Source organism: Elaeis guineensis, chromosome 5 (assembly GCF_000442705.2).
Source record: "Elaeis guineensis isolate ETL-2024a chromosome 5, EG11, whole genome shotgun sequence".
Taxonomy (NCBI): domain Eukaryota; kingdom Viridiplantae; phylum Streptophyta; class Magnoliopsida; order Arecales; family Arecaceae; genus Elaeis; species Elaeis guineensis.
The window spans coordinates 33469451-33613629 of NC_025997.2; the positions used below are offsets into that span (position 1 = coordinate 33469451).

At 36.5% G+C, this 144179-nt stretch overlaps 3 protein-coding genes and 1 long non-coding RNA gene across 9 annotated transcripts; 2 read left to right on the plus strand and 2 right to left on the minus strand.

Annotated features, from left to right (window-relative positions):
* Positions 1 to 30787: 30787 nt before the first annotated feature.
* LOC105045315 (pentatricopeptide repeat-containing protein At5g66520) lies at positions 30788 to 33126 on the plus strand. The gene has a single exon (XM_010923553.3). It carries the CDS (start codon positions 31091 to 31093, stop codon positions 32930 to 32932), a length of 1842 nt encoding a protein of 613 aa, XP_010921855.1. The 5' UTR covers positions 30788 to 31090; the 3' UTR covers positions 32933 to 33126.
* A 918-nt stretch (positions 33127 to 34044) lies between these two features.
* LOC140858150 (uncharacterized) lies at positions 34045 to 42774 on the minus strand. 5 transcript variants are annotated; one of them, XR_012141504.1, is made up of 5 exons: positions 42405 to 42774; positions 42291 to 42309; positions 35448 to 40757; positions 35265 to 35368; positions 34045 to 34299 (listed from the first exon to the last, which is right to left on the minus strand). It is a non-coding gene; the product is annotated as an uncharacterized lncRNA (long non-coding RNA). The 5 variants fall into 5 exon arrangements; XR_012141506.1 differs by having other exon boundaries at positions 35448 to 40831; XR_012141503.1 differs by having other exon boundaries at positions 42402 to 42774.
* A 24645-nt stretch (positions 42775 to 67419) lies between these two features.
* Positions 67420 to 92150, plus strand: LOC105045318 (uncharacterized). 2 transcript variants are annotated; one of them, XM_010923554.4, is made up of 14 exons: positions 67422 to 67769; positions 67855 to 67895; positions 72749 to 72841; positions 73117 to 73191; positions 80648 to 80697; positions 82491 to 82580; positions 84626 to 84682; positions 86055 to 86124; positions 87152 to 87253; positions 87323 to 87375; positions 90006 to 90156; positions 90274 to 90358; positions 90581 to 90709; positions 91811 to 92150. In XM_010923554.4, exons 1-14 carry the CDS (start codon positions 67523 to 67525, stop codon positions 91990 to 91992), a joined length of 1425 nt encoding a protein of 474 aa, XP_010921856.1. In that variant the 5' UTR covers positions 67422 to 67522; the 3' UTR covers positions 91993 to 92150. The 2 variants fall into 2 exon arrangements, with proteins under 2 accessions (XP_029120472.1, XP_010921856.1); XM_029264639.2 differs by lacking the exon at positions 87152 to 87253 and having other exon boundaries at positions 67420 to 67769.
* Positions 92151 to 93376: 1226 nt separating this feature from the next.
* On the minus strand, positions 93377 to 105303 carry LOC105045319 (uncharacterized). The gene is made up of 5 exons (XM_010923557.4): positions 104847 to 105303; positions 101809 to 101918; positions 101356 to 101727; positions 97940 to 98687; positions 93377 to 93763 (listed from the first exon to the last, which is right to left on the minus strand). Exons 1-5 carry the CDS (start codon positions 105088 to 105090, stop codon positions 93693 to 93695), a joined length of 1545 nt encoding a protein of 514 aa, XP_010921859.1. The 5' UTR covers positions 105091 to 105303; the 3' UTR covers positions 93377 to 93692.
* Positions 105304 to 144179: the final 38876 nt, after the last annotated feature.

Here is a 144179-nt window from a genome sequence, read left to right on the forward strand (position 1 = left end):
AAAGAGTTTTGGATTTCTAAAACTCTATCTCATAGAATTTGAAATCCAAATTTATTCTTACTTTGATTTGATCCACAACCACTTTTCATGTATGAAAGAAGAGAGAAAACTTTTTGGATGTGGGAAAGACCTGGGAGAGGACTTTTGTCACACAAAATAAGAGGGGATTGGCGTGGAATAAGAGAGAGGGTGTGGGGGGTGCTTATATGGCACAAGGTGGAATCCTAGTCTTACTAGGATTCTATCTTATGACTTGTTTTAATTTGGTTTCTCAAATCAAATCAAATCAGAATTAGATCAACCTAATTAAAATAGATCTTAATCCAATTAAGAACCTAATTTAATTAGATTAAATTAGATTTAAATCTGATTTAATTTTTTAATCAAATTAGAAATTAAGTTGACCCAAGTCCTAATTAAACTAGGACTAATTTTTTTTCTTGCACTTGGCTTATCCAATAAATCAATTAGACTTGATCCAATCAAGCTCAAATAAAATCTAATTAAATTATATTCAATTAGACTTAATCTCAGCCCATTGGCTTAATCAAATTAAGCTAATTAGCAATCGAATTGCTAATCGATCCTCCTGCAACACTTGCACTAGGTTAAATATCAATCGTATTGATCATTTAACCCTAGAATGATTCTTAATTATTGATCAACCATCCGATCGGATCATGAACTCTAATGTGTGTGACCTCATAGGTCTGAACCTAAGTTTGTAGCATAGGAATAAATTTTTGTACCAATCGAAGTGATCATCTAGTAATGGTACCTGACGACTGGATAGGTCGAATGTGTAGAACAATATCCTTAGAACCCATGCGGATATAGTTTTCATATAATTCATCCCCTTGATCAAAATGATCATAGGACACCTCAGAGTTCAACTGTCAACTCTGATCAGGTTGTCCACATTGTATTTCAAAATATCAAATCCATCTGATGGATTATCCTGACCAAAGTTTTGCTAAATTGAACTACAGTGACTCATTCTTCTCCAACTCTTGAAGTGGTCAATCCCATCTTGATCACACTCTGACTTCACAAGTACTTGACTATGCCCAGAAGCCTTCCGTTACTAAATTAGAAATTTAGTTAGTCCAGTATCAAAACACAGTGAGTTGCTTGCAAGTCACTGAGGTGATCTCAGGTCTAAGGGACACTTATACCTATATCCCATCAGAGACATTCTCAATAGCAGAATACTCTGGAGTTAGTCACGTTCAATGATAATGTATCCTTACATCTCACCTGTATGCCATACCAGTATCTCCACACTCCTTGGTTAAGAGGACAACCAATCCATATGGCCTACAGCGACCTATGCTCGATAGAAGCTGTCGTCCTTATTAACAGCCTATCATTTGATCATGAACAGTTTTAAGGACTAATCGATAAATCCTCTCTTTATCGAATCTGAATAGTCCTAAGGACTTCATCATAATAACGGAGTTCATTAGAAGATGAAAGCTTATGATGAAAATATCAAATATATTTTATTTATTAATAAATCAATTATCATACTTGATTGCTTAACCGTCAACAGCTTGACGATTGACTTTTGGGACATATTTTTCAACATCAAGGTCTAGACTATTTGGGGCTGCTCCTTTATCTAGAAGAAGATTTGTGCCCACGCTCTAGTAGCTTTAGCCTAGGTTAGATGGTTGATTGAGAATAGGAGGTCGATGGATGTGAGCTAGGATGCCTGAATTTTTAGCTTGTCTCTTACTGTTGGCTTACCTATATTAGCATAGAGGTGGTCAATCAGCTTCGATCTATGACTTATTTACTAGTGATGATAGAGGCTGGAGAGCACAAGTATCACCCATCTTTTTGGTGGCCCAATCATGGATCAGATTCTTGCCATCTCGATTCCCATCCGTTGAAACCAAGACTTGAGGGTGTGGGGGCTATCCATGCTGTCCAAAGGCTCCCATGAGGGATCCATCCGAGATATGCAAGCCTGTGATAAGTACAAAGATCGAGACGGCCTAAATCTGGAGAGTGGTTGCTCATCCTAGGATGAGGCTCTTTCTCTGAAAGGTTGTTTAGGACTGACTTCTGATGCTTAGGTTACTCAAAGATAGGGGTATAGAGCTTCCAGTTTTTTGCCCAGTCTGCAGATTGGAAGATGAGTCATCGAAGCATACTCTCCTACATTATCTGAGGGCAAGGTTGATTTGGAGGAGAATAGGTGGTCAACGGTAGGAGGCGAGCAGTGGCCCTTAGTTGGACCCCTTCTTGGATGTGCTCTACTGGAGTATTGGTGAGGGATTGACCCATACCTGAAGGGTAGGATGGCATATGTCACCTATCAAATCTGACTATCTAAGAATAGCTTGATCTTCAAACCTGAGATGATGCCTGCACATCGAGTGATGGAGAGAGCCTTTTGCTTGGCTATATAGTACAGCTGCTTCAATGTTACCAGGCTACTCCTTGATGCCTTTGATTTCTGGGACTCCCATGCTTCTCTTTCGGTGACCTGAAGGATTATCTTCATATCATGGGAGCCCCCTCCTTCAAGATTTGTCAAGATTAATTTTGATGGTAGCATCAGGGGTAGCAGGGGTGGTGCTGGTTTTATTATCTGGGCTTTGAATGCTAAGTTGTTGGTGGCGAGGGGCTCACATCTCTTCAAACCTTTCATCCTGGGAGCTGAGCTTCATGTCGTCTGGACGAATATTATCTATGCTAGGCAGGAGCTGCGGATGGAGAGAATCCTCATTGAGAAAGATTTTGCCATTATTATCGGTTGGATTCGGGATGACATAAGGTAGTTGGAGGTCCATCCGCTACTTCATAACATCTGAATTTTCTTTTGCGACTCCATTGCGGTGTCTATTCAACAAATCTTTCAGGAGTTGAATGGCATCGCTAATTGGGTTGCTTCTTACATGACTGAGCATAGTGGTGACTCGATCTGACGACAGGATCAAACATGCCCACGATCTTGCAGGATATTTTATTTTCCAATTTTATGAGGTGTGCTCATACTAGAATAGTGTAGGCACCCACTTGTATAAAAAAAAAATCTGTCTGTGGTTACCCAATTCAATTAGTTGAGCTTGATCCATTTGACTGGCTCAGATTAAAAATCAGCCCATGATAAAAACAACTCCCAATAAGAAAAGAAGAACCAGAGGGAATCCCAATGTAATGGGAACTCCAATGCCTTTGCCCACTCTACTTAAAGTCCAGCTCACCTCCCTTTAAGCCTCACCAATGTCGGCCGCTAACCATCACCAGAGAAATCCATCTTCCTCCTTTTTATCTTCAAAACTTCCTTCACTGTGCCCGCTGGAATATCGTACAAATATCATTAGGAAACATAATAACCATCTCCAAATCCTTTGATTTATCCTTCTCCACATCCTCCTTAATCCTGAAACTATGGATTTCGCCCTACTATCACTAGATTTTCTTTGAAAAATCCAAACCTCTAATTTTCCCTTGTATTTCAATATTCAATTCTTTTCTTTTTTCATCACCAACCGTCACCATTGATCGAAGGTTGGGGGATCTCTAGTTGTGCCATCATGGCTAGCATTGCTAACCACAACCACTGCTAGCCATGAGCCTTTTCTATTCTAGGAAAAAGGGAGAACATGAGTCCCCTATTTCGCCAAGAAACCAAGGAAAGAAAAAAAAGAAAAGAAAGAAAAAAGAGAGAAGGACAAGGAAAACAAATGAAGGGAGAAAGAAAGAGTTCATTTCTCCCTCTTCTCTTCTTCTTCTTCTTCTTTTTCCTCTTTTCCTCCACTTTCTCTCTCTAATTTCTTTCTCTATAAAGTTTCTCTCTCTACAATCTCTCTAGGGTTTGTCAAATCTAGAAAAGGGTCCTATTTGATGATCTTGATAGATTTTGGTGGAAGGATTCTAAACTATGTCTGCTGGGTAACATGCCATCTTCCACTCTATCCTAGATCGGGCATCCTTAGATATAGCTATCAATTGCATCCTAGAATCCTAGCATGTCTCTGAATTTGTAATTGATTAAATAGATTTCCTATGTCAAACCAATCGGAACATCGGGCCTACCATATGGCCAACCCTATGAAGATATCGGAACTTTGGATTTTTGTTCTTAAAATAATTATGGTTAAATTTTAATAAAAGTATAATTTTGGTTATTAGGTTCTGAAGAAAAATTTCAGGAATAGTTAAATTTATGTACTTGTTGTTCATAGAAGACAGATAATGATATATCATTTTTAGATTTTTATTTATATAATATTATTTTTCATGTTAGATAAATTATTAATTGATTATATATGTTATGAATTTTATGAAATTATAATTTGAATAAAAAATTCATACAAAATTTTAAAGTAATATTTCTTAGACTTTTACTATACTATTTACTAATCTTAAATCATATATGCATGTTTTAATTGGATTATAAAACGTATATTATTTTATAAAAAGAACCTTGATATGTATCAAATTTGTAATCTTAACTTGATTATGTTCTAAACTTTGCCAATTGAGGGTTATATATTGTACTTTAATTATTACTGAGCTCATTATTCTATTTTTGGGACCACCACAAGATATAAATATAGTATTCTGGCCCATACCACAGAGTATAAGTGCGGTAGTTTAGTCCTCCACAGGAAATACATGCAGTTCTATTTTTGTTTCTATTTCCGGCCTAGCCATAGAATATAAATACGGTCATAATTAAAAGTTATTGAGTTGAATGTAATTTGTATTGAAAAATTTATGATTATGTATATAAATATTAAAAATATTGGTTTTATTGGATTTATGATTTAAAAAAGAATTGACTATATTTTTACATTAATTTATGATAATTGATATTTGACTATTGTATCTTATGTTATTACATGAATTATCTAGTTAAGATTACTTATTGGGCTGTCAAGCTCATTATCTCTTTCTTTTTTTTTTTATAGATTCAAATACTTAACTACGGATGTACTTACTGCTCTAGGAGTAAAAATAGAAATGAGATTAAACAATATCAACATAGTTTATATTTAGATTTATTATGATCTCTTATAATATTATTATTTTGAGGTTTTATTAATATGACTTAAATTTTGTTTGTTAGTTGTATTTGTTAACTATTGAATTTCATCCTTTAATTATTTAAATTATCTTTGCTACAATGCATTTGATATCATATTGAAGTACCTTGCATGCTTATGAGAAAGATTCTTCATGAGTATACAGTAGTTGTCGCGGCTTTGACTCACAATCTCGAGTCAGAGGCATCATACATCTTATAATCAAAACTAAATATCAAAGCAAGATAGGATGGGACTCCTTTTAATGGAGTTTATCTATTCTGTAACTTAAAAAAGACATTAAAAAAAATTGAAGCATCCATTTTACCCACATCTCTTTTTCCTCGTCAAGCAATTCTTTTCTTTTCATTCATCTATGAGCCCTTTCTCCTCACCTTGAGTCCCTTCATCATCCTTCTTATTTTCTTTTATTGACATATATATATCCAACAGCAACCTAATATATATCTTCAAGTAAATCGATGCACATATTACCTCCCATTTGTATTCCATATGGCTTCAAACTTTCATTCACATGGGATACGGATGAGAGTTTTTCTAAAATATTTGCAAAACAAAAATCCTAGGAGATCATTTGGAGTCACTGTTCTTTTTTGGTGCAATCATCTTAAAGTAGAAATTGGAGTGTCACAGCGGAACGTAACTTCTTCTATTAATAGAGTCCATCTATCTTATGACTTAAAAGAAAGAAAAAAGAAAATGTGAAGCATTCATTCTACTTGCATCTCTTCTTTCTTGTCAAGTCATCCTTTCCTCTTCATTCTCCTGTGAGGGCCTCCCTCTTCTCCAAGTCTTTTTATCCTCCTCTAAAACCTTCTTTCTTTCAAAACATACCCAATAGTGACCTAATAATTAGAGGTGGCAATTGGATCGGATTAGATCGAATATGAGTCAGGTCAATATAAATCGGATCAAAAAATCATCAACTCAAATCTGACCTATTTATTAAATAGATCAAAAATTTAGATCTGAATCTGACATATTTATTAAATAGGTAATCTGATCTAACCTGATCTGCTTAATCTGTTTATTAAATAGGTCAAATTAAGTTAAATAGATTAAATAGATCAAGTTAAATGGATCAGAAATAGATTTTAAATAGATCTAAAACTGGTTAAATAGGTTAAATGGGTTAAACAAGTTATCTGATTCAACTTGACTGAAATATTAAACAGATCAAATATCTGCAATCCAAATCCGATCCAAATATTAAACAAGTTAAACAAGTTGGCATATTTATGATCCAAACCTATTAAACCTAAATCCAAACTTGTTTATGGTGGATCGATCATGAATTGGATTGATGGGTTGGATCATATTTTACCGACCCTACAAATTATATATATATATATATATATATATATATATATTTACATAAATTGATATATCATTTTTAGAACATGATATTTATCAGTACACATAACTAATGATATACATCCAGCAAATTAGTCATTCAATAACTTAATATGCACCTTCAGATAAATTGATATACAGTTTTTAATTAGAATATTATGTTTACTAATATATAGCTAGATAATATGTACTCATCAATTTTTTGATACATATTATAATTTTTTTTGATATATATCTAACAATAATCTAATATATATTTTTAAATAAATTAATATATAATATATAAAATATGATTCTTATCAATAAATAGTATATACTAAATGGTACATGTATAGCACATTAGTCATCAACAGCCCAATATATATATTTTTATATAAATCGATATATATTTATTTAAACTATGGTGTTCACTAATATACAATTTCTGCCAGTGGTACACATGGTTAAGAGACTCACGGAGAAGGAGGAAGGCCTCGTGGACAAATAACTTGATGCGAAAAAAGAGATACAGCAAAACAACTGTTTCATGTATTTGTTTTAAAGTCACGGGACAGATAGACTCCATTAGTACAAGGACTTTGTGCCACTTTCCTTTTCGGTTTTCACTTTAAAATTGTTGTGATAGTATACTTAGAAAAAATAGAGAATGGCTCTAAATGATCTTCTTTGGTGTGTGCGTCAGATGATTTTTGTTCGCATTTGAGTATCTCTTTCACTCCTAATATAACGCGCACGCATGAAGATAAGGGGCTTGCACTTAACGCAAGGCAAAACTTTATCATATTATGTACGGATGGCATCAAAATAGAAAGAGGATAAAGTCCTATAAATAATATTTTTTGATAAAAAAATTCTATAATCATATTACTCCTAATTAGATGCATAAATAAGATAATGATCCGTAGTATCCGTCGGATTCCACTTCCGACCAGTTGCACCCATTCCACTGTGATGTGATGCGTATTGGGAACCGGCTTGCATTCCGAATTTAGAAGTCCATGCATGTTGTTTCTTTTTTTTTTTTTTTTGATAAAGAAAGTCCATGCATGTATTGAGAAGTGGCTTGGATTCCGAATTTAGAAGTCCATGCTTCTTTTTTTTTGAAAAAGAAAGTCCATGCATGTTTACCATTGGAAAAGGATAAAGCCAAAAAAAAAAAAAGGCATGGGGACGTGGGGGAAAGCGTCGTTCCCTTGCTCTTCAGATGGTGATTGTAAGAACCGGGTCCAAGAGAACCGGTTCAATTGGACCCGGTTCAGGTGAAACCGACTCTGCCAAAAAAAAAAAAAAAAATTGAAGTGATCAGAATAGGGGAACCTCATCCATTGCCCGACCACGTGCCATGGATGAGGATAAGATCGCAAGAGTACAGGAGAATGTACGTCGACGAGGGACTGCTAAAGGATGTTTGGATGGGTTACGGTGGCGAACAATCAACCTAATTCGAGGATCATTGAACTTAGGAGGTCTTTGATTTGTAACCGAAATCGAAATGGGAATGGGAATCGGAATGGTTTGGAATCGAAACTGGAATGGCTAAATCCTCCAAAGCATTTGGTTCGTGATCGGAATCGGAATCGGAATTGGAATGAAAATTTGAATCTATAGAGGAGAGTAGGGATTGAGTTCTATATAGATTGAGCCATTTCCATTCCATCATGAAATAAGAATTAGAATGGGACTCCTCCCAACCAAACAGTTGGAATAGGAGTCATCCATTCCGATTTCAGACCTCTACTCCCTCCAACCAAACACCCCCTTATTCTTTTCCTTCTACTTCTTCTTAAACCTCTACTCTCTCGATAGATTTCCACCACCGAAGCCATCCTTCTTCCTTCTTCCTCACCTCTAGCAACCATTGGAGTGCTGCAATCAACTGCCATCACCCAAGAGCCCTTCTTTCTTCCTATTTTTCTTGATCTATTTTGTTCTGAGAGTTTTCGGCCGTGATACTTACCGAAATCAATCCTGTTGGCCGCACCCTATCATCGCCGCCACCATTGGTGAGCCTCCTCTTTTTTCTTCATTTCTTGAATCTGGATGCCGCTATCATAGCAAAAGTAGTGCCCCTTTTCTTTTTTTCTTTAGGATCTCTTGCCGCCACCAACCAGACCAGTGCCTCTAGCCAACACCAGCTACCACTGACCCCACCACCTTCGTCCCCTCTCTGTTTTCCCTAGAAATCCTTGATGGAGCCCATGGTTCGGTAGAGAAGACAGGAAGAAAGGAAAATAAGAAAGACAGAGAGAGGAACAGAGAAAGAAAAAAAGAAAGAAAGAGATGGAGAGAGAGAGAGAGAGAGAAAAAAGAGAAGTGGGAAAGCCAAATTTTTTATGAAATGGGCCTATTGATTGGATCCTGATCTTGATTAGATCTAAATCAATTTGAGACATTTGGATTTGCCCTTGATCCGATCCAATCGCGATCTAGACTAAGCATCTCTCTTTTTCAGACTAGTTGAGTCAGATCAAATTGATCGGACTGCTTTTTCCTTTATACCTCTTCCGAGGAATCGGATCGAGCCTAACTAGTCTAATTTTTTATTGATTAATAAAATAGATCTGATTAAGAATTTTGATCTAAATTGAGAGGAGCACGGATCTGAGAATCAGACCATATGTCAAAAATCATGATTTTTAAATTCGACTGACTGTAACTTTTTTCTTATCTCTGAATTTATTTTTATACATATTTATATATTTAAAAATTAAATTTTTATATATAAAATATTTAAAAATTAATGAAGTTCAAAAATTATGTATTTATGAATAAAAAATAGTTTAAAATATTGGATCAAATATGGCATCACCTCTACATAATTACAAATTAATTTGAAAGGAGATGATTTCTTGATTTTAATATTCATGATCTTTAAAATATACATGTTTATTCTTATATAATTTTTGAATAAAATTATTCTCTTATTTCTAAAATTGAGATATGGAAAGTTTGGTTTGATATTATTATGAAAACTGATATGATGATGTATGAAAAATTGATTACTATAAAATTGTGAGAAAAACTTTTTAGTTAGACTGTGATTTAGGTCTAGCCAGCAAGATTGATCATTGGCTACACGTCAAAAATACATTTCTTTCGGATCTAGTCAGTTGGGGCCGATTACTGGCAGAACTAGTTCTTTTGGGTCTAGTCAATCAGGGCTGATCGCTGACACATGCTGATGCATCACATGTATATATTTCAGAACTAGTCTCTTTGCTATGTTATGGGACTAATCATGATCGTCTGAATCAGAGCTAGTTTCTTTCGGGCCGAGCCAGTCGGGACTGATCACTGGCACATATTGATGTGTCATGTGTTTGTTATTCAGAGACTAGTCTCTTTCGGACTTTGTCACAAGATTGATCGTGGTTGTAGTCACTAAGGACTGAAAGAGGATTTTTTATCTTTTACTGTACAAAGCATGTTTTGAAAAAAAATTATATTGTTACATATATTACTGTTAAATTGTTATATCTTGAATCCCTCAGAGATATTGATAATTTACTGAGCTCGTAAAGCTTACCTCCTCTTTTCTGTTTTTTTTTTTTCAGATCCAAAAGATTTTATGGGGTTTGGGACTGAGCAACGAGAAGAATAGGATCTTCAAGGATATTTGCTTAGTTCATTTTGAATAAATATTGATTTTGATTATAATGAGATATTGTTGATATATTTTATTTGAATCAATAAGATTTAAGGTTTACTTTTATTACCACTATCTCGTATGATTTAATGTGATATTTTTTAATATGAAAATAGGCCTTGTATATTTTTTAAGACCTACTCTAAGGAGTGTGCGATTATCATATATCCGATCTAGATGCTGAATTCGAGATATGACAGTGATATTAAATCATCTTATTTACTAAGATACGTAGTCCTAAAAATATTAAGACAAGTTCAAGGCCCCTCTTCAAGTTCTTTCTCTTCTCTCTGTTTTCATTTTTATGCTTGGAAAAGCTCCCCAACGGTTAAAAGTAAAAGCAAAACCTTATTAGCTATAGCAAGAATCTTGACCTATTTCAAAATTTTCTTAAAAGCTCTGCTATGACCTTTTGAATGGCCAACCACTTCAATCTATTTTTCCATGTTAATACTTATTTCTCTTTTTGATAGAAAGGACTCAGACAATTGGCTACGCAACGGATTTCAGATTATGTGGTACAACTACCAAAACTTTATACATAGCTTGATAAGTTGGCACTTTCTATCATTTAAAGTTGAACTTATATAAATTGCACTCTCAAAAATAAAAATTTCTACCAAAACTAGATATGATGCATATGAAAAATATGATTAAAAAATTCATATTCATCAACCACACTAATCACCATGCTTGCCATTCTTGATCTAGGAAAAACAATTTGTTGCCACTAGGCATGGGAACTAAATTTGGTGGACGACAATGTTTTCCTTCCGGGTCAAGATTGTATCTTTTGCGCAAAAGAATGATCAATCTTTTTATCACAATGTCGACCATTAGATCATGCCCCACATAGATCTCAACATACTCCAAGCTTCTTCATTCATTCATTTGCACAAATCTTATAGTGGTTATTAGATGATCCAACTGCAGATTAGCAAAAAGGAAGGTGAAATCTTCTTCGCACTAAAGACATAACCCATCCTCTCCTTTCCCCATTTCTCTCTTCTAGAAGGCCAGAGTCATCATTTGAAAATCGGACATAGATGGCAATGATCTGATATATTGTGCCCATGAATAGGATAGCTACCTGATACCACCACCTCCTCCACACCAATATTATGCATAGGGATGGCATCGGACTGGGTTCAGGATGGATTTTTAACTATCCAAACCTAAACCCAAATACCTAATAAACTATCTAAACCCAGCCCAAATACTATCAAGATTGTTTTTTTTTTTTTCCAATTCCTTCTCAATCAAATATTGGATAATTCAGGTTTATCCGGTTGGAACTTAATTGAGTCATATTAAGTATTTTTTGTCATTTTTGTCAACTCTAAAGCCATACTATCATTCCATAAATCATATCTGCCTTAAACAAATAAAATTCAATAATATTTAGTTCAACAACACTTAGTTCCATATTCAATCAAAATAAAATTCAAACTGTCTTGAGCAAATAAAATTCAACAACACTTAATTCAACAATACTTAGATCCATATTCAATCAAAATAAAATTCAAATATAATATAAATTTAATAAATCAAGATATTCAATAACAACACTTAGTTCCAACATCTCTGAAGTAAATAAAAATATTAACATAATTTAAAAGCACATCTAAGTTCTAAGTTCCAAAAGAGTTAAACAATAATTCTAGATCAATTCTTAGTTGCAATATCATTCTTCATCTGATCCACCTACAAACAATTAATTGGACTAATGGCTAATGGACAGCAGACTGATGGTTGGTGGTGAAAGGAATAATAGATGAATTAACGGCTGGCTGATGAACTAATGGTGGTGTTACTATCGATTAGAGGAAGAGACAATGGGATGGTTGGTGGATGGTGGTGTGGGTGTAGTTGATTGGTAGTGTGAGACTGTGGGTGGGTGAGGAGGGTTTGGTTTGCTATTTTGTGATTTATGCTTGTGGGGCAGCGGTTGAAGGGAATAAGGAAAAAGAAGAAAGGGGAGAATGAATGAATAAGTTAGGATTTAGTAACTAATAAGTAATAATTGATAAAATATATTTAATATAATATAGATATATATATTTCAAAATACTAAAATAGTTTGAGTCAGGTTCAGATCCGGTATCGGGTCAAGTGCATAACTATCCAGTCCTAGCTCGAACTCAAAGTTAAGCATTCGGATTTTATCCAAATCTGGCTCAAATCTAGTCAACGCATTGACTATCTGACCCAATCAAGTTGGGTGGGGTCGGATACTCATGGGTTTGAATTTTGTTACCATCCTTAATTATGCAGCCACGTATCGATTCCCTAGGACATCATCAGCATAAAAAAAATCTAGACCCACCTACAACAATGAGCAATTTCACTTCCACTTCCACCAATCATCCTACATATTCTCTTTGCGTTGCTCATCATAAATTAAAGGCAATGGATAGTCCTTCTCCAGACACCATTGAAGTGAGCAGCGACTCAAAGGAGAACTCGAGTCTGGGCACTGTGATGGTCAAACATCTTGGGGAGATGATACTGGTTGGAGAATGCGATGGTGATGATGGTGATGTTGAGTGATGATAGTGGATATGATGATGATGGTGATGAGGAGGAGAGATGGATGTGTTGGAGAACTTGGCTTGTAAAGAGGACTTCTGCAGAGGATATAAGGGGATGGCAGGATGGTTATGATGGTAGGGAGGAGATGGTGAATGATGAGAGACTGGAGGAGAACAAACGTTTTTAAGATGCTTGCTTGGCTGATGAATGCTCATGTTAGATTACCTCTAGTCTAATCTATTCTCGTAATCAAACATGTCTTCTCTTTGTATGTTTCTTCTTTAATTGTATGGGATTAAATAATTTATATTGCAATGGTAATGAAACTCTATTCTTTTCTGCTTTATTTTTCTTTCTATTGTTTCTTTTCAAAAAAAAAATGATCAAAATATCATCAATTGTTTATAAAAATAATAAGAAATTATTCCTATCGAACAATTTGTACAAACACCATGTTAGACTTCAAATAAAATAAGGACGCACCTGTTGGGCTGGAACTATATATGGCTTTATATGGAAAGGGCAACCAAGAAATGCCAATAAAACAGTAAAATTTCAGGTTTCTTGTAGAGTTATTTTGATACTGCATGTGTAAGAGCAAGCAATCAACAGGTTAATTAGCTGCTATTGCAGTAGAAACATCATATTTCTAATCCCAGTTGCATCTACATATGCTGAATATATTTAACATGATGATGCATCAAGGCACATATATTCATTCCCAAGCATTTGCAGAAAGATGAATCAATTTACCTTATTATTTGCCATCTAGGATGGGTTAGGGAGCCAGTATGCAAAACAACAAATTGCCGCCGCAAACCCTAAACCTTCTTTCCCTCTCCTCCATTCTCAAACCTTCAAGTCCCTCCTACTCTTTCTGCTCCTTTCAAAAACCCTACCAGGGAGGAAGATAACCCTGTGCCCTTGCGCCTTGGCTTGATCAGAGTTTGATCTTTCTTCCTTCTTTTTTTTTGGTAACAATCTTTTTCCCTTCTTTCGACAGTGAGGGAGGAGCAGGCATTGGTCTGGCATCATTTATCTTCCGTTCCTACAGAAGAAAGAAGATTATTCCAAGTTAATCTTAGGCTTATAGTCAAGTGAAGTGGGATGGGTTCTAGAGTGAGAAACACCAGTGATCTAAGATCGAGAGCTCAAAAAACCCCTAATTCCATCCTCAGCAAACCCTCCATCCATTTTCTTCGAACTCCAAGTGGATATTGCTTGATCTGAGGAGGGAGCCCTATCCCCATAATCAAGTAGCAGCAGCACCTCCTGAAGCAAAAAAGGTGCTAAAGATCGCCGGTAGACAAGTGCTATCTAGTCATCTGGTGCTTGCCATACGTACGCACAACTACATGCCAGCATCTCGGAGCACTGGTGAAGATCCATTGCCATCGAAGCAAATGCAATTCTACTAAAGTGCCGAGTCTCTTTTTACCAAAAACAATCGGCCCAAAGCTCCATAGGGCATGGGAGGCCACCATTGCAAATCTCAGATGACAATATTGTGGAACTTGCATCAAACATCGAGGCATATTTGTTACAATGGTGGTACTATGTCAAACTTATAACAAGCCAATCGAAAATCGAAAATCGATAGAACAGTATGGGATATCATCACGAAAATTAGTAAAATACATAACAATTGATGAAATGCAGGCATTCTCATTGGATTGTGATAAATTTGACATGATATCACCATTGCAATGAAGTTTTGTCCCCTCCATCCATCTCGACCCAAAGGACCATCCAACCTCAATGCTCTATAGCTTTTCCTACTTTCTCGAATCTTCCATCATCATTCATGATATTATTTATAGGACGGACTGTTGGGTGGATGTCTGGCCAAGACACCACATCTCAAGATCTTTTCGGTACTGCGCGATGCAGCAGGAAGAAAGAAGAAATAAAACAAAAAATAATTAAAATACGTGGATCAGCCATAAAAGGATACGCAGTGTATGCTGTAGTATTTAGAAGGCAAGTGAAAGAAGATGACATCCAAGACACACTAGTTCAGAAAGCAAACATCGTCGGCACTTGGTACAAGGAAGCTTGCGGAGCCCAACTCTTTTTTTGTGGCCTGCCCTTCAAGAAAAATTGTTCACCATCTTATGACCAGAGGATGAATAAGAGGTAATAGATTTATGCTCCAAGTAAGCCACTAAGATCAGTTCAAAGGAGGGGTGCCCCATGAGTTGAAACTCAAGGTGAGTGCAAGTCTGCTCAATCTTCCATTAGCCTGCTAGAACTCACATGTAGTGGCAATGATGGTATCTAGCTTTGGATTACCCCATAGAGCAAGTAAAAATTACCTCAAATGGGAAGATCTCACATCTTTTGATCTAGATTTCTTTTGTGATGACACTGAAGACATCCCTGAATCAGTCAATGTAACCGTGGGACCTTTTACTTATAATGTTTAGGTAAGGATTAATTTTGTTTCTGAACAGGTTCCTTTGGGCACATCCTCAATGGAGGAGCATTCGGATAGAGAGGGTGAGGACTAGGATTATTGATTTGGTCCAGGAGACAGATCCCCTCTCTTACCCAAAAACAGGAAAAGGCCAGCAAGCTAGCAAGAAGGTTCATCCTCCAGGAGGCAGGCTCCCAGGACTCAAATGGAAGATAGCCCTAAACTTAGTTTAGAACCTATCTAGAGATCCCTAGACCCTCATCATGCATCTGGCTCGAGAGGCAACATCCAAACTAAGCGTTGGGAGGAACGCTTCATGCAAAACTACTACAGTGGCCTGATCCATGGTCTAAACCAGTCACCATTCTACTCCTCCCTAAAAGCTAGGTATCGGAATTGATGAATTCAAATTTGAATGTTTCCATTATGCTTTATCCCACTGCAGCTACATCTCTGGGTTAGAGCCTGAAAACAATAGAAAACAACAACGGCTGCCTACAGGCCGCAGAGCCTCGGACACCAAATCCAGATGCCAAGCATTGTAGCTTATTGGCACCAGGTCATCTAATTCCTGTCAAGAAAGTTTTCAAAAGGATGCTGAATGAATGCTGGGGGCCAAAAATAGTAACAAGATATTGGACAATCAAATCCAGCCCCAACTACTATTATCGATCGGCAAGAAAGGTGCAAGCACAGAAACACCCCCTGTAAACACAGTGCTCGACTGTCATAAAAAAAGATTAAATCATTGGGATTAGTGAAAAGCTCCCTCATAGTGGCGGACATACTCTTCTTAAACTCTCTGACTGCAACTCAGATAATGGAATTGGGTAAAAAATGTGGGTTGCTATTTGAACTAGGGGGACAGGCCAATCCAGTTGAGAAACTAAAAACCTTGGAACTCCAACGATGTGGGAGGAAGGTTCAGTAAGCTCCTGATGCACTTAAATAAGATGAACACAAGCATTGTGACTAAAAAATGGAGCCAGAAATGTTTTGTTAGGTAGCTGTATCACCAAATTTCTCAAACTAATTCCATGTATCTTGAACACTCTACCACTCCTGCGACAGAGTGGGTTTTTTGTATGTACTACTTTTGGAACTCTAAGGAAAGCCTAGGTTGTTACATTTTAATGGATATTAAGTTGAAGTTTACATTTCATATCCTCCCTCTGGATGTACAAATCATGGTTCTTTACATTATTTATAAACGATTCTTAGTTGGAATATCAGGGGATCTGGTAGACCCAAGAAGAAATGAGGTATCAGGGATACAATCAAGTGATCAAAATGCTCAATAGCATGTCTCCAGAAAAGTAAGCAAGATTGCATGAACCAGAGATTACAAAAATCAATATGTGGTACAAGCCTTGAAGGCTGGGTGGCAAAAGATGCACTAAGATCAGCAGGAGGCCCGCTGACTTATTAGGATCCCACGGAGTCCAATGGCAGTTCGATCAGCGTAGGCACTTATTGTTTAACCACTATACTTACCTTCAAGACTTCAAGCTTCTCTTGGATGCTTTCCAACATATATGGCCTGCATAACTAGCATGAGCATCAATTATCTTTTGGAGAGCTCAAATCAGTGAGAGAAAGCAGTAATCTTCCACGGGTCTTACTTGGCGACTTCAACACGATCATAGAACTCCACCATCAGGATGTCGTTGCAACTGACCAGCAATTGATGTATGCATGTTTTTGAAAGCACTTCAAGGGTGTACTTGGGAACTCAGAAACACCTTGTATTGAGCCTGATTGGAAGACGTCATACCCCCGAAGGACCTCTTGAGCTGCAGGATTTGGAAACTCCCTTTATAGAAGAAGAAATCAAAGATGCAGTCTTCCATCTTAAATCCAAAAAATCGCTTGGACCTAATGGATTTTCATTCGTTTTCTATAAGCGTTGCTGGAACATCATCAAAGCGCATCTAATAAGGGTGTTCAACACCCTGTATAACCACCAGGCAACCTTGGACAATTAACTTCTCCTACATAATCCCAAAAAGGAGTCAAATTGCACTGTAAGAGATTATCATCCTATCAGACTCATAAATGGCATAGTGAAGATCATATCAAAGGTCCTTTCATCAAGACTTGCTAAGAAGTTAGACAGCCTAATCTCACCCACTCAATCAGCATTCATTCATGGAAGAACTCTTTCGGACAATTTTGCAGCAGCAAATGAGATTATATCCCAGGCGTTTAGGTCCAATCACAAAGGGATTGTCTATAAATTGGATTTCAAGAAGGCTTTTGACAATGTGGAGCGGCCTTTTCTTTTGGAAGTTTTGAGTGCATGAGGTTGCGGAACCAGATGGTGTAACCGGATATATGACATTATCTCTGCTACAAAATCTTCAATTTTGATTAACGGATCATCGGGGAAACCTTTTAATCATTATCGAGGATTAAGATAGGGAGATCCTAGTTATTTATTCTAGTGGTGGATGTTCTAAATCAGATATTTAAAGCAGCAGCAAACAATCAACTAATCAAAGCGTTGGCACAAGGGAGCTTACTGGATTATTTCAAAGTCTTCAATTTGCAGATGACACACTCATCTTCTGCGGCGCCCATAGAAGGTATATTACCTCATTAAAGTTCATCCTCTATGGTTTTGAGTTACTATCGGGGCTTAAAATAAACTTTGAAAAATCTACAATTCTGGGAATTGGCATTAAACAGCATCAAAGAGAATAATTAGCAACCATCTTAGGAAGCAAGACTGTGGACTATCCACTTACATATCTGGGAATGCCATTACACTGTGGAGAACTTAGATTGAATGATTGGACACCGCTCATACAGAGGATCATGAAAAAACTAGCTAGATGGAAAGCCAAGTTACTCTCAATAGTGGGAAGAGCATTACTACTTAATGCCGTCATCTCACCAATAGTCGTGTTCTGGATGTCAAACTTCGAGTGGGAATTATTAAACAAATAGACAAGGCACGTAGAGCATTCCTATGGAGTGGGAAGGAGAAGTGCAACACAGAAAAATGTCTATTAAATTGGTCCACAGTGCCGTCCTAAGGAGATTGGAGAAATGGGAATTACCAATCTCAAAATCCTAAATCAGGTCCTATTCTGCAAGCGGTGGTGGAATTTGTTCTCTGGTATTAAAAATCCCTGGTGTGAATTAATCAAATCAGGTTATTACAGAGACCACCCGATCGCACTGAGGTCACTAACAAGAAGGAAGTCATCAAAGTTCTGGAAGAACGCACTAAAGGTTAAAAGTTTATTTCAGGCAATGGTGAAGTTCAGAGTGGGAAACGGCACTCAAATCTCCTTTTGGAAAGACACATGGCTTCTCGACCAACCAATTAAAGAGAGATTTACATTGTTATATATTGTCTCGCCAAATTAGGAAGCCATAGTTGCTGAAGTTTATGACATATACTCAAACAATGAGAATTGGCTTTCACCACTGACCGATCATCCAGATCAACAAATTCTTCGAGATAGGATAAAAGAGGTTGTCTGTTAGAATTTAATGTCTCGAGATTCGGTCTACATTGAGCCAACAGTGAGGTCCATGGTGAAAAACGGAGTCCAACGAGACCAAGATCACTCCAAACAAAGCTCAAATGGAGGAGATACGTGCTTTTGAAGTCGGCACGGAACCTGGAGTAGCGGAGGACCGCCGGCGGCCGACGGCGGGCCGACGGAGCTGCGGCAGCGCAGCCACAGGCGCGGGATGCAACCCAGCATGCGGAAGCGCTCAGGCTGGGCACGTGCATGGCGAGGCCCAGTAGGCAAGCCCGGCCCAGGCGCGAGCGCACAGGGCACCCGGGCCGGCCCAAGCCCAGGCGCGAGGACCGGCCGAGGCTCAGGCGGGCGCGGCCCAGGCCCAGTGCGTTGCTAGGAGCCCGATTCTGCAGTCTACCGTGGATCGGGCGGTCCACGGCCGAGTCTGTGGACCGCGTAGGCATTTTCCATCCATTTCGTGCAGTCCACGACACTATTCCATGGACCGGTGCAATTGGACGGCCCAACAAGCTTCCGGTCTTAATCCAACGGCTTGAGGCTTGATCTGAGGTTTGATGGCTTGGTTTAGGAGTCCTAATACGGATCTAATTAGGGGTTTGAGCCTTTAAAAGGCCCTGATCGAGTGAAATAGGTGTGTAGTTTTGGTTTTCGCCGCCTGTGAGCACCCGTGAACAGTGTTTCTCATGCACGGCTTTATTAGCCGCAGGAAAGTAGAGAAGCCGTGAAGGAGGTGACACGAGGATGCCGTAGAGACAAGGAGCAGGGTTCCTGGACAGCGGACAGCGGTTGCTTTAGGAGTTCAGGGGGGTTTTCCAAGAGAGAGAGCTTTTGTAAGGAGAACTTTCTGTGAGAGAGAAATTGAGTGTACGAGGGTTGAGGGTGAGATCTCCTCTTATAAATTTTTTTTTCATAATGAAGTTTGCATGTTCCGCGAAGGTGAGCCCTTTTGTGGCTGATCCACGTATTTTGATTGTTTTTGTTTTATTTCTTCTTTCTTCCTACTATATTGCACAGTACCGAAAAGGTTTTGGGAGATGGTGTCCTAGCCAAACATCCACCCAACAAGTGGTATCAGAGTGAGGCGGTACAAAAATGCAGATTGCAACGGTGGTGAGTAAGACTGAAGATGGAGAAGACAGGAACAATCAAGATAGAAATCAACAAGTTTGATGGGAAGAGCAATTTCTCCTTGTGGCAGGCAAGGGTGAAAGACGTGCTCATCCAACAAGGGTTGATCGAAGCTCTCTTGTGCGAGGAGAAGCCAACCACCATGGAGGTGCGGGATTGAAAACGGCTACAGATGCAGGCGGTGAGTGCCATCCGCATGTACCTAGCGGATGAGGTAGTGATCCATCTGCTGAGCGAGACTTTCCTGACGGTGCTGTGATCAAAGCTCGAGGAGTTATACATGGCGAAATCTCTCACCAATACTCTTTTTCTCTGGAGGTAGTTTTACCAGCTGCGGATAACTGAGGGACAGAGCGTGTAGAAGCATCTAAGTCACTTCCAAAAGATCCTCACCAACCTCCTCAGTATTGGCGAGAATGTTGAGGAAAAGATCAGAGTGCTGATTTTGCTAGCGTCGCTTTTCCCTTCGTACGAGTCCTTGGTGACTGCTCTTCTAGTGGGGAAGAGCACCATCAAAATGGACGAGGTCACCACAGCGATACTCCAGAACGAGGTTCTCAGGAGGGAGAATTCGGCTTCGAGCTCAGATGGTGGTAGCTCAGCTTTGGTGGCTTCTAGAGGAGTAGAAGATGATAGACAGAGCGACAGGAGAGACTTGAGCAAAATCAGGTGTTACCGGTGTGAAGAGTTGGGGCATCTAGCTAGAGATTGCCCTCAACTCAAAAATCGGATGGTGGCTACTATAGTGAGGGCCGGCAACAATTCAGATGGAGATGTCCTGGAGATATCTGACGAGGTATCTACTTCTTTTCAGTAGTGGATATTATATTCTGCATGCACCTATCATGTATGTTGCAAAGAGGAGCAGATTGACTCCCTAGAGAACAATGAGAGCACTGTTTATCTGCCGGATGGATAGAACTATGCGATCAGAGGCATTAAGACGGTTAGCTGGAGGACACATGATGGTGCAGTGAGGAGATTGGAGGAGGTCCGATACATATTCGATTTCAGGCAGAATCTTATCTCACTGAGCAGACTGGATTTGAGAGGCTACAGAACGGTAGCTAGTGGAGAAATCCTTAAGGTGTTATGTGGCGATAGGATTGTGCTGGAGAGAAAGACGGGGAGCAGAGGATATTATTACCTGGTAGGGATGTCACGCCCCGAACCCAACACCCGGGTCGGATACGTGATGGCCGCACACTCTTTAGAGCAAGCCCTAAAGAATATGCAAGGCCAAAATAAATCATTACAATCTTATCAACCATAATACTTAATTTCAATAATAATTCATAAAACTTGCATAATTACAATTAATATTTCTTCAATCCTCTGATCAGGTATCAACGGTACTCTATCTATGCATCCGCTCACTCACAAATCCATACCATAGTCAACCATGGACATCTTGTAACTCTGAGAAGAAAAAGAAAATGAAGGGGTGTGAGCTTTACAGCCCAGTAAGAATTCCCATATCACACCAATATAATAATATAATCTGAAAATAAAGATAAGCAATAACACATAAAAGTCGATGTTCACTGTCCAGAATACTGCAAACATTTATAGATTATCTGTTTTATCAAAAGAGATACATCATCATATGTTAAATAAGTAAAATAATTTTATTCAACGATTGTTTCATGTCTTATCTTTCTATTTTCTTCTATTATCACATCATCTTTAATCCTTTCTTTTTGGCTTTAGCTTAAGCTTTGGCTTTGGATTTAGCTTTGGCTTTGGACTACCAGGATCATGCGATGATCTTTTATTCGGATCGATTTCTTTGATCTTCCTTGGATCGAAATATTCATGATCTTTCTTGGATCAAAGTGGCCATGATCTTTCTCGGATCAAATCATTCATGATCTTTCTCGGATCAGATTCTTCATGATCTTTCTCGGATCATATTCTTCCACACATAAGCCTGTGGGGGTTGTCCCAGGCATAAACTCCTGGCAAGCTATTCCACATGACAAGGCCAGTCCAAACCATATTTCTCTTTCTTTTCATTTTCATGAAATTATAATATTTGACTTCATTAATCAATTTAAATTTTTGCAATGTAATAAATATGTCATATCCATATAATCATGCCATCAATCGCTGATACATTTGTATTGATATAGCATACTCATGCTCAAAATCACATAAATAAATAACAATATCTCAGATATAACAAATTCATCGATCTCAAATCCAACGATGCAAAACCAATGAGATAAAACCAACGATAAAATAATATATATAATGATGATCATGTACAGAAATTCTTACCTTTATCGGTGACTGATCCAAACACAGAAATCAATATTTTTTCTTGATCTATAAATTTTTCTAACAAGATATTCCACTCGATATCTTATGCAGACAATCGTATCTCTTCATGACCCTGATCAAATATAAAAATCACATATATAGAAATTACCGATAATTGATCCTAATACACAAATCGAGGATCTCTCTTAGGATTAATCAAAATTAGGACTTATCTATGTATCAGGATCCTCCACTAACCTATAAGACTTCTAGAGAGAAAATCCATGAAGAGAGAGAAATTTCTAGAGAGAGAAAGTAGAGAGAGAAATTTTTGCATCCTTCCGATGACGCACTCATGATCGAGATCATCAGAGGTCCTATCAGGGTGACTCAATATGAATCAAGTGTTACAAATTTCAAATAGAATCGGACTGGGATCAGATCTACCGCACGAATTTCGGAGCAATCTCAAATCATTATATTTTTATTTCAAATTTATTCTAGGGTTCATGATGCAATCAAAGAAGAAGAAAAGATCCTAGAGAGACAAAATCCGTAAAGAGAGAGAAAAGTCTAGAGAGAGAATCTAGAGAGAGAAGGTAGAGAGAGGAGAGAGAAAAGAGAGAAAAAGGAGGGAAAAAAGAGAGAGAGGAAAATTTTCTCTCTTCTTCTTCTTCTTTTTATTTTATTTTATTTTATTTTTATTTTTATTTTTTTCTTTCTCTTTTTTTTTCTTTTTTTCTTTTTCTTTTCTTTTTTTCTTTTTCCTTTTTCTTTTCTTTTCTTTTCTTCTTCTTCTTCTTTCTTTTCTTCTCTTTTCCCGTGGGTTCCTTTGGGCCAAAACAGGGGACCGTGAGGTCCCCTCGTTGGTTAGCCGGGCACCGACGAGGTGGGCGACATCCACTCAACGGCGACAAAGCAAGGCCGGTCGGCGGCGAGGTTCGACCAGCGAGCCGAAGGGTTTTCGAAAAAAAACAAAGGACCATCCCTATTTTTTATTTTTTATTTTCCGGTCGTTGGCCGGTCACCAACGGCCAAAACTTTCAGGGAAGGAAGAGTGAGAGACGAGGGTCCGATCTCGGGGATGGAACACCACAACCGGCGGTGCCGGTGGCCGAAAAAGAGAGGGAAGAGTCTGGCTGAAACAGAGCAAAAATAGGGGTCATCTTATTCATGGATTTTCCGACGATCCTGACGGCCGACGAGGGTGCACGAAGCCATGGAAAAGAGAGGAAAGAAGAGAGGAAGGAGAAGACGGGTTTACCTCCGACTCCGGTGAGGTCTCCGGCGAGTATTTGAGATGAACACGATGAGGACATCCGCGGCTTCAACGAAAAAATTTGAGAAAAATAAAAGAAAAATCCAGTGCTCGTCGTGACCAACCTTAGAGGGAAGGAGAGGGGGTTTTATAGGGTGTAAGGGAGGTCGAATCTGCCTCAGATTCAACCTCTCCACCGGTGATTTGGGTGGAAAAAGACTCCCGCTGGGAGTCTTCTTCATTTTTTTTTTTTTTGTAATGCTTTGGGCTTTTTGGGCTGATTTGGGCCGGGGTGTTACATTCTCCCCCTTCAAATAATTTCGTCTTCGAAATTAAGTTATATTGTTTGAGATATATTCTAAAGTATACATTCTTTATGTCATTCTCAAGCTTACAATAATGTCTTATATATTATTATTTCTCATGATCTTGTTATAACAAAATTATTTGAAATTTCAAATTCATCTCCTCTTATTGATTTCTCAATTTTTTGAAGAACTGTAATATTTTAGACTTGTATTAATATACCACCGTTATTTGTCTAATACATTTCACTCAAAATTCATAATTATCTCAGACTACCCTTGATAGAAAAATAAATAAAGGTCAAACATCGGCACTCTTCACAATCATCGATTTCTTTCTTCTCTTGACCTTCCAACAAATTTTATATGTAAACTCTCATCTTAAGATAACCTCAATCTTCTATATTAGTCCAAGTAATAATATTATATTAAAAAAATATATAAGATCTATGTCAGGACATTCTAAGTTTGAACTAATAACAGAACTATCAAGCTGTTAATAAACTTGAGATATCTAGGATTTCTTGACATTATCTACAATGAAGCAACCTACTAACAAAAATTATCCGACTATGATCAGATTAAAAATCATTCTTTATTTACAACTAATGTATTCCATAATATCTTCAGAATCAAAGAATTAATATTTCTAATCAATTTAACCTATCATGCTTTTGCTGCGCACTCTGATCTTAATTTATCAATTTATATAATTATATCAAAGATAAAAATATCCTTATATGTTAGATCAATCTAGGATAGATCCAACCTTCAAATTTCATATAAGACTTAGGACAAAATTTTAAGTTTCTTTATCTTTACTACCTTCGGTATAGCATATAAAAATTAAATCTTGATCCATTTTCTATGTTTGAAATCATTGCATAAGTTTCATCACTCTTCAAGAATCCAACATATCTAGAATCAATTGGAGTTAACTTTAGATTTACCCTACAATCATTTAGATAATTTCTAAATCAATCTTTTTTTTTAAAAAAAAAGAATTAATTCTAACTTGACAAACTAGAAGAACTCAAGCCAGCATTCTTAAGTAGAATCAACTTGATTATTTCTTATAGAACTCCCTTCATCACAACCCTTAATATTAATTAATAAATCTATACAAAATCTTATCTCTTGTATAAGTCATTCAGAATTTAACACTAACAAGATGTCTTAGTTCAAAATAATCCAAACTTTGACTTGAATAATTAATACACTTCACCATCTTCAATAATCACAAAAAAATAATTAAAAAAATTCTAATCCAAAGATAGTAATATGAATTATTAAAGATTTCATCATAACCTGTATATCATACTCTGACAAAATAAATTTTCTTCTTTAATTTAACAACAATATCAAAATACTTTTGATCCACTTAGAAAAGTAAATTTTTGACTTGAAATTCAATACAACTTGAAAGATCAAAGAATCATATTCAGAATATGATATTTTGAGTAACCAAAGATTTCACCAAAATGTGTATCTCATATTCTCATAATAAAATTTAAGTATATTTTTCATCTAAGATTGAGTTTCATATATGACCTTTTATAGGTTCAGTGTTCAAAAATATTTCTCTCTCATATGATGTAATTTCTTCTTAGACCATACCCTAATTAACTTTCTTTTGATAAGTCCAAAATTCATAATGCTCAGTCAATTATCATCGAAATTAGAAAAAGTATCATGATCTTCGATCATATAAGTTTTATATTCCAAAATCATCTAGTATACTCAACATAACTTATCAATACCTCCCACTTCATTCCAAGGTCAACTCTTTTCATACTTAGGTCAACCTTACTAATTGAATCTAAGATATAACTCATCAATTCTATTATAGATATCATATGCCACTTATGCATAAATTTCATCTTAATATCTATTGATTCGAAATCTAAATATTGAATCTTCTCTTTTATATCTATCATGTTCCTCATGATCATAACCTAAGTTCAGATATCACTAGAATTACAATTCTGAATAATTATAACCTTAAACTCAAATACCACTTACATCATATTTCCTAGTGATCATAACCTAAACTCTAATATCATTCTATCATACCTTTAATGATCAAAATCTTAAACTCTGATATTATCAATCATACTCTAGTGATTATAATCCCAAAGTTTTGATATCACTTATATGACAATCCCTAGTGACCTTAAACTTGGGCTCTAGTACTGTTCTGTCATATCCTAATCACTTGTATCATTGTCTCCGAATAAACGTAACCTAAGTCCTAAGCTCAAATGCCACTCTGTCACATACTACTGATCTTACATAAAGTTTTGATATCACTTCATAATCTTAGTGATCTTAAACCTAAGCTCTGATACCATTCTGTCACGCCCCGAACCCAACACCCGGGTCGGATACGTGATGGCCGCACACTCCTTAGAGCAAGCCCTAAAGAATATGCAAGGCCAAAATAAATCATTACAATCTTATCAACCATAATATTTAATTTCAATAATAATTCATAAAACTTGCATAATTATAATTAACATTTCTTCAATCCTCTGATCAGGTATCAACGGTACTCTATCTATGCATCCGCTCACTCACAAATCCATACCATAGTCAACCATAGACATCTTGTAACTCTGAGAAGAAAAAGAAAATGAAGGGGTGTGAGCTTTACAGCCCAGTAAGAATTCCCATATCACACCAATATAATAATATAATCTGAAAATAAAGATAAGCAATAACACATAAAAGTCGATGTTCACTGTCCAGATACTGCAAACATTTATAGATTATCTGTTTTATCAAAAGAGATACATCATCATATGTTAAATAAGTGAAACAATTTTATTCAACGATTGTTTCATGTCTTATCTTTCTATTTTCTTCTATTATCACATCATCTTTAATCCTTTCTTTTTGGCTTTAGCTTAAGCTTTGGCTTTGGCTTTGGCTTTGGACTACCAGGATCATGCGACGATCTTTTATTCGGATCGATTTCTGTGATCTTCCTCGGATCGAAATATTCATGATCTTTCTCGGATCAAAGTGGCCATGATCTTTCTCGGATCAAATCATTCATAATCTTTCTCGGATCAGATTCTTCATGATCTTTCTCGGATCATATTCTTCCACACATAAGCCTGTGGGGGCTGTCCCAGGCATAAGCTCCTAGCAAGCTATTCCACATGACAAGACCAGTCCAAACCATATTTCTCTTTCTTTTCATTTTCATGAAATTATAATATTTGACTTCATTAATCAATTCAAATTTTTGCAATGTAATAAATATGTCATACCCATATAATCATGCCATCAATCGCTGATACATTTGTATTGATATAGCATACTCATGCTCAAAATCACATAAATAAATAACAATATCTCAGATATAACAAATTCATCGATCTCAAATCCAACGATGCAAAACCAATGAGATAAAACCAACGATAAAATAATATATATAATGATGATCATGTACAGGAATTCTTACCTTTATCGGTGACTGATCCAAACACAGAAATCAATGTTCTTCTTTGATTTATAAATTTCTCTAACAAGATATTCCACTCGATATCTTATGCAGACAATCGTATCTCTTCATGACCCTGATCAAATATAAAAATCACATATATAGAAATTATCGATAATTGATCCTAATACACAAATCGAGGATCTCTCTTAGGATTAATCAAAATTAGGACTTATCTATGTATCAGGATCCTCCACTAACCTATAAGACTTTTAGAGAGAGAAAATCCATGAAGAGAGAGAAAATTTCTAGAGAGAGAAAGTAGAGAGAGAAACTTTCGCATCCTTTCGATGACGCACTCATGATCGAGATCATCAGAGGTCCTATCAGGATGACTCAATATGAATCAAGTGTTACAAATTTCAAATAGAATCGGACTGGGATCAGATCTACCGCACGAATTTTGGAGCAATCTCAAATCATTATATTTTTATTTCAAATTTATTCTAGGGTTCATGATGCAATCAGAGAAGAAGAAAAGATCCTAGAGAGACAAAATCCGTAAAGAGAGAGAAAAGTCTAGAGAGAGAATCTAGAGAGAGAAAATGTAGAGAGAGAAGGTAGAGAGAGGAGAGAGAAAAGAGAGAAAAAGGAGAGAAGAAAATTCTCTCTCTTCTTCTTCTTTTTATTTTATTTTATTTTATTTTTATTTTTATTTTTTTCTTTCTCTTTTTTTTTCTTTTTTTCTTTTTCTTTTTTTCTTTTTCCTTTTTCTTTTCTTTTCTTTTCTTCTTCTTCTTTCTTTTCTTCTCTTTTCCCGTGGGTTCCTTTGGGCCAAAACAGGGGACCGTGAGGTCCCCTCATTGGTTGGCCGGGCTCCGACGAGATGGGCGACATCCACTCGACGGCGACAAAGCAAGGTCGGTCGGCGGTGAGGTTCGACCAGCGAGCCGAAGGGTTTTCGAAAAAAAACAGAGGACCATCCCTATTTTTTATTTTTTATTTTTCGGTCGTTGGCCGGTCACCAACGGCCAAAACTTTCAGGGAAGGAAGAGTGAGAGACGAGGGTCCGATCTCGGGGATGGAACGCCGCAACCGGCGGTGCCGGTGGCCGAAAAAGAGAGGGAAGAGTCTGGCCGAAACAGAGCAAAAACAGGGGTCATCTTATTCATGGATTTTCCGGCGATCCTGACGGCCGACGAGGGTGCACGAAGCTGTGGAAAAGAGAGAAAAGAAGAGAGGAAGGAGAAGACGGGTTTACCTCCGACTCCGGTGAGATCTCCGACGAGTATTTGAGATGAACACGATGAGGACATCCGCGGCTTCAACGAAAAAATTCGAGAAAAATAAAAGAAAAATCCGGTGCTCGTCGTGACCAACCTTAGAGGGAAGGAGAGGGGGTTTTATAGGGTGTAGGGGAGGTCGAATCCACCTCAGATTCAACCTCTCCACCGGTGATTTGGGTGGAAGAAGACTCCCGCTGGGAGTCTTCTTCATTTTTTTTTTTTTGTAACGCTTTGGGCTTTTTGGGCTGATTTGGGCCGGGGTGTTACAAGGGAGCCCCGTGCAAAGTGGAGCTTCAGGAGCTAGGTGGAGCCCAGAACGAGGTGAAGCTCTAGATGGAGGTGGATCGGATATGAGACAGGAGACTCCAGAGGAGGTAAGGCAACGTCGCAAGGTGAGATTTCTATTGCCGCAGGATGATGCCCCGAGCAGGTCTCAAATCAAGAGAAGCACAGCATACGACAGAGATGGGATCGAGTGATCTGGCTCGACTCTTATGTTTGCCTATCCATGATTAACAGACAATTACCCCAGAACATGGGGGTGTGGAGATACAGAAGCTCTCAGAGTTAGGAGGCCAAATATTGAGTCGAGATGGAGATTGTTAGAATTTGATGTCTCAAGATTCGATCTATATTGAGCCCACAGCGAGGTCCGCTGTGAAAAATAGAGTCCAACGAGACCAAGATCATCCCAAACGGAGCTCGGATGGAGGAAATACGTACTTTTGAAGTCGGCACAGAACTCGGAGCAGTGGAGGACCGCCAGTGGCCGGCGGTGGGCTGGCAGAGTGGCAGTAGTGGTGCGGCCACAGGCAGCGGGATGCGGCCCAACGTGCAGCAGCTCTCAGGCTGGGCGCACGCAGGGCAAGGCCCAGCAGGCGGGCCCGGCCCAGGCCAGGGCGTGCGGGGCGCGCGGGCCGACCGAGGCCCAAGCGAGCGCACCCAGGCCCAGCGCACTGCTAGGAGCCCGATTCCACGGTCTACCGTGGACCGGGTGATCCACGGTCGGGTCTGTGGACCGCTTGGGCATTTTCCATCCATTTTGCATGGTCCACGGTACTATTTCATGGATCGATGCGATCGGATGGCTCAGGGAGCTTTCGATCTTGATCCAACGGCTTGGGGCTTGATCTAGGATTTTATGGCTTGATTTAGGAGTCCTAATACGGATCTAATTAGGGGTTTAAACCTTTAAAAGGCCCTGATCGAGTGAAACAGGTGTGTGGTTTTGGTTTTCGCCGCCTGTGAGCACCCGTGAACCGTGTTTCTTGTGCACGGCTCTATCGGCCGCAGGAAAGTAGAGAAGCCGTAAAGGAGGTGATGTGTGGACGCCGTGGAGAGGAGCAGGGCTCTTGGACAGCGGACAGCAGTCGTTTCAGAGGTTCAGGGGAGTCTTCCAAGAGAGAGAGCTTTTGTGAGAAGAACTTTCTGTGAAAGAGAAATTGGATGTACGAAGGTTGAGGGTGAGATCTCCTTTTATAATTTTTTTTTTTTCATAATGAAGTTTGCATGTCCTGTGGAGGCGAGCCTTTTTGTAGCTGATTCACGTATTTTGATTATTTTTATTTTATTTTTTTTTTCTTCTTGCTACATTGCACAGTACCGAAAAGGTCTTGAGAGGTAGTGTCCTAACCAAACATCCACCCAACAGTTGGATAGTGTACAATGGGAATGGTTTTCCCGGAATAAGTTCTCTACAAAGAACTGTTATTGGTTTCTATCGGATAGAGGGGTGCGGCCTCTTATCAACAAAATAGTCTGAAAAATTAGAATCCCGCACAGATCAAATTCTTTCTTTATCTTAGCTCTCATGACAAAAACCAATCTAGCTAAGAGAGGGTGGCAAGGTGAAACTAATAGCTCGTTGTGTGACTCACGCCCGGAGATGACTGATCATCTGTTTCTCCAGTGTCTATTCTCAAGGAAGGTAATGGGCAATGCTTCAAGATACACTGCATTTCAGAGACCTTCCACTGACTCAAGCAGAGTTATGAAATAATCAACAAACTGAAGAACCCATTCCGCATGGTTGAGACATCCTTCTAGCTACTGGATTATAGTGTTTGTGGAAAAAACGAAATAAGAGATACTTCGATTATCATGCTTTCCTTCCACGGATTATGGCTCAGAAAATAGTCACACTTTTCACCTTCTGGACTGCTCGCTTCAGAGATAAAGATTTACATCCAATTCAGCAAATCAGGAACTCCTTAAAAAGGTTACTTGATAAAAAGTGGGCACATCCTATATTTGAAAGGCCTGATGGAAGATGGACAATGGCACGGTTTACGCACCAACAACGACATTCCAGAGTCGGACTGCAAGGAAAATTTTAGAGGTTCAAATTCAGCAACTTAGTAATGATACCTAGACTAACTCATTCCTTTCAGCTTCACAACAAACGCTGGATGGGAAATCAATAGCTCTCAATGCTCGCTATTTCATACATAAACATAACTATTGTAAAATATTATCTACCTAATATAATGATACATGAGTTAGGTTTTCCCTAACTCTTTGCACCAAAAAAAAAAAGAGTATGCAAAACAACAACAATGGCCAACCTACCACTAATAAAGGGCAACTATGGTGTTGAAAAATGTTTTATGCCTTGCATCAAATATATATGTACACACACACCATGTGGCACAACAGAATTGGTACAGCTCTTGCAGCCCATGAAACATGGTAGGATTGCGTTATAATGTGTCAATCCTCTAATCACACAACGCAATGAAGCTGTTTTTTCTCCTTCTCATATTCGTTTCTTTTTTTATGTTAGCAACGGTATTCCCACCTCATCAACATATTCAAAAATCCATGCTCATTGAGACCATCTGATGAATGGTCCTTTGCTGCCACAACCACAAACCATGGTGATCCAATTTCCCCAACCATGCCATCCTCACCTTCTTTTCATCTCTTTCCACAAAAGAAGAATCTCACTCAACTCCTACAATCCCGTCGCACAACCACCAAACAACTCCAACAAATCCATGCCCAACTCCTCCTCCAATACCCATCCCCTCCACTGCACCTCTTCAACTCCATGATCTTGGCCTATGCCTCCTCTCTCTTCCCCTGCCATGCCTTAGCCTTCTTCGCCACGCACATCCATCGTCCATTTCTCAATATGTTCACCTTGCATTTCCTTCTCAAGGCCTGCTCCAAATCCAAGTCCGTTACTCACACCACCCAACTTCACTCCATCTCCTTCAAGCTTGGCTTTCATAGCTACACGACTCTCCAGAATGGCCTTCTCCATGCCTATTGCACTTGTGGCCAGTTGGCCGATGCCCGCCGCCTTTTTGATGAAATGATTCACCGCGATACTGTTTCATTCAATTCGATGATTCATGGCTATGCCGAGTTGGGTGATATGAGCTCTGCGTCCTGGCTATTCGAACAAGTGCCGGTCCGAAGTCCTGTCTCGTGGACTTCGATGATCACCGGGTTTGCTTACACTGGCGACGTGGTGTTGGCTAGAAGTTTCTTTGATGAGATGCCCGAGAGGGATTTAATTTCGTGGAATGCGATGATCTCAGGTTATGTGCAGAACAGGAAACCTCTCATGGCCTTGGATTTGTTTTGTCAGATGATGTCTGAAAATTTGAAGCCAAACAGGGTGACTGTTGTTAGTGTTCTTTCGGCTTGTTCGAGTGCAGGAGCTTTGGACACTGGGAAGTGGATCCATGTTTATATAAATAAGAGCAAGTTTCACTTGGACCCATTTCTGGGTTCGGCTCTCGTTGACATGTACTCCAAATGTGGGGCTGTCGAGTTTGCTTCGGATGTTTTTGAGAGCTTGACGGAGAAGAACACATGTACTTGGAATGCAATGATCAATGGTTTGGCTATGAATGGCCAAGCCGAGAAAGCTTTGGATGTGTTTAGCCAAATGCAGCTTGATCGGAGAGTTTTACCTGATGAAGTTACCTTTGTGGGTGTCCTCTTGGCTTGCAGCCATGGTGGGTTTGTGGAGGAAGGTAGGAAGCATTTCTACTCCATGACAAGGAAGTATGGAGTAAGACTAGTAGTGGAACATTATGCCTGTATGGTTGATCTTCTCGGGCGGTGTGGGTTTTTACAGGAAGCAGAAGAGATCATAAGAAATATGTCAATTAAGCCAGACGTTGTGATTTGGAGGGCTTTACTCGGAGGATGTAGGATTCACAAGGATGTTGAATTAGCCGAAAGAGTTGTTTTGGAGATGGAGACACATGGAAGTGGTGATTATGTGCTGCTATCAAATCTTTATGCTTCAGTTGGGAAATGGGAAGATGTAGAGAAGGTCAGGAGGATCATGAAGGACAAGGGGATTGAGAAAACACCTGGCTGCAGTTCGATCGAGATCAATAACACGATCCATGAATTCATTTCAGGTGACAAATCTCACCAAAGATACAAAGAGATCTATGCCAAGCTGGAAGAGCTGGGGACAAGAATGAGCCAGGAAGGATATATTGCAGGGACAGCAGAGGTTTTGTATGACATAGATGAGGAAGAGAAGGAACGGGCACTCGGGCATCATAGTGAGAAGCTGGCCATCAGTTTTGGTCTCATCAGTACTTCTCCTGGGACTACTCTTAGGATCGTGAAGAATCTCCGGTTTTGTAGCGATTGCCACAATGCCACCAAGCTGATATCTAAGATCTGCAATCGAGAAATTGTGGTTCGCGATCGAGTCAGGTTCCACCATTTCAAAGATGGGATATGTTCTTGCAATGATTTTTGGTAGGAGATGCAATAAAATATTCCTGATTAAATTCATAAAGGTTTTTTTTTAATACTGTGCATCATCAATGGATTGATGGTCACTGTATCATCACAACTTTTCTGAAATACTGTATATGTACTGTATGTCGAGCATTTCCCAAACAAACAATGCAATTCTAGTATGAAGTTGAGCTATTTTAGAACAAACAAATCAGTATTAAAACTATTTAGAAATGCTGAGATAACCATTGCTACAAACTGTAGATTAATGATTGGTGCAAATAATTACATGATACGTCTTTGCAATTTTAAATTTGCTTCAATGGCATCAGTTTATTTTGCTTTTTTATGTTAACTGAGCTTTGTTAAGTGCTATAAGCTATTAAAATTTTAAAGGACAGACCAAGTGTGTTTACTAACATGGCCTTCAGGGACTTGAAAATTCTCCTCCAAAATTCCAGTCTCTTCCTTGCATTCCATGCCCAGTTTGCTCAAGCTATATCTGTAGATTATCTTTGCAACAGTACTTCACTGTAAATTTTCCAAGGGTTCATTTCCTGCTGATTGTTAAGTGAATTGATCGTCATCTGATATGCTTTCCAGTTCCTCACAGATGTCCAATTCCCATTGGCTAATGAACTCTGTTGTCGTTCAGTTGATCATATGGAGATAAGCAAGGCCAATCTTTACATTTTTTAGCATATTACAGATTTGAGTCTTGAGCTAGTTTTACACTAAAGATCTCGGAGTACAATGGAAGCATCTTCAGATCCACACAATAAAATGTAGCCTTCTTTGTAAGGCCTCCTGCTTCAGAAAGAGCTCCACACTATCCTCGGGTGGACCAGAGAGTTTACATGTGGTTAAACAAAGATACATGTGTAACTACTTTTGATATTTTCAGATGCCTTTAATCTAACAGGGCAAAGGGTCAAATGTCATTTCACTGTTTAGATAATAATTTGTTATGCCAATAGTTAATCATTAAAGAGCTGAAAAAAATCAAGTAGCCAGTTAACCAGATTTCATTTGATAGGATTGAGAGCAGGGAACAGTAGAGGTCTGATGCAATTACATCAAGACAAGAAAAAGGAGTGGTAGGAGAAACTGGGAAAGAGATGACTATTTATTGAGTGAATGAATGGATATTGAATCCAACTTTTTAAAGTGTATATTATAACAATACAAATATTCTTATTACATCCAAAAATGGAATTGGTTTTATTGGATTGTTTTATACTAAATCATATTCACAAGCCTTGTTTCCCCTTGAACAAGAAGTGTATTCTTACAGGAGTTAGATCCCTCTTTAACAGGAAGCAGATGAAGTGCAAACCACTGGCATTTAGAACGCAATACCTTCGCCATAGCCAATGTTCTATAGGTAACCTACAGGTAAGATGGGAAAAAATTGTTAGATGCCATAGTCGATCATCTCGATACACATCATCACAAGGATATTTATAGACAACTAAGACAAGGCAGTGGAATGCTAACCACTTGGTTACATCACCAGGTAGGTTTTTGTTCAATTTTTTTCCCCCTTTTACAAACAGATGTATGTCCTTGTCTCTTTATATCATTACATAGGTGACAGTCATGTTTTCACGAAAAAGAAAAAGGAACCAGAACCTCATTTGAAACAATTGTGAAACAACTTCATAGCACAACGTGATAAGAACTAGCTGCAAACTGAGAACATCTGCTAAGCTTTGGGCTCATCTTTATCTAAGCTATCAAATTTGAATTAGATTTCAGATGTAGAACTTATTTGCAGCAAGGAATTTCAGAACTAGTATATAAAACAGAAGAGAACATAAAAATTGACAATGAGACATAGATTCAGATGTTTGATAAGACTTCCAAACTACTTTAAGTGTGCACGCTGCATTAATTTGGTGAAAATATATGCCAGCAACAGGGCCATCTGTGTCATTTAAAAGATAAAGCATTTGACTTGCACTGACTACTTTTGGTAGGCAATTCACATTATGACAGAACAGGAAGGGAAGCAAGGATGACATGGAATCATGGGCTTCCTTCATAAGAATTACCATTGAAACAGACCATAGAAATTTTCCTGCATCTTTTTCAATTTGCTTCTTCACTACGGCTGTTGTGGTAAAAATGATACCATGGAGGCTTTATCAAGAACATCAGAGGTTGATACAAGGCTGGCTTAAGTAGTGGTAAAAAAGATATCAAGGAGGCTTTATGAAGAAATATTCTTGATCAGAAAATTTGCTAATTATGATGAATTTCATGATATGGTGAGGTCATTCAACATTCAGTACCAGTGACCAAAAAAAAGAAAAAGAACAAAATTAAGTGGAATATCTTAACTAAAATTTTACCGTTGGCATCGCCAATAATGCTTTGGGTTTTTGGGGTCATTGATTGTTTCCTCTCCATCCCATCTAGTTATGCATTCCTCTTTCAGTGCCAGCAACAGCTACTCCTAATTTAGTACCAAGCACTCATATGAATGTGAATTTCTCATGTGGTCTGAATACAGAGTATACTTCATGTTTCAATACCTGAAGTGGGAAGATTTCCCACACTGATGGAGCTTGAAAGTGCTGTAGAATAATGAAGTCTGCTACTTCAGGGGTGAAGAGAGAAGGGGCCACGCCGTTGCTTCCAATCACAGTTATAATTATAATGGCAACTTCTCTCTTCATCTTCTTTCCACCAAGCACACAAGGTGGAGCAGTCGTGGCATGATGGTTCACACACTTATAAATTTCATAGCAACCCAATCTATATTGGTGATTAAATTTAAAGCTAATAACCTTAACTTCTTGGTAGAAAAATAAGTAAGTGAATAAATAATACAGATACATCATATCAAACAATTCTCTTACATATTGTTTTAGAAGTTAAAATGAACAAAATATGATGTGGTGCAATTAAGACTAGGATATTATAGCGAGGCCAAAAGACAGATAAGGTATTTTATCGGTCTACAAAGACAATCAACTATCATGCTTTCAAGTGCCAGTTTGTCATTTGGATCCTTAAATCAACCAGCTCCTCTTGAAAGCCCACAGCTAGTCCACAACTTTATTGTTCTATACCATCCAAATCTACACATTTTTATTGATCAATCTGTTTCTTTACATTTATGAACTACTATGTTTTGACTGAATAATTTGGATAATTTGATTACACTGCAAACAATAATGATATAGCAGAGAAAGGTTTTGGATCTAAGATCTAGCATAGTTGCATTTTACCATGGCTTTCTTTCAAAATTCAATACCATAAAATCTTATATGACAAAGTACCCACCTTGCATAATAAATGCAAGAATAAAATGATAAACTCATAAAAGGAATAATGGACAATGTTAATCAGTTATATGAGGTCAAGAAGTATGCCACTATATTATATAATCAATAAAAATTCAAGGAAAAAAAAATTGAAAGTAGGATTTCTAAATTCATCAGAAAATGTAGGAAAAATAGCATGCCAGAATTTTTGTTAAAAAAAAACCATCAATATTAGAGCATCATTAAATACTTAAAATTTTAGTTATATAACAAATAGATGGTAGTCGCAAACTACATAAACAGAACTATACATTTATATAATATGGTAAAATTTCCTCAAGTCTTCAGGATCTTTAATAAGAACTATAATCTGCAGAGACTAAGAAAAATGCAGAGCAATCTTTAACAAGTTAACTTTATCTGAGACTAACATCCCAGATGGCAAAACAGAAACTATTGGCAGAATGCAAACCCATTTTGCTTCTTTCCATGTCAACAAGATCTACCTTTAAAAGATTAAAAAGGCCTCTCCGTATCTTGTCTTCCTTACACAACTAAAGTGACTTTCAGGACAGTATTTAAGTTTGGCAATAATTCTTTTCCCTCCATATTGCAGTCTTCCTCGAAATAAACAAGTGAAACCAAACAAGAAAACATTAACATATTACCAACATGACATTTTAGCTTACAAATAAAAGAAAAGGAGATGATGAAGGCTATGAGTTCACCTTTGGTAGAAGTGCTTTGAAAGCTTACCAAAGGGTGTCTCCTTTAGGAGACAAACAAGATTTTATTCTTTGTAGTGGACACTGGCAAAATATTACCAATGATGATACTCTTGTTATGATAGATGGTTCTTTTTCCAATCTTTAGAACAAGGTGCTTGGCCACAAGTGAGAAGGGAATGCAACTCCCAACAAAGAAGTAAATGTTGCTCCAATTCAAATGTGAGTCCTTGAGATCTTGTGGATATTATTTATTTGGAAAACATCATAGAATTTCCCATGCTGGATGTACTACTAGAAAGGGTACAAATCTTTTAGATTTGATTTGTTCTGATGATTGTGGCCCTCTTGAAGTTAAATGTCTTGGTGGCAATTTAGATTTCCTAACTGTCATTTATAATGCTTCTAGCATTTGGGTTCATGTTCTAAAATCCAAAGATTAAGTATTTAAGCTCTTTAGATTCTTTCATGCCAAGATGGAAAGAGAGACCAGTGAACTGCTGAAGTGCCTCCATATTGATAATAGGGTCTGGTACATCTCCAAGGTTCAAAGCTTATTATAGGAATTATGGCATTTAGCATGAGAAGGAAATTCCTTGCACTCCAATGTATAACAGCATTGCTAAGAGGATGAATCTGACCACTACAAAAAGAGTTGAAGCAAGGTTTGCCATATTGTACCAAACCAAACGGTGGGAGGCATACCATACTACACGAGGCATAACATATTGTACTGGTCCAGTACTGGTACATAGCATAGGAGGTATATCGACACTCGGTACATAGAATCAGCTCTATATTGACACAGTAACTGGTTGGTACTGTTACAGGGCTTGGTACTGAGACAACGAACCTAGGTTTCAAGCATGTTGTCCATGATCAAGCTATCCAAGTTATTTTAGGGTGAAGTAACCTAGACAATATTATACTTGATTAACCATTCTCCTTTTCCTCTGGAAGGTGATACCGTAAAGAGAGTTTAACTCAGCACTATTGTTTATTCATGCTAGACAGTGTTTGGGTGCAAGGACTTTTACATTCCAAAAAAAAGAAAGATCCGGGTTAGATGTGAAAGCTCTATCATGCATCTTCATGGGATATGCAAACGAGGAGTTTAGGTAAAGATTGTAGGATCTTATAAAGAGGAGAATTATCAAAGCAAAAGTGTGGTCTTTCTTGAGGACCAAACTATTGAAATCATGAAGAAGCAAATGGAAAAGTAACATGTCATTAGTGATGAGATATCGGAGTTTCCTTTCCCTCCACCCATGATATATGATGATGGGAGAAATGTGCCACAAGAAGATGAGATTGTGCCACCAATTGGTGATGGTCATGGTGATGAGGGGGAGCCACTCCCTAGTGATGTACCCCGATAAGAACATTAAGTTCAAGCTGATCCACCACAAATTTAACCAAGAAGGTCCTCTATAATGCATGTACCATCTACAGAATACTCTTCTAACAAGCATATATTACTCGTAGATAGTAAAGAGCCTTTATTGTATCAAAAAGCCATGAGTGTTAATGATAAGGATGAATAGTTAGAAGCCATGCGAGAAGAGATGAATTCCTTGAATGAGAATAGCACGTGAGTTGCATATGCCAAGGGAAAGCCAACACTCAAGAATAAATGAGTGCTCAGATTGAAATATGAAGAGAGAAGCTCACTATCAAGACACGAAGCAAGATTGGTTGTGAAGATTATGGGAAAGAGAAGGGCATCAACTTGGAAGAAATTTTCACATGCATTGTGAATATGTCATCCATTCGAGGGGGAATCATCTTTGTGGCTACAATAGGCTTGGAAATTAAACAAATGGATGTCAAAACAGCCCTTTTTCATGGAGATTTCGAGAAAGCAATATACATAGGGCAGTCAAAAGAATTCAAAGTCAAAACCAAAAAGCCCATATCCTATAAATTAAGGAAAAATATATATGGCTTGAAGCAAGCACCAAAACAATTATACAAGAAGTTTGATTTATGAAGGACCATGGCTTCAAGAGAATTGCTCTTGATTATTATTTATGTGCAAAGGTTTGATGATGTTGATTTCATAATTCTTTTGTTCTATGTTAATGACCTATTAATTGTTAACCAGTACATGATGAAAACTGCCAAGTTGAAGCAATAAATAAGCAAGTCCTTTGGCATGAAGATTTGCAGCCTGCAAAATATGTTTTGGGTATGAAAATTTCTCATGATTATAAAGCCAAGAAGTTGTAGTTGTTGCAAGAAAGATATATTGAGAAAGGTGCTTGAGAGGTTCCAGATAAACAAAATGAGGCCAGTTGGAACTCTATTTGTTTCTTGCTTCCAATTAAGTACCACACAAAGCCACTTGAATCAAAAGAAGGATGAAATAAAGAGTATCCATATGCTTCACCCATTGGAAGCCGCAGATATACTACATATGGGGCTCACTAGACTAGATATTGCAAATGTGATTGGCTTAATGAGACGGTTTCTACTAAATCTAGTGAAAGAATATTAGGAGGTGGTAAAATGGATCATATATCTTAGAGGCATGTCCAAAGGTGATTATTTTATGGAGAATGCAATCCTATACAAGAAAGCTACATGGATGCAAAGATGGCTGAAGACGTAGACTCAAGGTAACCTACTTCATGTTACTTGGTATCTTTTGCAAGGATGGTGGTATCCTAGCAATCCAAGTTACAAAATGTGTGGCCTTCTCTTTTTGGAAGCAAAATTTTCATTGCCACTACCGAAGCTTGCAAGGAGATGTTATTGATGCAGAGGTTCATTGATGAATTGGGGTTGAAGCCAAAAAAAAAAAAAATGTTGTCATTTGTGATAGTCAAAGTGCCATCCATTTTCATAAGAATGTTAGTTTTCATCGTAGAACCAAGTATGTCAATGTAAATTATCATTGGATCTATGATGAGCTTCAAAGAAAATTATTGGAGATTGAAAAGATTCAGACCGACAAGTATATATTAAATATGATGACCAATACTTTGTCTAAGGAAAAGCAAGATGCTTTTGTGAACGTGGCCAATATAACAAATAGTTCGGGCAAGGCGGAGATTTTCTCATGAGTTAGGAGGGGGAGTTTGTTCGAGCGACCCTCTTAATGATGTGGTGGACTCACATAGAACTTATGGTTAACTTCCTATGTCTTTAAGCGTGGGAAATGCGAGGGTTAAGCCGAGGATCGGGGGTTGTATTTTTTGCACGAAAGAAGGATTCACCTTCCTTCATGCAAATCCATCGTCGGAGGATATCCTTTACTTGTTTCACAACTAAACACCATCTTAATATCTAGCATTGGACAGATAGTAGGAAATGACTATGATAGCTTTGCAGAAAAGAAGGGATAGGATCAATCAAAGGATGAAGATCTTACAGAAACTAGTTCCAAACACAAGCAAGGTACATATCTATAGTTCTGCAACAATGCTAACCAATTCCTCATATACCTATGTAACAAGATAAGTTTCTTACTTTTTATTTTTTTTTAATTTTTGCTTTTATTAATTTTTGCTTCTTTTGAAAGACTGACAAATCGTCTATGGTAGATGAGGTAGTTAAATATCTGAAGCAACTAGGCCCAAGTCGAGATGATGAGCACAATAAGCACCATGATTATGCTGACGACCATGCCGCAGCTCCAGATTCCATGATGCACCAGATGGCTCAAATGGGCATGGCTATGAGCATCGGCATGATGGACCTCAACTCCCTCAATTGGCCTGGCCATGCTAGCTGACTCTCCTCCACCCCTCTGCATTCCTCACCCACTGGCCTCTTGGGATGCCCTAGGTGATCGAATGCAGCAGCGTAGTGGCACCATCCTCCTTGATCCCTTCTCAGCCTTCCTTGCCTACCAAACAGCATAGGTATTTACTAAAGGATGCCATTGACATCGATATCTCTTTCATATCAAAGAAAGAGTACCTAATAATTTGCAAAGAGGAAAATTTACCAAATTTAGCTTTCATGCCCATATTTAACAAAATAATCTGATTTACATAATCTCAAAGGCTAATTTGCAAAGAGGAAAATTTACAAAATTTAGCTTTCATGCCCATAGTTAACGAAATAATCTGATTTACATAATCTCAAAGGCTAAGGGAACAATTGCTGTCAATACCTTAAGCACAGTGCCACTTCATGTGACCTTTAAATAGGGGAAAAATTAACATTTAAAAATCTAAATTTAGTTTCAAACTATGTGACTACAGAAGAGGAATATAGCAAAGCAACAACTTGTGAGCAAACAAGATAAGAATCTGAATATTTTTCTAAATATCAAAATAATAGTAAATATTTAAATTCATTTCAATACTATCTTGTTATAGCAATTCAGGGTGTTGGAAACCCAGACATTAAAATTTATCAGATAATTTAAAAAAATTAAAAACTAATCAGAAGTAGGACCTCATAATCCCAAAATGTTGAAACTATTTCTCCCAAAAACAATACAATTTACAATTTTTTAGTTTACTCACTTAAAGATGACACATGCTTCTATAATAAAAAATGTCATTTTGGTAGAGGTCGAACATTTTATTTGTCATGCATAAATTTGATTCTACAGGATTTCATCTTTCATGGATATGGATCTTATTATATTGTTTGAAATTTTTCGTCACCAAGTAGCATTCTCTATGTAACATCTTGTTTTTGCTTGATACTTCCTGCCATAAAACCCATATGTCAACATATTTAGTCTTTTAGTTTCAGATAGGTCAATTACCCATAAACTATCTCATCTAACAAACAAGTACAAGCTAGACATCTTGAATTGTTATGAGTGCATAATGCATCAGTATATATCAGCTTACGTCCTGCTTTTAGAACTTCAGAAAGCTGCAGTGTATTCTCTTGATCCAATGGATTTTTATGTGGTGCAACAGTCTTCTGAAGTTATTGTTTTACACCCAATATAGCAATGATGTTCATGAATGAAAAGGAAACGATCAACAGCATTTTCAAACCAGATTTATGCAGTAAATATTTATAGTCATCATAACCAAGGGAACTTATTGGTATTTCTTTCCTCTGTAATGGACCACTGATCACCAGGAAGCTAACTAGTTGTAGTCTGCAAGCCAATAAAGGGAAAAAAAAAAGGAAGTACATATTTGATTTAAATTAGAATAAAAGGTTCCAAAGACACCGTATCTATACCTCAGGGAAACTCCATAAGATGCCCAAAGTAAAGAACAATCTTGAACACAATTTGTGGTGAAGTTGCCATGACCGAAAACATTAAGAATAAAATGGAGCACTAGAAATAGAATTAAAAGACTTATCCTCCTGTTTCACTTCCCAAAGAAGCCACATCTCCTACTTTAGAAAAGAAAATGGTTGAAATAAGAGAAATGGGAAAGAAGGTGACTATATCCCTCACCTACAAGACCATGAAGAATCTGCAAGAAAGAAATAAAAGAGAATAAATTAACAAAAATTGCCAAAATTTATTTTAAATATTTTTGTTAAAAAAAGTCCGAAATTTTGATACCACCATGACTGCTGTGGTCTGAGCGAAAGGCCTTCGCATTGATAGGTTTAAGGAAGTAGATCGATAATTGAGGCTTGCATGCCCCTCCATGATAGTGGGAATCGAAGGAAAATGATCCGAAACAAGGAGGTGTTGGAGAGGGAGGCGGGCAGAGCACAAGCTGGTTCGGGATGGGCTTGGAGAGGGGTGGGGGTGGGACAGCCGGAGAGGAGAGAGCAAGCGGATGGTGGAGAAGAAAAAGGGATTTTTTTTTTTTTTTTGATAGAAAGCAATCGCATATCTTTGACGACCGTGGAGGAAGAAGAAACGTGAAGAAGAGAATGCTAAGAGGAGAAGAAGCAGAAAAGCAAAGAAGTCAAGACCAAGAGTACATGTACGGACCGGTGTTGGTAATGAGGTTCTCCCATCCCTCCGGTCAAAGTTTCTAAAAATTACTATTGTTGTTTACGTGATTCTAAGATAGTATTATAAAAAAATAAAATAAAATAAATAAAAAATTAAAAAAATCTTATTTAATTTGAGGTACCTGAAATACTGTCCTAAGAGCGTGAGTTATCCCTACATTATGGATTTATGGCAATCTCATCTCCATGATATAATGTCTTGATTTGGTCTGATCCTCCTCCAACAAGCATAATTGTAGAAAAGACTAACCTTAAAGATTTCTTTCAGGTATCTCATTAAAAAAAAAAGAGTGGAAAAGAAAGAAGGAGGAAAAATATTATCTTTGTCTTAAAAAGGAAGAGTAGAACATGAGAGAGAAAAAAAATCTATATTTTTTATTAATCTCAAAATAATCGAATCCAAAGTCTGTTTATAGACTCTATCCATGTTACCCAGGAGGTGCCATGGTTTCGAAGAGATATGATATTTTGAAAACATCGTATTTCTTTGAAAACTAATATTCTCTTCCAAAAAGTTGTATCTCTTCGGAAAGAGACATTAATTTGAAACAAAGTTGTAATATTTTTTAAATAAATAAATTTAGAGATAAAAAATTTAACTCTTGTTTATTTAGAATAAAACTCCAACAATCCTCCACAAAAGATTTAATTTTTTTAAAAATATAAAAAAAATATTTAGATATTTTATACTGTGCAATAGATGATGTGTCTTCTAGACTTAAACCTCATTTAATGTTAATAGTTTCCATCCGAAGGAATTATAATGGATTAAATCTTGAACTAGATCGTTTAACTCAAACTTCAACTTATCATAGACACGATACCGATTAAATAGATCTTTATGCGATCAATGCTATTTAAAGGCCTTGCACCCAGTATCTTGATTTTTTATGAGAAGTTTGTTAAGATTAGCCCAAACTCCTAGTCAGGGCCTATGCGACAATTCTTATATAAGTAAGTCCTTCCAAGAATATTTGTGATCTAATACTTTGTAAATTTCCTATCTTAGACTCATTAAGAACGCAACTCAATCTTTTTAATTTTTTCTTTGTCATTGATAAGAGCGCTTATCATAGAGATGGAAGGAGATATACTCTAAGAATATGCTTTAGTACGATCACTCAATCAACTTCATTTCTACCGCATTGAATCTCTTTTATAGGATCTCCAATCATAGAGATTGAGTATCCACTATCAGTGACCACATAATAGGTTTAAGCCCCATCCTCCTCGATGATTCTAGGACTCCATTCATAGATAAATCTTTGGTTAATTAATCTGCCAAATTTTTTTAGACTTCGACAAATTTCAAAGAAATGATATTACTCTTTTTGAGTTGTCTTACAAATTTATGATGAATCCGAATATGTCGGTTTATTTTTTTATTCATATTCTTTTGATTAGTCAATGCAATTATGGTCTTATTATCACAATAGATTAATGTGGCTGAAACCGGCATAGATACTAAAGGTAGTTCTGAGATAAGATTTTTAATCTACTCTACCTCAGTATAGATAATATCCAGAGAAATCAACCCGACCTCTATGGTGCTTTGAGATATATGGTTTGCCTAAAATATCCTCAAGCTACTGCAGCACTGTCGAGAAGAAAAAGATACGCGATGATTGATTTAAGATTAAGAGAATTAGTAATCCAATTTGCATCACTGTGACCCTCAACCACCTCAAGATATCTAGTGTACAAGGGAGATAGTCAAGGGTTCTCTTAAGACATCAGAATACTCTTTCAATAGCAGACTAATGAGATTAATTTGGATTTAGGAGATATCTATTTAATCTTCCTATAACATAGGCAATATAAGATCTTGTCCTATTTGCCGCATAAAGAAGAGAACCTATCATCTGGGAGTATCTAAATTGATCAATTGGTTCATCTATTTTTTGTTTTTAAGATAGATACTTAGATCATAAGAAGTGGATACGTGTTTCTGATCAAAATATCCAAATTTTTTAATCATTTTGTTGATGGAATAAAAAAGAAAGAGAGCTATTCCTTTAGAAAATTTGATCTACTTCATCCTTTGGATAACATCAGTTTGACTTAAATCTTTCATATCAAAATAATTTGAAAGAAACTATTTAGTTTTAAGTATGATTTTAAGAGAAGTTTCAAAAATCAAAATAATACCGACGTATAAACAAAGTATCGCATGATCATCATCAATGATTTTGGAATAGACACATTTGTCATAATCATTGATTGAGAAATCAAAAGAAATAATAGTTCTATTAAATTTAATTTTCATACCATTGTCTAGGTGCATATTTAAAATCATATAATGATTTAACAAGTTTTCAAGCTTCATTCTCATCCCTTAACCAACACATCCCTCGGGCTGCTCTATATAGATCTCTTTATCTAGATCTCTATTTAGAAATGCAATTTTCATATCCATTTGATGAATGATCAACTTATGGATCGAAGCAATGGCAAGAAGGATTCTAAGGATAGAGATTCTAGTCATAGAAGAATATGTATCAAAATAATCTAAATCTTTTTTCTGGTTATACCCCTTAGCTACTAATCTAGCCTTCTACTTTTGTCTAAGCTTTCTATGAAATAACCCACTTACAACCTAATGGTTTACTACATAGTCAAAGACGGTGCCGAACCTTCCTTCAAGTTAGAAAGTCAAAATCTTTTAGTCTAAGCTTTCTATGAAATACCCACTTATAATCTAATGGTTTACTATGTGGTTGAAAATGGTTCCAGACCTTCCTTTAGGTTAGAAGGTCAACATCCTTCGGTATTTCTTGTCCATTCTTCTTGTGATTGATGGCTTGATTTGGGAACTAATATACATGTTTATTTTTATCACTCTTGGTTCTTTATCTTTCAGGAATCAAGTGGTAGAGGTGTAATGTTTGAGAATGATTCTGCAATACGATTATTAGGAAGAGGTCATACAGATCTGAAAATGACATTTGGAAAAACTCTAATCGTTTATGAGGTGTTGTACATTTTCAATGTTAGGAGGAATCTGATCAGTAGATCTCTTTTTATATCTAGAGACTATAAAATTATATTAGAATCTAATAAAGTTATAATCACTCATAATAACAAGTTTGTTGGAAAAAAGTTTGGTATCCAAAGGCCTATCTATATAATATAAGTAAAATGATAAATGGGTATTAGGGATGAAATCTTGTGTTGATATGCAAGATTCTGGAGTAATCTTTCAGCACACCACATGTCAAGTTTTTTTTTGGGGGGTAGCGTGTTGTCTTCTCTCTTTTTTCGCTTTGAACCCCTCCTGAGTACTCTCCCTCATAGATCTCCAAAAAAATAGTGTCTGTTGTTGCCTTCCTCCACAAAGAATGAGGGGAAAGGTCTTATCCTTAATGTTTTTTCCATCTTTCCTTTGTTTTCATTGATTTTTCCTATGTTTTCCCCTTCTTTCCTCTATTGTCCCATCCTTAGGAGTTCCAATCAGGTTGGAGGCTTGGAGCAGCTAAAGGGGAAGCTTAGATGATGGACAGGGTTTTGTGTTGGGTATTTTCTTTCTTTTTTTCATGTTCGGTAATCTCAATCAAGTGGGAGGTTGGGAGTGGCTGAATATATCTAAAGATTTCTAGCTCAAATCCTCTCATCCCTTGATAACCAAGTTTTTTCCATCTTCCCTCTTTTTTATTGATTTTTCCTATGTTTTCTCCATTTTTTCTCTATTTTCGCATCCTCAAAAGTCCCAATCGAGTGGGAGGCTTGGAGCGGCTGAAAGGGAAGCTTTGATGATGACCAGGTTTTGTGTTGGGTATTTCTTTTCTTTTTTCCATTTTCAAGAGTCTCAATCGATTAGGAGGTTGAGAGAGGTCGAATATATCTAAAGATTTGAGGCTCAAATCCTCTCATCCTCTTGATAATCCCAAATTTGAATAAATTTTAATTGAAAATTATTTCTGTATTGTGCTACAAAAATTGATTCTCATATTTCTTTTGATACATTTTTTATATGTCTTACAAATCTACATGAAAAAAAAACTGTTATTTATAACTTTATAGTTGTGTGTATATTACATTGTGTAGAATTAAAACTGTGGTTGCAGTAGATTTATATATTTGTAGCTGTGTGTATATTATATTATGCAGAAATTAAAACTATGGTTATAGTAGACTTTTGCAGGAATAAGGCAATAAGGAACAATGGAGTATCTATCATTCAAGCAAATGGCAACAAGAAAGACTATCTGGGCTGTTAGAGCAGAAGTTCTCAGAATGTGGGAATCTTTCCATATGCAATAGAACAATAAAATTACAAATCTTAACATGATTTTGTTAGATAATGAGATATGTGGATGTACTAATTTTGAAGTAACTTATTCTAATATTTATTTTCATAGAACAAATATATAAGCAATAAAATCAATTCATAACAAAATTAACTGCTCAAATGATAGAATCAATTGATACATGCCACTATAAATAAGGATGTGATTTCAAATTTCAAACTAATACTGCAAGAGGGTTATGCATAAGCTATAAACAATCTGGGAGTGCTTACGATGAGAGGTAACTATAGATCCCTTAGTTTGAAACAAATAGTTCAATTTATGGATAGCATGTTAGTCATAGATATTGATGATAGAGAAGCTCACATATATGCCAACCATTTTGAATTTGCTTCATATTTTGAGATTAATGCTGGCAAGAACGAAATCAAATATTTGACATGTTGGTATTTTAAAAATTAAAAAAAAATTATCAAATATAAAATCAAGCATATTGAAGTGTAAAATTAGTGCCATAAGCTTTATATATGCATAGACACAAACACGATTTGTCCTGAGTCCCAATTTCTTTCTCATGTTACTTCTAAGCTTTATGCTGTGAATTCATATATTAGAATAGTCAAGATAAAATTCGAGAAAGTAGAGCTTTCCTCTTTATATCAAATAACTTATATTTTATTTTTGATGCTTATAGAATGCGTTCTACAAACCTATCTTATAGCATTCTTGATTTTTAGACTTACTAATATTAATAGAATAAAAAATTATTATTATTATTATTATTATTATTATTATTATTATTATTATTATTATTATTTTCAGTCAAATCCCTACAACACGAGAGTTGAGTGCTAGTTCAAGTTAAGTGTAATTCTTAGAGACTCTAATAAAGATCGTTTCTTTGTTCTAAATCTTATAATGTTTGGCATGGTAAATTAGTCAAAACATCTAGAAATTGCTATTATCATTTATATAATTCTAAGATATTATCATAAATAAAAATAAAATACTAAAACAAGTAAAAGATTGAAAAGACTTTGCCTAAATTAAGGTGCGTAAAATACTGCTCTAAGAATACGATTCACCCCCTATGTATAGGTCTGCGCCGACCTCGTCCCCAAGGTACAATGACCTGGGTCATCTCTATCCTCCTCTAACAAGCATGATCATTGAGAAGGCTAACCCAAAAGAGATGTCCAATTAAGAAAAGAAAGAGTGGAAAAGGAAGAAGGAGAAAAGATGCGATCTTTGTGTCAAAAGAAAGAGTTTCAAATAGAGCACAAGAGAGAAGAGAAAAGATATTAATATTTTTTATTAATCCTAAAATAATTAGATTCAGAGCCTATTTATAACTCTATCTGAATTATCAAAGAAGCGCTCTAGTTTTGAAGAGATACAATATTTTGGAAACATCATATTTCTTCAAAAACCTGTGTTCTCTTTCGAAGAGTCGTATCTCTTCAGGAAGAGGCATTAACTTTAAAATAAAATTTTAATATTTTTAAATAACTAAAATTTAGAGATAAAAAAATTTATTTTTTTTATTTTAAATATAACTCCAACGCCTCCCATATTGATGCTTGAGTGCGATGTTTGTTCGCCAAAAAAAACATGGAACCTGTCTAGTGCACCATCCCTCATGTTTTCTCTTCTTTTTCTTCTTCTAGTTTCCTTTTTGATGTTATTATTTTTCTTTCTTTTTTTTTTTCCCTTCAATCACTAGCAAGAAGAGTTCTTGATATCTTGCCATGCCTTAAACCCTAGTTAAAACCCTAGATCCTTCTTCTTCTTATTTTTTCCCCTTGTCCTTCTTCAAGTTACAAGTGAACTGTTGGTTCACTTTGTGTCATTATCTCCCACTTCCAACCTTCATGGAGATTTTTATCATCTGTTCTTGTTTTCTTTCATTGGTTCTCCATTCTTTACATTATAAATACTTTAAACATTGTTTTCTATTTTTTAAATAATTTTTTTATTGTCCTTCCAATTATTTAGAAAGGAAAAAAAAAACTCTGATGCAATATTGTATCATTGTTTTCACTCGATCTACAGGGGATTTTATGCACGGAGTAGGGGAGGAAATGTACTACTTCAATCCCAGGTACAGGTCAAGTGCCAATGAGGGTGGGTGCAGGCCCAACGGCAATGCACGGTAGGGCTTCTAGCATGGCAATTGTCGGGACCTACTCATCTTTGATGAATCATCTAAGTTGATCAGACACAAGACTCCCTTATCTTCAAGTTCAGGGACAGCAAGAGGAAGAGGTTGCACCCCAACTAGATCATGCGCAGGTACCTCCTCCACTCTCATGATCGCAAGATAATTTTCTTCTCTTTTATTATTATTCTTGGCTTCTAGGTAGCTAGCTAGATAATTTGATATATCTGATGACCTGGTACTCTAAGAGGAAATTGATGATTATTTTTTTTTCTCTCTTTAATGATTCCAACCTTGGTAGCATCATCCACCACTAATTGAAGTGACTCCTATTCTTGATTTTGCAATTCCAAGAGATAGCTTTGTGCATAATTCATTCCAAGGTAGCGAGCAAAGAAGCTGTTGATAATGGTCTTATCGTACATGATTGCAAGAGAAGATGGATACATCTTGCTAGCTCGTTATTCTTCGATCAAACCCATGAGGCCAAGGATTGTAGTAGCAGTGATGATGTTTTGGAGGTTGCGACTACTTAGACTGAGCTAGGGATTGCATCTTATTTGGTGCCATGATCAAGAATGCTAGATGATCACTCCATCTGCACTATCTCCTCCACATCTAACAGTGATGGGCTCATTGATTTTGGCATCTTGAAGTGGGTTGATAGTGTGATCTTAACACTGCCATCTTCTCCTGTATTAGTTCCTTCTAGCACCCAACCTATCAAGGTGCCTATGTCATCAGACGGTGGAGGTGATGCCAATATCTCAAATTAGGCAGCTATCTTAGCAGCCAGAGAGAATGTCTTTGCACTTGGACTTCTATAGTTCTTCTATTTTACCACCATATACTCATGTAGGTACTATATTGAGTTGAGAAGTGTATTTAAACTCTCTCTGGACTTCTTTTTTACCACCCACATACTTAGGTAGATTTGCATTGCGTTGAAATATATTTAAATTATTTTTTGCAAATTGATGTGGAGTAATTCTTTGTGCATCACATGCGGTACAGTAAAATTGAAGTGGAATGCACCATGGCAGCCTGTTGGTCTATATAGTGTAATTAATAATGAGACAGATATTTAAAGCCATGCAGCTTTTTTTTTAAATTTTTTCTGACAAAAATATCCTTCCCTCCATAGAATAAAGAAAAAACAATATTATTATTTTCAAATACCTGGTATGACTTTTTGTGAATATATATAACATTCTGAATAATAGATATGATTTCCTATGTTTTTATATGACATCTTAAATAATATATATAATTTTTATATTTTTGTATGATATTCTAAATAATATATATAAATTTTTAATGTCTTATATGATTTTTTGTGAATATATATGATATCCTGAATAATATATATGATTTTCTGATGCCTTATATAATTTTTTGTTAATATATATGATATTTTAAATAATATATATGATTTTTTATAAATATATACGACGTCCTGAACTATATATATAATTTTTTATATCTTTATATAATATCCTATTGATTATTATGACTTTCTAATATCTTATATAGCTTTTTTACTACAACAGAACATGATATTAACAATGCAAAAAATTCATCGCTAATACTAAATTTTCATCAGTAACAGTTATTAGCAACTAAATTATTGTCGCTAATATTTTATCATAAATAATAGCATCATTGATAATTTTTTACGATGAAAAAAAATTTTATCGTCAATAATCTTTATTACTAATCAAAAATTTTCATCGTTAAAAAAAACTTTTTTTCAAAAACTATTCGCAATGAAAAATTTTCATCCTAAAAAAAATAATTTGCAACAAATTCTTACATTGTTAATAAGAAAATAATTTAAAAAATTATTTACAACTTTCATCATTATTAATTTAATTAAAAATTTTGATAAAATTTAGATTTATAAAAAATATTAGCAACGTAAAAGATTCATCACAAATATGATAATTTTCGATGAAAGTTTTCATCGCTACTAAATTTTTAATTATTTATGATGAAATAATTTTTATCACTAATAATTTAATATAAAATTTTAATATTTTTAAATTTATTAAAAAAATTATTTATGATCAATTATTTTCATCGTTAATAAATTTTTTGACGATCAAAATATCGTTAGGAATAATTCCATCGCTAAAAATTTCCACATAATTTTTTTAAAATAATTTATAAATATATATTTTTAATTTATATTTATAATATTTTTTATTTATAATCTATAAAATAAAAAAAATTATATAATAAATTTATAAATAAATTTTATTATTTTATTATATTAAATTAAAATTACAAGATATCTGAAATAAAAATAAAAAGTAACAAAAACAGGTCGTCAAATGTCGGCATCTGCAGAAGGAGAACGGACTGAGGAAGGGGACCACTTGGAAGAGCTCAGACTGGCCTGCTGCTGCCTCATTAGCTGCATCATCCACTCCATCTGCACCATCCGCTCCATCATCTGGGTTTGAAGCAGCTGATACTCATCGATGCATTTAGCCAACTCATCAGCTCACTGTCGATCCTCAATAGCCTGTCTCTGCATCTCCGCCAGCCGAGCACGCAGACAACATGGATGTTAGCCCTAGACGAGCATAAGGATGAGGGAGCACTGATCCCATGCCCTAGACCCCTAACACAATAGGATCTTGTACCAAGCACCTGATCACAGATCTCGTCATTTGTAGGTGCGGTTGAGTCCTCAGGGATAGATTGGGATCTGATGCCTATCAGACGATCATGAAAATTAAAGTTATAGCTATTTTAATTTTATACTAAAAATAAAACTGTGAATGAAAAAAATAATTGAAAAAACTTACAAAAAGCTCCTAACTCTCCGTCGTCCATTCCCTTGACCGTCGTTAGTGGGTCTGCTGGTACATATCGATCCTATCAGGAAGCTCGCTACTCTCTGCATCTCTCTGCAATTTGAGAATAATTAATTAAAATTTTTTTGAATAGTTAGAGAGTTAAAATATGCTAATTAGGAATTACTTACTATCTGTTCTATATGACTAGCGAACGATCTCGAACCCCCACAATGCGACACGATCTGTCTTGTCTGATTTGTGGTATTTTGGGTATATCGTCTTTATACAGTTAGCAGTCAAATTAGTAGATAACAATTTGAATTTAAGAATAAATGATTCAATCATTCAATTCTAAAAAAAAAGAAGTTTGGATGTGTAACCTGATATACTGGATCCTCGTAATGCTGGCATACGAGAGCCCAATCATCCATAGTGATGCTGTCATATGACTGCTGCCACATTGCCTCCACCCCATGGTCCTACATCACATAGTACCAATGATGATGAATGCGGTGGTGATACTCCTTGAAACGCAAGCATAAATGAGCGTCCACAGCTCGCCGCACGCGATCCTCCTCAAAATCAATAATATCAAATACATCTTGTCAATAATAAATATTAGAAGAATATCATGCTAATTAAACATTCATAGTATAATTTATTTTATCTATAACTCGATGTAGAAAACCTCTCTTTGAGTCCGTATAATATGATGTCAATCAAAAAGCATCACGAGCGCATAGCTGCAATATATGATGCCTAGCTCGGTCTGCCACGACTGGCACCATCCCCTAATGGGCTTGGTGTAGTCGGGTGGTATCTCAATATGGAGATGCTGTTCCGGATGCTTGTATCTCCAATGCTCTAGAGCGAGGTTCTTCGATGGACCTTGCCCTCACCTCACCACCGGTGGAGACTGGCCTAAAACAACAATAAATAAATCATTAGTATGATAGTTATCTAAATAAAAAAAATAAATTTTATTATATAAAATATATAATAATACCATTTGGATCCATCTCATTGGGACCTGCCAGTGCAGGATCCTCTAGCAGCTCTGCTAGTGCGGCAGTGGAAATGGGTGAAGGCGCCTCAGCCTCAAGGATAGGCTACGAATGCAAACGTCGTCGTCTGTCTTCTGATACCATACTTATAATTTTTGATATATAAATAAATATAATATTAAACAATAATAGCAAAAAATAAATTATAGTCTAATGAATAAAATTATATCACATATCATTATTGCAAGAGAAGATTCAACAAAGAATAGAGATCTACTCATCAATATTTGTATCTTTCTCGATGTGCAGGTCCTCCTCCAAAGCACAATAATTGACTAATGTATTGTCTTCTATTTTATTATCATTTATGAACTGATCATCATCCTGACTCATCAAGATTAAATACAAATTAGCTTAAATTTTGTTGGGCAGTAGATCAACTCTATTCAAATGAGCTGTTACAAGTTCTTCATTAACAAGAAGCTCGGCTAATATTTGTTCTTCCTCTTGAAAAGCTTCCTCTTCATATAAATCTGAATTTTTATCCATCTTTAGTCGGGTTGATATGTCATATATGCCTCTAGGTGTTATTCTTTGTACGATATGCCAATTACCTCGATACTTTAGATCCTTCAAATATATTACTTGTTTTGCTTGAGTTGCTAATATATACGGCTCATTTTGGTACTATATTCGTACAAAGTTTATACTGATAAAATATGGATCGATATAAATATCGATCTTTTTATTACTAATATCCCACCATTCACACTGAAACAAAAATACAGAATTACTGGACCCATACTTCACTTCTATGATATCTATCAGTACATCATAATGTTCAATCTCTTCTTCTCTTTTATATTTTATTATTGTAATCCCACTATTCTAGATCCATCATTGTATCTCAAGCTCTCTTGTGTGAAATCTCATTTCTCCAATGATACAGGATGCGTAGTGGTTAACGTTTCGATCAGAGCTACATGCTAAATCGTACAACTCATCGATCGCACCTTCTTCTTTATTAAAATACTTATATTTCATCTACACCATAACATAAAAAATTATGTTGGTTCAAATAATTATTTCTATACTTATTAAAAATAACATATTACTAGTACAACTTACAAGGTCTCCAAATTATTTTACAAATTTTCTCCTATATCTATCATCAGCATCCGTATTATTCTATCTGGATAGTATACTTTTGTGCTCACTGCAATAAGTCATGATTTTTAATTTACATCGATATAAAAAAATTATTTAGAATATTAAACAGTATGCTAAGATGATACTTACTTAATAAAATTTTTAATTTCTTCATAATTATTTAAAATATAAAAGTGTGCCTTAGATAGCTCATTCACGTCCATAAATTCATATCTCTTTCCACCAATGGATCGAACCATTTGTTTAAATATGAATAGTATTGGTTCATTATCACCTCATTCATAGTCTGCATTACGATCTGTATGATTGAATCTTGTTTCAATATCGTTAAGATACATTGAGCAAAATATGACATACTCTGTAGCTACGTATGCTTCTGTTATAGCCCCTTCAGGCCGTGCTTTATTGCGTACATACTTTTTTAGGATACATAAGAATCTATAAATAAAAATAAATTTAAATTTTAAAAATATATTTATATTTTATAACTGATATGATAAAGTACGTGCAATTTTTTTACCTTTCAATAGGACACATCCATCGATAATGTATCGATCCGACCAAAAGAGCTTTCTTTGGAAGATGAATAGTCAGCTGCACCATAACATCAAAAAATGATGGTAGTAAATTTTTTCTAACTTACAAAGAATAAACACGATATCCTTCTTAAACTTCTCAAGTAAGTTAATCTTCAATTTTTGATAACACAGTTTTCGGAAGAACACTCCTAACTCAATCAATACAGTTTGAACATCACCATCCAAATAGCCACGCATGACTACAGGAAGCAAGTATTGCATCATCACATGGGAGTCATGACTTTTCATGCCAGAAATATTATCGTCGTTGTTGCCAACACACCGTAATACGTTTGAAGCATAAGCATCAGAAAATTTTACGATTTTGAACCATCCACAGAAATTTTTTTCCTCATCAAATAGCGAATAACATACAAGTAGCATAAAAAATCTATCACCTCGACAAACTAAATACAACTTCGATCGAATTTTTATTTTCTATAAATGAAGGCGAGCTTTTGTACTATCTTTTATTTTTTCTGAGATGTTCAATATTGTACTGATGATATTATCATAAATATTCTTCTCAATGTATATTACATCAAGATTATGATGAAGTAGTAGCTACTTTCAATATGGTAGTTGAAAAAAAATACTTCATTTCATCCAATTTAGCTTAGCTTCAGTATGCTTCCACTTGCAAGGTCCTGATATTTTTCTAAATTAGATGTTTCCAATGACTTCAAGTTGTTCTAAAATTTTTGCTCCACTTAACTCCTTAAGTGGCGGACGTTGGTCAGACTTACCATCAAAGTATTGGTTGTAATGGATCCTCTAAGAGTGATTATCAGGTAGAAACCATTGATGACCCATGAAGCATATTTTTCATCCATGCTTTAAATGTAAGGAGGATGCATCTTTGTTGCACATTAGACATGCCAGATATCCTTTGGTACTCCACCCAAATAAGTTTCCATATGCAAGAAAATTATTTATGGTCCATAAAATCGAATCATGCAACTTAAAATTTCTTCGACTCATAGAATCATATGTCTGTACTCTATTTTTCTATAGCTCCTTCAGATCATCGATTAATGATCGTAGATATATATCAATTTCATTACCCGATGCTTTTGGACCCAAAATCAACAGTGACATAAAAATAAATAGTTCTTTCATGCACTTCCAAGGTGACACATTATATACAACTATCATCATAGGTCACATGCTGTAAGAACTACTTAAATTGCTAAAGAGATTAAATCCATCTGTCATTAGATCAAGTCGGATATTGCGCGAGTCACTCGCAAAGTGTGGATGCTTTGCATCAAAATCTTTCCACACTACGAAGTCGGCTGGATGGCTAAGTATGTTCTCCTTCGAAAGTCGCTGCTCATAATGCCATCTCATTTCTTCAGCTGTCTTTGTGGACATATACAACCTTTGAAGTCTTGAAATCAATAGAAAATACCTCAAAACTTTTTGAGGTATATTCTTTTCTTTCTTGTTATCAGTTTTGTACCCAAGCTCACTGTATTTTGGATATTCAATTTCCTATTTGTTATCCTTATAAAATAATATACCATCATTTTTGCAGGCATGTATAGGAATATAGCCAAGTCTCAATTTCTGCATGTATATTTTTGCTTCAAAATATGATTTCAAAAGTCTCTCTCCATCGAAAAGAGTTGCTTTAATTAATGTCAAATTTTGATCAAATAACTTCTGACTCTATCGGTTCACGATTTTAATATGAAGTAATTTTATCAAAAACTCTAACTTGGAGAACTTTGCACAATTTGGATAGAGTGGCTCTCGTGCATCCCTTACAAGCTTTGCAAACTGTTCAGAAGTCCCTTTTACCTCAAGCCGGATATTGTGTTTATGATCAGAATTATCTTTAGATGCACTAGTACTTATGCGTACATTTGAACAAACACCCTGATGTAAATCATCCAATAATTTTTCTATACCATCATGTTCGATAGGTTCAGTAGCATCACTATCATCTTCAGTATCGTCATCGTCGTGCATAATTTCATTCAGATCACCCTCTCCGTGCCATATCCAGCGAGTATACTTCTTGTCCATACCATAACGTAGCAGATACTCCTTAACAAGTGTTATGTGACGATATACCATATTGATACATCTCTTGTATGGACACTTTATCCGATTAGCACTGTCAGCTTTATACCATGCAAACTTAATAAAATCTTGAACATCTTTTCGATATTCAGGTAAAAAAATATCTCTCGCATTCATCCAACTTTTGTTGATATCCATCTAACAACAAACACAAAAGTCATTAACAACAAAAAAAATTTTAGTGGTATTCATTCAAATCGAATTTTGATCCAGATTTCAGACTGAATCCCGATCCGAATCCTGATTCGGATTATTTTATACAAAACAGCATGCATTAAAGAATACAGACTGAACAGTAACACAAAAAATCTTTTTCCACCAATTTAATAAAGCAAAAATATATTATCCTATTCATTTCAAATTATTACTAACAGGTATAGCCCTATCCCTTTCAAAAAAATAATAATCTTATTATTGTTATTAGTTAATATTTTATTTCATTATTGTGAAAATTTCGACAGTATCTCTCTATGGTTCTCTAAGTATATGATGTGAATATGATGCCGACGCATCCTATCCACCATATACTCGAAGAACAGTGGACAGATAACTGCTGACTATCACATAATGAAATAAAATATCAACTATTAATAATAATAAAATTATTATTTTTTTAAAAAATCTGAATACGGGATATGCAAGAGTCAATCTCGATCAAGATCAACTCTTGAACAGAAATCTATGGCTCAATGCAATTTAACTACCATCTATGAACATACATTCAGAGATGGATTTCTAATTTATCCAAAAAGAGTAACTCTGCATTAAAAATTTTTTATCAAAAATTTTAGTAGAGTTTTCTCTAAAATAGAAATATTTTTTTATATTTAATTATAATAAGCAAAAACATACAACACAGCATACAAAATAATTAAATTATAATAAGCAAAAGCAATGTGCATTGTGCTAACGGAATAATAAAAAATTTATAAATTTCAGCAGTAACACTAAAAATTTATACAATAAATATAAAATAAACTATAAGTAGTTGAACATGTAAAATAATATTAACGTAAAATAATAACACGAAACCCAATCCCGCATCAAATATCCTTCGCTCCCTCTCTCTCATCTTCCAAATTCACCAAAAGCAGCACCATGGAGGCAGTCCCGCAGATAGGGCTGAAAGTGGGTCGGACGGTCAGGAGGCCCATCGGGCAGGTCCGAGGCTCATTGGGTCAGACTTCGGACTCGACCCCAAACCATTCAAGCCAAGCTCTAGCCAAAAAAATAGGCCCGTTTGGCCATGAGGCTGGGCTCGGACAGACATTTGGCCCAGCCTAAAGCCGACCTGATTGGGTTCGAATCGATTAACCCCTCTCTCCCCCGACCCCAATCCAATCTGTATTTTAACTTTTATATATATAATAAATAATTTTTTATTTTTTAAATATTTTTTATCTAAAAATATTTTTTTCCTAAATATTTTTTTTAACATTTTTACTAACAATTATTTTTCCCCTAAATATTTTTTTTAAAAAAATTATTTTTTTTCCTAAACATCATCCACTTGCGGCCTGACCCACCCCCGCGGTGCCATCGTCGTCACTCACCCCCCACCGCCCGCACTCGACCCCCGCGACTACGGTGTCGGTGCTGTCACCCACCCCGCACTGCCCGGACTCGAACCCCGCAACCCTCGCTCCCATGGCACCGCGGTCGTCACCCACCTTGTACCACTCGGACTCGGCCCCTGCAACCCCCGCTCCCGCGGCACCGCCACCATCACCCACCCCGCACCACCCGAACTCGACTCTCGCGACCCCCACTCTCGCGGCACCACCGTCGTCACCCACCCCCCGCAAGGCTGTCGCCCTCTCCAACCCCCTGTGACCTAGATCCCAACTCAAATCCTGATCAAATCCCGATCTGGATCCCAACCCAGATTCGAATCTCGATTCGGATCCAGACCTCGATCTAAGCATTAAAATTATAATAAAAAATATTTTATTATTAATCAAATAATAAAATAATTGATTAATATTTTATTTTTTTTCTTTTTTTTCTTTTTTCCCCACATTTCTCCCTTCCCTTCCTCCCTCCCCGCCCCGGCCAACCTTCCTCCATTGGCAGCTGACCCACACCCACCCCTCTCTAGCATGCCACCCACGGCCTTACCCCACCCGTCGTGCCACCCCCTCCGCCCTCCGACCCCTCGACCCCCGTGTCGCCCCCGATCGTCCACCCCTACCACACGAAACCCCCTCCACCCTCTGGCATCCCAGCCCCTGCACCCCTCCTCCACCTGTCGTGCCACCCCTTCCGCCCTCTGACCCCCCCGGCCCTCATGTTGCCCCTGGCTGCCCACCCCCACCCTCTCCCCCCCCCTCGGCCCCTGTGACCCACCCCCCCCCCACTTCTCCCCACCCTGACGAACCCCATGGCTCCCCCCCACCCCCATCGGCATCGCTCCTTCGCACCCCATGGCCCCCCTTCCCTATGACTGGACCCCCTCCCCCCCCACTGGTGGCTCCGTGCTATGGCGGCCACCGGCATGTGTCGGTGGGGGCAACGGATGTCACTTGCCGATGGCCCGATCAATCAAAAAAAAGGGTGGGCAAAAAGCAATGATTAAAGAGAGGGAGAGGGAAGCACTCTTACCCCCAACGGACGGCAATAGCGATGGTGGAGAAGCCCACGGCAACGGCAATGACAACGGACGGCAATGGCGGCGGCGATGGTGGAGATGTGGTCACCGGAGAGAAGAGAGGGGGGAGAGCTCAGAGAGTGAGAGGGAGAGGGTTTTGCGGGGAGAGAGGGAGAGGGGAGGGGGAGGGCTCGAAAAGGATGCGACGTCGATTTGACATGTAATAAATGAATAACTATTAGCGACAAAAATTTTCGTCATTAATATGTTTATTTGCGATGGAAAAGTAATTTTCGTCGTCAATAAGATCCATCAAAAATTTTTTATTAAAAATATTTTTCTTTTAAAAAAATTTTGCCCAAAAAATTTATGAAATAAATTATTAACGATGAAAATAAAAATATGCATCGTTAATAAGGGTATTAGCGATGGAAATATAGTTTCCGTCACTAATAAATACTATCCAAAAAATTTTTTTCCTCTAGCAATTTTTTCTTCAAAAAATTAATTTTTTTAAATGATTTTATCGATGAAAATTTTTTTCATTGCTAACAAAAAAAATTATTAACAAACTTTTTTTTCATAAAAATTGACTAAAATAATATTTTTAAACTATGGTTACCGATGGAAAATAAATTTATATCATAAATAATTTTTTTTAAAAAAATTTAAAGACTATTTATGATGAAAATTCAGTTTATGTCACTAATAATTAAGAAAATTTCAAATTTTTTTAGTTTAAAAAAATCTTTTCAATAATAATTTCATAAAAAATAATATTAGATTTTTTTCATCGAAAAATTTTTCCATCCAAAAAATTTAACAGAAAAAATGATATTAAAAAAATATTTATGATGAAAAATAAAATTAATTTTCTTTAATCTAAAAAATTTTTGATCTAAAAATTTTTTTTAAAATAACTTCATCAAAAAATTAATTTTTTATTAATCAAAAAAATTTTATATAAATAGTTAATTTATGATTTTTTTTTTAAAAAAAAATTCTTCAAAAAATTATTAAAAAATATAATTACAATAAAAAATTTAATTTACGTCACTAATAATTGTTATAAGAACAGCTCTTCAACTTTCGTAATGAAATGGATACTATGGAAGATCGATAGCTTTGAAATCTTCGATCTCTAAAGAGCCGATCTTCTTTTTGGAGTCCTCATTTCAGAAGTCGGAGTATAAGAATATCATGATGATTCTGAGATCATGAGAGAAATCTATCAAGATTAAGATTTGGAGGATAGAGTAGAGATAGAAAGTTAGAGGTCCAGAAGCTCGTATATTGCATATGAGGATCAAACTTGAAAAATTCAAGAGAATTATGTGAGCATCAAAAAGTAATTAACCATAATCAAAGTAGATCTGCAGATAGTACAAGTTATATTATAAAACACAAGCTCATATTTATGCTTTACATTACTAGAAAGATGAGTGCTCATATTGTTTGTCTTCTCATGATTGAAACTCCTACAGAGATATATTTGAGCGTCGATTGATGTGAAAAGTACGGTACTTTTCGAGATCATGGAAGCCATGCGAGATGCGCTGCTTAACTATATAGTTTCTGCATAAAAGGAGATTTTTTTAATGCAGCTTAAGACAGACACTTCATCAGAAAGATTCATTGGTATCACTAGTAACAGTGACGGTAATGAACAGATAAATTTTACGTCGTAAATAAATGTATAGCTCATTTTATTTAAAAAGATCTATTCATTCTACTCTGTGAATATCATCCACTTTCATATGATTTTTTCATACAAAAAGTTCTAAATCATAACTCACATTTATTTTTTTATCATATAAAAGGATAAAAGATGTATACAGTTGTTATAAAAAATAGATGCAGTTACCTTGCATAAAATCAAAAATATAAATTTTATAATTTTTTAAAATTTTTTATTTTTTAAATATTAACGATGAAAATATTTTCATCATAAATAATTAAGTATTTATGATGTAAAATTTTTCATCATAAATACTTAATTATTTATGATAAAAAAAATTTATCACAAATAATAAGCAACTTTTATTTTTTTAAAATTTTTAATTTTTTAAATATTAATGATGAAATTATTTTCATCATAAATAATTAGGTATTGATAATGAAAAGTTTTTTCATCAAAATATTTGATTATTTATGATAAAAAAAATTTATCACAAATAATAAGTAATTTTTAATTTTTTTAAATTTTTAATTTTTTTAAATATTGGTGATGAAAATATTTTTTTATAAATAATTAAATATTTATGATAAAATTTAATTATTTAAATAAAATTATTGGTGATGAAAAAAAATTTTCATCATAAATACTTAAATTATTTATGATGAAAATATTTTAGTCACTAATATTTAAAAATTAAAAATTAAAATAAATGATATATTATTTATGATAAAAATATTCATCATAAATCATTTATATTTAAGATGAAAAATTTTTTCCATCACTGATATGAAATTATTTATAATAATTATTTTCATCATAAATATTAAATTATTTATGATGAATATTTTTTTATCATAAATAAAGTTATTAGTCATGAAAATCTTTTTATCATAAATAATTCTGTCATAAAAAAATTATTTTCTTGTAGTGTTTGATGCCTTATATAATTTTTTGAATAATATATATGACTTTCTGTTAGTTACAATAATGAACAGGATGTCATATAAGGATACAAGAAGTCATATATATTATTTAAAATATTATATATATTTATAAAAAATTATATATATTATTTACAATATCATATATATCCATAGAAAATCATAAAAGATATCAAAAAAGCATATATATTATTCAGGATATCATATATATTCATAAAAAGTTATATATATTATTCAAGATGTCATATATATTCATAGAAAATCATATAAAGTATCAAAAAATTATATATATTATTTAAGATATCATACAAAGATATAAGAAGTTATATATATTATTCAAGATATCATATATATTTATAAAAAATTATATAGATTATTTAGGATGTCATATATATTAACAGAAAGTCATAAAAGACATCCGAAAGACATATATATTGTTCAAAATATCATATATATTTATAAAAAGTCATATATATTATTTAAGATATTATATATATTCATAAAAAGTCATAAAAAGATATTAAAAAGTTATATATATTATTTAAAAAATTATATATATTGTTCAGGATGTCATATATATTCATAGAAAAATATATATATTATTCAGGATGTCTATAAAGGACTTTTTTTATCAAAATATGGTTATTTTTAAAAAAAAATTATCAAAATAAATTTTCTTCCAAATTATTTACCAAACTACTGTCTGGAAGAAAGTCGCCTAATGATAGGATGATTTTATATGTTAACTTACCACAATCTATGTCATGTGAAAAGGTGAGTCAGCAATAAAGAGCCACCGTATGGAAGAGCAACTCATATAGTTGCCTTATGGAAGAGCAACTCATAGAGCCGCCTTACCATAGGGTGACTTAGGAGCCCTCATACCCTGACTAAGCCACTCCCTCCCCTCTCTCAGTCACTTAGGCAAAAAAAAAAAAAAGCTAAACCCTCAGTCCCCGCCTTTCCCTAATTGATTCTCGATCCCCACCTTTCCTCGCGATCCTCCAACTTATCTCTCAATCCCCAACACGAGAACCCCCCTCTCTCTCCCTCTCGATCCCCAACGCAAGAACCTCGCACTCCCTTTCGGTCCTTGATGGCCCTCCCTCCTCCTCTCGATGTGAGAACGCCCCCTCCATCTTCTTCTCGGCTACTATTTCAGATGAATCTATTGGATGGATAGTACCATATGAGTATCATAGATTATGTCTTAGACATATTGAGGCTAACCTAAATGGTCAATTCCATGATGCTGCATTTTTGGCTTATTTCCATCAAACTACAAAGCAAAATCAATCCTGAAAGTTTGATTAAAGCATGCAACACATTAAAAAAATATGGTCCAATTGCTTTCAATATCTAAAAACATATCCACTTGATGATCTGAGTAAATGATCGCTAGTTCATGACACAAGTGGATGTAGGTATGAAATAATGAATACCAATCTATCTGAAAGCTTTAATAAGATACTGAAGGGGGCTCACTCATTATCCATTATCGCTCTTGTTCGTCTTTTCTTCGAACGCTTGTCGAAGTGGTTTAGCATTAGATGTACAATTATAGCATGGAGAACGCATGTGGGCAGTGGAGTTGGGGCAGCACTACCTTAGCCTTCTTGTATCGCAAGCTCTACAGAGCCATCAAATCAGATACACATGAGATAGCAGGGTCATTGGTATTGTTTCAGTTTTGAATATGGGAGCATTTATATGTTGGACGGCCAAATCGAGTGCTTCCCAGGGTAGGAGCCCACCAACCGATAGTGGGAGGTGATGTAGCAGGACATGGCCCATTAGATGTGGATAATGCTAGTTTTGAGGATCCATTTAGTAGCATACAACACAGCTAGACTGATCCATTGGGATGCAGGTGTGTAATCAATAGCACTGATTTTATATGATAAATGACTGTATGTTTTCACACAATAATATAGTGACTTTGTTTTGGATAGATGGAGGACTCAACTGACTGATGCTAGCAATTCGATGCCGCACATAGTCATATATATAAGAATTAGCTTGACTAGCAATGTGATAATTAGATGGTGTGGGTGTCTTACACACCAGAGATATTGACCGTATTGCCTAAGGTATGCCAATCAGGTTAGCACATATGGAGGACATGCATATCTCTCATTTGCTTCGACATCGTAGAGATCTATTATCCAGAGTATGTGATGCGATAGTTTGGCATGTATTAGGACGTCTTCCCACCATGTGACACTCGAGACGCTCTCCACATTTTGGATCGATGAGGGCGGCATCGCCATGATTGGATTCTAGAGTATCAGGAGCATATTGCTGCATGGGAGCGACAGAAGGATTTGACTATAGCTGGTCCACCCATGCTCCCCATGATGGATTATTATGATATATATCTGTAGTGATATAGGAGCATCACTAGGTGATTCATCTCACCATTGATGAGTGAGCGGTCCAAGATAAGATTCCGTCCTTCGGACAGCATGATGGATACTGTAGTAAGTATATTTTACTTTTATCTCATTTTGTTATATTGTTATTGGTATACTTATAAAAAATATTTATTTTTTTTTCATTCTGATAGTTTTAGAGGATCACGTTGCTATACCATATGGCAAGAAGCGGCTTCTATTCAGTCACTGTTGGATGCAAGAACCGAGCACTTGCCGATATCATGGACAGTCTTGTCGATGCTATTTGAGTCGTCTCAGAGGATAGATGACTTCAGATTGTGCCATCAGTGGATGATTCAAATACCTCTTCATATGCCCAGCACACCTCATACCCTGACTTCTCGAACTTCGATCTCTCCATAGATGATACATCTATATCATCGAGGATAAGCGAGTCAAGAGACACATCGTACCGACCCAATGAGTAGCAGTCGATCAGCATAGGAGGATCAGAGGCAGGGGTCGACTGAGAGTTTTTCGAAGTAGACGTCAGGCACATGTTGATAGACCGAACACGCCATCACCTCCCACCCCATTGATCGATACTGTGCCTGAGCCATCACGCCAGCGGTCAGAGATGACATACGTTTATGAGAGGTAAATACGGAGAAGGCTCTAGTATCTTGATATATATGCTTCTCGATAGTTGTGATACTTGTATATTTTTTTTGCTAAAAAATTTTATAATCATCAACTATTGGATTACATTATTTTAAAATTAATATTATAATTTTTTTAATCTAAAAACACATATTACAATTTTTGTTAGTTGTGCAAAAAATTAATTGTTGATCTTGATACAGGTTATATGGTTAGAGTTTGAGATTGTCCATCATTTCTAAGATATCCTGTCATGTTAATTATAAACAAGATTAGAAAAATTTGAATTTATATCTAAGAAAAGTATATTTAATATAATAATATAATATGATATGATAATATTATATAATACTATATAATAATATATATTTATATAATATAATATAATATATTATATTATAATAATATAATAATATATTATATTATATATTAATATTTATAATATTTTATACTATATTATGATATATAATAATATTATATAATATATAATAATATTATATTATATATAATATATAATATATATAATATAATAATATATAATAATATATTATATTATATTATATATTGATATATATAATATATATAATATATATAATATTTTACACTATGTTATATTATATAATAATATTATATAATATATAATAATGTTATATAATATATATTATGTATAATATAATAATGTTATATTATATATAATATATAATATTATATAATACAATAATGTATAATAATATAATATCATATATTATATATTGACATTTATAATATTTTACACTATATTATTATATATAATAATATTATATAATATATATTATATTATATTAAAATAAAATATTAATATAAGATAATATTTTAATATATTATATTATATTATATTATAATAATATATAATTAAAAAATAATATAATTATATATTAATATAATATATTACTATATAATTTATAATAATATTATATAATATATATTATATTATCTTAATATAAAATATTAATATAATATAATATTATAATATAATATTATAACTTAAAGTCGTCCTATGATAGGATGACTTATAAAGTCATCCTATGATAGGATGACTTATAAAATCATCCTACCATAAGGCGACTCATACTATATATCCACGCTGGTAGTAGGGCTACAGTAAGGATGTTGAGTCAGCATATAAAGTATTCTATGATAGGACGATTTTGTTTCAGTTAGTAGTTTGTTTGGTAAATATTTTTGAAAGAGCATTATTTTGATAGTTTTTTTAAAATAAATATTAAATCGATAAATTTATCTATACAAAAATATAAAAATTTATATATATTATTCAGGATGTCATATATATTTATAGAAAGTCATATAAGACATCAAAAAAATATATATATTATTTAAAATATCATATATATTTACAAAAAATTATATATATTATTTAGAATATTATATATATTCTTAAAAAATCATATAAGACATCAGGAAGTCATATATATTATTCAAAAAATTATATATATTGTTTAGGATGTTATATATATTCACAAAAAATTATACAAGGTATCAAGAAGTAATAATAGTATTCTTTATTTGTTCTACGGAGGGAAGGATATTTTTTGTCAGAAAAAATTTAAGAAAAAAAACTACATGATATTAAATATCTATCTCATTATTAATTGTGCTACGTGGACCATGATAATGTGCTTCACAGTAATTTTATTGCACCGCATGCGGTGCACAAAAAATTTCTTAATGAAATAATTCATTCCGAGTGCTCTCCTTAATTTAGTGACATTGCAAGTTCAATCAGATGATAAATATCATAGATGCAACTGATCATACCATAAAATCAGGAATCAAATATCATTCCATGTCTTTCTAAAGTTTAGCTTTCATGAAGTATAGTTAATATTTTTCCCTTTTTTTTGAGAAAAATGGAGTATACTTAATTATTCCATGGAGTACAACTAATGTTTTAATGATGAAAAATTGTTATACCATGCTGCCACTTTACGTACCATATACCGATCCTCTCACTGGGCTTTCAACACATACCCAACCTGAATTTTGATAAACTCGTGCAAGTAACAAAATCTAAGGTAACTTGAATTTAGATTGCAATTGGAATAAGGCAAAGCAGGTTGAAAAGCAAGAACAAATACACTAAGAAGGTTTTTTTTTGGCAACTTTGCACCAAATATCATTTAGACATTAGGGCTACAACTAGATTGGGCCAAGTTCACATCTAGCTTAATGCAGCCCAACGCAAACTAGCTTCCAGTCTCAAGTACTGCCCAGTTTCATCCACAAGTTCACCGTTGTCAAATGACAGGCTCTCAAGAGGCCGTCAAATTGCGATGCAACGGGTCCCCACTCCATCCATAATTCCCTCGTACTCTGCTGATCCATACTCGAGGGGCCGAGAGAGGAGGAAAGAAACAGAGGGAAAGGAAAATGGTCTTAACCTCTGCTTCCTCTGTCCTAATTTCCCCATTCTCCTTCCCCTCAAGGAAAAAACCTCTTGTAGCCTGTCCCACCATTCCTCCTACCAAAGAACCATCTCAATGGTTCCAATTCCCCTCGCGTAACCTGCGCCCGACTCCTTTCAGAACCCTCAAATGCTTATCCCGGAGGCAGTCCACTGAAGAGTTCGAGAGGCTCTTCTCCAACCTCAACCAGGCTACCATGAAAAGAGAGCCAGGTATTCGCTATTCTCTCCAACTCTAACTACTTAAAGCTTTAGAAACCTCGGTGGGGCGTTTTCAGTGGTTTCTTTTGGATATCAGGTAGCGTTACCAGTGCGATATTTTTGGTGGCTGGCACGACGGTAAGGATTTCTTATTCAGCTGCATTTAAATGTTTTGGTCTGCGGAATTTAAATATATATATATATATATATATATCCATGAACATGTGACAGATATGCAGTGATATCGGATATCAGATTCTGATCTGGGCAACATAATTTATTCTGAAGACTATATACTTATAATGTGTTATATATGGCTTTGTTATGGTAATTGTCTTAGTCACATGCAATAGATTTGAAGGAAATTGAGGAATATAAATTGAAGAGACAAGTGACAAACTAGGAAAGTATGAATGCTGACAACCTTAGTAGACAATGCATCTAACATAGTTAAGGAAAGGACAATACATGCTTATTACTAGCTAGGGGTGCAATCGAGCCGAGCCAAGTAGCTGCGAGCTCGACTCGACTCAAAATATTCAGGCTCAAAACTTGGTTTGAGATCGACTGAGTCTTAATATTTCAAACTCGAGCTCAGCTCAAAAAAAATAAATAAAATTTGAGATCGACTCGACTCGACTCAAATATCAACTGAGCCATACTCGAGCTCAAGTTTAAGCTCGAAATCGAGTTTTAACTTATTAATAATATATGTATTAATATATATATTATAAATAAAAATAATATTATTAAATATATATAAACTCAAGTAAGCTTGTGAGATTTCGAGTCGAGTATTCTGCTACTCGTGTTTGACTCGAAAAGCTACTTGAACTCGACTCGACTACTCAAGCTCGATAATAACCGAGTCGAATCGAGCTCAGACTCGAGTTGAGCTCGAGTAGCTCACGAGCAATTCGACTCGTTTGCACCCCTATTATTAACAATACAATTATAAGCCTCACATTTAGCGAACCAAGAAAAATATGTTTAAGGCTGAATCTGACTTCTTGAAATTGCTTAAAGCTTAATGATAAGGTAATGGTCTCTGACCTGCATCTTGTAGAAAGAGAAGAAGCACAAGGAACAAGACGAGGGAAAAAATGAGGAGAAAAATTTTACAAAAATTCTATCATAGAAATGTAGTGATTAGAAATTTTTTTTTCTCGGAGGACTGGAACTTTGAAAATCAGCTTAATTACTTTTCTGAGATTAATTTCAGAACTACATTATCTTAAAGGCTTTTGAAATTTTGTTAAAGTCTTCAGAAACATTACAATGGAATTAATCTGTGGCTCCATGTCATTCCAAAATCAAGTTGTAATATGTATGTGATACCCCAAATCTTGCACCAATCCTAAAGCAGGTGAAAACAAAAAAAAAAAGAAATTGGTTCCCTGATTCAACTCCTAGTCGGGGATGAAATCCACCATTGGGGAGGAGTGGAACTCCTCCCCCTCTAGCCCTATTTAAAGGGAAGAGGACTCCCCTCTCTTTTCCATCAAAAATTGAGGGCCAAGTCGGCGAAATTGTCGGAGTTTGTTTCCGAAACTGTGATTGTGCTTGTCGGAAATCGGGTTGGAGAGTCCGTCGGAGCCCATGGTAAGCCCCATCCCTCTTTCTTCTCTCTTTCCCCTTTCTTCCCATAGCATTAGACAACCTCGTCGGCCGTCCGCATCGTCGAAAAAATTAAGACGAGAAAATCCTCTATTTTCCCCTAGTTTTTCACCCCTTTCTTTGGTTTTCCGATGTTGGTGGTCGTCACCAACTTTCTCTCTCTTCCCTCTCCCTCTCTCCCTTCTTTGATTTTGAATCTTTACTTTCTCTCTCTAGAAAGTCTGACTTTCTCTACTTTCTCTTTCTATGAATTTTCTCTCTTTAAAATTATTTCTCTCTATGATGATTTCTCTCTCTAAGATTAGTCTAGCGAAGAACTTTTTTTCGATGATTTTGATCGAGTTTAGTGAATGATCCTGAACCGCGATCGCGGATAGCATCTTGGCTGAATCCGAATTTCATCATATTTGATCTATGTAATCTTTATGGAGCCAACTGTATCTTATTTTGATCTTGACTAAATGAAATTATTTGATTGAACTGATCTTTGATCATCGAGAACCGTGTTGGTCTCTATCTTGACTTTTGTTGAACACTACTGATTTGATCATCCTCAATCAGATAAAATTAATATAATTGAACCAATCCAAACTATAGGATGCAACTAACACTCATCATGTCTCCCTTGATTATTTGCATCTTTTTTGATTATTGGACTTAATTATGTTTAGGAGTGTAGTTGTCTCGACAAGATGTCCAGCGGTGGGATACTGCAATATGATTTATAAATTAAAGATTTTGAAAACAAATTTATAGAATTATATGGATTTATTGGAATACATGTGAGGTAAGTGATGCTTCATTTTTTTAGATTTATCGATAAATTATTAAATATTTTCTATGTTGAAATATATATATTTTATGAATCCGATGCATGGTATTTTGAATTACTGAATATGCTCTTTTTTGAAATATTAAATAATTTATGATCGAATATATTGAATTTGATATAGATCGTTTAATAGATTTCAGTGTTGCATGATTTATGAATTATTTGATTTGGAATATGAAAGATGTTTTGAGAAAAGTGTTTTGATTTGAGATGAATTTTAACTCGTAGCCTGATTATGAATCGAACCTCACCAATGGAGGTTAAATGCTGGCAATTTCTTTGATACATTGTTAGTGGGATGGTTAACCACAGATAATTACTTTGATACCCTGCCAGTGGAGTGGTTAAATGATGGTAATTAATTTGATATCTTGCCAGTGGGATGGTTAAATACTAGTAATTTGATACTCTGCCAGTGGGGGTTATACATTGGTATTTTGATTTAGTTTATGGCTGTCGAGATGAACATGATGTTTTAAAAAAATTCGATTTATGAAAGAAAGTGAATTTGCATGGATCTTATTTAATTAGTGCTGTATATTTTGAATTGATGCATTTTGCATGATTATTTTTTGTATATTATTATTATTAAATTTATCTAGTTAAAGTGTACATTGCTTACTAGGCTGTTTAGCTCATTATCCTATATTTTGCTATTTTTATAGATTCAAAGGACAAGCTTGACTCGGGGTTTGGATAAGGGAGAGTGAATTAGAAGTAGAATTTGATATCTTTATCTAGAGTAGGATTTCTTGATGTTAATGAAAAACTATGAAATTTTATTTTATAAGACATTTGATTTAGTTATTTAAATTAGAGTTGAACATAAATTATTTGAATTTTGTTCCGTGGTTGCTTTATGATATCATCTCTTGCATATTGGTGGGGAGAGTTTTTCATGAGTATGCGGCGGTTGCCTCGACTTCTGGCTCGCGATCTCGGGTCAGAGGTGTGACAATGTGCATCTTCATAATCATCTTCTCTTGGTTAAAAAGGGTACTTGAGTACTTCACTTTAACTCTCAAACACAGGGGAAATAGTTGCACTTCACTTTAGTTCTCAAACATACAGGGGCAATAGTTGCCTTTGTGGGCTGTACTTGTGCTTGATTCAACAGCAGTTTTTAAAGTATCAAAAATGTATTTTTTTGGTTTTGATTTTGCTGATAAACTAGTACTTGGATGTTTGAGAATCTTGGGCGACATGGATAATGAGGAACAGCAGAAAATAGGAGCACAAGTATTCACGTGTTTCTGCCTTGAAATGCACCCACAAATAAATTCCTACCTTTCTGATACCCAATCAGCACTCTTTCTTTTGATAGGAAAGATGTATGATGTCAATCTTACACAAATTTATAAAGGATAGGAAAAGGTGGAACTTAGCTTTGGATCATGCCAGTTGTAGGATTTTGTTAAATAAGATTCAAAGTTTTGGATGGAATTATACAAAGATGATATATCTTATGTCTTTTCTATGAGACCATGTGGTCACAGATGACACCATGGATCAATAGGTCTTAAAGGCTAAAACCAATCACATTACACATCATGAGAGACACACACACAAGCATCACACTTAGCAATTAAAATGCTTGCTAGAAGAGAAAAAATAATACCTGGAGGAGAAAAGATTGGCACACATGTGTAATATGTAATAATATCAAAGTGAAGCAACAAGGAGCAAAGAAATAAAGAAGAGAAGAAAGAAAGGTATCTGCACCTATTTATTTTTGCTTTGCTCTTCTGCGTTTCTATCCATAATGTAATGCCAAAGGACCAAAATGTCTCTATGCTTCAGCAGTCCACTAATAGGTTAAATACATATTACATGACTGCCCATCAGTCAAAATCTTGATAATGATGGCCCATTTACCACAGTAATCCTAAAACATCCCACTAATGAATAAAATCTCCCTTCTCTAGAAAATAGTGTACTTCAGGGAAAATCCCCCTGATTGAGAGGCATAGAAATACTACCCATTAAATTATTACCCATTATATGCAATGCAATACTTGTATGAAACAATGTTATCTTCTACATTGCACGTGACAACTTGAACAGCAGACACTAGATATGTGGAAGTGCACTGTTTCAATTTCTGCATATGCACATGCTAAACACAAATGAACATGCAATACACAGGTTATTCTTGCTGTTAGACATGAAAGATATTTTTCACTGATATACATACAAGATATGGGCAGATGGTGGGCTTTGATGCAATAGTAAGGTTGCTCCATTGTAACTTGGGTGTTACAGGTTTGAAACACGGAAAAAACCTCTCCACACATGAGGCTAAGGCTGTGCATATATAACCATCCCTATAGCCCCACAGTGATGGGAGTCTCATGCATTAGAACGCCCTTTTTATGTACAAAATATAGGTATATCGTGTGTTTGTGTGTTTCATCCTTCTGAAAGAGTAACTCATCTGACAAGCATATAGTGATTCATCCATGCTTTTTGTTTTTCTCTATCTCGTAGATGTTTATATATGTTTTCTTTGATAAGCTTTTTCAAATGCCATTAAATTTCGTAGGTAGGTGCAGGTATCCTTGCTATCCCTGCAGTCACACAAGAAGCTGGATTTCTGGCCTCTGCAATAACATGCATTCTTTGCTGGATATATATGGTAATAGCTCATTATAGATTGGGTAAATTATCAGAGCCATCCTTTAACAGGTGACTGAAATGCCACCAAAGAACCTTCTCAAAAGGTGCACCTTTTTACATGAATCCATGATGTTGTTATTAATTTTGATGTAGTTCTGCTTTAACCGCAGTCCATATAGTTTTACTTTCTCCCAGGAAGGCAATGGTAATTTAACATTCCACGTAATGCAAACCATTAAATTTGTATTTGGAATGAACTGTGTGCCAATATTTTGTCCATCTTCTAATTTGCAGGTTGTGACAGGATTGTTGATTGCAGAAGTAAATGTGAATACAATGTGTGAGCTTGGTTCTGGAGGTGTCTCATTGGTAACTATATTATCCTTTTATTTGAGATCCCATCTCTTCTACCAAAGGCTAGTATTATCTCTTTTAATACTTCATTACTTCAGATTTTCATAATTCTGGTTGTTTCTGTTAACTAAGTTCTTTAGTACCTTTTATTTTCTTTCTTTTTCTTTTTGATATTAGTACAGAATCAAGTGGAGACTTTCCTTCAAAAATTTGTTCATATAGACTTTCCTTCAAAAATTTGCAACTTTATGGTTAATTGCTAGTGTAATTTTATTTATACAACAAACCTACAAGAAAAACAGAGTTTTGAATTTTGGAATATTCCCTTCAAATGGTCGTTTATATTTCAAAATACTCTCTGATTCTCTCTCTCTCTCTCTCTCTCTCTCTCTCTCTCATGCATCTCATATCTCAAAATACCGTCACTCAACTCAAAAAAAAAATCCTTTTGAAAAAATATGGGTAAAAGCAACACACCGCTCTCTAAGTTTGTATTAATATTTATAGAGATATGTACAAATGACTTAGCCTAAATGGATATGTACAAATAAGACATAGAAGTAAAAAATAAAATAAGCCTAATATGCTATTGCCATAAATACATCTAATGCCATAAATACAATAACACTCTAACATTCCCCTAAATCTGAACATCCCGTGGTCGAATGTGAAGATTGGATTGAAGTAGAGTAAATCGAGAAGTGGACAATGGCTTCGTAGAGATATCAGCAAGTTGCTTATCAGAAAAAATATAAAGAAGAGACAAATTGTCTATTTGAACTTTCTCTCATAGGAAATGATGATCAAACTTAATGTGCTTGGTGCATGCATGAAGAACCGGATTAGCAGCAATATAAGTAGGCTCAGATTGTCACAATAAATAGAGATAGGCCGCACTAGGGCCACACCAAGATCTTGAAAAAGATGGCGAATCCAGATGGTCTCAGCAAGTGTAAATGCGATGAAGCGATATTCGGCTTCAAAGCTTGATTGAGATATAGTAGGTTGTTTTTTAGCAGACGATGAAATAAGATTTGGATCTAAAAAGTACAAAAATCAGAAGTAGAGCGCTAAGTATCAGGACATCCTGCCTAGTCTGCATCTGAATAGGCCAGTAAGGATTGATGCTGACATCGAGAAAACTGAAGCCCATAGGACAAAGTACCATAAATGTAGCAAAGGATGCACTTGACAGCTTGGAAATATGGTTCATGCAGAGCATGCAAAAACTGGGCCGCGAGGTTGACAGCATAAGAGATGTCTGGATGAGTGAAGTAAGATATTGCAAAGCCCTCACGATGTGACAATGAGTGTAAGAGCCCTCAAGTAGGCGACCTTCGTGAGCAGACACATTGGTGTTAAGCGCAACAGGAGTAGAGATCGGCTTGCTGAAAGAGAAACTATGGTGCTCCAGGAGGTTATGAGCATACTTTTATTAAGGAATACACCACTAGTTGAATTAGATACTTCCACTCCTAGGAAGTAATGAAGAGGAAACTCAGCCTACAAGGTGGAAATTAAGGAAGCCAATAGAGAGGAGGAGCTATCAATAATGATAAGATTATCAATATATAATAAGAGGATAATGATCTCTTGTGCAAAATGGAACACAAACATGGAAGCAGCATTTTCGAAATCATCCCGAACTGGTCGGTTCGGGGTGTGCCGAACCGCACCAACGAAGAACCGAGATGGTTCCGGTATGGAAAACGGCACATGCCGGTGCCAGGGAAAAAAAGAGAGAAAAAGAGGAAAAGAGAGGAAGAGAAAGAGAGGAAGAAAAAGGAGGGGGATCCGCCGGAGGGGCCGCCAGAGGGCCTTTGACGGGCCATCGTGTCCGTCGGGTGGCGTAAATGCCTCCTGCGGCTCCGCGGCGTGAAATAGGGCGATTTGTCCCTATTTTCTGTATTTTTTTAAATTTTTTTTTTAAATGAAGCCGGCATCAGGTTTGTCGGCTTCACTTAAGTGATGCCCACAAATCCAGTGCCGACTTCATTTAAAAAAAGATTTTTTGAAAAAAAAATTGAAAAACTGGAGTGGATCGCCTTTGTTTCACGCCGCGGAGCCGCAGGGGGCGTAAACGCCGCCCGCGGGTCATGGAGGCCCGTTGGAGGCCCTCCAACGAACCCCCCCTCCCTCTTTTTCTTTCTTCCTCTCTCTCTCTATTTCTCTCTCTCTTTTTTTTTTCCGATTCGGCTCCGTTTTCTTCGTCGGTTCGCCTTAGTTCGGAACGAAACGGGGGCATACCGAACTCTACCGTCGGCCGGCCGATACGGCCATCAGTACCGGTTCCACAAACCTTGCATGGAAGGGTCAGTTATACTCCTTTGAAAATCTAATTCAGAAAGAAAAGAGGTAAACCATTGAAACCAGGCACAGAGTGCCTATTTGAGCCCATAAATAGCCTTCCGCAAGCGACAAACATGGTGGGGGTAGGACGGATTTATAAAACCAAGCAGCTGCTTCATGTAAATCTCTGCAAACAACATCCCATAAAAGAAGGTGTTTTTAACATCTAACAATCGAAGAAACTATCCAGAAGAGATAGCAACAAACATGACAGTGCGAATAGTAGTATGCTTAACTATCAGAAAGGTCTCATCAAAGTCGATCCTCAATTGCTGTTTATAGCCTTGAGCAACCAATTGAGTTTTAAGGTGCTCCAAAGAGCCATCTACCTTTTGTTTCACTTTGGAGACCCACTTGCAGCCGATAAGATTAACAGAGGGCAGCGAAGGCACAAGATCCTTGGTAGCATTGGAGAGTAAGGCTTGATATTCATCCAATATTGTCTGTCGCCAACCTGCATGTTGAAAGGCTTTAGAAAAAGAGTTAGGTTCAGTAGGTAAAGTAGAAGACATGGAAGTCAGGAGGGAAGAGAATATATCTCACTTTCGGACAAGTGATCTTGTGAGCATAGAGTGGGTGCGAATAGGAGACAATACAGGAGTGATGGAGGGTATAGAGAAGGGTGGCGGCTCGGTCGCATTAGAGGAATCGGTCCCAACAACTGGATCGGTCTCAGCCGATCCAAGTGAGGATCGATCCCTTATTGTGGACTGGTCTGATTTAGGAGTGCAGGCTCAGGCATGATTTCGGCTATGACTGGGGGTTCGGTTTTAGATTTGGGAGGACAAGATCTTCTAGAATAGACACGAAATTATTTCAAATTGTCAGACGAAGCATGTATCTCGGTCCAAGGTGGAGAGGAGGCAGAGATCTTGTTGGTAGGCAGTCTTTTTGATTATAAGGAATTTGGTGAAACATTAGGAATAGAGTACCTAGAAGAATTCAAAGCAGAATTGTTGTTGGGAAGAAAATAAAATTGTGAGATTGCTTTGAGTGTAGAGGGATACTACGTAACAAAGGTGGATTGGACGAGAAATCTTGAAACAATTAAAAATTTGAATGAGAATGTATAGAGTTAGTAAATTTGGAGAGACAAGAGTATGGAAAAATAGATCCAATGAATGTAACATGCCGAGAAGTATAAACTTTACCAATATTTGGATAAAGGAATCAGAACCCTTTATGTTTATCAGAAATTTTCAAGTAAACATAAGATAGAGACCGAGGAGAGAGCTTATGATCGGCGATGTCCTGTAGATTTGGATAGCACAAGCATCTGAATATCTTCAAAATTTGCAAGTCATAAGGAGGATAGTGATCATACAAGATATAGTAAGGTGATTTGCCCTTTAAAACAATAATAGAATATGATTATTAAGAAAAATAGTAGTTTGAATCGCATCAGCTCAAAACCTAGCAGGCATGCAAGGTTGAAAAAGTATAGTTCTAGCAATATTAGTAATGTGTCTATGTTTTCGTTCAGCTATTCCATTTTGTTGTGGTGTACGTGGATAAGAAATTCTGTGAATTATACCATATTATGAAATAAAGTAAGGAATTTTTCATTATCGTACTCTTTTCCTCCATCACACTAGAAAGATTTAATTTTCTGTTGAAAGACATTTTCAACCAAAGTCTTAAATTCAAGAAACTTGTCAAACATCTCATGTTTGAATTTTAATAAATATATCCATCAATAGTGAGAATAATCATCTACAAATAGAACATAATACTTGAAACCACAAACAGAATTAATATATATTTGCCATACATTAGAAATTAGTTGAAAAGGACAAGTCGAAAAGAACTCAGATTCATTAAAGGAAAGTTTTACATGTTTGCCAATATGACATGCATTGCAATGAAACAAATTTATTCCAGAATCAAGGGGCACATTATTCTCTTTCATAAACTTAGACAAAACCAATTGACTCGAATGACCTAACCTCCTATACCAAAGATCATTGCTAAGTGTCATAGCAACCAAAGTAGATTTGGCTTATTCCTTATCTTTGCAGCTCTCAAAAATAAAGGATAAAGTGACATTCCCGAACTACTGCATCGTAGAAGCTCCATCTCGGTTTTCCTTCACAAAAAAAATCAGTTAAGTCAAATTCGAATGTTGAGTTATTGTCGTGACAAAACTGACGAACAGAAAGTAAGTTGCATTTTATGGAAGGAACAACGAGAACATTTTTTAAATCAAAAGATCGAGTAGGAGTAATCAATTTTATTTCACCAGTTTTTGCAATAGAAAGTAGTTGATCATTACCAACAAAAATTCTATCTCTTCCACTATAGGGCTTGGAACTCAAAAGCATATTTGGATCTGATGTCACATGATTAGAAGCGGCAATGTCAGGATACCAAACCTTCTCCGGAGATTCATGAAAGTTCATGACCATAAAAGTTTGTGGAAGGTTGTCAAAGACAAAGACGTGATTAAACCTCTATCTGCATTGGAGAGCGGTGTGATTGAATTTGCCACATAACTGTACTCCAGTGTATGGTAATGAAGAGGATATTGGCTGATGTGGTGGAGTTGACGGCTGGTTTGCTTCTGTGGCTATGGAAAAGAATTAGAAAAAAAATTAGGATTATATGAAAAAGGTTGTGAAGGATATGGTTTTGGAGATCCTCGACCATATGGCTATCCACGACCTCCTCTTTGTCTACGGTCTCCACGAGATCTACCTCCATAGCCACCTCGATTTTCTCGACCTCAGTTGGCATAAAGGGCACTGGCATGTTGTGATGAGTTTGCTGGATGATGACTTCGCCTCTGTACTTTGGTCTCCTCCTACATGAGGAGAGAACGGAGTTAATCAAAGATGAGCTTAGTTCGGTCGGTGTTCAATGCACTCACAAATCCTCGATATTCTTTTGAAAGCCATAAAAGAACAGTCATCACTATGTTGTAATCTGACTCACCTTCTCCAATTGCATCTAGGGCGTCTCCAATAGCCTTGACCTTCTGCATGTACTTGGTCATGCTCATTGTTCCCTTCTTTTTGTTCTGAAGTTCTGATTTGAGAGAGAATGCGGTGGATGCAGTTTTATCTAAGAAATATACCTCAATTACCGTCCAGGTCTCGAGCCTGTTTTTGCTAAAGTAGATATCACCATCTGTAAATATTCAGAGATAATGTCGTGTTAATTCATGACAGTATAGTTGTATCTTCTTTCTTGCAAATAGAGTAGGTCGGATTGTCCCAAACTTCGTTATCGATTCTCTTAATTATTTGAGGGACAATTGCTATGCCATCTACATGTGAGGAGACTCCAAAACTTTCAAGTACATCTAGAAATACTTGTTTCCAAACCAGATAGATGGTGTCAGTGAGTTCAATCGGGACTAAGATTTTGATTTTGATGGAGGAACATAGTGAAGGCACGTTCGTCACCATTAGTTTGTTGTAAGATGACAGAATAAAAGTCACACCAAAGAATTGATGGTTGGTACTATAGCATGATTTACTATAGCAGATTGGTACTATAGCAAAACTGTTGCAATGGTACTGTAGCGGTACCGTAACAAGCAGTAAAAATGAAAAAAGTAATGTGAAAGAAAAGAGAAGGTTTGATGATGGGTATGTGGATCCACCAAAGATGGGTATGGTTATGTGAGAAAAGAGAAGGAAAAGAAAGAGTAATCAGTGGTAAAGGATCCATCGGAAATGATCACTTATGGCGGCGGCTTACATTAAGTTAGGGTTTTGACTCTAATACCATGAAAAAATATGGGTAAAAGTAGCACACTCCTCTCTAAGGTTATATTAATATTTATAGAGATATGTACAGATGACTCAGCATAAATGGACATGTACAAATAAGGCATAGAAGTAAAAAATAAAATAAGCCTACTATGCTACTGCCATAAATACATCTAATGCTATAAATACAATAATACTCTAATACCTCTAATTAATGAAAAAGAAGGGGAAAAAAGCACCCAGCTTTATCTCTGATTAGGACGATCATTTAAAGAGACGGATTTCCGAAGAAAAATTTAGGGGGAAAATCAGGGGAAATGAGCTGTAGATTGGCTATTAGACACGATGTTGAGCTGCAAAAGACCAATGGATGGTTTGAACAAAATTTAATTATTATGAATTCAACTTTAATCTTCAAGAATTGGTGCTGGATTCTTGGATAAAGCAGATGAATTCAAGAAACGGGCCCATCATGGAACCTGAAAAGCTAGTTGGTAGGCAGATTGAATTATCTAATATATTGCAATATAAGCTAATGCAACCAAGGTGCATCCCCCTAGAGTTTCTCTAGACCTGGAAAAATTTTAGATGAAGGGGAAGATAGCAAGGTTTGGTATATGGAGCTCTTCGTGTAAGAGACACAAATCAATAAGCAAGAAAATTTCCAGTTGATCGTTTAATTTCAAGGATGCAGCATGTTATCAAACTTTATGGAAAGGTCATCTTAGTGAGAATACTGATATCATGAGCAATAATATCTCAAACAACAGCCAACTTCATATTAATATGTCAAATATGAAGTATATGGATCTTTCTCTGAAGTATTAGAACTTGTAACTGTGTACTCCATGTACACTATAGGTAAATGTTCAGTGTCCATGCGTATTTGCTTTCCTATATTTTTCTGGTATGGTTCTCCTTTTGCTTTCTTCCAAGTTTGATGGTCAATAGTTTTTCTCTTTATGTTAAACCCTAAATGCTTGTTAGAACTATGTTGTTTACCACTTTACCTCTCAACTATAAATCAATGAGAATATGTTGTTGCTAATGTTCTGATTATGAAATGAAAGATATTTCCAGTTGCTTGATAGCAAAGATAATTTTTAGTTTGAGTCATATAGGGTTTCGCCGCAATGAATAGAGCATAGTTCCTTGTTGTTAATGAAACATGGAAGTATCTGACTGTTAGCATGTTCTTGATTTAAATGGTAAAAGATCTGTATCTATTTCACAGTGGCAAATATGTAAACCTCGAATGGGAAATCTTGTATTACATGACATCATTTGAATTGCAACTAAGATTCATGGGCATACAGATGTGTTTTGGCAAGGATAGAATGCAGGTAGCTGCACTAGAAAGTCTATCATGACTAATATACTATCATTTGCTGGCTTTGGTGATAATTCAGGTGTCAATGGCCATGAGAACACTTGGAAAAATTGGAGTTCAAATTGCTTGGTAAGTTCACAGATCGCAGTATCTTGTGCTTAGATAATCAATTCTAGAGCTGGATCCTTGTGTCATAATTCACTAAAAACAAGACCATTCTGTTTGTGAATGTTGGAAAAAGTTATTTTGTTTCAATATAAATGCCTGTAATGCAACTTGTTGACAATAACCATAGATTAAATAAGAAAACTGGATATGCATGGTAGCACAAGGTTTGTTTGTTGTGATATAAAAATTATCTTGAATCAATGTTTAATATTACTACACATCTTGGTCCCCTTAGATCTTAAACTGTTATATGTTGTAGCAAACAAGCAGAGTATTGTGCCATGGCTACTATTACATTTGAGGTTATCCATATTTGACCATTTCTCTCTTATGGGTGATCGTCTCCATTGTCACTCCACCTTTTGGACAACACCCAAATGTCCCAGAGTTGCCAACAATCCTCTGTCTCATGATCTAACCAACTTCTCAAATTTTGATTGCCACTTTACCATTAACTCACTAATGCCTGTGCTCTATAAATGGCCTAATCTGATGCTCTTCAGCCTTTTTGCATATCCTTGCCCCATTGTTTATGCATGCCACAGTATGAGTCTAAAAGGCGGTAGTCTACGTATCATGGATCACTTTTATATAGTTCAGGTAGTTTTTTATGATGTCTGACATTCTTTCATTAGCTACACATATACAGGGTGCAGGATGGATGGTAGAGGTTTATATATAACACAAAAGACAAGCTAATGAGCAAATATCATTCTCTTGAATCCTATGCACTTACAAGAGATGGTGGACTTTTGCTAATTTGGTTGAATCATTAAATGTGTCACTGTTTTTATTTTGGAGCTGTTTGTTGACAAGTTTTACGAAAACAAGTCTATGTAAAATTCAAGATAAATGAGTTTTAGGTAGATGGTTGTCTGATACTTTTCTGTAAACACATGTTACTGAAATTGGCAAGTTAAAGCCTGAAAAGACAAGTTTTGTGAAAACAGGTCCATCCCTATTTTTCATAAAATAGGTGTTGCAGGTAATAATGTTTTAGTATTAGTTGTTTATTTATCATAGGAAGGACACGTTTTTCATCGGTCTAACTTCTAAATACATACTTGTCCCATGAATCCTATGAGTAGTATATAGCCCTACCTGCACAAACATATATTGTCATGTATACATAGACTCGTGCACATGTGTATATATACACATGCTCATACTTGTGTACATGTGTACATATTACATACATACAAACATATATACATGTTATACTTTGCACTCGATTGGGCAAGCTGGCAAGCATTTGTTAAATCTGGAAAAAAGATGCAAAGAAGCTACTCCGGCAAATTTAGTAACAACTAAGTACGCATTATACCTAAACATTGTCAATTCGTTTGTGCTTTTATGAACTGGCATATGGTGAAAAAATTATCCACAAAATTTTGAAAAAGAAAAATGTTACAATGTAGTTGTGAGGCCCTGGAGTTTAGGAAGAAAACCTTCCATTGATGTGCTTCTTGTCCTCGAAATACATTCATGAACCACTGATTTTGAGGGAAATGGAAGGAAAGGGAAGTAATGGTACAGTAGCTAAAGCTTAATTCTTGGATACTCTTTTCGTTAGCTAGATTTAGTTTGTGAATTTAGACTTGCATTGTCACACATATTTCAATTTGTGACATAACAAGTGCATTGAATCCACTGCATCACATCTGTCTTTGACCAAAATTTTTCCAATCTTTCAGCTAGATAATTTGCTTCAGCATTTTTTCAGGATGTTGACTTCATTGTTTGTCTGCCTGCAGCGTGTCATACATATTTATACATTATGCTCTTCTTGTTGCTTATGTGGCCCGTTCTTCAGAGATTTTGACAAATTCCTTTGGCATTCCATTGTATGAACCTCAACTTCTATTTTTTTCTCTTCAACATCATAAAAAGAAATAGATAGTTTTAACATTCCAAGTTAATCAAGTTTATGCTTTCTGGATATTGTACTTAACTCTGAATCTTAGATGTAATAGTGCTCTAGTTTCACTAATTTACCTTAACTAGATTTTATTTTGGATAGATGAGATTTTTCTTGTGGCTTTAGTTTCGTATCCATCTGCTTGTTTCCATGCATTCATCATAACTGCAAAGTTGTGGTGTTTTATGAACTCATTTAGGCCCCATTTGGCATTACTGTCCGTTTCTGGTTTCCAATTTTTATTTTCAAAACAATAGAAAATGAGGCAGAAATTGCATTTAGTATCCCAACTTCTATTTTTGATTTTTTAAAAGGCTCTCTTAGTTTCTGGAAATTGTGGAAACTAAAAAGAATATGGTTTTCACTTTTCACAACCCATAGTCACCATCACCCCTCAATCACTACTGCCGCCACCACCCTTGAAGGCCCCTGCTGCTGCCCACTGCCTGCCGCCAAATGCAACCCAAGTGACAATCAAACAAATTTTGAGTTTTGATTTTCAAAAATGGGAAAAAAATAGAAACTGGTTTTAGTTTTCATGAAAACTAGAAGTGATACCAAATGCAACCTTAGACTATCACATCATGGGCTATAAAGGACTAGAAGTTAACTCAGTTGTATGGACTTGTAGGATCTGTGTAAACATGCTCAACGAAGCCATGTATCTTTACATTAGCTGCATGTCTTTCATTTTCCTAATTGTTGATTCTTGTTTGCATACTCATCATCATCATGTATTTTGCACTAGAAGAATTTTATCTAAATTCTCCTGATATAATTGTAGCTCAACTCTATTTGAGTTTGAGCTTCTTTGTTTCTAATATGAAACCTTCATTTTTTTTTCCTTTTAAATCTAGGCTTGGGGGTTTTGGGAAAGCATCTCAGATTTGTATCATTGAGTTAGGAAAGAAGAAGTCTGGACAAAGTAAAACAATGAAAATTTAAAAAGAAATGCTGGGAAAGTTTATCACGAAGAATGAAGATAAATGTCAAAGAAATGATTGAGTCAAACTCAAAAAAAAAAGGAATAAATCTTATCTGCTATGGTGGGATATAAGTGTGTATTTGTCTTTCTGTATTTCATATACATATATTTATGGGTATCCTTGTGAGTGCATGTATCTGTTCTCTTCTTTTTCTGGTGAGTGGGGGAATGGGGTTAACCAATAGGATTAGAGTTTAAATACTACAACAGAAAGCTTGAATAGTTGATGGAGCATGCTAAGACTTGTTTTCAGGAGATAATTGAATGAAAATCACTCTCCTTGACCATTCATCTCACAAAAAGACACCACAACTGCAACCACCACTTTGACCACATCTTTGTATGCTGGCCATGATTGCAACTCCTAATACCATATCCAACTTCTGTTGCATCCACCACCATAATCCTACTATGTTTGTTTGTCCTCGAGCCTTGTCCTTTGCAACAAGAAAGGGACCGTTAGTGTAAGTTGAGCACTAATTGTCAGGGCAGGGAGGGCTATGGGGCAATGTGTTAGTTGGTGTACCACCAGAATGTGGGAGTGTGATTCTTTCATTTATTTATTTGTTTAGGGCGAGATTTTGTATATATTCAAAATTGGTTTTGTAAGTGGAGAGCAAAGTAGTTGGCATCACAAATATGCATTTAGTGGATCTAACTAAAAGGTAAGGTGCAGGCTCAGGATCTTCTCCTTTTTTTTCCTATATGACTGAAAATATCATTTACAACCCTCCTACCTACATATGTATAAACAGCTGTACATTCATGTGCAAGTACATAATTACATCTGTAATTACATATACAAGTATGCATAGTGTTTATCCAGAGTTCTTGTTTCGGGTCTTTCCCACTTTTTTGTTTTCCCTTTCCCAAATATATGCAACATAGTTCTTTGCACTTTCTTCAGGAGTTGCATGCTGTCAATTGCATTCTAATACTTCCGGCTATTTCTCTGTTCATGATGGAAAGTAGGTGCTTTTTTGCAGATGGGAGAGTGCAACCTTGTTTTCATTGGTTTTTGGAGGCATATGCTACTTTGGAAGGTTAGGTGGTTGTATCTTCTTATTTCCTAATATGTTCAAGCAGGTTATGTGTGTAGACAACCAGACAAAATTATAAGTACCACCAATATGGAAAGTTAGGCATTACAAATGTCAACCTTACCAAGGCTTTAGCTCTAGTTAAGCATTCTCGATCTTTTAATGATTATATATTTTCTGGGAAATATGAGAGCATCCCTTTCTTTTCTTTGTATCTTAAAAAATAACATGGGGAGTATTACCTTTTTAAGTCAAATTAGAAAACTCTCTCAATGCAAATGCTAAGGAGTAAGGTACAAACCTGCAAACCATTTACAAGAAATATGATAACAATCTCATATGACTTACTAAATTGTTTTCATATTCTATAATGAGTATCAATGGTAACCTCTAAAGATTTGATGTTTAAGTCCTTGAAATCAGCATTACATATGCTGATAATGCATATATGTTATCTACTCATGAATATTTAAAAATCATATAATTAAGGCCATATTTGGTTGGGGGAAGTTGGACTTTGGAATGGAAATGGGAATGAAAAACTTCCTTTCCAGCTATTTGGTGGGGGGGGAGTCTCATGCCCATTCCCAATCATCCAAAATCCAATCCCTCCTCTCCCCTAGTATTCAAATCCCATTCTGATTTCGATTTTGATTCCAGTTATGAATCAAACATGTGAGAAGATACGGTCAATTCTAATTCCCATTCTAATTTCGATTTCGATTCCAATTCTGGTCGCAAACCACGCCTTACCTATAAACATAACCAAGGTTCACCATATCGGGGCGTACCTTCCCATACCAAGTATATAGTATGGTACAATTACCAAACTAAGACTCGATATGCCGAATGAACCCCAGTACCGCACGTAGCGACATTGTACCAACATGGTATTGGCATGAGGTCCGATATCGAAATGGCAAACCTTGATCATAACTATCCAGCCTTTTTTGCCCAACTATTTAGCTTCACCTTATGGATCCTCATTTGCCAAGTGTTCCTGATTAGGGCTAACTCTGGTGTTATTTCTAGTTTCTTTATATCCTTCTTGCTATCTATATCCTTATTATCTTAGCTATTCCCTTCTTTTTCTTACAACCTTCAATGTAAATTAAGTCAGCATTTCGATTGTAGCCTTCTCAAATCTTCATTATACATGTCCATACCATCTCACTCAATTTTTTATTACTTTGTTCTTAATTTGTGCAACTCCTCAAGCTCCTCCAATATATTTATTTTATCCTTTCTAATTTTATCACACTTCCATCCTTTCTAGTTCTTTTCTAAATAGATATGTGCTTGTTTATGTGGAGGGATGTGTATATTCTTCATCTTTCAAGTTCTGCAATGACTTTGAATTAATATGTTACTGCAGCCAGCAAGTTATTGGTGCCATTAATGGATGTTTGGTGTTCGGTATTATCGTGTCTTTCGCTTCTCTTGTGGTAAATGTCTATCATAAGAATAATTTTTTTTCTGAAATCTTTAGATTCATTGCTATCATTTTTTTTAAAATAAAATTTTGAAGTTATATGACTATGATGTTTGTCAAATTAGAATCTTATGTTTTATGCAATGCCACTTTTGTTTCAAGAGGTGTCATCCACCATACCTTCCCTGTTCCATGTGCCAGCATGTTGAGAATTGGTGTCAATTACCATTTTAATTTAAAAATAAAAAAAATTAAAAAAAAAAAATAGCTAAACTATCTTTGATTCTATTGAGGGTTGTCATTGTTTAAAGCATTTACTCATGTTTGATAGCTGCATATGCTTCTATGAGCCAAAGCATCTTAACTTTGCATTGCTAATATTAATAGCTTCATGCACCGCATGTGACTTTAATTTTAAAAACTACATTAATACCGACATATTCAAATATGAATCTTAGTGGAAAACCAATAATTTCATCAAAAAATTGGACCATAGGTGTTATGAAATGTCAATTTGTTCTACAAATCATGGTTGTCATAAAATATCAATCATCTTTGTCTCAACTCTCAAGACTTGTAATGTTGATCACATGTTTCCATACTCATCTAGACCTACCGCAGAAGAAAGGTGAATGCATCTCACTAGGGGTTAGCAATAGATCAGCTTGGCTTGTTACGGTACTCAGAGTTAGCAGAAGTGGTGATGCTTGACAATTTAGTATTATTATGCAGCACATATGAATTGTCAAGCCAAATAGGGTGAGTCATTTTGACAAACTTTACCTTGTCCCACATTAGTTATAAAATAGAACCTGTTCTAGATTTTATCAGCTTTCCATTTGATTCCAAAGTTCACCCTTGTGTCATGGAACGGTTGTTTGTATGCATGAGAATACAACTTCAGCACTTTACAATTGTTATAACATTTCTCTGGAAAAGGCTGTTAACATGTTGCAAGAACATTTCATTAGAATATTCCATATTCCTCCTTGCTGAATAATAAGCATGCTTGATAGTGATAGGCTGAGGTAATTTTTTAGGGAGTGGCAAGTAGAGACCTGCAATGGCATTATCTCCTTCAGGCCCATGTCGAGGCCATCCCACAAAGTATACCCATAATTGCACTTGCTTTTGTTTACCAGGTAACCCCAACATAAAACTTATAATTCAAAATTGAATGTAAGTAACTCTATCCGTTTGCTACCTTTCAGAATGTAGTTCCAGTTCTTTGTACAAATCTCGAGGGGAACTTGTCGAAAGTCAGGTGAAATTCTTCTTTGTGAAGTTATTATTTGTACCGAGTACCAGCAATTTTTTTTGGAAACTTCCAATTTTGGGTGCACCTTGTATTTGCTGACAGATGACATTGATTGATTTTCTTATTGTGATTAAGTACTGTACAATCTATTAACGTTCATGATCTATAAATTTAAGTCCAAGTTAATATTATTATTTTGGGATTTTGTGACCTAAAGATTGTAAAAAAGCAGTTAAAATCCAAAAAGGATATTTAGCATCAAACCTTGCAAATAACAAACATTAAGAAGATGAAGGATAAAGCACGTGGAGACAATTTATAGTCTGGAAAAGTGGATGCATTCCAAAATGAAAAATGTCTCCCCCTATGGGATTTTATTATATAATGTGGTGGTGTACTGTTAGAGAACTTCAATCTCAATGTTTGTAAATTGCATCTTAAAGATGAGATGTAATTAACAAACTATACTGGAAAGGCATAACATCATGATGAAATAGAATTACATGACTAAGAGGCTACAAAAACAGATGTAAGCCTCCAGATGTCTGATTGTAACTTCGGAATTGGCTCCCAAGTGTTAAGCCACTCATTTCATGCAACATGAAACCACCTTCTAGCTCATGGCCATCTCAAGACTTAGAGATATTGTCCTAAACTTACCAGCAACAGCTTAAACAGGCAAATAGTTGTTCTGCTTGAAAACTTATCTGATAAGAGTTTAGTAGAAATTGTGGTTTAAGTTTGTTAACCATATCAGATACCAAATATGATGGTGCCAACTTGAATTGCCTGGCTTATTACGCTTATTTTTGTGGCATACAGTTCTGAAAGGCCAGCTGGACCTAACCTGCATCTGGGGCTTGAATTTAAATACATGCATCTTACAAAGAAATTTCACTGCATTATCCATAAAAATGACCACAAGTTATTTCTCTCCACCTGGTTTGTAGGTTTTATTATGCAGTATCATCTTGCATTATTGAAGCTTATTGAAGTTTGAAGATTTGTTACCTCCAATTTATGTCATTTAATAAAGCAACAATAAAAAGTCTAGGCCTGAGAAGTTCAATATCGCCTGTCATGATTATCATATATGATCATCGGTAATCGGACAATAAAGAACTTTGACATTTTGCATTGGGCTGAGCAAGCTTATAACTTTCAGAATTGATGCCTTTAGAAATCTAAGTGCAGTGCTCGCCCAAACCCGAAAGCAAGGTTCACCATCTCTATACCAGATCCTGTATCGGAACCATCCTATCATAATATCAGTATGCAGTTCGTTAAGGTACAAGATAGCGTACCGAATATCAGTACAGTATGAGACATTGTACCGGTATGGCATCGGTATGATGGTACGTCTGGTACCGAACGGTATGAAGGGGTACGGCAGACCATGCCAAAGAGTCATTAGTCTAACAATCTTGACCGATATGATTTTTGTAATCTTAATTCTTGTCCCTGTAATTATATTTGCTCATCTACTGATTGTACTAGGTACACACCGCAGCATGGCCTTTTTGGTTTGTCTTTATGCTATTCAGAGGACTGGACATCTTAACTTGGCCTTTCTATGTTACATTTACCTTATACATAATGTCAACAGCCAAGCTGAGGATGCATCAACACTGACTGCCATATTGGTATGGGAAGAAGGAATGAATTAAATACCCTGCTTATTTGTTATATGCCTCTCTCTCTCTATATATATATATGTGTGTGTGTGTGTAGATACAGATAGAAAAACAAGATGTGCAGAATAACTAATATCCATCCCCTTGTACCGCAGTGTGCATCTCACATGCAGGTTTCTGGTATATATTTGTTTGTATATTTCAGTGTGATGTATTTATATGTTTTGTGTTATGTGTAGCATATACATACATTTTTACTGGTACATCTGTGATGGTGAGGGGGATGAGGGGTATGATGATGATGCTAACAATTTTTTGGCCATAGTTGTGCCTACTGATTGATGCCTAGCCAACAAATTGATGACTTTTGCCTCACCCTTCTACAGGGAAGCTACCTCGGTGACACTAATCCTAATGCATGTCCATGGTCAAAAAGTTGTTGGCTCTGCTACCAACAATTTCAAATAAATGTCTGGTACAACTAATGCGGGCACATTTGCACACACATACTGGGTGTTTTGGTGCATTTAGAATGCTTTCAACAGTGAAGTGACCATTAACCTTTCTTGGTTTTATTCACATCAAACAGAAAAGGCAAGGAGAATGCTGGTCATTTATCCAGTGCATTATCAGTTGATCTTGCATTTTAGATGTATTCGATCCATTAGCTGAATAATCGGAACAGCTTTTCCATTCCATTTGATTATAGCCAAATTGCCAGAGTGTATTAGTACTGTTGATGCAATTTATCTATACTATATGACATGTTGCATGTGTACATGTTGCAGTGCATGTGACCAGGTTTATAATACTTGCTTACAAAGATGTTATATCTTTGACCATGCTGTTTATACCAGTCAGCAGATTTCCTTGCAGCATATTGAAAAAAAAAGTTTCCAAATATCAAGAAGGTTGTAGGTCAATACCAATTGCATAGTATCATCTTGCACTCTCATAGGCCTAAATCTGTCCAGAACATATACTGTCGATACAATACTGCAGGACTGCAATTGTCCTTGGCACTGCTGTTCCCCTTGTTCTGTTTCTTATTTGGGATGCTGTTATTCTTGGAACTATACCGAATCTGAGTGCAAGCAGCAGTTATGTCAGTGACCCATTAGAGCTGCTACGATCCAACAATGGAATCATTGGAGTAAGTTTGGCTTTACTTGTCCTAGAGTTTTACCTGGTCATGCTCTAATCAGTTGATTGATATAGGAAGAGGAATAAAGTGATGAATCAGTCTTGCTTTTCATGTAATGTCGTGCAGCCCATTGTTGAGGCATTCTCATTTCTTGCAATAGCCACATCATACATTGGATTCGTTCTAGGACTTTCAGACTTTGTTTCTGACTGTAAGTAGTTCCTTCCTCTGAGCTTTATTTCATCCTTTAAATTGGATAATATGATGTTTGTAGATGAGCACAACATGTTACAGCACATTGGAACACATGCATAAAAAGATAACAATTTGTACATGCCATGCACATGTCTAATTAACGAATGAGTACTCAGTTTACCATCTTCATAGCTTATTATTTATTTATTTTTTCTATCTTTCTGTGAGAAATTTGCAGTGCTTAAACTGCCAAGTGGCCAGACTAAACCTCTACCATATCTGCTGACTTTACTACCACCTCTGGTGTTATCATTGCTTGATCCAGAGATATTTTTCAAAGCCTTGGATTTTGCTGGAACTTATGGAGGTAAATTTCCCATGCTAAAATACTTTTGGCTATATTCCATGCAGTAGGCATGAACAAGCCGATGGACACAATGTTAAAATCCAACCATCCTTATCTACTTAGATATATTTCATCAGCTACATTTTTACTATCTAAACTCCAAAATGTAAATCAGGCATTCAAAGTATTGCATGTAAATTTGGAACTCAATTGGAATAATTTTATTTTTCTTACCACCATCTCTCCACTTGGAGCTGGACCCAATGGCCAATTGTCCTAATTTATTTGAAACTGACCAGACACGTGTTTGTATATGTACACGCACATAGCATTCCCTGATGCAGATCTAGACCATTAGGGCCTTTGTATTAGGTTGTCCCAAAGTCGACATGTGAATTTCTACACTAAGTCATTTTAGGCCTTGTAGAATGCATCCAACAGTTCAAATTTGCAATGTTCAACTCCCAACACTAAATCCGTAGTGTAAAGTCCTCTCTTTAAACTGTCTATTATGCATAATTCACTATTGCAATATTGATGTTTTTCTATTTTTTTTAAAGAAGATTTTCTTTTTTATTAAATTTGACTGAAGTCATTTTATTTTATTAATTCTGCACATGATATGTTATTGTTTGATCGGTTAAATTTGAGGTGTGAAGGCTGCAGGAAGTTATAGAATTTTTTTTAGATTATGTAAGGTAAAGTAGTCAACACAAGGAAGGTATATTGCATACAATTTCAGTAAGAACATATATGGTGAACAAGAATTTACTCAAAGTTTATGACCTAGATTATTTTGATGTTTGGACGAGTATAATAAAAAGTGGTTAGCTAAAGGTGTTTCAGTAAAACAGTAGGTTGCAGATGGTTGCCTTCCAATGATATCACATTGGTTTTACTATATTACTCGTTAGTGTACAACACATCTGCAAACCTATTTATACCATCTATTTGCTAATAATGATTGTTTGCCTTCTCTTGCAAAATGTTAGACTGATTGGCCTCGTTAATTTCAGTGGTCGATGATGCACTCACATTTTATTTCTCCTGAATATTCACTTTATTCATTGGTATTTAGTGAGTTGTGGACTTGGGATTTAACTTTAAAGTTTTCTTTTTCAGTTTTGGTGCTCTTTGGAGTTATTCCAGCTGCAATGTCTTGGTCAGAGAGATATTCAGATGGTTCACAATCTCCAAGGCTTCCCCCACTGGTTCCTGGTGGAAAATTAACTCTCTCCATTGTCCTTGGAGGTGCCCTGGTTGTTATATTCTCAGAGATATACAAGGATGTCATAAACCAATAGAATAGAAGATGACACATTAGTATAATAGGAGAAAAAAGCAACAGCCCACAAGAAAATCTCCCTTGGAACGTCTCAGATCTCTTAAATTTGTTATGCATTGCCATGTAAAATATCATAATTTAACATTTTGTTGCTTTTTGATTTTATGCTCGCGAGAACTGGTGATTTGGTTTCATAAATCAAAATTGCTTCTTTGTTGGTTCATTCCAAGTCGTGGGAATTGAATAAACAACGGATATGGTTAATTCCCTGGTTGTCTCAGAATTCTCTAAATCAAACACCACTTTCTTCTCCATTTCTCTAAATCGAAGTTTGCTTCCAAATTATACTTCAAATGTACAACAATTTGACTGCCTTTTTCCCAGGGTGAACTGATTCTTCAGATTTCACGCAACACTCGATGCCAATTCAAGGAGAGTTACCAAGTTGAAAGGCCGTCACATGAATTTTCTTAAACTCTTCTTTGATCCATTAAGCTTAATTTGCGTGAATGAAATTGCAGGTTTAAGAAACCATTCCTACAGTTACGAGCTTAGTAAAGACGAGCTACAACAATGATGTCCTCCTTTTTCTTCCAAACCCTTCTTGAAGCTTTCAACGAGAGTTCAGCATTGATTCACTGCATTTATTCAAACTAAAAGGCAGTCTTAAAAAAAAAAAAAAAAAAAAAAAAACAATTTTTTTCAGGCAATAATCTGACCTGATCACGTCCAAGTAATTAAACTAATATGCTCAATGATGTGCAACTTTTATTACAGAGCAAAAGATGAAGACTTCGGTGAAAGCGCTACTAAACTATTTTTTAGGTAAAAAATACTTTTAGCTTCTTACCTTTGGAGAAAGTTCAACTCAGCACATATATCCCTCGCTGGTGGTTATGCTCTTCTTCTATTTGGGGTGCACGCACACGTTTCTTATTGGTGGTTTTGGTGGTCAAAGTTGAAGGCACATAACAACTAAATAAAATGCAGAAATAAATGGATACATGAGTATTGATTTTAGATTCTTGCAGTGCGTCTGAAGGCAAAAGTGGCATGGGCAAGGAAACAAGAAAGCTTGTTGATGTTAATATTCGACCACTGAAACTTGTCATACGGCAGAACGTTCAACCTTTGATAAATTTCCTTTGGTCGAGTTCAGAACAGAATCAAGATATTTGCTTGCTGATTGCAGCTCTAATTCATCGACAATTGACCCAAAAATGTTTCCTGCCAGTTCATGTTCAAGTGACGATGATGATGACAATGATGATGGTTAAAAATAATAATAATAAAATAAAACCACCATTTCCCACGTTGGGATCTATCTCAGAATAAGACTAAAGAAAAGGAAATATACCACCATTTCCCACATTGGGGTAGCAAGAACAGAATTCCCTTCCTCATTCAGGAGAAAGCACCTGACCTTATTAGGTGCAAAATACATTTCTTTTACTTGATTTTCTGCAGACTAGTACAAAGAAACAAGAAAATATATGTAAACAAGGGCCTGCCACCTCTATGGCTTTGACCAGAAAATACATTTGCCGATGCATTATATCCATATGTACATACATTAAAATTTCCAGCTGAATGAAGGTGCACCAGTTTTGTTGCACCCACATCAAAGTTACAGTCTCATGCAGCGTCTCAGACCAGTGTATCCCGCTTCTTAAAACTGGAGTGGTTTAGCTCTAGAAAGCAAAATAATTCCTTTGGCCGCTATAAACGCATCAACACGCATAACAGTAGTGCGAGGACCCAATGGACAGAAGACCAGCCTGAAGCAGAAGCTGCACAGATAATGCACAATAGTTTTGAGCTGAGGAAATTCAGATGTGGCAGACAGTTTTTGTAATATATATATATATATATATAGATATTTGGAGATGAAACATCAGCTAATTAAACATAATCATGGGAAGCTCAGAATTATGGCTGCTTTACTCCAATCTAGCTGTAGTGACTCTGTTTCACCTGTCAGTTCCTTCCAGCACTAGCACAACTGCATTACTATGACAAGAAATATTGGATTTTTTTAATGCATGATAAAATGAAAAATAAAAGCCTTATAAATGTCTTATAGCATCTGACTTGACATGACAGTCAAACAACATGCACATATTAAACCATCCACCCCCAAAGCAAGACCAGGTGCAAGGGCATGGGTAAAAATATAAGGCTTGCATATTTAGAAATCTGTGTTTAAACATTATTTATCCAAGGCTTAGACTTGTAAAATAGAGAGGCTTCAAATCCATTCTTTAGAACAACCATCCAAGGTGCATCCTATTTCCCAATTTGAGCTTTTGACATCTTAGTCTTATCCAAGACATTAATCTCTGGCCAGCATGCATATATAAGCATACTGGCATACAGTACTCTCCCACATTGCAGATCTGTTTGGACAGCTTACACACGAGTCAAGGGCATAGGAAAGCCCAAGCATCAAGGGAGTCCCACAGATCTTGTGGTTGCAGGATTTCTAAGGGTAGAATTCCAATTTAAGAACATTCTTTTGGGCCCACAGTTTGTTTGGTTCGGGCCTATAAACATACCAGATGTAAGTCAAGGTAGGTTCAGATCCACCTAAAATAATATGTTAAGATAATATGTTCAATTAATATATCAATATATAACAACGTTACATGCAATGATATAAATCTAATACCAATTCTAAATACAAACCCAAGCCCTAAATTTACTCCACGTAAATTCTACCTGAACTTCCCCTTCTCCCTCCCCTCTTACCTCTCTTCCCCAACCCCCTTCTCCTTCTCGCCCTCTCCCATTTCTTCTCCCTCTTCTCCACTTCCTTCCCCTCTCTCTCCTCTCATCCTCACCTTCAACCATCCACTTGTACAGCATTCCTGCCATTATTGATGGAGATCTACTGAATGATCAACTGAAAAATTTGAAAGGAGTGCCCCAGTTGCTCCAGTTATCCTGACCTAATCATCAAACTTGACACAAGCTCTAACCTCAATCTTGTGTTTCCAGCCAGCCAACCGGACCCAATCTTCGAAACCGCCATGACCTAACCTCCAACCCCAACCTTGTTATCCCCACCAAACCAAATGGGAAAAAAACCTCACTTGCTACTGCCAAGATGCTATGCGTGCTTCCAACCATGGGACCATCATCTCTTAGCACAGACATCCCACCCCAACCATTTGGCAACCTCATACTACAACCATTGCTTTGTGGTCAGCAACATCAAACTCTTACCTGTCCCTGATCCTCCTTTCTCCATGCACTTCGGGCCTCATATTGGTCAGGTCCAGCCTCACCCACCAGCAGGTTCAAGTCAGCCAAGTTTCACCTGCTGGCATGTTGGATTAGATTCAGGTCAGACTAGGTAGGCCTTACCATCAAGCTTGTGCTGATTGACCCATTGCCATAATTTTCCAAATACTGGATATTGTTTTAGATGGATTTTGCATACAAAAAACTTGGACTAGAAGCAACGACCTCCAATACCTTGTCATGCTTCTTCCTTGCCTCGTACACAGATAGAGTGATCAGACAGCCAAACAAATCCTTCATCTGCAAGGGAGCATGAGTATGCCACTACTAAGCTTTTTATAATGCATTGGTTTTAAACTTTATCATTCATAGTTTTTCAACATGCCACCTAAAGTCACCATCTCTTCTGCATTGTTTTATGCGAACTGGTCTAATAGCTGCCATATTATTCTTTCAGTACATTAAGTATTTAGACAAATGTTGCTCTATGGGTACAATAGTAAAGTTGATCTATTGTGAATTGAGTGTCATAGATTCGAAACATGGAAACAGCTTCCCAGTGTGCGAGGTTAAGACTGCATACATTTGACCCTCCCCAAATCCTGCAATGGTAGGATCCTCATGCACTGAGATAGCCTTTTATATTATACATTTAGACATGGCAGATAGAGCCTAAGCCTATCTTAGGTTCAAGACTCCAAACAAATGTTTAACTCAATAAACTTTGCAATCATACTAGGTTTAGGACTCCAATAAAGTGCTTAACTCAATACACATTGCTATAAGTTCAACCAAAGAACAAACAAGCCCTTTGACTGAATAGTTTTAAAGTGCTTAAATAAAAGAACCAACCAATCCCAGCTAATTAAATGATGTGAAGAATAAGATGTTATTTTATTAGTGGCTAATTGATAAAATACAGCAGCTATAAAATGTTGCTTCATATAAAAACATTGTTGAAATGACAGTTCTTGTATTTAGTTGTTCGCATGAATCTTTTTAAACTACTAAAACAGGAACCTTTGCAAAGGTCTCAGCTTGTCAAGGAATATGTTGATTATATACCCCCTCTTTTAACCTGAGGAAAGACAAAAGAAACATGAAAAAAAAAAGACATTATATAGCCTACTAAACAAATAAAAAGTCCTTAATATGATAGTGAATACCAAAGAAAATTTTGGAGATAAAATATCTATATTTTCGTGAAACCTGGAAAAACCAATCAAACATGGGCCAAAACTGATTGAAACTACCAAAAGACTAACCAAAATCCAAAACTAGAGTTTAGGTTCAACTTATTCTTAGATGAAAATGATCTATTTTTGCCAAAACAGATGAGCTCTGGCCAAAGCTAAAACCCTTCAATAAGATTTTTTTTCTATAATTATTTATTTTTAATATATTACTAGTGTGAATCATTGACCCAGCAATTGAGCTGGCAACCTGGTCAACCAGCATCTTGGATGGGCTAATATCTGGTCCCAGTATGACAGCTATGCTCGTACCTGCAGCCCCCCTAATTTAATACTGCTTAGACTTGTTCTCTATTACCATAAAAAATATATGCCAAGGTTGGAAAAACAAACTCAAAAAATCCTTGCTTGTGCGACTCTTATAGCACAGGAAACAAGCATAAAATCCCACTAAGTTGCATTCTGTGTGACCTAATTTGGACCAATTAATGCATGCATAGTAAGTGCGAATATGGGACTTTGAAGCAAATTGTTTAGCATGTCTGTTCTCTCGAAACATGAATATGTGCGTACATAAGCACAAGCACAAATGCTTGAACATATGCATTCAAGCGACATGTCATGCAAATTCAACATGCCTTGTTGCCTCACCTACATAACATGGAACAAATAAGGCAATATATCTATTTCATAACTCATGCAACAGGATTCAACTAGCACAGAGGAAAATAGGATTAAGCATTCAAGTTTGCTCAAGCAGGGATGGACATGATCCCATGAGGAAGGAGCAGTCAGATCTGAGTAGGAACAGGTTTGGAAGTCCTGGTGCGCATCATATACAAACCAACAGACTTGGGCTAAATGCCAATATGTAACACCCTTGCATTCCACATGATACAAAGGATCCAGAAAAGGTGTAAATCAACATGACATGTCTCACGGTCAAACAATATGGAAACAGAATTGTTATGAAATCTAGCATTTTCCACAGCTGGGCCTGTAGGATCTGATACTGAAGATGCAAGCCTCCAGCTGAATGATATACATATCAGAAGAGACGACTATCATCATGCATGATAGAGATACAACAGTCTCATGCTTAAATGAAAATGCAGCTAAAAACTCTTTATACAGACAGCAAACAAAACATCAAGCCTAGCAGGACGTAAGAGCATTTATGCAGTGAAATTGTGATTTAACCAGGACCGGAGTAAAATAATTAAATGACTCCAGCCAAATGACAACAGAGAAAAAGGAACCTTCATATCTAAATAATCCATTGGCATATGGTGCTAACTGCAAGAGCTCTAGACCCTTTTAGTGACAACAATCTTGGATTAGGTAATACCAATTTTTTAGAAATGATGCCATCTTAATAAGCTTAGAATCAGATATTCTTTGTTTATAGTTAATTCATTGGATATTCATAACAATGTACAGTTTTCTTTTCTTTTCTTTTTTTTGTTAAAGAGAAGAAAACCTATAGAAATTCAGAGTTTGAGATCAAATAATTTAGTAAGAAAAACTCACATGCACTTGGCACAGGTGAAATTGATGGAACTCTGTCAGGAGGTTTGGCATCTGTTACGCTCACACTTGGGGGTCGTGCATGAGCAAAATAAACAGTAGGCAGTGGTGATGCTGGATGCATGTCCGGAGCTGGAGCTGGTGAATCTTCATGCACATGCGGAGTAATAGAATGCTGTGGTGCTGACTCAGGTGCAGCAGAATGCTGTGGTACAGAGTTAGGCACCGAAGAATGTTGTGGGGAGGCCACAGGTGCAGCAGAATGCTCTGGAGAGGCCACGGGTTCTGAAGTTGGAACTGGATAATAAGATTTGCTCTTGGGCCTGTTTGAGTATCGGCAATGAGAGGGAGGAGGAACTGGGTAACTGTGCCGAGGAGGAGGAGCAGGAGCCAGATGCATGTATGGGTGGTGGTGATGATGATGGTGGTGGTGGTGGTGGTGGTGGTGGTGATGATGATGATGATTGTGATAGTCTGGCAGAGGTTGAGGAGAGGGACCGGGCGAACTACTGCCTCCACCATTCAGAGAATGTTGAAGAAAAGATGAAAGTCGGACCTGCTTTACTCTACCAAATACAGTGTGATTGAGGCCAAGATTGCCTGCAGAAGAATTGTTGATGGTCTTAGCCAACTGTTTCAACCTTGGCAATAGTGGTTGGTGATTCCCAACTTTAAACACAATGGAGGTCTCAACAGTTGTTGGAGGAAACAATGTTGAACCCTCTGAATTTGTCAACTTAACATACAGATTCTGCAATACATCAAAAGCAGATGTTAGTTTCCTATGAAATAACATGAGTAAGTCTAGGCCAATGCCTCTTAAAACATGAAAATATACATAGACTGTTATAAATCCTGTGACTATATATATACAGTAAAAATTCTAACTATTCATAGTTCATAATTAAGAAAATGCTTGATTGTGTAACAAAAGTTAATTATGAGAAAATCAATAAAATAAACTCTTACATGAGGTCAAGGAAAAAGATCTAGAGAAACCATACTGCACCATCTACAATGTTTCCCTCTCCTTTCTGGCACCATGACCTTGAAACAACTCTCTCTCATGATATTGGATTCCAATCTAAAGTCGGAAACACAAGCCACCATGCATAAACTTGCTTGGGATTGAAATATTGACAAACCATGATTTCATGATTTTAGAATGATCGATGTGATAATATATTCTTCGTGTTTAAAAATTCTGAGTGGCTGGGGATTAGGGAAAAAAGGAAGCAGGGGACACATTTTTTGGGGTGTTTGAAATTTTAGATGGGTTGTTAAAAAAAAGATCCAGAAGTGTATATAAACTACCCTATCAAATATTTATTTTCATCTAAAATTTTAGGAATCAAATTTAAAAGATTAGAGGGTGGGCCCTGGTGCAACAGTAAGGTTGCTTCACTATGTCTTCCAGAATTCACAGGTTCAAAGTATGGAAACAACACATATGCAGGATAAGGTGGCGTAAATTTGACCTCCCCAGGCTCCACAATGGTAAGAGCCTCGCGCACTAGCAGCCTGCTTTGAAAAATTTAAAAGATTTGTCTCCCGGAATTCAAGGGTTCAAAACCCAGAAACAGCTTCTCCATATGTGGGGCCAAGCCTGTGTACATTTGAAACTCCATTAAGCTTTCACTAAGAGTCCTTAAACATAGGAAGGCTCTGATGTGATGCATGTCGAAAGATTTCCTAGAAAATGATGTAAATAATGGTGCATTCATCCAGATGTGAAGGTTTTAGATTCAGATATATGTTCTAGTATCGAATCTACCAAGAAGAAAATTGAGATTAAAAAAAAAAAAAACAGATATCAACTAAACTATGCAATTGATTTTCACATTGAATAGTTGTGACTTGTTTGATGTGCCAGTTTGGCGTACCAAGTATTGGTGCACCGCGTATACCATATGCCGGCACCGAATCGGTACGGGACGCCCTATGCCACCTGGTTCAGTACAGTATGGCATACCTTGGATGTATATTATCTTCTAAATATTTTGAAAAAAGTAAAGAGATTAGAATTATGCCTTTTTAATAGTACTATTATCAAAGTATGTGTTCCACATCAAGGCTCTAAAAGTACAAAGGTACAAGAAGAATGGCATTTTACAAAATATTAAAAAATTCATCTTTAACCAAGCTTAAAGAGTAATGGAATTGAAGAGCCTAGAAAGGGTCATTTCCAAGTTATGTCTCGAAAATCCAAGGTCCTTAGAGGGGCAAACAATGAACAAACCTAACCAAGGTTCGCAATACAAATTTCAGTGCTTGTACCAATACCATGCTAGTACAATATGGATAATAATTGATTTGGCGATACCAATATTCAATAGACCCCCGATACAAAGTATCGGTTCGGTATTGGAGCCAAGTACACTACAATATGCACTGGCACAGTGAACCTTGAACCTAATCTTTGGCTTTTTTGTTTGCACAAAGTGACTATCCCAGGACCCGAACCCATGCTACTGCACTTGTCAACCTAAGTCTTTTACCACTGCACCAAGCAATGGCCCCTTCATTGTTTGAAGAGCCTGATATCTAAAATTTAGAGTCTAGAAATTTGGTTGAGTGTGCCAGCCATCTAAGAAATACACAACTCATTAATGGATGTTAGATACATTCTGCAAGCCAGATGCATGTTTCAACTAATATTTAAAAAAAAAAAAGATTTAAATTTTTATCCCTTAAATTTTAGTTGTTTAAAAACTTTAAAACACCTTTTAGTTGATGCCTCCTTCCGGAGAGTTACGATTCTTCCAAAGAGAAATTTGGGTTCTGAAGATATAGTTTCCGAAACATCATGCATCTTGGGAAACATCACATCTCCTCGATCACCTAAATAGCATCTATAAATAGACTCCTCTAGGATATATCCAATACAACTTACACATCCAACACTATCCAATCTCTCACATACACACTGATTCTCTGTCTCTTGAGAGACTGAGACTCTTCTTCCACTCTGAGATTCTGCTTTCCACTTTCTTCTTTCTTTTCCTTTCTGAGCGTCTAAAGGTAGTTATTCGAGTTAAGCCTCCTAGTGATCGTGCTTGTTAGAGGATTGGTTGAGCCGGATTATTGTACCTTGGAGACAAGATCGCCGCAGACCTGCACAAAGGGGGCAAAGCACGTTCTTATGGCAGTGTTCTCCCATGCCTTGATCCAGGCAAGCTCTCTTCGATCTTCAAAGTTTCTTTTAAGCAGTTTATTTATTTTATAATCCTGATCTAAAATCATTATAACAGCAAGAATAGCAATCTCTATGCAAGATTATTTCCAATAATATTGAATATGTAAGACAATAGGAACTAGGTTAAATTATTAAAAAATTTAAGCATCAGTAGATGTGAACCGTCAAAAATAGTTAATATAAAAAAAACAATCATGAAGCAGAATATGATCCATGGGCAAACCTCGTAAGAATTGAGTAGAAGCCCTGATTTCATCTGGTCCTTCAGTTGACTGAGTCTGTCTTGTACTTCATAGATTGCAACGTTCAAACTGAAATTAACTATTGGTTGCACTTTTTGCAGAAGAAAAGCACTTTGTGGAGGGATAATTGTAATCCCTCGAGGAAACTTTAGCACCTCAAAGAAGGATGAGTTCCCAAACAACGACGTGGTCAAGTGGAGAGTTGACTGCCGTGTAACCAAGTACATAAAAGACTCCCTGAGAATGCTTATCTCAGCAGATGACATAGCTGAATTTTTTGGATAAGGCCAAATAGCAAAAACTACGGTTGTCCAATTTGATCCGGCTAAAGGTTCCAGAGAAATTACAACCACCTGATTAATTAAAACCATTAGGTAAAGGCATGTGCGCATTATGGATGGGCAATAAACATTTGATAAGAGTAGAAAGCATACCAAGGAATTAAGAACACCAATTTCTTCATAGATATCATATTGAAGTTTTGAGATATTGGTGCTTAGCAGAGCAACAGGCTTTTGCAGTCGGAAACTTGCTACTATATCAGCTGCCAAAATTAACTCTCGGTGAAAAGTTCAGATAACTTATAAAAAATATAAAAAATACGGCAAAAAACTCAAAGAATATCGTAGCATGATTCTGAATTTCCAATATCAACAATATCCAGAATTCTGGAAAAGGAAAAACTTCAATGTGACTAAAGGTACAGTTTGGACAAATCATGGCATTAAATTGACGTAGCTATTAACAAATTCAAGTTTACAAAGCAGAATTCTTTAAACAAGCAAGTCCTCTCGTTGGTGACAACCTGAAGCACTTTGTCATGATGCATGTCCATCTGGTCTTGCTGCTGGCAACAGCATACCCAACATAGGACAAGAATGCACCAGTAAAAAGTTAGATTATCTTTGGTAAACCTAGGAGTTTCTTCGTAATGTAGTCAACTAGTTTTACCATAACTGCTAGACAAATTTCCAGTCCAACACTACGAAAACATGCATGAAATCCTTAAAGTGTATGAGAACATCTGTGAGACGTCAACTTAAAAAGCAAAAGGGAACACCACATCCATGCTTTTACATCACAAGACCTCTTCCCTAAAAATCATGCAGGGAGAAAACAAGAGCATCAGCTATTGACACAAAATCCCAGCAATTGACCATCATATGATTACATTCATCAATTCAATAAGGCATTCGATATCTATGGTTGGGAAGCAAAATTTATTGATAAAGGTTATTGATAAATATACTACAAGCAAATTCTTCAAGATAACTAATTATTTATTCTATTTCATATCTTAATAATATATTAATTCATAATTTCAATAACTTGTTTATATTGATATTTAATGCAAATATAAAGTAATGGATTTAGTGCAACTATATCTGAATCAGGCCTAACTACAACTTGGACCGCCAAGTTAGTATTGATCCCAAATATTGATTGAATTCAAATGATAAGTAGGTTGCGTGTGTGCTAAAACTGGATCCAACCAGAAATCTGGCAAAAATACTCTGAATTAGCTCATAATAATGGTTCCAATATAAACTTGACCCAAAGTCAGAAGGCAAATGGTTTGGGAATAAGTCCAAATCCTAGAACTGATACTAGATAAGTTCGGTTAACCTAAACACGTTATAATTCATTATCACATAACATTCTCATAGGCAACAGATAATCGAACAATAAAGGGATAGAGGGGCCATAGATACCTAGTTACCCACTTCACATTCTGTATTACATACACTACTTGCTTCCTTGTCAAGCAGCCATATTTTAAAGCGCTAAGGTGTGATCTTGTACGATTATCGTTACTTCTCCTTCACCATCACAAGTACATGACATCAAAATGTATTGGGAAATTATTGCACTCATTGTCTTGCGAGCAAAATTAGATGCAAAGAGAGAAAAAAAGATCTACACTGCCAACTGACTACATGTAGCACACCTTTTATAAATTTGGCATGCTTACGTTGCTATATAAAGAATTATGTTCCATTTCCTACTCTTAAACAAATAGAAAAAATATATAAAATCTGAATTTTCTTCTGTTTACCACGAATTTAAAAGAAACATCACTCATCATTCAATTTATCATGCTTTGTTCACAAAATTGTTCCAAAGCAAAAGCATGCCATGTTCTATCTACCAATCTTTCTGTTGTGCAGTAAGATACTCTCCTACACAGAATCTAGATGGCTGCTGCTTGTGATTGATCAGTGTAAGGTCCATTTAGATGGGGAATAGACACTTTCTTATTGTTCTTTGTACCCCTAAAGCTTCCCCAAAAAGTTGGCTCATAAATGTATACGAAATTCTCATCACTCAGCAGAAACCATTTGTGCAATCTACATACACTTAAGCACCACATTGTTACTCTTACGGATCATCAAAAACCAGATCCATGCTAATGGTGATAAATGCTTCATAACGAAAAGACTTGCATAGCCTTATATTTCCCTGCTTGTCTCTATACAAGTTGGAATACTTGAAGGTGAACAATACCTTCTGAAGGTAGAGACCTCCCCATGATCAAAACTAAGGCATTGTCAAAGATAAGATAAGCCTCAAGGACCTTCATTCTTGAGCTTACATGATGCACATCATTGGGCTCTCATACAGAAAAAACCCCATCATAATGAATAAAATGCCCCCAAATTGTCAAAATTATGCCAAATCTTCAAAATAAGGCTGAAAATCTGTGGCCTCTGCAACATCACTTCCAGACAAAGCATAATAAATAACACCACAATCTCCAGTAACACAAGAGACACAGAAAGCAACCACAATGTCTTCCAACAGACACATATTGAAATTCATAATGCCATGTAACAAAATCAGGTCTCTCTATCTCAAATAGAAACCTAGACGAGATACATATTTGAGTATAGTAACATCAAGAGTCCTTGAGCATCAGAGTCTGATATATAATCAAGCATTCACTCAGATCTCACTCAAACTGTGGGTCCATTCTAACACCTAAGCATCAGGAATTGTCCAGACTGACTCCCTCCGTGAAACAAAGTGAGGATCTCTCATCAGAGATCCCCAACGAAAACTTTTCATGGTACTTACCGAACCAAATCCATCTGCATCCCAATTTGCACCCACCTAATCAAAGCCTGTTAACAAAACTATGTTGTCATCAGAATCAAAAATCGATACTCATTTCTAACCAATCCTCGAATAGAAGCAGAAAAGCTCCCCAAACTTACCTAAATTTAAGAAAGAAATCAACAGATTCATCAACAATAAAACTATTTTTCAACCGACAAATCAGCAAATGCAATTCCAGATCAACGCAAACTAACTAATTCACTGTAAAACGAATGCATCAAACAAATCACAACAAGAATCAAATCAAACCGCCCGAGAAAAAGAAAACCATGCCGAGATCCAGCAATGCACCCCAATGCCGCTCCTGAAACCTCCCAAAATCCACCAACCACTCCCAACACTCCCAAATCCTCACCTTTAAACCGGGGGTCCCGATTCCGATCTCTCAGATCCCCACTATGCCTCAAGAAGGGGGGAAGCCAGAACACCGCCGACAGCAGCACGGCAACACCAAGAACCAGCGCGACAACACACCGCGGCCGCACGATCTTGCCGATGGATCGGCACCGGGGGCAGCCATCGCCTGCATTCCCCTCGGCGGCCTCCGACGACGACGATGGACCGGTAGATAACGCCTGCTCGTCTTCGGGTTTCCCCATTGCCGCAGATCTCCTCAGTCCCCATCGCCACTGTCATCGCTAAAAGCTCCCATTGCCACAGAGAGAGATCCAAAGAGAGGTGAACGAGGAGAAGAAGGGGGAGAGCTAGGGTTAGGGTTTCGTTTTCTAAGGAAGGAGGAGAAGGGGAGAAGGAGAGAAGTGGGAAGTAAGGTAAGAGAAAAGGAGGGTTAAACTGCGGATATGAAATAGAGCACCACTGTGGGTGGTGCTGCTTTTTTTTTTTTGTTTTATTTTATTCTCCTCTTTTTGTTTTGCGCGGATGCAAGCGTGGTTTTATCCGTTTAAATTTTTAAGAATAGAAAATTTGACTAATTTGGGAGAAGCGACACGGGTATTCTCCGTCATTACCGAATAACCGCCGTTATTGGAGAATAACGGGTTACCTGATGTAACTGCTGTTACTGGCCGTTAACTGAAAATAACAGTTTTTCCCTTGCTCGGATTACAGCTTATTGAACAAAAACTTATTTCATCTAGCTCGCAGGAAAAAAAAATATTCAAATAATTTAACTTATTCATAAAATTATGAAGAATAACATGTTGAATGATAGTCATTTTCGACAAATATTTTTGATTATTATTGCTAAAATATGCATGCAATGCATCTAATAATGGATATCATTTTTGGATCTTGTTTTATTTATAAAAAAAAATGAGAAACCACAAGCCAGATCTTGTAATATCTTCTGGGAAGTATTTTTCTGATTTATACTTCTTATAAATGCATTATCAAATACTTAAGTTTTGAAAAGCATTCCTTCTTTTACAATAAAAGCCGTGTAATATTTATGAACAAAATTTTTTCTTCCCGTCATATAATATTTTTAAACAAAAAAAAGTTGATCGAATAACAATTATTAGATGATAAAATTCATTATGAACAATTCACAAAGAACATTGCTGCATTGGGCCATAGTATTTTTTTGAGAGGAGAGTGTGCAAGGAAGAAGCAACTACGCTAATCAGTTCATAAGGCGAATTGAACCAAATAAGGTATAACTGCGTTCATAAAGTTATGACAGCCGTTATTCCGCAACATGCTAACGAAGAAGAGTGAAGGCAGGAACGGTGCGCCGTATGGGTGTAGGATGCCGGGGGAATAAATCCCGTGACGTGGGGCCGCCGGCGCTTTATCCCGTGGGGTTTTTTTTTTTTTTTTTTGGCTGAAAGGGATAGGAGGGAGGACTGACGGTGGGGGAGTTGGGCAAAGAGAACGGGATTTGGTAGGATTTACGAGACTGCCATTTTTTAAACCGTTGTGCAGTGTTGGGATGTCCGCGGTCGGTGGGTTGATTTGATGGGCCATCCGGCACGCCGGACAGCGATCGCCTGCGAATCAGATGTCTCAAATTTCAAAACAGTTGGTGCAAAGGCAACACCAGTTATTTTAAAAAAGAAAAAAAATAAAAGAAGAATATGATGCAAAAATTTTTCAAGACAAATAGGAAATGATTTCTAAGATATGTTTTCCTGATTTTTATACATTATACTTCTAAATGGTAATTTATATACTATGCGCAAAATGTGGGCCTATGTACTCCGCATACATGGCACATCTTTCTAAATAAAGATGTAATTTATGCTATATAGTACTGCTGAAACCCCATCTGAAGGTCTAAGAAGCATTGATCGATCTGTCGATCTGTGTGGGAGAAAGAAACATCAATTTGCACACATAAGAAAGACAAGAGGTCGCTGGAGTTAATTTTGGTAGGGACTCTTGGCACTTTAGTCAATGAAAAGACATTAAAGAACTATGTAGGAGAATAAGATCTGAAATTTAAAAAAAAAAATAGAGAATATTATATTGAATGCTGTACTATCGATGTATTTGATAAATTGAGTCATTTTGTATGGACGAAAAGTTCTAATCACACCATTGTTAGACTCTTGAGTGGTAATTCAATTGAAAAACAAGCTATTGATCTTCGCTTAAGATGACCGGTAGGTAAATACCAAAAAAAAAAATTTCTGTTGCACAGGATCCAGTACCATACGATATAACAGGAAGAAAGAAGAAACAAAATAAGAAACACAATGCAAATACGTGGATCAACCTCAAGCTTAACTCTATCGAGCATACAAGCTTTACTATGAGAGAATAAAATAAAATCAATACAAGAGGAACTTACTACTTAACTTTTGTATATGAGTCTCTCAAGAAAAAATCTCAAAACCTTCACAAAATCTCTCTAAAATCTCTGTTGAAGCCTTTCTGCATCTTCAGGACGTCACCAACTTCCCAACGTAACTGACAGCTCGTCAATCGAAGTTTTATAAGCTCCATAATTACAAAATACTATTACACTAGGAAACATAATCCCAATCAAGCTTAGAATCACCCGTAACCGTCCGATCGTGACCAGCTCACACCAGAGACGTCCGATCGCGCACATCAAGGCCATAGATCACTTGATCAAATCCAAAATCAACCTCAGCGTCCAATCACGATCGACTGCAATCTGGACCGTCAGATTGTGCAAAAAATACCCTGAACCGCACATGGACCATGTGTTCAGTCTATGTCGGTCCCATGGACCGCCCAGCGCCCCGTGGTCTACGGTGGATCGCATAGGGGTGCTGGGTCGCCCACTTGCTGGCCAGCCCGTGCGTGCGCCCACATTGGGTCATGCGTGCCTGCATGCACGCACATCTCTACTGAGCCGAGCAGCACCACCGCCGACCTCCACCGACCGCCGACCACCGCCACCTTGTGCACCGTACAACCCACTCCGATCTTCTTTTGCGTGTATCTTCTCCGTTTGGACTCTGTTTGGGCTGTTCTTGAGCTCATTGGACTCCGTTCGTTATCTATCCTAGACCTTGTTGTGGGCTCAATATGGACTGAATCTTAAGGTATATTTTCTAACAATCTTTACCTCGACTCGATATTTGACCTTCATCTATCTCTGAGAGCCTGTGATCCGTCTCACCCCCACGCCTTGGGGTATGCCTGCTGTCTCATGGATGGGCAAACGTGGGAGTTGAGCCAGACCACTAGATTCTACCTCCATCATGGGCTGTATCCACTCTGACCAAAGACCTGCTCAGGGTATCATCTTATAGCAATAAAAATCTCACCCTGCGATGTCGCCTCTCGTCCTTCCGAGTCTCCCGTCTAGTGCCCGATCCACCTCCACCTGAAGCTCCATCTCGCTCTGGGCTCCTCTTGGCTCCTGAAGCTCCATCTCGCACTGGGCTCCCCACCAGGTAGTAATGTCCTCTCGTCCACTTTTTTTCCTTCAGAACAATCCTATTGCCATACAACACCTTCAAGATTCCTCCACCAGCTATCATCCTGTAACCTCTCAAATCCAGTCTACTCAGTGAGATAAGATTCCGTCTGAAATTAAATATGTATCGGACCTCCCCCAATCTCCTCACTATACTATCATGTGTCCTCTAGCTGACCGTTCCGATGCCTCTGATCGCACAGCTCAATCCATCAAATAGATAAACAGTGCCCTCACTACTCTCAAGAGAATCAAACTGCTCCTCTCTGCAACATACATGATAGGTGCATGCAGAATCTAAAATCCACTGCTAGAAAGAAGTAGATATCTCGTCAGATATCTTTAGGATATCATCCTCTGATTTGCTACTGACCGTTGCTATAGTAGTTCTCATCCAATCCCTGAGTTGAGGACAATCTATGACTAGATGCCCCAGCTCGTCACACCAGTAACATCTGGTCTTACTCAAGTCTCTCATTCTGAATTTGGACCGTCTTCGTCGTGATCTCCTGTCGCTCTATCTATCGCCTTTTGCTCCTCTAAAAACTACCAAAGCTGAGCTGCCACCACCTGAGCTCGAAACTGAATTCTTCCTCCTAAAAATCTCATTCCGAAAAATCACCGTGGTAACCTCATCCATCTTGATGCTGCTCTTCCCTACTAGAAGAGCAGTCACCAAGGACTCATACGAAGAGAGAAGCGATGCTAGCAAGACCAGTGCCTTGGTCTTCTCTTCAACTGTCTCACCAATGCTGAGGAGGTTGCTGATAATCTTCTGGAAGTGGCTGAGATACTCCTGCATGCTCTGTCCCTCAGTCATCCGCAACTGGTAGAACTGTCTCCAGAGAAAGAGGGTGTTGGCGAGAGACTTCACTATGTACAACTCCTCCTACTTCGACTACAACATCGTTGGAGAAGTCTCGCCAAGTACATAGATCACCACCTCATCTGCTAAGTACAAGCGGATTATACTCACCGCCTGTATCTGGAGCTACCTCCAATTCTGCACCTCTATGGTGGTTGGCTTCTTCTCGTATAAGAAAGCATCAATCAACCCTTGCTGGATGAGCACGTTTTTCACCCTTGCCTGTCACAAGGAGAAATTACTCTTTTCATCAAACTTGTTAATCTCCATCTTGATTGTGCTTGTCTTCTCCATCTTCTATCTCGATCACTACTGTTGGAACCTATGCTTTGGTACCACCTTGCTCTGATACCAATTGTTGTGCAAGATCTGGTACCACACAGTACAGCGAAAAGAAAGAAGAAATAAAATAAGAAACACAATACAAATATGTGGATCGACCTCAAGCCTATCTTCACGGGGCGTGCAAGCTTCACTACGAGAGAATAAAATAAAATCAATATAAGAAGAATTCACCACTCAACCCTTGTACAAGAGTCTCTTAAGAAAAAATCCTAAAATCCTCACAAAAGCTCTCTGAAACCTCTGTTGAAGCCTTTCTGCAGCTCCAAGATGTCACCAGCTTTCCAATGCAACTGACGGCTCGTCAATCGAAATTTTATAGCCTCCAAAATCATAAAATATTATTACATTAGGAAACAGAGTCTCAATCAAGTCTAGAATCACCCGTTGCCGTCTGATCGTGACCGGCTCGCACTAAAGCCATCCGATCGCGTACATCAGGGCCACAGATCACTTGATCAAATCCGAAATCAATCTCAATCATTCGATCGCAATTGGCTATGATCTGAACCATCGGATCATACAAAAAATATCCTGAACCACGCGTGGACCGCGTGTTCAGCCCACATCGGTCCCATGGACCGCCCAGCGCCCTGCGGTCCACGGTGGACTGCGCAGGGGCATTGGGTCGCCCGCGCGCTGGGTCGGCCCGCATGCACGTCGGTGCTTGGCCCGCCCACACACTGGGCAATGCGCGCCTGTGTGCGCGCGTCTCCGCCGGGCCCGACAGTGCCAGCCCGTCGCCGGCCGCCGCTGCCTCATGCACTATACAGCCCGCTCCAATCTTTTTTACGTGTATCTTCATCGTTTGGATTCCGTTTGAGCTATTCTTAGGCTCGTTGGACTCCGTTCATCATCCTGGACCTCACTGTAAACTCAATATGAATCGAATCTCGAGGCATATTTCGTAACATCTTCAACACCATATGTCAGCTCATGATTGGTAAGTCAGATTCAAGTTAGATCATTATGCAATTGATATAAATTTTATCCCTTGAAAAAAAAAATCCAAGTTTTTCATTTTTGTTTGATGGCAAACTAAAATGTCAAATATTTCCAAAATTCAAAGGAAGAATTTGTAATTTATCAAATTTTTGCATTAGTACGTTCGAGCAAAACTTGAAGAACAAGAAGAGGTTAAAGTTGTGCTTTGGACATTCTACTTGGCATAGATAAGCAAGTTCATCATGCCATTCCACTCATCCATGTTTCTAGCTGCAAAGCAAATCAAGCTTATTCATTCGACAATAACCTTAAAAGTTATGTAGAATAATTGTTTTATTCTTTGACTTCACCCAAATACTTACAATTGTCAATTTGCATTCTATCCTGTCTCTTGGAATCAATTTTCGAATAGGCCAGCATGTTCTTTTTGATGACTAGCCAATCTAGTTTAATATCCATTTTTATGCAAAATATCATGCAATGCAACAGATGCAGAGTTTGTCATGGAATTAAGTTCATCCATGCAAAATGATCATTGTCCTCTCGGAGTTGACATGATCTGTTCAAATATCATTTTCAGTGTGATTTAGATCTAACAAGTACCAAATAGATTTCCTTCTTTAAGCTCTTAAACTTTCATAACAATTTACACTCATCATCGCTTTTCTCTTAACCAGTGCTGTGAAATAATAATCATTACAATGTCTGAACATCCATATAATAGCTTTGGGACTTATATTATTGTCTAAATGTTATAGTTGCATCATATAATAATTAGAATGATATTAAATTACTAAAAAAACAGTAGATCATTATTCAAAAATTTGTCTTTTTGCATGTTTATATCACTAAAACATATCGATGCTACAACTACTTAGACAACAAATGTTAATAGTGTTGTTATTTCATTGTTACAAGCTTTTTAGAATTCAATATTATATGTTTTTCTAAAAAATATTTCGATGATCTGCATAGCTGAATAAATATTCAATATGTTCTCATGATGATTTAATAATATAATGAATTCTCAGCTACCAATAATGGGAAAAAAGGGAAGTAGGTGATTAAAAATTACATGAATATATGTGATCTTATGCTTGATAAACACACTGTACTTTTGGCTAGTATTTTTCTCCTTTTCTCCCTGGATCGAGCAAGAGCTGATGGATCTTGCATTCATTAAAGCAGAGGAATATTTAAAGAGTGCTTCAAGGACCAAAGGTGAAGGTTCAGAGTGACTTGCATTGTAAAGGTAAAGGAGTTATAAAATCGCCAACTTTCATAAAATTTTTCTTTCCCGCATGCATAATTTATTCAGAACCTTTGGCACGAGCACTTGTCTATCAAAGTGGGGGTCAAGAGGTGTTTTAACATCCAAAACCAGAATAGAAAAGCTTTGGGCAAAACTAATATTTTGTTGTACTACAAAGGAACCTTCCATATCCAAGATACCTGAAATCTCTTACTTAATAAGCCATTATAGTTTAGAAAATCCAGTTGGAAGCAATGCAAAAGTCTTAATCTTTTTCCCTTGCAAGCTGAAGTCCAACTTTATTGAGCCATGTGTGTTCAAATGAATGGTTTGGACTGCATGGGTCATGCCTCAAGTAAAGGCAAAAAGAAAGCATGGCATATGAGGTTTCCCATATTCTGACCATAAACCAAGCTTCCTAGCATGTGACTGGATTAAAAGAATACGTGCTTCCGTGCGGAGGGGAGGATTTTAGGTGTACCTTCTGAATAAATAAAGGGTTCAGAAGGCAGAGGTGTTGAGGAAGTGTCTACAGACTTGCAAGATTTAATATAAGGTGAGGGAATGAGTGATGACATAAAGCTAGCTCCATGGACAGTTGAAGTAGATTAGAATTTCGATGAGGCTTGACGTTAATGGGTTGCAGCCTGTGAAAGCTTTCACAGAGATCATGGCAGGGGCGAAGGGGTGGGGTGCATCTCTTTAAATGGAGTTATGGCTCTTATCGGGGAAGAAGGAAAAGAGTTATTTATGGCATTGGAGTTGGTCTACAACTCATCTTTTATTTGTGGTTGGATCAAGACTATAGGACCTGGATCATGCGTTATGCAAGTTGACCGATGCCACATTGGAGTTTGGATGGAAATGGGGGACAAGCAAAATATCCAAGATTTATCCTATGGTTGATGGGCTTCATGAGTACCACATAATGATATTAAGTCCATCGAATCGTCCCAAATCAGATAGTTAAGGAGATGTCGAACCATACTAGTGGCCTATTGGTGCGATTTGGATATTCAATTTAAAGCATCGGCAAAAATTGGGGTAGAGAGAAGGAAAAAGAGGAAGAGAAAGAGGAGGAGGGAAGGAGAAAAAAAGGTCAACAGTGGCCACCGAGGCCTCTAGAGCTTCGCTCGAGCCCATATAAACAAAAATAGACCGATAAATATAGAGAGAGAGGGAGAGAGAGAAAGGGAAGGAGATGGAGATGACAGGGAAGTCAGCAATGGCTATCTTTCAAACAAGCAGAAGGAGGAAGGGAGGATTCCGGCCTTCTAGGAGCCTCTATGGCCCTCCAGTGGCCACTGTCGATCGGTCTCTCCATAGCTTTATCCTCCTTGTATTTCTCTCCCTCCCTCCCCTCTCTCTCTTTCTCTCTCTCTTTTCCTCTCTCTCCCTCCATAGTTTAGTCATCCAAGGGCCTCCACAAACCTCCGTTAGCCACCGCGAGTGTCTCTACCAACCTTTCTTTCCTTCCCTCCCTCCCTCCTTTTTCTCTTTTCTGCTCCAGTTTCGTCCCCTTAGCTTTTTTTGCCATATCATTTGGATCCGATACAATCTAATATGGCGGCATGTGCTGAATAGTACCACTGACCGACCAATATGGGATTCGATTATGATTCGGCATATCTTGGAACTATGGTTCACAAGCAAGAAACAGGATAGCTATATATAGTCATTTTAACAATGTATAATGTAACACTCCAGAACCTCATCCAAAAAATTAGTTAGAAGAAATTATTTGCTTGATTTTATATAAGTATCCAATATCTTCTCAGTATATAATTGATATACTATTAAATAATAAGAGCTCTTACTTACTTCTCTTGTATAAGCTCTAACAATTTTATTGGGCTAACGATCCAAATCTAATTACAGATATCATGAATGGCCTATGGTCAATCTTGAAAGAGCTTGTGCTACAATGTCCCCTAGTCCATTGGGCCATGGGAAGATCCGTTATAGTACCATTTGTAACAAACTAGAACTTTATCTAAAAAGCTAATTAAAAAGATATTATTTGGATTCTTTAGCAGTGCTTATGTATCCATGAGTTATCTGATCTATAGCTGATTGCTGGACTAAAGATTGGACACATATTTGCACAAGTCCTCGCATACTTTCCTAGTTTAAGCTTTAGCATTCTCATCAAATTAAAAGTCTAAATACAATTAAATCCAATCTTAACTACTATTATGATTAGCTTGTGGTCAGACCTGGAAGGGCCCATGTTGTAGTATCTCTCTCCTATTCAACATAGGCTATGGATCAAATTTGCTGTGATATTTTTTTTTAACTATCTAAAATCTCAGCCAAAAAAGCTAGTGGTAAGGTATTTTTTTGCATTTCTTAGCCCTGTATAAATAGTCAAAATTTCTTAAATACATAACAAATGTAGGACTTGTTGTGGTCATGGGTTAATAGGTTGAATGGCTCAGATAGTTGGCTTATGCCTTCGCCTCCGCATACATGAGGTATTATCCGCTTTGACTCATGACCATCTTTAGGCTTCAATGGGTCTTGATCATTTAGAGCCTCACGGTTTTGTCCTTTAAAAGATGTCTCACATTGGGAGAGATGGTTCCAATCCATATAAGCCATATTCCTTCTTGACTCATCACCGATATGGGACTAAAGAAGCCCCCTCTACACTACAACACAGCCCCCCAGTCAAGAGGAAGTATGTGTGGATAAGAGGCATTCCCACAGACGGCACCAATATTGTGGTCATAGGTTACGGGGTCAAATGGCTCAGATGATTGGCTTATGCCTTTACCTCCACATACGTGAGATATTGTCCGCTTTGACTCATAACCATCTTTAGGCTTCAGTAGGCTTTTAGGCTTCAATGGGCCTTGATCATTTAGAGCCTTACGATTTTGTCTTTTAAAAGATGCCTCACGTTGGGAGAGATGGTTCCAATCCATATAAACCATATTCCCTCTTGACTCATAACCGATGTAGGACTAAAAAAGCCTTCTCTATACTATAACAGGACTAAATGCACACCAACATGGGCTATCATTGAAGTATGCTTCTATAGAGTTCTGATGAGATTTTATGCATTAGTGCTGGCATGTTGCTATACACGAGCAAAATATCATCTTTGCATGTGAGAATCAGCATAAATATATATTTAGTTACACAATCAATTATACACTGAGTAGATTTTGAGTACTTCTATAAAGCCAAGAAATTTCAAAGAATGGCTTCCAGCTAATTTTTTTGGATTAGATTCTAGATCATCACAAATGGTATTAAAGCAAATCCAATCCACAACCTATGTGGATTTGGAGAACTGTAGCATGGGCTCTTTTAGAGTTGACTACAAGTCGATGGTGCTATTTATGATTGGATTTGATTGGGCATGGACTCGTAGCATGAGGAGGATGATAGAGGTTAAATAGATAGAGTGTATGAGAATTCATATGAATGAACGTTTAATTGCATATTGGTTATGCAATTAACAAATCTTGGTTATAGGGCCAAGAAATCTAAAGAAATACTTTCTGGATAGTTTTTTTAGATGAGGTCTTGGGTCATTATATGACATCTTATAACAACAAAATAACTATCTTAGTTGAGATGGCAATTGTAGGTGGCCCCTTGGGTATTCGACTTGACTTAAATAGGACAAGTCTTATCCGATCTAATTAAAATCCAAAGCGAGTATGGATTCTAAATAAAATATTCGAAGCGAATTCAAGTTGGATATGGATAATAGTATGATGTTTGCATGATGAATTTTTTTGCAATCCAACCGGACCAAACTCAACCCATCATATCTATCAACTCGACCTACACCATTATTTGACCATATCCAACTGATCCGAAGTAGATACGGGGCACATACTAGTATATGATTTTTAATTATGAGGCTGGTACGAATATTGACTGATCCGATCCATATCTGATATATTGCCATCTTTATATTTTAGAAGTATTTATCAAATAAAATATCAAATGATAACGGATATAGCAGTTATCTGGTGTCGTCATAAATGGTCAGCATACATGCATAATTCATAGGCTTACTAGAAGCTTTAGAAGGGTTTGTTGTCATGTTGACCATCATTCTCATCTGTTGTATGGTTTTATTAATATAGCATTCTTGTTCAACTCAATTACTTTGGCAGTATCTTATTGATTACTAGAAGCTATAGAAGAGTTTTAGACCTCAGAAACTTGACAAACTGATATGGTGGCTTGTTAGGAACCTCGATGGCTTGGAGACATAGACATATCCAATTAGGCTTGCATAAACATTGTTTCAATTGTTGTCAACCTTGTGCAGTTTTCATAACAATTTGGAGGATGGTCAAGGACTTGGAGAACTGTTAAATGAAAAACTTAACAGTTAAGGCTTGTATGTAGATGATATACAGTCACTGACTTGAGGTAGCTTCTCAACATAAAAGCATTGATTTGCCAATGTAAGCTCATGTAATTTGCTTAAAACTTTTGCTGGCCTAGTTTTCTTATGCATTTTAGATTTGATTTAGATGCTGTCTTAAAACTTGATAGTTGTAAAACCTAAATATGCCACTTTAGGAGACAGGTTTGTTGTTGCCCCTGATTTACTACTTCAGATTTATAGGGCTTTCATGATTTTCATAACTCATTGCATTAACATGGCCCACATGCCTCACTCGAACAATTTTTTTTTTTTTTGCTTTTGTTTGATAGGATCTATTCACTTTCACCGAACCAAAATTTTAAAATTGGCAAGCAGCTCCCTGAATTTAAATCATACTATGAAGGTGTTTGTTTTGATGTCAATATTGGTGCAACGTGGGGTATCACTGCAAGTTGTGGTCTTGGACATTTCTTTTTTTTTTTTTCTGTAACTATCTTGGACGTATCTTTGATGCAAATGCATGGAAAAGTGAGGCAATTGAGTTCTCATCTCTTCCAATTCCATTGTTGTCATGTAGCTTGGAAGGAGAAGAAGCGGAGCTTTAGCATGCCCTATGGATCTTACCTTATTAGATCCACAATTGATCCAACCTAATCGAAGCAGAGCATGATTGATGTTTGGGTTTGTTATTGGTTAGACCCAGAACCCAACTTGATTAGGCTCGACATAATTCAACCTTTGTTGTTCGGCTCTCACTTGATTTTTTTATAAAGAATGCAACTAAAGTTGAAGGAAATATAAATTCATATCATGTAAAACGAAGGTTGACAGTGAAATATATAGCAATATCTTTTATCCAAAATGCTATCACATTTTTGACTTTTGGCTGAAACCATGAGTTATCTAATCCTGGAGCTTCCTTGCTATTTATTCATTTATTTTTTTCCCATTTTTCTTAAGGCCTATCACCACTTTTTACTGATGTTATGCATGTTAAAAGAAGCACAAATTGTTGTGACCATCTTTTCTTTCATATATTTATATTTGTATATAATACAAACTCTTGCCGGATAGTTTCAGAAAATATTCAACCATATATAATTTGTCACGATTATTTGTGATTTTAAATGTCCATCTCTAACTATAAATCTCTTATTAACAGAACTTAGTATGCACTTTTTATTTCCACAGTTATTAAGAAAGCATTTGGTAACACTTTTTGATTTTTGATTTTTGCTTTCTAAAAAATATTTTTTATTTTTTTTGAATTTTGTTATAGAACAAAAGCAAAATACAAAAAGTATGTTTGTTAACTAGTTGTTTTGACCGATTATCTAATTTTTAAAAAAATTATCTAATTTTTAAAAAAATTATCTAATTTTTTTATGAAAAAATGAGTGACTGATGAACTACATATCTCTTTGCCGGATATTGTTTTGGCTGTTACTATACTCTGCATTCCCATCGACTTTCTAAACCACCATTCAAACATTATCAGTAGCTGAACCAGACTCCTCCTCCTCCGGTGCCGGTTCCACTCCCAGCTGCCCTCCTTCCAATCCCCGCCGACGCATGAGCCACATCCTAGGAGGGAATCCGTATTTGAATCCAAACCTAAGCTCCATCTCATCTGTCTTGGATCCCTCTCTGATCATCTCCCGGTGCCGCCACTCCACCATCGATGTGAAATTAGGACTGGGGTTCCCCTCGACGAGCTCTAATATATGGATGTTGGGCTCCCGTGGGTTGTCCCAAAGCAAGAAGATAGTAGAATTCCGGACAATGATCGAACTTTCGAAGTCATCGAGAAGGTCGAGTTCCTTCCACATTCGAAATATGGCACAGAGAGGAAGAGATCGAGAGAGAGACATGGAGGGGAGGCGGGAGAAGCGATCCACAATGACTGGGGTGACGGAGGACTCCTGGAGGGCGATCTGAGCGGCAGGGGGGCGAGGCGGACGAGCGCGAGGGAGGAGGAGGGGTCGTAGTGGAGGAAGAAGATGCGGGATTTTTCACTCATTTTTTAAAGTGAAAGCAAATTTTAAAAAGTAAAAAATTTTACTTTTCATAAAAAATAATTTTTTTTATTTTTTTATTTTTATTTTTTACTTTTTGTGGTATCACCGAACATTGCTTTTTGATTTTTATTTTTTAAAAATCAAAAAGCAAAAAAAATACTTTTTTTTTTTTTTTGTGGTTAACCAAATACACCATAAGATTTTTCTTTTTATTTTTATTTTTCTTCTTCCCTCTCTTCTTCTTTTTTTTTTCTTCTTCTTCTCCTTCTTCTTCTTCTTTGAATACAAGCTATGCAAGGATTGAAACTCCTTTGCCTTAACCCAACTCGTTTTGCATTCCCTGTTGCAGATACTAGTTTAGCATTGGCCAAGCATCATGCTTTGTTCCAAGGACGTAAATGAGTTTGTGGGCTCTACCTACTTACATGAGAGCAATTTATTTGGGTGCTCCCTCGTAAATACTATCATTTAGCACTTGTCAAGAGCATGCTTAATTTGATGGACTTAAGATGAGCTCATGGGGCTCTATCTGAGTGACTCTATCTAGTTGTGTCGAGAGAGAGAAAGAGAGAGAGAGATCCTTGGGTGTGCTGTGGGTGAAGGGGTTGCAAGCCTCTTGCATGAAATAGGAGCGACAATGGGACGCATTGGATCTAGTTTTCCTTGGACACCTCTAATCCATGGTCAGAATTTAAAATATGGACCCAACCTATTTATTGGATAACTAATACAACCTACATATATCATCTGTTGCCCTATTCGTCGGATTTGACATGGACGTTAATTGGCCGATATGTTAGAATCATAAATAAATTGAATCTTAATCATGCCGAGCCGATCGAATTATTAAATAGATTGAATTGGGTTGGATAAGTTAAAACTACAACATAAACTAATCCATTATATAAACAGATGAGCCGTGCTATGATAGATCATCAGGACATGATTATGTTGGGTCAGGTATGTGTCGAGTCCTTGGTAATATATATGAAAAGCTCCTCCAAATTTAACTCTTTTAGAACCAAATCAGCCATTACCTAAATCCGTCAAACCTGAAGCAAAAAACTACCCATCTAGTTGTACTTATCTGTATGGACAATATCTCCTTCGGCTAATAGAGTGGTGCAATTATGAGCCTCTTTATATGTACGACATACTAAAAAGGAGATATTCATCTATTCCATACTTAGGTGTGTGAGAGGCAGGACTGCCATGCAACGATAATAAAGATGGATTAAGTGGTTATTTAACATGGTATAAGAGTGCAAGTTAGCTGGACTAGTGTGTGTTGGTCCCCTCCATGCTAACTACGTATTTAATTAACTAAGCTATTATCTCATCTTATTTCGACTATTGTTTTAACTCATTTGTCTTTTCATGTCCTTGATATGCTTGATCTGGGTATAGGCAAAGGGTTGGTTAATTAACATGAAAGTAGAGTTTGAGGTTATGCATTCAAATCTCCTTAGTTTTGGGTCCGTTGGATGGTTGACATCCTTTCCCAAGGGAGTATTGTGCCAGGATCCGATACTACATAGTGCAGCAGGAAGAAATAAGAAATAAAATAAAAAATATAATATAAATACGTGGATCAGCTTCAAGTCTACCTTCATGAGATGTGTAAGCTTCACTATGAGAGAATAAAATAAAACCAATATAAGAAGAACTCACCACTCAACCTTTGTACAAGAGTTTCTTAAGAAAAAATTTCAAAATCCTCACAAAAGCTCTTTGAAACCTCTGTTGAAGCCTTTCTATACCTCCAGAACGTCACCAGCTCTCCAACGCAATAAACGGTTTGTCAATCGGAGTTTTATATACTCCAAAAACTGCAAAACACTGTTACACTAGGAAACAAAGTTCCAATTAAGCCTAGAATCACCCGTGGCCGTCCGATCGTGACCGGCTTGCACCAGAGCCATCCGATCGTGCACATCAAGGCCATCGATCACTTGATCAAGCTCGGATTCATCCTCAGCCATCCGATTATGACCGACTGTGATCTGGACAATTGGATCGCGCAAAAAACATCCTGAACCGTGCGTGGACTACGTGTTCGGTCCACACCGGTCCTATGGACCACCCAGCACCTTGCGGTCCATGATGGACCGTGCAGGGGTGTTGGGCCTTGCACTCATATGTGCTGGGCCAGCCCACGCGCGCTGGCACACTGGGCCGCTTGCGCACGTACACCGGGCTTGGCCACGCCACCACCGCCTCATGCACCGTGCTGCCACTCTTTCGCATGTATCTTCTCTGTTTGGACTCCATTTGGGCTGTTCTTGGGCTCCTTGGACTCCGTTCGTCATCTTGGACCTTGCTGTGGGATCAATATAGATCGAATCTCGAGATATATTTTTTAACAATTTTCACCTCAACTCGATATTCGATCTTCACCTATCTCTGAGAGTCTATGATCCGTCTCACCCCCATGCCCTGGGACATGCCTGCTATCTCATGGATGGGCAAATGTGAGAGTCAAACCAGATCGCTCGATCCCACCTCTATCATGAGCTATGTCCACTCTGACTAAAGATCTGCTCGGGGTATTATCCTGCGGTAATAGAAATCTCACCCTGCGATGTCGCCTCTCGTCCTTCCAAGTCTCCCGTCTAGTGTTCGATCCACCTTTATCTGGAGCTCCACCTCGCTCTAGGCTCCTTCTGGCTCCTAAAGCTCCACCTCATATTGAGCTCCCCATCAGGTAGTAATGTTCTCTCATCCTCTTCTTTCCCTCTAGAATAATTCTATCGCCGTGTAATACCTTCAGGATTCCTCTACCAGTTATCGTCCTGTAGCCTCTCGAATCCAATCTGCTCAATGAGATAAGATTCTATCTGAAATCAGGTATGTACTGGACCTCCTCCAACCTTCTCACTGTACCATCATGTGTCCTCCAGCTGACCTTTTCGATGCCTCTGATCGCACAGCTCGATCTATCCAACAGATAAACAATGCCCTCACTGCTCTTCAGAGAGTCAAACTGCTTCTGTCTGTAACATACATGATAGGTGCATGCAGAATCTAAAATCTACTGTTGGAAAGAAGTAGATACCTCATCAGATATCTTCAAGGCATCGCCCTCTGAGTCGCTACTGGCCGTTGCTGCAGTAGCCCTCGTCCGATCTCTGAGTTGAGAGCAATCTTTGGCTAGATGCCCCAACTCATCACACCAGAAACATCTGATCTTGCTCACGTTTCTCATCTTGGACTTGGATCGCCCTCGTCGCGATCTCCTATCGCCCTGTCTGCCGCCTCCTACTCCTCCAAAAATCACCAAAGCTGAGCTGTCACCTGAGCTCGAAGCTGGGTTCTCCCTCCTGAGAACCTCATTTTGGAGAATCATCGTAGTGATCTCGTCCATCTTGATAGTGCTCTTCTCTACTAGAAGAGCAGTCACCAAGGACTCATACGAAGGAGAAAGCGATGCTAGCAAGACCAGCGTCCTGGTCTTCTCCTCAACTTTCTCACCAATGCTGAGGAGGTCAGTGAAGATTTTTTGAAAGTAACTGAGATACTCCTGCACGTTCTGTCCCTCAGTCATCTGCAGCTGGTAGAACTACCTCCAGAGGAAGAGGGTGTTGGTGAGAGATTTCGCCATGTATAACTCCTCGAGTTACGACCACAGCATCATCGGAGAAGTCTCGTCAAGTACATAGATCACCCCCTCATCCATTAGATACAAACAGATCATAGTCATCGCCTGCATCTAAAGCCATCTCCAATCTTGCACCTCCATGGTGGTCGGCTTCTCATCGCATAAGAGAGCATCGATCAACCCTTGATGGATGAGCACGTCTTTCACCCTTGCCTGCTACAAGGAGAAATTACTTTTTCCATCAAATCTATTGATCTCCATCTTGATTGTGCTTGTCTTCTCTATCTTTTATCTCATTCACCACCGCTGTAACCTACGCTCTGGCACCACCTTGCTCTGATACTAATAGTTGTGCAGGATCCGGTACCACACAGTGTAGCAAGAAGAAAAAAAATAAAATAAGAAATACAATACAAATACGTGGATCGACCTTAAGCCCATCTCCACGGGGTGTGCAAGCTTCACTATAAGAGAATAAAATAAAATCAATACAAAAAGAACTCATCACTCAACTCTTGTACAAGAGTCTCTCAAGAAAATATTTTAAAACCCTCACAAAAGCTCTCTGAAACTTTTGTTGAAGCTTTTTGCACCTCCAAGACATCACCAGCTTTCCAACGCAATAAATGATTCATCAATCAGAGTTTTATAGACTCCAAAAACTCAAAAATACTGTTACACTAGGAAATAGCTAGAATCATCCATGGTCGTCCGATCGTGATCGGCTCGCACCAGAGCTGTTCGATCATGCACATTAGGGCCATCGATCACTTGATTAAGCTCAGAATTATCCTCAGCTATCTGATTGCAATCGATTGTGATCTGTGCTGTCGGATCATGCAAAAAACATCCTGAGCCGCGTGTGGACCGTATGTTCGATCCACGCCAGTCCCATAGACCGCCTAGCGTCCCACGGTCCATAATGGACCATGCAGCGACGCTGGTCCTTGCGCTTGCATGCGCTGGGCCGTGCGCGTGCATCTCTACCAGGCCCAGCCGTGCCACTGCCGACCGCCGCTGGCCTGTCATCGATCCGCCGCTGCCTCATGCACTGTGCCGTCGCTCTTTCACGTATATCTTCTCTGTTTGGACTTCGTTTGGACTGTTCTTAGATTTGTTGGACTCCATTCATCATCCTGGACCTTGTTGTGGGCTCAATGTAGACCTAATCTTGAGGTATATTTTCTAACAGGAAGGAGATGTAATTTGCTCCAACAATTCATTTAGATAGCCAATGAATATGTAGCAAGTCGATATATAATTATCATAAAGGGACCCAGCAAAGTTAATCTTGACCTATCCATTCTATGGGTCCACCTTGTCTGGTGTTTGGTTGGAAAATAAGAAGGCCATCCATCGGGAGTGAGAAATGGGTGAAAGATTGCTTTGAGCATCATGAAGTTACTGAGAAGGCATAACTACTACTTTGATTGCTATATAGATATGTGAGAGCTAAATGCTCCTAAACCTTCTCATATAGCACTTGATGGCAAACTAGGCCATTATTAGGATTGATCAACAATGTTTTGTCATACCCTAAATCCAGTATCTAAGTCAGCCATATGACACAGTCTCATGAATCCTAGAGCAACATCCTAGAGATCAAGTAAGGACTTAAAAATTCATTACAATCTCAAATTTCTATAAGCACTAATGATCTTAATTCATAATAAAATATTCAATACTAATAAATAACAAAGCTTATTCAATTTACAAAACTCAATCATCCGATTGACATTAATGATGCTCTATCTATTCAAACATTTCAATCATGATTCGACCATAGCCAAGTATATGCATCCTACAACTCTGAGAAAAAAAGAAAAAGAAGGTTGTGAGCTTTATAGTCCAGTAAGAATCTCTTCACATCCACAATAAAATAATAACATAATTCTAAAATAGCAATAAGTAATATCTTAGTAAAATATATAATGCATAAAAACTCACATTAAATATCCAAAATAACTCAAACATCTCTATAAACATGTATCAAACATCTGTATTATCAAAAAAGATATATTATGATATGCCAACAAGTGAAACATTTATTCAATATTAGTTTCATGTATCTTGTCATATGTTTCTCGTTTCATAATTCCATATTTGCTAGCCTTTTTTTGTGACTTTGGACTAACCAAGATCATGGCCCAATCCATGCTTGATCAAATTCTCATATATAAGTTCATGGAGGCTATATCAAGTATAAATTTTTTTGAGACTATTCCATATGCAAGTATATCATATCTATATAACCGTATCATCAATTACTGATATACATATACAGCCAACCAATAATATACTCATACTAAAAAATCATATAAGAATGATATTATATTATGCAAAATTAAATCCATCAATATGAATTCAATAATACAAAACTAATAATATAAATCCAACAATACAAATCCATAAATGATATAGATAATGGTGAACATATACAGAGATTTTTACTTCTGTCGATAACAAACTCGTCACAATTGTTTACTAGTTCATGTTTAGTATGTCCAATTAATCGATATAATTTTCACTTATCCTTGATCAACGATCAATACAAGAAATAATAAAATTATGGATAAATTACAAAACCTCCCTTGAGATTTACATTTATTACACTTTAACCCAATAGTTTAAAAAACTTACACTTACCCCCTAAGATATAACGGTGTTACTCAACAATTTTAGAATTTTAAAAAGATCAAATTACCCCCCATAATAATTGAAAAAGAAGTAATGCCTTCTTGCCTCTCGATCCTCTATGAACTTTCTAGAGCTAGCTGCTGCCACCCATCGTCGTCCCACCATCGATTCTACCTCCCCTGTGTCATGGAGGTCTCATGTATCCTCTCAACTTCCAGCACTATTGACTCCCCCCAGCCTCACCGTCGTCTCTGTCCGAGCATCGAATTTGCATCACCTCCCCCTTCATGCAAACTCTGACCCCATCAATCCCTCTGATTGATCCTCTTGGATCCTGAATCTTTTTTGTTGAAAAATATGTCCTAAAGTCAATCATCTAGGTTGTAGATGATTGTGCTCTATATAAGTATATGAATTATAAAATGATCAATATTATCTGGCAGATTCATCATAAAGAATATATCTTTCAAAATAGAACTCATATATTATGATGAAATCCTTAGAACTACTATCAAAATGATAAAGGAGGATTTATCATGTGGTTCTTAAATTCTGCTCGTGATCAAATAATATAATTATTACAAAGACGATAATTGTATCGAGTGTAGATCATTGTGTACCATATTAGTTGATTGTCTTCTTAACCAAGACGTGTGGTGACACGGATATGACATACGGATGATATGTAGGAGTATATTTCACTGTGTGTGACCACTTTCGGAGCACTCTACTGTCAAGGGTTGCTCTGATGGGATATAAGTATATGTGTCCTACTGACCTGAGACTACTTTGGTAACTTACAAGCAACTCACTATGCTTTGGTGTCGGACTATCCAAAATTTTAATTCGATGATAAAAATTTTTTGGGTACAGTCAAGTACTTATAAAGTCTGAGTGCGAGTCAAGATGGGATTGACCGCTCTAAGTAAAATTAAAGATGATGCACCACTATATTTCAATTTAGCAAAATTTTGACCAAAGTAGTCCTAATAAGGAGTCACAGAATTTTTAAAGTTGAGACATAATGTGGATTACTGTTTCTGGGTTGACAGTTTAACCCTTAGTCATCCTTGAGCATCAAGTGTTAAAGGGATGAATTATACGATAACTATATCTACATGGGTTTTAGAGTATTGTGGACATACATTCGGTCTATCCGAACGTCGAGTTTTATTGCTAGATGGTTACATCAATTAGTATAAAAATTATTCTTATGCTACCGACTTAGGTTTGAACCTATGGGATCACACACATAGAAGTACCTATCTGATTAAATGGCTGATCGATGATTATGAATCGTTGAAGGATTTAATTATCAATTTGATTGATGATTAATCCTATGTAAAGGTTGTAATAAATATTTACTAATGACTGATAAATTAGAAGAATAATTAATTAATAATATGATTATTAATTGACTCAATTTGATTGAGCAATAGGGATTGGATTAGATCTAATTGAATTGGATTCAATTAGATTGGCTTTGGATTGATTGGATGCAGTCCTATTGGATAATAGGGCTTATTCCAATTGATCTCAAAGATGCAAATCAAATTTTAAATTAAACATAATTCAATTAGTTTTATATAGGTTTGGATTGGATCAAATTCTATTGGATAATAGGCATGATTGGATTAAGTCCTATTATCAAATAGCTTCCTTGATATCCATCAAGAAACAATCCTTAGATCAATGAGATTTTCATCTAACTAATTTTCAATTGGATTGGATTCTAATTGATTTCATAATTGGGTTAGGACCCAATTAGTTAGTTTTTTATAACTAATTCTTAAATTGGTTAGGATTGGATTCAAGAATTAGTTAGAGTTTGACCAAGATCTTGAGTCCTATTTGAAATAGGACTTGACCAACTTAAAACCCCTATGTGCTATTTATTCCTCACGCCCCACTACCTCTTCATGTTGAGAAATCCCATGCCCCACTAAGATGTGCGCCCCCTCTCTTCTCTTGCATGAAAAAGAGGCATCCCCTTTTCTCTTCACGTCGCCAAGAAAATAAGGAGGGGGCATCCCAGAGTTGGACGCCCCAGCATCCACACGTCAAGCCCCTTCTCCATGTCTCTTTGGAAGAGATTTTTTAGAGACTTTATTTCTGATTCTTAGGTGTCAAAGAGAGGCTCTTCTGCTGATTTTACAGTAAAAAATTGGAGAAAAAAAGTTCTTCCCAAAGAGAGAAAGAGAAGGAAGAAGAAGGGTCTTCTTTCTTGTGTGCAGCTTTGGAGAAGGAGTTCTTCTCATAATTTTTTTTTCTATCTTTCTCTCAGATAAAAATCAGATTAGATCTGATTTTTAATATAAAAATTTAGAGAAAAAATATCAAAAAAATTTGGTTGGGCATTTGGGGCTTCTTAGAGTTCTAGATCAAGAAGAAAAAGGAAGAAGAGGAGAGAAGAATGGTTCTTCTCTTGGGTCTCTCTTTTGGATTCTACTAGGACTTAAAAATCCATATGATTTTTAGCATAAGAAATCAGATTAGATCTGATTTTTATCATAAAAAATTAGAAAAGAAAAGTTCTTCTTAAGGGCGTGAAAGAAGAGAGAAAGGTTCTTTCTTTTGCGCAAAAAAATTAAAAAAAAAGAGTTCTTCTCTTGATCTCTATTGTAGAGATCTGATGCGTGGATCCAGAAAGAAAAGGAGAGGGTCTCCTTATTCTTCATCTTCATCATGTTCTGCATAAATCAGCCAAAACATGATGTCTTCATGAGCTAGCACTCCCGAAGACATCGATCAACACAAGGACTTCGTGTGGATATCCGTAGAGGTCGGATGCGTATGCGGCTACCAAGCATCATGAAGAATCAAGTATCATAAATTTTAGATACGGTGATCTACTATCCACACTCAGATATGAGATTTTAATCTCGATTAATATTTAGATGTGATCTAAATATAAATTAGATATGATCTAATTACATATAGATATGATCTATATTTGTTGAATTTTAGATTTCAGTTTTGGATACATACATATTAGTTCATGTCATAGATCCTGTATGGTCTCGATTAATATTTAGATATGATATAAATATAAATTAGATATGATCTAATTATACATAGATATGATCTATACTTATTGAATTTTAGATTTCAATTTTGGATACATACATGTTAGTTCATATCATAGATCCTGTATGGTGATTTTAGATTTGATCTATGCATACATTGTAGATTAAATTATTTAATCTATGTATGTTCTACTGTAAATTTTTTAAAAATACATGCACGAACCCCATCATGCTTCCCTTTAAATGGTATCACAGCGAAAGTTCATTATGACATGAACATATATACATGTAGAGTTGAAATCTAGATTTAGCAATGTATAAGATGTGTTATGATCTGATTTTAGATATGATTTAATATAAAATTAGATCTAATATAATTTAGATTTGATCTAAATTTTTGTATATATGATATGTGAATTAGATTAGATGTTCTAAGTAGCAAAGTACTCAGATTGGGTAATTTTTAGGCCGTCCGGTCATAGGAGCAAGTAGGATGACATGATCCTCTCTTTTTATTCAATGGGGTACTCTTCATGACGTGTAGGGGTGCCACTGTGAGATCCCATGAAGAAGAAAGCAAAAGAAAAAAATTTACTTTTTTATAAAATTCTAGATGTTGAAATCTTAAGATTTATTATATGTGATACAAAGCATGAATTATATGAAAAGTAAAACATCTAATCTATATGATTAAAATTATTTTAATCATAAAAATAAAATTTAGAATCATAAAATATTTAAATATGATATTAAGTTTTTTATGATTGATTTTATTTCAGTTTATGTGAGAATTTTTTAATCTGAAACTATGTGATATCTATTGGCATGTCAATTAAGCTGACTAGTTTTGAATTGAGTCAATCCAGTCTCTTGTTTTAATTCAGTGTTGATTGACCCGACCTAGTTGTCTCAGGCTAAATAGTAATAGTTACTATTCATGATCAGTTAGTCAATCAAGTATCAGACTTAGTCGACCCACTAAAGTGAGCCAACTCAGTTCAGGGGTGAGCCGATCTAGTTTTTGGAACAAAAAATTTTGCATAAAAATGATGTAAAATTATTTTACAAAAATTGAAATGGTTTCAATTAATAATCTTAAATCCATGTTAATGCTATACTTAATTAAGAATTAAAAAATAATTTTAGATTTAGAATTATGATTAAAGATCTAATGACATTATATAAAACATGGGGCATGGGATAGCTCAAAGTAGGTTTTTTTTATTGGATTAGACCTAAATTTAGAATCAAAGACTTAATGGACTAAAAAGAGTAGTTGATCCAATCTAACCAATAGTTGATTTAGATTAGATCAAGGATACTCTAGATCAAAAATAGTAGTTGTAATTGATCGAGTCCATATATTTGATTAAACTAAATAGACCTTGATTGTGGCTCAAAGGTTGAGCCCGAGTCATTAGGCTGATTAGATCGCTAGATGACTCGAGTTGACCCATATTGTTAAGGTTAATCAGTATGACTGATTTAGATATTCTGAATCGACTTGTCAGTTAGACCGACTTATCTCTAGTCTTTCTTATAACTTGGTGAAGTCAGTGGATGGATTTACGATGTGTCGGTTGGACCAGCTAGTCTCTAGTCCTTTACATGATTTGATGAAGTCAGTGGAAGAATTTTTGACTTATGGATTGACTGATATCTTTTAAAAGATTTAATCAAATCTTCTAAATTATTAGATCCATAAAATGAGCTAGTTATGGAGATAACTAGATTATAGCTTCTCGTTAAGGTGAATGATAATGGGTCTATTATTTCAGATTGACATTACAGGCACCGTCCATCTGATGTTCTCTCTGAATGATGGAATTATCATTCATCATATGATGACTTTATTGAACTATCTAATAGTGGTCAGGTTGACTGAGCCATCCTCGGGCCTGATCATTCTTTTGCTAGAATTACTGAGTAGGTTCATGTTAATGGTTGGACCTAATCGAGACTTTCAGTGGAGGCTCATCACTTACTGAAATAAAATCTGGGATGAAATTAAATACTAGAAGTTATTTAAAGAAATAATTGGTTGAGAACCTACCTATGGATACATATAGATTGACCGAGCCATCCTCGAACTTATATGCAGTCTGTGCAGATTCTAGTACTCGCTAAAGAATTAAGGTAATTTCTCGAATTAGAGGTAGAGGCTACCAATTCATATAAAATAGTGAGAGAACTATTAGACTAAAATCCATATCTTTAGGTTTAAAATAGTTCATATATTTATAGATCAATTGTTCTCTTTTCAGAAATAGCTAAAAAATTATCGCTCTCTTCACTGTTAGACAGTGAAAATATTATCAGACCTAACTTTAGTAGTTAGTATCAGAAGTTGAGCATAATTTTTGGACAAATTGATCAAAAAAATCTCAGGCTAACCCAAACAAGTTAATCCAAACAGGCTTAAAAGAGAAATCAGCAAATGTTTGCTGGTCAAGATAGTTATATGATAACTCCTTGAAGTTTCTTTATTGGTAATACTACTATCAGGGTATAGAATACCGATAATATAAGTTATGTTTGCAAATAGTTGTAAAAGACTTTAGAATAGTAGAAGATTTGAAAATGGTAAGAGACTCCTGAATGCAAGATATAGAAGTCTGTTTCAGTCTTAACATTAGAAATCGTTGAGCTTGTTCTCAATCCTGAAGATGTCATTTTAAGTGATTGTCACTATTGTCTAATCTTATTGATGGTGTCAATAAATATGATTATTGTAATATTATTATGAATGATACTATAATAATGAGTGGACAATCAAAAATAACATAAACTCAGTACCATAGCCTGTTAGTGTAATGTACACGTCTGACTAGCATCTTAGATTAAATAATATCACTGAAGCCTACCTTTGGTATTGTTGACTTAGTCACCTTTTATTGGAAAGGGTGAATGAGCCAGCGATGTTCTAAGTTTGGTACATATTGATATATTTAGACTTATAAATATGAGTGCCAAAAGAGAGCTTACTACTTCATTAAAATTTCTGACGACCTATCTTGGCATAGGTGTATCTTACTTATGAAGTATAAATTTGAATCGGTTGAAATATTCAAACGATTTCGTAATGAAGTAGAAAAATAAATTGTAAAGAGTATTAAAACTTATCGATCAGATCGATGAAGTAAATACCTTTACAGAAAGTTTTGATATATCTAGGAGAAAATTTGATTCTCTTTTAATGGACCTCTCCTGGGACATCATTGTTTAAAAAAGATATTTAAAAGGAGGAATTGAACTTTGTTAGATATGGTTCGATCCACTGTGGGGTTTGCTGATCTGTCTAAAGTTATGTTTTAGAGACTACTTGATACGTGCTTGAGAACGTTCTGAACAAATCGATCACCAAAACTTCATATTGGATATGGACTTGGGTAATTCGATACTCTCTTACTTTAACGTTTAGGGTGTCGAGCTTATGTGAAATATTTACAAACCGACTAGTTTGGATCTTGATCTGATAAATATTATTTTAGAGATATTTCTTCTACCTTCCTGATGGACATGAGATGTTCATGAATTTTAAGGCATTATTTTTGAAAAAAAAATTGATGAAGGAACTGATGCCGTTAAGATCAAACTTGGTGAAGCTTAATAGGTAGAGGAACCAACTCTAACATAAACCAATAAAATTGGAGTTGATTAGATCAAATCTGGAGCTCGATGTAAAGATATCCTTGAGTAGATACGATAGAGTATCGTATCAGCCGAACAGATACTTCGATTTTTAAGTTCAGAATGAAGATTTGATCTCCCATATGGATGCAATATAGGGATCTAACTTTGAGAAGGGGCTTGGAGCCATTAAATCTAAAATGAAGTCCATAAAGATCGACGATGTATGGACATTCATTAATTCACCTGAATGGATAAGATTCATAGGGTGTAAATAGATTTTAAAATGGATAAGAGGCACAAATGAAAAAGTGGAGACCTATTAATTCTGTTCGATTGCCAAAAGATTTCATCAAAATTATAGTGTTGACTATGATGAGAAGTTTTTCTTATGGTAATCCTCAAGTCCATTCGGATTGAATCAAGCTTCTTGAAGTTGGAATACATGTTTCGAACGTATGGTTTCATTAAGAATGAAACAGAATTCTGTATGTACAAATGGGCTGATAGTTCTGTAAAAGTATTCTTTGTGTTGTTTGGATGAAATTCTCTTAATCGAGAATGACATCTCTACATTATAAGAAATAAAAGCTTAGTTGTCATCTCCGTTCTCCATAAAAATTTGGAAGGTTATTAGAATCATCCTTAAGTATTTATAAAATACTAAGGACCAATGACTCTTTTATGGAGAGTCTGACTTAAAAATTATAGAATATTGATTCCAGTTTCTAGTTGGATCGAAATGATAAAGTTGTATCAAATTATGTTTTTATCCTAAAAAGAGGAACTACATGCTGGAAAAGTTCCATGCAATAGTCAGTAGCCAATTTTATTTGCGATACGGAGTTCTTTATGGATTTGATGCTGGTAAAGAAGTTATTTGATTATGAAAGTTTATCAACGAGTATAGGATAGCACACTCCATTGATGGTTCAGTCTTTCTGTATTGACAACAGTACTGGAGCCATAGCTCAAGCTGAAGAATTGATGTTCCATCTAAGAACCAAATATTTTTTGCATTGCAATCAACCTGTTCGATAAGATTGAAATAAAGTTGACCTTAGAAAGATCGACTGAAAGGAGAACTTGACCGACTTATTGACTAGAGCAATCGGATCTAAAGAGTTCAATAATCTAAAATGAAAGATGGGTATTTGATACCGATCTGATTGATTTTAGTCCAAGTGGGAGTTGTTGAAAAATATATCCTAAAGCCAATCATTTAGGTTGTAGATGATTGTGCTCCATACAAGTATATGAATTATAAAATGATAAATATTATCTAACAGATTTATCATAAGAAATATATCTTCTAAAATAAAACTCATATATCATGATGAAGTCATTAGAACTACTATCAAAATTATAAAAAAAAATTTATCATGTAGTTCTTAAATTTTACTCGCGATCAAATGATACAATTGTTACAAAGACGATAATTGTATCGAGTATAGGTCATTGTGTGCCATATTAGTTGGTTATCCTCTTAATCAAGACGTGTGGTGACATGGGTATGGCATACGGATGATATGTAGAAGTATATTTCACTGAGCATGACCACTTCCAGAACACTCTGCTGTCAAGGGTTACTCTGATGGGATATGGGTATATGTGTCTCTCTGATTTGAGACTATCTTGGTGACTTGCAAGTAACTCACTGTGCTTTGATGCCAAACAATCCAAATTTTTAATTCGATGATGAAAAGTTTTTGGGTACAATCAAGTACTTGTGAAGTCTGAGTGCGAGTCAAGATGGGATTGACTGCTCCAAGTAAAATTGATGATGATACATTATTGTATTTAATGTAGCAAAACTTTGGCCAAAGTAGTTCTAGTGAGGAGTTACAGAATTTTTAAGGTTGAGATACAATGTAGACCACTCTTCCTAGATTGACAGTTTAATCCTTAGTCATCCTTGAGCATCAAGTGTCAAATGGATGAATTATACGATAACTATATCTACATGAGTTCTAGAGTATTGCTTGACATATATTCGACCTATCCAGACATCGGATTCTATTGCTAGATGGTTACATTGATTAGTACAAAAATTATTCTTATTCTACCGGCTTAGATTTGAACTTATGGGGTCATACACATAGAAGTACCTGTCTGATCAAATGGCTGATCGACGATTATGAATCGTTGAAGGGTTTAATTATCAATTTGATTGATAATTAATCCTATACAAAGGTTATAATAAATTATTTACTAATGATTGATAAATTAAAAAATAATTAATTAATAATATAATTATTAATTGATTCAATTTGATTGAGCAATGGGAATTTGATTAGATCTAATTGAATTGGATTCAATTGGATTGGCTTTGGATTGATTGGATGCAGTCTTATTAGATCACAGGATTTGTTTCAATTAATCTTAGAGATGCAAATTAAATTTTAAATTGAACATGATTCAATTAGTTTTATATAGGTTTGGATTGGATCAAACCCTATTGGATAATAGGCTTGATTGGATCAAGCCCTATTATCAAATAGCTTTCATGATATCTATCAAGAAACAATCCCTAGATCAATAAGATTTTCATCTAACTAATTTCCAATTGAATTAGGGCCTAATTAGTTTTATAATTGGGCTAGGACTCAATTAGTTAGTTTGTTATAACTAATCCCTAAATTGGTTAGGATTGGGTTCAAAAATTAGTTAGAGTTTGACCAAGATCTTGAGTCCTATTTAGAATAGGACTTAACCAACTTAAAACCTCCATGTGCTATTTATTCCTCATGCCTCACTGCCTCTTCACGTTAAGAAATCCCACACCCCACTAAGATGTGCACCCCCTCTCTTCTCTTGCATGGAAAAGAGGCGTCCCCCTTTCTCTTCATGTCACCAAGAAAATAAGGAGGGGGCGTCCAAGAGTTGGATGCCCCAACATCCACACGCCAAGCCCCTTCTCCATGTCTCTTTGGAAGAGATTTTTCAGAGGCTTTATTGTTGATTCTTAGGTGTCAAAGAGAGGCTCCTCTGCTAGTTTTACAGTAAAAAATTGGAGAAGAAATATTCTTTCCAAAGAGAGAAAGAGAAGGAAGAAGAAGGGTCTTTTTTCTTGTGCGCAGTCTTGGAGAAGAAGAAGTTCTTCTCATAGATTTTTTCTCTATCTTTCTCTAAGATGAAAATCAGATTAGATCTGATTTTTAATATAAAAATTTAGAGAAAAAATATCAAAAAAATTTGGTTGGACGTTTGGGGCTTCCTAGAGTTCTAGATCAAGAAGAAAAAGGAAGAAGAGGAGAGAAGAATGGTTCTTCTCTTGGGTCTCTCTTTTGGATTCTTCTAGGGCTCAGAAATCTATATGATTTTCAGTATGAGAAATCAGATTAGATCTGATTTTCATCATAAAAAAATAGAAAAGAAAAGTTCTTCTTAAGGGCGTGAAAAGAAGAGAGATATGTTCTCTCTTATGCATAAAAAAATTGAGAAGAAATAATTTTTCTCTTGATCTCTATTGTAGAGATCTGATGCATGGATCCAGAAAGAAAATAAGAGAGTGTTCTTATTCTTCATCTTCATCATATTTTTCATAGATCAGTCAAAGCATGATGTCTTCGCGAGCTAGCACTCTCGGAGATATCGATCAGTACAAGGACTTCATGTGGATATCCGTAGAGGCCGGACGCGTGTGCGGCTGTCAAGCATCATGAAGAATCAAGTATCATAAATTTCAAATGCGGTGATCTACTACCCGTGCTCAGGTATGAAATTTTGATCTCAATTAATATTTAGATGTAATCTAAATATAAATTAGATATGATCTAATTACATATAGATATGATCTATACTTGCTGAATTTTAGATTTCAGTTTTAGATATATGCATATTAGTTCATGTCATAGATCCTGTATAGTGATTTTAGATTTGATCTATGCATGCATTGTAGATTAAATTGTTTAATCTATGTATGTTCCACTGTAAATTTTTTAAAAATGTATGCACGAACCCCACCATACTTCACTTTCCTACGGCTTTGCTCCGACCTTGTCATTGTCATCGCTTAAGCACCGGATTTGCACCACCTCCCCCTCTGCACAAACCCCGACCCCACTGCTCCCTTCGACTGGTCCTTGTCCTACGATCCTAACCCCTTATCCTCTGACTTCGCTCCGGCCTCCTTGCCAATGCTGAGGTCCTCCATGTTGGCACCCTCCGCAGCCTCTCTATTGGCCTCATCGTCATCATCGCCCAAGCACTAGATTTGCATCACCTTCCCCTCTGCACAACCCTCAACCCCACCACTCCCTCTGGCTGGTCCTTCTCCTATGATCCCAACTCCTTGTCGTCCAGCTCCATGTTGGGAATAGTATCCCAAAGCCAATCGTTAGCCTATTGACGGTTGTGCTCATTTTTGTATATGTACATGAATTATGAATTAATAAAAATTATTTTGATATTTTTTTATCATAAAATATTTCATCTTCTAATGAACTCCTATGTTGTGGTGAAGTTCTTAGGACTATTTAGACTCGACAAAGAAGGATTTGTCGTTTAGCCCTTAAATCTGTTCGCGACCAAATGATACGTTGTTATCAAGGATGACAACGTTTATCAAGCATAGGTCGTTGTGTGCCATATAGGTTGGTTGTCCTCTTAACCAATGAGTGTGGAGACACTGGTATAGCATACAGGTGAGATATAAGGGTACATCTACACTGAACGTGACAAACTCCGGAGCTATTTCTGTTGTCAAGATTTGCTCCGATGGAATATGGGTATAAATGTCCCTCCGACCTGAGACCGCCACGGTGACTTGTAAGCAACTCACTGCACTTAGGCACTGGACTACCTGAATTTCTAATTCAGTGATGGAAGGCTACTGGGTGTAGTCAAGTACTTGACTTGTCGGTGCGTGTGTCAAGATGGGATTGACCACTCCAGTTTAGGAGATGTGTACAATCATATTTTAATTTAGCAAAACCTTAGCCAGGGTAGTCTTTGTGAGGAGTCACAGGACTGTTTGAGTTGAGCACGATTCGGATGATCTAATCAGGGTTGACAGTTTAACCCTGAGTCGTCCTAAACACAGAGGTCAAAAGGATGAATTATATAGTAACCATATTCACGTAGGTTCTGAGTGTTGTGATTGTGACTATTCGACCTATCCGATCATCGAGTACCATTGCTAGATGGTCACTTCGATTAGTACAGGAATTGGTTCCTGTGCTATCGGCTTAGGTTCAAACCTGCGGGGTCATACATATTAGAGGTTCCTATCTGATTTGATGGCTGATGAAGAGTCCTAATACTCGTGGACTATAAATCCTACGTGTCTGGAACTCTGTGATCGAGAATCAGGATTCTCTGATCACGAGTCCCACACATTTTGGGTACCGGGGTCAAAAGTCCCACTGGTTTGGGACTCTTCGATCAGGGTTACATATTGATGAATTCTGATGCCCGATTACCCATCGAATTTGGATTCAATATTTATAAGAGATTTAATTAATCATTTGATCATTAATTAACTCAATTTGATTGAGTAATTAATTTTGGATCAAGTCCAATTGAATTAGATTTAGTTGGGTTTGATCCGATTAGGTTAAGAGTTGACCTAATCGTCGAGATGGTTTGGTCCCTGATATGATCAGGGGTTGGACTTAATCAATTCCTGATTTGATTAAGATTTTATTGAGCCTAATTAAGCCTAATTAAGTTGGGTTTAAATTAGTCTAATTGGGCCTAACTTATTTGGTTCAATTAGGTTGATTTAAATAATGAAACCACCTTGACCCATTCTCCCTGTGCCACCTCACTTCCATTGCGCCCATTTGAATTCACGAGAAGGAAGTTCTCATGAATTTTTCTTCACGTAAAGCCCTCCTCACGCCCTACTTTAATGCACCAAATGAGTGGATAAGGATGATTGGTTGGCCATTCAAATTCAAAACAAAGTTTGAATTTGAATGAGCAACCAATCTTAGCGCCTTGACCTTATCCTCTTTTAACTCCCCATTTATTACACGAGAAAATATTTCTCATGAAATCACTCACACGCAAATTAAGCCACGCCCTCCTCTTCTCACGTCCTTAGTGGATAGGGATAAATTGGTTTCCATTTGAATTCAAAATTTGATTTGAATTCAAATGTGCAATTACTCATCTTTATCCTCTCACGTGGATAAGACCTTGGTTGTTGTTTTAAAAGGAGGAGAAGAGTGGGGCGTATGCAAGAAAAATTTTGGAGAGAAAATCTAGGCGTGAGGAATCTTGTGTGTAAGGTGAAGGTCAATATCCTTCCGAGAGAAAAAGAAAAAAAAGAAAGAAAAAATGTGCGCAGGGTTTCAGTGAGTTCTTCAGAGTTTCAGCCTGGAGTTCGGGAAGTGAGAAGGTGAGCTATGAGTGTCGTGAGCCCACCAAATTTCAGAGAGATCTTCAACATCCTCTCAAGCACATCTGCTGATGATCTGGAGTATCTAAAAAATTTACAAACATCGATCGAAGGAGTTCGATCAGCATCGACCGTCGAAAGGGCTCTACAACGAGCTAGCACTCGTGAGGAGTCGATCAGACTGGAAGCTTTGTGTGCATGATCCGCAGAGGCCAGACATGCTGTGTGGCTGCATCGCGATTATCAGACTCTCCCGACGGTGATCAGATTACAGTGATCTACTACCCGCACAAAGGTATTGTGTTCTGAACACATTACAATAAAGTGTTTACTGTTCAAATTTAAATTTTAAATTTAAATGCATGCATGTTATATATCATATTTAGATCCTAGTGTAAGATAAATTTTTATTAATTAATTAGATTAATTAATAATTTTTACTATAAAATAATGATTTTAAAAAAGTTTTAAAATTATCATTTTATCCCTGTACTATTTTTCTCAACAAATGGTATCAGTGCGGGTTCTTAGATATGATATATATATTTGCATGTGTAGATTAAGTTATAATCTAAAAGTTTAAATTTAAAATTTAAATTTTGAAAGTTGTTCGAAATTCAAAATTTAAAATTTTGAAATTCAAAATTTAAAATTTGAATTTTGAAATTTGAAATTCAAAATTTAAAATTTAAAATTTTGAAATTTAAAAATTTAAAATTTAAAATTTGGTTGAAATTTTAAATTTGAAATTCAAAATTTAAAATTCAAAATTTGAAATTTAAAATTTGAAATTTAAAATTTTGAATTTTAAAATTTGAAATTTGTTTGAAATTTGAAATTCAAAATTTAAAATTTAAAATTTAAAATTTAAAATTTAAAATTAAAATTGGTATATTTAGATATACTTGATCCAAGTAGCAAGTAATCGAATTGGGTTGGTTGCCATGGCCGTCCGGTCATGGGAGAAAAGTAGGGTTTAAAGGCCCTCTCCTCCCATTCGATGGGGTCTCCTATGGCGGTAGGGGTGTCGTTGCAATTATATCCCATACAGATGAAGCAGTGAAAGGAATTAATTGTATAGGTTCAATTATAAAATTTATCATGAATGTGTTAGATTAGATCTAAAGGAATATTCATGATTTTTTTTTTGATTAAGTTATTTTTTGTTATGTAATTAGCAATAGGATTGTTATTTATGAAATGTGCTGATCTATTTATGAAATGAGTCAACATATTTGGTGAACAGAAAATAAAACCTTTCAAATTTGAAAATTATTTTTGAAATGCCAAATCCTGACCTATCAGCCCAAATACTTAATTAAAAGAATTAAGTGTTGTCTAGTAGGTCTAGAATTGTGAATTAAGACCTAAGATAATTGCATAAACTTGTGGGTCAATGGGTTAGATGGATTAGATCCATAATTGGGTTAGACCTAAGGTTAGCTTAAAGAAATGGACTAAATTAGAGTAATTGGTCAAATCTAATAAAAAATTAAATTAGATTAGGTCAAGGATACTCTAGACTCAACTCCAATAGTTGTAGTTGAATGGGTCCATGTTTTTAACTAGACCAAGATGGATTTAATTCATGGCTACACGGTGGAACCTTATTTACTAAGTTGATCAAATTAAAACTAATGAACTGGTTGGTGTCTAAGGTAAGTTTGGCAGTTTGACCAGTGATTTTTAAGCGGGAGCTACTCGCAGTGATTCGATCTCTGACGAGTTAATGGCTTATCCCCACCATTGATCTCATTTACCTAGCCAACCTAGTGAATTAGGTTTTGATTAGATCACTTGGTGATTAGGGCTCACCCATGTCATTAGGTAAATCAGTTTGACTGATTTAGGTGCTCCTAATGCCAGCTTTAATTAAATCTTTTTTAATCTGACTTGGTGAAGTCAGTGGGAGGATTGAAATTGGCTGGTAATTTGTCTTCTTATCTATTCTTTAATAAAATCCTCAAAAATTATTAGGTCCTAAAAATGATTAAGTTATATTGATAACTAAGTCATAGCCTCCCATTAAGTGAGTGATAATGAGTCCATTAGTTTAATAATCATTGGAGGCCCAAAGGCCTGGTGCTTATTGACTAATGGAATTATCATTCATAGTATGATAATTTGGTTTGAGTCTTTCTGATGGTGGTGAGGTTGGCCGACCAAAGTCGGGCTTGATCATTTATTGGTCTGATTCATCAAATCAAATCATGTTAATGGTTGGACCTAACCAGATTTTTTCAGTGGAGGCCAAAGCCTACTGATTAGGTTCTGGGGCAAAATTAATTACTAGAAGTTGTTTAGAGAAACAACTGGTTATGAACCTACCCATAGATGCACATAGGTTGACCAACCAAAGTTGGGCTCGTGTGTAGTCTGTGTGGATTCTAGTACCCACTAAGGAATTAAAGTAATTCCTCGAATTGGAGGTTGAGGCTACCAATTCGTAAAAATACTGAGAGAAACTTTAGACTAAAGTCCAAGTCTTTAGTATTAATAATTTATGTACTAATATAGGTCTGATTTTTCTTTAAGCAGCTATGGCCACTACCCTGTCGCTTCGGTCATTATTAGATAATGACAAGCTCATGGGATCTAATTTCGATAGCTGGTATTAAAAATTAAAAATCATCTTTGAGCATGAGCGGATCCTTTATGTAGTAACGGATTCGACACCTGAGGAGCCAGCCCTGAACGCTAGAGGGACGGTCCGAGATACTTACCAGAAGTGGCTCAACGACCGCACCACCGTCTGGTGCATAATGCTGGTGGCAATGAATGATGAGTTCAGCCGCAGGTTCGAGTACGCCCAGCCACAGGAGATGCTTCAAATGTTGAACGACTCTTTTGGCATGCCTAACGACGTTGAAAGGCACAAAACTAGTTGTGCCATTTTTAATGCTCGGATGAGGGATGGAGCCTCAGTCACTGATCATGTACTGTACATGATCGAAATGATTGAGCGCCTTAGTAAACTGGGTTTTTCCCTATACGAGCAGCTCGGTAAGGATGCGATCTTTAATTCTCTGCCCAAGTCCTTCCTTCCCTTCCTTACTCATTTTCGAATGACAAAGCCTGCAGTGAACTACCATGGCTTGTTAGGGTTACTGCAAAACTTTGAGAAGGACCACCAGCTCCATAAGGAGTCGGTAAATATTGTGGGAGGGTCTTCTTCTAGTCGTCGACCCTTTAAGAAAGGGAAGAAGAACAAGAAGAAGAAGAATAAGAAGGTGCGGCCGCATGCTGGGATGTCTGCATAGGGTCAGACCAAGAAGCGCAAGCCCGACCAGAGCCAGACGGAGTGCTTCTTTTGCAAGAAGCAGGGGCACTGGAAGAGGAACTGTCCTCTATATATTGCCTCACTGGACCCGAACAGGCCGAAGAAGAAGCAAGGTACTTATATGATAATACCTTGCAACTTTTTCATTTGTGATACTACTGCCTGGGTATTGGATACCGGATGCCCTTATCATATTTACAATTCGATGTAGGGTCTGCAGATCAGTAGGAGATTTGATGAAGGCAAGAGATTCCTGAACGTTGGAGATGGAAGCAAAGTTCCAATTTTAGCATTAGGAATCATGAACCTTGTAATCAATTCTTGAAAAATAATTCTGAGTGAATGTCACTATTGTCCAAGCTTTTTATTAAATATTATTTCTGTAGGCCTTTTGGCCATGAACGGTTATCAATTTTTAATAAAAAGAAACGTTTGCAATATTATTTTGAATGGTGTTACAATATTTGTTGGACAACTTAATAATGGAATTTACTTTCTATCACAACCTGTTAATGTGGTTCAAACCTCCGATAAATGTCCTAGAATAGATAATGTGTCAGAAGTCTACCTTTGGCACTGTAGGCTCGGTCATATTAATAGGAACAGGATAAACAGGTTGGCTCAAGAAGGAATTTTTGAAGTAGGTAATTATGAATCACTTCCAACCTGTGAGTCCTGTCTTCTTGGTAAAATGACCAAGTCATCTTTTACTGGAAAAGGTGAGCGAGCCAGTGAACTCTTGGCTCTGGTACATTCTGATGTATGTGGACCCATGAGCTCAAGTGCAAGAGGTAGATATTTCTATTTCATAACCTTCACAGATGACCTATCGAGGTATGGGTATGTCTATTTAATGAAGCATAAGTCGGAGTCGTTTGAAATGTTCAAACTATTCCGAAATGAGGTAGAAAAATAAACTAGAAAGTGTATTAAAACTCTTCGATCTGATTGAGGAGGTGAATACCTTTCCAATGATTTTCTGACATATCTAGGGGAGAATGGGATTCTCTCTCAGTGGACACCTCCTGGAACACCACAGCATAATGGTGTGTCTGAAAGGAGGAATCGGACCTTGTTGGACATGGTTCGATCCATGATGGGATTTGCTGGTCTGTCGATCTCCCTCTGGGGATATGCGCTCGAATCGGCTTGTTACCTTCTAAATAGAGTTTTGAGTAAGTCGGTAACCAAAACGCCATATGAGATATGGATAGGACGTAAGCCAGTACTCTCGCACCTTAGGGTTTGGGGGTGTCTGGCTTATGTTAAATGTTTAATTATGGATAAGCTAGGACCTAGGTCTGACAAGTGTAATTTTATAGGATACCCAAAAGAGACCAAAGGATATTATTTCTACCTGGCTGATGAGCAAAAGGTGTTTGTCAGCCTTAAGATAATCTTTTTGAAAAAAGAGTTCCTTGGTGAAAGGACTGTTGCCTCTAAGGTCGAACTTGACGAAGTTCGATAGGTAGAAAAACCGACACAAGTTGCTGAACCTGAATCGAATTTAATTAGATCAGATTTGGAGCTTATTGTTCAAGCACCTATAAGACGATCTGATAGAGTACCACGTCAACCGGACAGATACTATAGTTTTTTGATCCGGGATGACGATCCTATCGAACTTGATAAAAATGATGAGGATCCGATCACCTACATAGATGCAACGCAGAGACCCGACTCTGAGAAATGGCTAGAGGCCATGAAATCCGAAATAGAGTCCATGAAGGTCAACGATGTGTGGACATTGGTTGACCCACCCGAAGGAGTAAAACCCATAGGGTGTAAGTGGGTCTTCAAGAGGAAGTGGGGCGCAGACGGAAAGGTGAAAACCTATAAAGCCTGTCTGGTTGCCAATGGATATCGTCAATGTTATGGTATAGATTATGACGAGATATTTTCTTTTGTGGCAATGCTCAAATCAATTCGGATTATGCTTGCGATAGCTGCCCATCTGGACTATGAAATCTGGCAGATGAATGTGAAGACAGTTTTTCTAAATAGAGAGCTGGACGAAGAGGTGTATATGATACAACCTGAAGGATTCACATCCACAGATGAGTCTAAGGTGTGCAGACTACAGAGGTCCATTTATGGACTTAAGCAGGCATCCCGAAGTTGGAACATACGTTTTGATAGGACGATCAAGACGTATGGCTTCGTTAAGAACGGAGAAGAGCCCTACATTTATAAGTAGGCTAATGGTCCAGTAGTGGTATTTCTTGTATTGTATGTGGATGATATTCTCTTAATCGGAAATGATGTTCCTGCATTACAGGGAATAAATATTTGATTGTCGTCACAGTTCTCCATGAAGGATTTGGGAGAAGCTTCCTACATCCTAGGGATTAGGATCTATAGGGATAGATCTAAAAGGTTGCTTGGTTTATCCCAGTCTACGTACATATATACTATGCTGAAGAGGTTCAGCATGGAGAATTTCAAGAAAGACTATCTACCGATAGGCTATGAAATTTTTCTCTCGAAGAGGATTGTCTGACAACACCTCAAGAGAGAGAGTGTATGGGTAGGATTCTATATGCTTCGACAGTGGAATCTATCATGTACGCCATGACATGTACACGATCAGATGTGGCATACTCACTAGGGGTAGTGAGTAGATACCAATCTGATCCCGGGGAGAATCACTGAAAGGTTGTTAAAACCATCCTGAAGTATTTAAGAAATACTAAGGACCAGTGGCTTGTTTATGGTGAATCGGACTTGAGACTTATAGGGTTTACAGACTCTAGTTTCCAGTCTGATCATGATGACAGTAAAAGTATGTCGGGATTTATTTTTACCCTTAATGGTGGGGCTATCTGCTGGAAGAGTTCCAAGCAACACACAGTGGCTGATTCAGTTTGCGAGGCGGAGTATGTCGCTGCATCAGATGCTGCCAAAGAAACGGTGTGGCTGAGAAAATTCATCACCGAGCTCGGAGTAGCACCCTCCTTGTTGGTCCAGTTCTGCTCTACTGTGACAGCTCTGGAGTCATTGCTCAGACGAAGGAACCCAAGGCACACCAGCGAATGAAGCATATTCTGCGCCGCTACCATCTCATCCAAAAAATTATGGATCGAGGTGACGTCGACCTTCAGAAGATCGACGGAAAAGAGAACCTGACCGACCCATTCACTAAAGCCATTGCGGTGAAGGAGTTCGACGATTACAAGTCGAAGATGGGTATTAGATACTGCACCGATTGACTTTAGGCCAAGTGGGAGATTGTTGAAAATAGTCCCAAAGCCAATCGTCAGCCTGTTGACGGTTGTGCTCATTTTTGTATATGTACATGAATTATGAATTAATAAAAATTATTTTGATATTTTTTCATCACAAAAATATTTCATCTTTTAATGAACTCCTATATTGTGGTGAAGTCCTTAGGACTATTTAGACTCGACAAAAGAGGATTTATCGTTTAGTCCTTAAATCTATTCGTGATCAAATGATACATTGTTACCAAGGACGACAATGTTTATCAAGCATAGGTCATTGTGTGCCATATAGGTTGGTTGTCCTCTTAACCAATGAGT

What these genes read in the sequence shown, in the direction of transcription:
- LOC105045315 (XM_010923553.3), top strand. Translation starts at nt 31,091, where the DNA reads ATGCCATCCTCACCTTCTTTTCATCTCTTTCCACAAAAGAAGAATCTC.
- LOC105045318 (XM_010923554.4), top strand. Translation starts at nt 67,523, where the DNA reads ATGGTCTTAACCTCTGCTTCCTCTGTCCTAATTTCCCCATTCTCCTTC. An exon ending in TACCATGAAAAGAGAGCCAG is followed by an intron (nt 67,770 to 67,854) that starts GTATTCGCTATT and finishes TTTGGATATCAG; the next exon opens with GTAGCGTTACCAGTGCGATA. An exon ending in ATTGGAGTTCAAATTGCTTG is followed by an intron (nt 80,698 to 82,490) that starts GTAAGTTCACAG and finishes GTCTGCCTGCAG; the next exon opens with CGTGTCATACATATTTATAC.
- LOC105045319 (XM_010923557.4), bottom strand. Translation starts at nt 105,090, where the DNA reads ATGGGGAAACCCGAAGACGAGCAGGCGTTATCTACCGGTCCATCGTCG. An exon ending in TCGGGACCCCCGGTTTAAAG is followed by an intron (nt 101,919 to 104,846) that starts GTGAGGATTTGG and finishes TAATTTTGGCAG; the next exon opens with CTGATATAGTAGCAAGTTTC. An exon ending in TTGGTGTTCTTAATTCCTTG is followed by an intron (nt 101,728 to 101,808) that starts GTATGCTTTCTA and finishes TTAATTAATCAG; the next exon opens with GTGGTTGTAATTTCTCTGGA.